A 134,617-nucleotide genomic window follows, 5' to 3' on the forward strand; every position below is an offset into this window, starting at 1 on the left:
ATTCCTTTCAGTAACATTTTAAGAAGCGATTTACAAAGTAACAATTAAGTTTCAATATTTTTTAAGTAAACATTTCATATTCTAAAAATGCTTAATATTACTACTGGTTTCTTCAAGTCAGGATGCACATAACTTTTTGGCAGCTAGACATACTACCAGAATTAAGAAAGCTATTAGCAAGAGGGCCCTCAGAACTACATGTTAGATTCTCTCAATGGATAACTGCAAGTGTTAGGGAACAGAATGGTGTTAATTTGAGGAAGAATACGCTGGGGAAAATTCTTCTTTTCACCATTTCCTAAAGAAAGCTATTGTTTTTAATGCCATGAAACAATAACATGTGTAAAATCAGACACCTGGAATTTTGTATGTTAGTCTAAGAATATGTAAGAGTTAGGATCATTAGCATTATCCCACAACTCTGTCTCATTAGGATTTCATCTTGTTGAACCATCTGAACTTCAAAGGTTAATAGAACAAATAAGCATTTTTGTTTCATGAGGAAATAATGAAATTATACAGCTATTGTGATACATGCACAAAAGAAATTTCTCCCTTTTGTTATGGGAGAGTCTGCCTTATAGTTTAGCCTACTTAAGTTGACACATTACAAAGCCACCACTTTTGAAAAACATTTTAGGATCTACAATTTAAGTTGAGTCTAAGTAGTTATTGACAATATCCCCTAAAGATATTAACTGTATGAAATAATTGGAGATGCTGAAAGAACCCAAGTGCCCAGTAGGGAAGAATGTGAACCCTGTTCACAATTGTAGAAGAAATATATAAATATATAATGTTCTCACGGACCTTTCCATGGAAGTTGTGCTGTAAGGAAAGAAAATGACATTTGTGGCAGACTGCTGACTGTTCCCTTTTGTAGTAGTGTGGCTCCCAATTTTTATCTGGGCCTATGACCACCCAGAAAAAAGGCTATTAGTTGTGGCCAGTGGACTAAGTTCTGTTTATTGGGATGAAAGTCTAAATAGTGTATGCAATTTCTGGGATATGTTCCCAAGGGAAGGAGCACACACACACCCCTTTTTTTTCCCTTCTTCTTTCATGCCAGGTGAAATGAGCATGTGATGGTTGGTGCTGTAGCAGTTAATTTTGAATCCTGAGGATTACCTTAGCAATGGAGATCAAACACTTCAGAGCAACAAGATGGAAAAAACTTGGCTCCCTCGTATGGGAGAACCCTGTATCATCTACCTCCAGACATTCATGTTGATCAAAATTCTGACTGTTGCCTAGATATAAGTACTATTTCCTCTTCATAAAGTTACATGATGGCTATAGAATCATTTTAATAAGATTTTATTTATTTATTTTTTTTTGCTTTTAGATTGTTGTGAATAAAGGTTTCAACCATTTTTTGTGTGTCTATTTTGTTAACATTAATAACCAGAGGATGTAGGTTGTAGCCATGGAACAGAGTTAGGTTAACTAGTTTAGACTAGGATCAGATATGTAATCGTGACTTAATTCCTATATAACCTACATAAAGATGTTTGTCATATCTTGTAAGAGCCAGGATTTTATATATTTTTGCCCTGGCTGGTGTGGCTCAGTTGGTTGAGTGTCATCCCATGCACCAGAAGGACTCTGGTTTGATTCCCAGCCAGGGCACATGTCCAGGTTTTGGGTTCAATCCCGTCAGGGTGTGTGTGTGTGTGTGTGTGTGTGTGTGTGTGTGTGTGGCAAGCGATCAATGTTTCTCTCTCACATTGATGTTTCTCTCTCTCTCTCTCTAAAAATCAATAAAAATATATTTTAAGAAAAGAAACATATTTTTCATAAATTTATGTATTCATTGTGCTTATTAAAATTGTTTTTATTACAGTTATTTTAAGAAAGGATTATTTTAAAAATGCCTCTTAACTAAAACCATTTCACTTAAGTTTTGCAAAGATCACAAGTGTATTTTGGTCTATTTGTAGAATTGCTACTTTTCTTACTTTTACTTTTGTAGAATAATAACTGAAATATTTAATTTTTTAAACAAGTTTTAATTTCTAATTTTAAAAACCTTCCTTACTGCTCTCTTCAGATTCTCTCACTACAATTTATTGAGAATTGACCTTCATGTTTGACAAGGAGGTCATTTGATGACCTTGAGAAGGTGGAGGAAGCCAGTTTGGACTGAGATGAGGGAAGAATATGAAGTGGAGGTTGTGCCTAAGCATCACTGTTTCCACAAGTCTTTCTGGAAAGTCATTTCATATGTTAATGAGAAAGAGTGGGTGAGCAGGGATTCCAGGAGCAATTTAACTCAACCACCAAAGTGCCACTATTATATGCAAGGCATGGTGCTACCTCCTGTAAGGATGCTAGAACCTGAGTCCTAAATGCTTGGCCCCTTAACCATCCAGGGTGAAGTAGGAAACATGATAGTTTCACAAACACATAGGTACAGTATCAAACGCCACTGGAGAAGTGGAAATGTAAGAAAAAGGAAGGATACATCGCTTTTACTTGGGTTAAATGAGGACTTCTTGGAGGTAGAAGTTACTTATTGTTTTTGCTCTGTAAGTCAGTGTCAAGGTCATCTTCACAAGGAGGCCTGATCATTATGTCTCATAATGAAGTTGGTTGTTTTTGTGTGTGTGTGTATGCTTGTCGCCAACACTGGGCAGGATCTAGAGTAGCGCCTGGCACAGTCACTCAATATTACGTCATTACAATAAAAATAATATGGTAACTCCAAGTATTGACTGCTTGAGTTTATAAATGAACGCCATGTATGCATTAATGGCAGTGAGCTTCTCGGGGCGGTGGACCTTGTCTTGCTCATCTTTGGACCCCGGGCTCGCGGGGGGTGCGGTGAACATTCCCGATTTCTCAAGATCACCGAGTCTGACCGGCGTCCCAGAGTCCCCGGGGCCAGCCTGGCCCGGACAGGGATCTAGGGCCCAGCCCCGGGCCGGGAGTGACGACTCCGGACGGCAGGGGGCGCCGGCGCGCGGCCGGGCTCGCCCCGAGCTCCCAAGCACCACCCCGCGAGGAGCGCACCGCCGCCGACGCCATGCGGGCGCTGCTGCCGCTGCTGCGCACCGGCTGGGGCGCTCGCGCGGGCGCCCTCGTCGTCCGCCAGCGGGAGGGAGCGACCGCTGGGCCCGGGCCGCGCCGCGCCATGGCCGCGTACCGCACGGAGGAGCGCGGCCAGCCCCACTCGCCCGGCTACCGCCTCTTCTTCAGTAAGTACCTGGAGGGCCCCGCCGCGCGGAGGAGGCTCGGGTGTAACCGGTGCCCCCGCGCAGCCTTCCCGCCTTCCTCCCGCCTTGGGGCCCTCCACGGCGGCCTCGCGGTCCAGACCGCCTTCCTGCGCACGGGGGCCCGCGCCGAGCCACCGGAGCCGCCTGCGAGGTGAGCGGCGGCCGTCCCCAAAGGCGGGCGCAGAGACGCAGCGCGGCCAGTGGCGCCCCCTCCCGCCCGCCCTCCCGAGTCGCGCGCGCGGTCACCCCGCCGCGCCCCGCAGCCTTTAGCCGACTCCGGGCCGCCGCTCGGTGCCCGGCAGAGGTGGGGCGGGGACGGCGCGGAGCCCGCCCGCCGGCCCGCCCCCTCGCTGCGCGTGACCGAGCTCCTCCTCGGGAGGCTGCCTGCTGTTGGAGAGGCGGGCGGGACCCAGATGTCTAGCCCAGCGGTGCTTCGTCGGGGACTCTGATGATCCCCCAGAATCAAGTATTTACACTCACAAGTTTCCACCTTGAATGAGATCCACGCTCCAGAGCCTCCCTGGCTCCAGGGGAGCCCCCCACCCGGCCCCAAAGTGAGCAGGCCGAAGCCCGGAGGGCGAAGGACTTTCTGGGCGCTGAACTGGCCGACTGAGACGGGAAAAGACCCAGGTCCCCGTTATTCTCGCTTTTCTTTGCACCCAGATATTTCTCTGTGGAGTCCCCTGTAACCTGTAAAATAGCAAAGTTGGTAGCGAGGCCGTCAGGCTTCGTTGACTTCAGAGCCCCCAGGGGTTGGGGGTGGAGAGGAGTCCTTTTTTTCTGTGAAGTCGCCTTAGCAGCATCCCCCACCTGTTGGGAGCGTCAGCTCCAGAGTGTCGGCCCTAAGCTCGAATCCTTCAGCTCATAGCTTTGGCCCCAGACAAGTTTCCTCACTTGCTAAGCCTTGGTTTTCCTCCTCTGTAAACCAGGGCTATAAAAATCACGTGGCACACCGTATGTAAAGTGATTAGCCATAGGTCTAGCATGTACATTACTAATGATAATACCTGTAATCATGGTCATGATTGATATCTGTAATTTATAAACTATTTACACATACCTGATCTGAGCTTAGGGTTGAGGAGTAGTTCATGGCAGAGAAAACTGAGCTTGCCTGAGGTCTTGTGATTATAATGCAACGGGGACTAAAATCCCCATTTTCTTAAAATTGGTTGCTTGTCCCCTCCATGCTACATACATATTCTTTTCCATCCTTGTTTGGGAAAGACTGACCAGGCGGATAGGAACCCTCGGTAAGTAGTCCCACCTTTCTGCATGGATTGTGTTCCAAAAGGTTACAGTGAGATGATTATTGGGAACATTTTTTTTTTTCATAGAAAGCGGTATAAAATGGCAGTTAGGTTTTTAAGCAGATAAAGGCATCTCTAAGGCATGCTACGGTGAAGGTATTCTAGATTTGCCCTAAGTACAGTATTAATAATAGACAAAAAACAGTCAATAAACATTTAGGAAGTAAGCTCAGCGCTGTTAGGCATGGCATTGAGGAGATTTAGTTATGAGCCCTGCTCTTGAGATTCATGACATCAGCATAATTAGTTAAGGAGAATATAAAAACACTATAACAAATATTCTGTTTGAATGTTAGTTGAGAAAAAACCGTCTTGAGGAGCCTGTTGGAGCACATGGCGTGGGTGACAAGCTCTGGCTTTGGAATGGGGCGTCCCAGGCCTTAAGCCTGGCTCTGCCATGTGCTCGCACTGTGTGCTGTTGGGCAGGTGATTGCTTCGTTTCCTTCTCACGGGGCCAGTTAACTAGCAGCTGTAAAATGAAGCAGTTGGCCTAACAGTGATCTGCAAAGTCCTTCTCAGCACTGATATTCTTTGAAGGCATTGGATGACTGATAGCTATTCTAACAACCTCTATTGAGGCAAAGCCTCTATCTATTAGGGCATTTCTGAGGCTGTATTTTATATTGGCCGCTCACTGTGTATTTAAGACTTGTGATTTTTCTGTAACTAGCATGCCACAAATAGAATATTTTTTTCACTCTGTTAGGAAAACACAGCAGAAAAGAAGAAAAAAAATGTTTTACTGAGGTAAATGGGTAAGAATTGGAAGAAAGGGGAGTGTGGTTTTGGAGAGGGGCCAGATGGTGAGAGAGTAATTGGAAGGTAGGTTGTTGAAACAGTTTCTGAGCTGAACGCCAGATGGCATCCTTGGCCCAGGACTGTTAATGCTTGCTGGAAGGGGTAGGACAAAGTGAAAGGAAGCCCCTTTAGGGTAAGGGGAAAGCAGTAAACAAATAGCTCTTTATAAAGATGGTCACACATGAGGTATTTTTAATTCTGATGGTACCTGTATGCAGTACTAGGGTGCAGTTCTATCTCACTTCAAAGAAAATCATGCATATAGCACTACTTGGCTGGAAAGTGTTCAGCATTATGAAGGCGGAATCATTCCCCACATTTCCAAATACATCTGGAATACCAGGGCAGTGGGAAGTAGACCATTTTTTAGCTTAATGTTTGTCAGTGGGTTCTCAGCTGCCATTCGGAGGAATCAGAATAAGTGATTGTTGTAACACTTCCCCCTCCCCCCTTTTAATTGGTGATGAACTTTATAGAAACAGTATTAAAGTAAGAAGACTCGAGCGCATCCAGATGGAATCGGCGGGCCACTTGGTGCCAGTCCTGGCACTGTTAGTAACTGTGTGTGGCCTGAGGGAGTCATTTAACCTTTCTGTACCTGATTTGATTTAACCATGGAAAGAAGAGATTGGACTAGATCAGGCGTCCTCAAACTACGGCCTACGGGCCACATACGGGTGTTTTTGCCCTTTTGTTTTTTTACTTCAAAATAAGATATGTGCGGTGTGCATAGGAATTTGTTCATAGTTTTTTTAAACTATAGTCCGGCCCTCCAACGGTCTGAGGGACAGTGAACTGGCCCCCTGTTTAAAACGTCTGAGGACCCCTGGACTAGATGATTATTTTTCAAACTGTACTTATAGTTGAGCACAAGCAGACCATGGACATTACTGGGTTTTCTTTTAAAAAGGTCTTCATGGTTTAATAAATTAGCAGAACACTTCCCATTTTATCGCCTCTTAAAGTTCTGGGAATTCTGATGTCACTTGTCCCAAACTTGGAACCCCAAAGTCCCGGTTTATCAGAACATTTGTTAATATCTTAGTGACTCCTATCGTTTCATGGAATTTAGTTTGGGACATACTGATTGAGATGATTTCTGAAACTTCCAGAAGCAAGTCTAGACTTTCTACACTACAACGCTAAGTCAAAACGCTTAGGTTGTAGGCCTGGCTTGATTATCCTGGGTATCTGAAAAATGGGGATACCAGTAATAATTTTACAAAGTTGCTGTGGCAGTTAAATGAGACTGTGTATAGATATTTAATATGTTATTCCCTTTCTCATTTGACTTTAAGACATAAAATCAAAATTCTTACATCATTCTGTGAAAGGTGAAAACAATGGAATGTGGATAAAATTGAATATTTTGAATCTATTTCAATTTATTAATTCGTAGGTCTCAAGAGTTTTTTAATTCTTAACTGCCCTGCAGTCTTGAATTAATTGTAAAGTCATAATGCAGGTTATACTTATTACATGGGGCCAAAGACTACATGTCAGCATTCCCCTTTGATAGCCTGCATATTTTGCTTGTTTTGTTTCATTAATAACTTGAAAATGTACTGTTTTAGATTTTTAAGATTTCTCAAAGGATGGGGAGAAAATGTACTTTTCATAATTTGGATTTTTATTTCTGTGGGGTAGGCAGCTGGTTCATTTACTGAAACAGTGCTATGGATAATTGCATTTATTTAGCGTGAGGATGAGTCGTGCAGTTCTTTACAATGAATTTTTTTATCATTTATAGTTAGCATGTGCTTATGTTGAAATTACTATATGTTTTAGTTTTTAAATACATTTTTATTGATTTCAGAGAGGAAGGGAGAGGAAGAAGCTGGACTGATTTGCATGGACTTCACTCAAGGGGCCAAAGAGCCGCATATGGCTCGCGAGCCGCAGTTTGCCGACCATGGCTCTAGCTGATCCCATCCAGTCCCATAGCTTTAGCTACCATCTATGCCTCCCAGATTTGTAACATTTAGCCCCAGTCTCTTGAACACAGAATTTACTCATCCAGCCTTCCACTCTGTATCCTACTTAAATGTTTATGAAGCATCTCAAGGTTAACATGTACAAACCAGAAATCCTGACCCCCCCTCCCATTCCTGCCTAACTGTTTTCACATCTATAACCAGTAACCTAGGAATCGTTCTTGTTGCCTCTTACTTTGACCCCATGTTAGTCCATCAGTCTCTTCCCTTAGCTCTGCTTTTAAATGTATCCCGAAGACAATTACATCTCTCCACTTCCACCCCGGCCACTTTTTCCATGTCACCATCACCTTTCACTTAGCCGGTAGCTTCCTGCTCCCAGCCTTGTCCCCCTGTACTCTGCTTTCCACACACACGTCACCTTGACCCTTTTAAAATGTAAGTCAGGTCATGACCAGACTCTGCTCAAACCCCAGTAGCTTTCCATTTCACTCAAAATAAATTTTAAATATTTACCATGTGACCTAATACTCGGCTTCCTCTCTGAATTCATCACTCACCACCCTTCCCTTTGATCATGTGTTCTGCCATCCTGCCTCCTTGCTGGTTCTCAGAAATGCTGTGCATATTCTTGCCTCAGTGCTCTGTGCTTGCTGTGTGCCTGCAGTGTTCCTCCCTACCTGTCCGCTTGACCACTTCCTCACTCCATTCAGCTCTGTGCTGCGTGTGACCCATCAGAGAGATCTTCCATGGCCTTTCAATGTAATAGTTTCCCCTTCCATTATTCACTCTTTTCTTTCCCTGATTAGTTTTCCTTTATGGTACTTCTTGTGCCTGATATCCTAAAAACATATTCATTTTCATTGCTTTTGTAAATCCTTCCCCCCGCTGAATATAAGCTCCTTTAGAGCAGGGAATTTGTACACCTAGTACATAAAAGAGTGGTTGGTGTATTATTTGTGTTCAGCAAATATTTACTGCATGAATGAATTTATGGAGACATTATAAATTAAATGGAAAAAGAAGGGAACTCGAATTTTAAAAAGTCAAATGGGTGTCCTCTGAGATTTTAGAAGCTGTTGCATCCATTAAAAAGGAAGAGGAGGCTATAAAGAAAAGTATTGGAAATTACAGTATGGTTGTTAAGACAACTCAATAGAAGTTGTAGTGGGTTGAATAGTGTTCTGTTGTTTGAAGCCACCAAGTTTGTGGTAATTTGTTATGTTAGCCCAAGGAAATTAATACAGAAAAGTTTGAGTAAAGCAATCTACCAAAAAGTTTGAACAAAATGTCAGGAAAAAACAAAGAGGTTTGACTGGAACACATTCCAGAAGGAAGAAACAGAATGCAGAAAAAATTATCAAAGGGGTGATATAAGAGATCTAAAAATTTAAGGACCCAAGTATTCTAAGTTCCAGACACAGAATTGTGGAATCTCAGAAAATAGACTATAAAGAAGATCCTAATAAAAGTCTTGTGACAGGGCCAGGGAGGGAGGGAGAACAGGTCACTTGAAAGGGAATGAGAACTAAACTGGAGTCTGACTTATCAGCAACACCGAGTGCTTGATGACTGGAGTATTGCCTCCCAAATTCTGAGAGAAAATAATATTCTTCCTAGAATTCTCGCCCCAGACAACCATGAACCTTGAGTGAAGATTGAATGAAGACTTGGGACATTGACCTCACGTGCAGCCTTTGTTACAGAACACAAGTTAGAGATATGCTTCTGTAAAACAAGTAAACAAACCAAAAATGATGAATGAATAGGATCCAGAAAAACAGTAAATCTTAGCTGGAGACCATAGAAGCAAAATCTTAGGATGCCAGGCAAGCATTCAGTCCAGGTATCAGCAGGAGGTTGGGTTTCCACAGGGAGCTGTATGGGTAAAGAGAGAATTCCATAGTTTTGATGGTGTCTGTGAGGCATTAAAACAGTTTATAGAAATGATTATGATTCACAATGGAAGAAGGGTAATTGGAAGCACAGGGCAAAATACAAGCCGAACAAGAAAGGAAATTTAATTTTAACATTCTTCTTGGCTAAAAATCAACACATCGACAGTGCTTCTCAAACTTCCCTGAGCGTAATAATTATTTGGGTGTGCTAAAAATACAGATATCCAGATTTTTCTCCTTAAGTTCCTGATTCACTAGTATTAATGAAACCAGGATCCAGAGATCTGTTTAACAAGCACTCCAGTTTTTTCTTATCCTTAGAAAAATTTTGGAAATACAGTTGACCCTTGGACAACATGGGAGTTAGGGATACCAACTCCCATGTGGATTTCTGCAAAACTTTACTAATAGAGCCTTACTGATAACATAAACTGTAGATAAGCGCATATTTGTGTGTTATGTATATTATGCATCATAACCTTACAATCGAGTAAGCTAGAGAAAAGAAAAAGCTATGAAGAAAATCATAAGGCAAATACATTTACAGTATTTTTTTATATGTTTTTATTGATTTTAGGAAGGGAGAGGGAGAGAAAGAAACATCAGTGAGATAGAAACATCAACATTGATCCCCTGCCTCCTGCACACTCCCTGCTGGGGATCGAGCCCGTAACCCAGGCATATGCCCTGACGGGGAATCAAACTGGCAGCCTCCTGGTGCATGGGCTGATGCTCAGTCCCTGAGCCATACCGGCCAGGCTATGTTATTTTTTGGGGGAAAAATATCTGCTTATAAGTGTACCTGCTCAGTTCAAATTCGTATTGTTCAAGAGTCAACTTGGTATGAAAATAGGAAAAGCATAGAAAATTTAATATTAGAATATAGAACGTTTTATCAGCCTTGATATGAAAATATAAAAGTTCAGGAGACAATAACTAGGAGTGAGAAGAATGAGGAAAGAGGGGTAAAAAGCTGATTAGTAGAATCAAGAAATACTGTATATGTTTGGTGGAACAAAGAATAAAGAGCTATAAAGTATAAAGATTAGCTAATAGACAGTTTAAGAGGAATAGGTGGAACGAAACTTATTTCTTAGACTTGGAATCAGTAGATAACTTCTAAAATGGGTACAACTAATCATAGTTATATTATTTAGGGAGATGAATAAAATCTACACTAGAACTAAGTAAATTGAAGAGGTGAGAGTGGGTTGCTCTGATAGGCCTGTATTGGAGAGAGGTGGGGACTTCGGCTGTTTTAACCTTGCATATGCATTGTTCTGTTTAAACAACAACAAAATAGATATTTGGAAAAGTAAATTGGCAACAACTTGGTTTCAACTCGAGACAACTGATCAGAGCTTCACTAATTTACTCTGAGCCTCTGAGAAAGGACTATCTGTCTCTAATGTGTGCTTCTATTATCTTTAAAGAGTGATGTACATTGCAGCAGTGCTTGCTGCATAGACCATTTCCATCTCTATGGCTCACAGGTATAATATGGATTACTCTTTCATTTTATAGGATCAGGAGAGATAGTGCATATCTTTAAATCCACCTTTGGAGACTCTTAATACTTTAAATGGAGCATAATAGCACTGACCCTAGCAAATGTTTAATGGAAGATTCTCACCCTTCTTTTGTGCATTAGGTCAGTGCTTAGCTCTCAATGTGCCAGGAGAACTCCTTTTTCTTTAAGCTTACAGGCCGAGGGTGCTGCTGTGATGGAGCACAACCCTGTCTTAGCTATGGGCATAGCTCACTTTTTAGCACCTTTGTATCCCAGTATTTAGTACATTTCCTTTTACGTAACTAAATTATACATTGCTTAATTGAACAACGTAGAAAAAAAATTAAGTTTCCAATAAATTGATTAACTTTGCCAAGCTCAGGAACTAGAACTCTGGCTCCTGGCCTCTGCATGCATTGCTCCTGTGTGAAGTTATTGGTGTATTGCTCACTCAAAGCATTATTATATGTGATCTAGAGCCATATTTTATTTTCCTAGAAATAATTTTTATTACATTTTTATTTATACTATTTGATGATCTAAATATATGGTTACCTGAGTTAGACCATTCGCTCATTTACACTCTTTTTACCTTCCAAAATGGCAATTAGAAAACAATTTAAACATATATTGTCATTACTTTAGTATTTAAGTAGAATGCTATTTAGATCCCAATTTAAAGAGCAGTTCTCACAGACCTTTAGCTTTTATCGATCACAGCTTCATATCTTCCTCAGCCTTGAGTGACATGCACTCAACTTACATCTTAATACATTTGTTGGGGCTTGTTCCCAGTTAATAGGAGCATTAGAGCTTTAGGGAAATTTATCACCAGATCTGTGTGCTAGAGTTATCATTTACTCTTTTTTTAATATATATAATATATTTTTTATTGATTTCATAGAGGAAGGGAAAGGGAGAGAGAGATAGAAACATCAATGATGAGAGAGAATCATTGATGGGCTGCCTCCTGCACACACACCCCTCCCTCCCCCAGGGATTGAGCCCGCAATCCAGGCATGTACCTTGACCGGAATCGAACCCGGGGCCCTTCAGTCCGCAGGGCGATGCTCTATCCACTGAGCCAAACCAGCTAGGGCAAGGTATCATTTACTCTTAATTACAAAGGCAGCCAAGTTTCCTATTCTGTCAAGTTTCCTGCCTTAATTTTAATAATGAATTTATCTGGTTTGTGCAGCATCCGGAATTCTTAGAGTTGAAATTATTGTTAATTTTCATCACAGTGGTAGTTCCCTAATGTAACAACTGAAGTAATCTGCTAAAGCAACAATTTTCAACCTCTTTCATCTCAGGGCACACATAAACTAATTAAAATTCTGCAGCACACCAAAAAAATTGTTTTTTGCTGGTCTGACCAAAAATAGGTATAATTTTGATTTATTCATACCTGATGGCTATTGCTGTGCTGGCTGTTGTCATTTTTTATTTGACAATCTAAGGGAAAAGAGGTGAATATCCCTGGCTAAATAGTCAGGTATTGCATGTTTTAAACATTTTTGTGGCACACCGGTTGGAAATCACTGTACTAAAGGATTGCATTTTTAAAAAATATTTTTATTGATTTCAGAGAGGAAGGGAAAGGGAGAGAGAGGTAGAAACATCAATGATGAGAGAGAATCATTGATTGGCTGCCTCCTGTACACCCCACACTGGGGATCCAGCCTTGCAACCCAGGCATGTGCCCTGACTGGGAATCGAACTGTGACTTCCTGGTTCATAGGTCGACCCTCAACCACTGAGCCACGCTGGGTTAAAGGATTGTATTTTTATTCTCTTCAAAATTCTACCTTATCTTTGTGACTTAAAGCAGAGAAAAGAATTACAGATTGATGATTGAAACAGATACATTTCAATAAAAGTGCCTGTTGGTTTATTGTATTTTATTTAAATTATACATGTTTTTTAAAATATTTAAAATATACATTTCAGTTTGTAATGAAGATAAGTAAGTTTCTGTTATTAAAATTTTAAAAAGAAATTTACCTTAATATTAACATTGTTATCACTTGGAGTGGAAAGGAATTATTCATTTCTTTTATTTGGGTAGGACCTTTAGACCTTTGTTCATAAGAATTCTAGGCAGAAATTGGGAATTCTGTTGTTCGGTTTCTCTTAGGGAATTGACATCAGTTTTAATCCAATTCACTTAATAAAGACTTTTCAAAATGACATTTTTCATATTTGGGATTTTAGTCTATTTTAGACATTTTCTGCTTTGGATGTTTAAGCCACAGGGATAAGTAATGATTTCAGCAACCTAAATATGATTTATTTGGTATATATTTCTTTTTAATGATTATAGTGGAGCAAGTTTTAAAAGTTGAATTAAACTTTAATTGGGAGTTAAAGTTAATTTTGAAAATACTTTTAAAATCTTTTTAAAGTTTAAAGTGGATAAAAGTATACTTGTTCTAAAGAATGGGCTCATTCATTGTTTGATTGTTTGTTTTCTTTCCAGAGAATGAAGCTGGTCACTATATTTCCCCCTTTCATGATATTCCTCTGAAGGTGGACTCTAAAGAGGTATTGTTTTAACTTGTTTTGGGGAAGAAAATACGTACTTCTAGTATCACCATAAAGTGCTTTTTGAAAGCAGCTAGAAAGAAAAGAATGTGGTCACAAGTCAGGAAGGATATGAGTTACTACAACAGGATTGTAGCCTCCTTCATGAACTAGAATTTGTATGAGAATAGGATTCTGTCTGGAAGACTTAGGGAGAAATGAATGGTAGTGGGCCATAAAGCTTAGAATCTGGTAGGAAATAAAGATTTAAGTTTTAACAACAGGCTTATTTTTGATAATAAAAATAAAATAATTAACATTTGAGGATTTTTTTCTACTTGCTGGCCACAATGTGAACATACGCCATTTTACTTAATCCTTATGAGTTACTATTATCTCCAAGGACACCGAAGCTGAAGGCATTTCACTGACTTAGCTAAGATCAAACAGCTGGTTAAGTTCGCCTGCATTATCACAATAGGCGAGAGCTACTATTACCCTTACGTTGTTAATGAGGTTAACTGCCTTGCCCATGATCAAAAATCTAGTCTGTTGTGAAGGTGGGGGTTTTAACTAGCAATTCTGATCATAAAGCTCATGGTCTTGAACCACTCTATGAAGCAGATGCTGGAAAAATAAAGTTGGAAGATGGCAATCTTTGAATAGCTCTTCTCCTGGAACCTAACATTACTTGACAGATATGAGCCAGGGAAGAATGTAAGTAGAGTAGGAGTGAGAGACCTGCTGCTGAAGGTGGTGCTGAGAGCTGAGAATGGCTCAGAATCCTGGGAGCATTCGCCTAGCTGGCAAGATGGCATAATTGGTAGCGAATGTTGGTTATCCTCACTAAATTGGAAATTCTTTCCTTAAAATGCCAGTAGCTAATTGGTTTATTTCATTACCAAATGTAGTGAGGGGCATGGTTCTTCAGTAAATAACCAGGACTGCATTCCAGGTCGAGGTCATATGGGGCTGGTTGATGGGGTTGGGCTTTCTAGATCAGTGTAGGGCAGAGGCTAGTGAAGTGGGAAGCTGCTTCTGATGCAAGAGTGGTTTGACCTTCTTGGTGTTACCTTGGAGGCTGAATATAAGGCATCATACTAAGGTCATGGAAGGCTGAAGTAGGATTTGTGCTGCCTTTTAGCCCTTCAGAAGACTGGACTGTCAATAATGATGGCAATAAGGAGAATAATAGTGAAGATTTATTGGGAGCTCATTGTGCTTTGCAAAGCATTGTGCTCAGTGCTTGCCTTGCATTATCTCAATAGGCGAGGGCTACTATTACCCTTATGTTAATGAGGTTAAGTGCCTTGCCCATGGTCAGAAATCTAGTCTGTTGTGGAGGTGGGATTTGCACTTAGGTGCTCTAACCCATAACTTGTACTCTTAACTGCTCTTGTGCAGTCCTTTCAGCTCATTTCTTCTCAGAAGTGTTCAGCTACAGAACAAAGGATCATATAATCTGGAGAGAGAAAGAAACCAAAGAGAGAGCAGAAAGAACTTCATTTTACTGTGTGTGTCCCTGTAAGTGTCAGGGTGTGTGTGTGTGTGTGTGTGTGTGTGTGTGTGTCCATCCATATGTTTTGTTCTGTTTGGGACAGTGAACTATCCAACCTAAATATCTTGTGTTTCCCATCATCTCTCCTTGCTTTTGGCCACAAGTGCATGCGTTCACTTATTCATTTGTTCATTAATTTAATCCAGCGATTTCCAACCTTTTTCATCTTATGGCACATAATAGACTCATTAAAATTCTGTGGCACACCAAAAAATATATTTTGTCTATCTGAAAGAAGGTATAATTTTGATTGATTTACAAAAATAATAATAATCTCCTACACTTTTGCTCCAAAGTGACTTTTAAAAAAAAATCTAGTGCCTTTACTTGTATAGAAGGATTTCTGGTACCAAGAACTAACCAATCAAATGAAACCTTATTATGTGACATGACCAATAAGATATAACTCTATTATATCTCCTATATTTATTTTATGATTCAACGCAGGGCATTCACATCCGATGGCCATTGTTGTGTTGCCTGTTGTCATTTTTTTAAAGTTGACAATCTAAGGGAAAAGAGGTCAGTGCTCTTGATTAAATAGTCAAGTATTGCATGTTTTAAAAATCCTTGCAGCACACAATTTTAAAATAGCTGTTTTAATCATTCAGTAATCATTGCTTAAGCCAGCCAGTATTCCAGGCACTAGGAATGCAGTGGTGAATAAGATAGATATAGCTCCTACTCAGTTGGAGAAGACAGACAACCAGAAAACAGACATGTCAGTCAGATAGTGTTAAGTGCTGTTAAACTAGAAGAGGATAATGAAAGAAGGAGTGACTAATAGGATGCTGCTTGCTGTACCATGGCAACATCTGTGTAGATAACAAAAATAATAATAACATTGGGAAACATGTGGTAGGTAGGGTAGAGGATGGAAGAAAGAGTGGACTAGAAATTAGCAGGCATAATATTCTGCCTAGGGAAGGATGGGTTTTGGCAGTGGTCGGCAAACTCATTAGTCAACAGAGCCAAATATCAACAGTACAACGATTGAAATTTCTTTTGAGAGCCAAATTTTTTAAACTTAAACTTCTTCTAACTCCACTTCTTCAAAATAGACACTCCCAGGCCATGGTATTTTGTGGAAGAGCCACACTCAAGGGGCCAAAGAGCCGCATGTGGCTTCGAGAGCCGCAGTTTGCCAACCACAGGGTTTTGGGAATATGAAAATTAGGATAGGGCAGGGCAAAATGTAACAAGATATGCTAGTGCAGTGCTCAACCTTTCTAATGCCGTGACCCTTTAATACAGTTCCTCGTGTTGTGGTGACCCCCAACCATAAAATTATTTTCGTTGCTACTTCATAACTGTAATTTTGCTACTGTTATGAATCGTAATGTAAATATCTGTGTTTTCCGATGGTCTTAGGCTCTAAAGCAGCGACCCACAGGTTGAGAACCGCTAGCTGGGTCGCCTAAGACCATCGGAAAACACAGATATTTACATTACGATTCATTAACAGTAGCAAAATTACAGTTATGAAGTAGCAACGAAAATAATTTTATGGTTGGGGGTAATTTTATGGTTGGGGGTCACCACAACATGAGGAACTGTATTAAAGGGTCGCGGCATTAGAAAGGTTGAGAACCACTGCTCTAGTGAATTCTGGGCACGTGGAGATTGATACGCACAGTGGTTGAATGAATATGCTTTCCCCGCTCTCGGCTGTAATGTTTAGTTAGAACTATTGCATCTTGTACTGTGGGATGTGGTATTTTAGGAATAGTAATAATGTTTCACAGCAAACATGGAATAATCATTTTTCTGTTTGTTTTGTTTCCTTCATTCGTCATCATTTTGGTGTAAAAGTTGCATATGATGTGTGTGAGCATTTCTGAATGGCATAGTTTTTCTTCCCAACCCAGCGTATACTTTGTTTTAGTTTAAAAGTGCTTGGTGGAGGCACAGTAATCGCACCTTGGTGGGATTCCCAGGCAGGAGGTGCAGTCGAGTATTTTCATGGCTTGTTAGTCATGTTCCCTGGAGTTTCATTTCCATAATGAAATGACCGTTTTAAGTGCAATCACTGGAAGCTGCCAGTCTTTCCTTAAAGACTGAATGGAGTCTTTGCTTATTTTATAAAATCTAGGAGAATATACTTGAAAGAAATTTAACTTTTCTGATGATTCATTTTATGAAACACTTTGATGCCCCATGCACTTGGGGGTGCAAATACTAAGAGAAACGAACAAACCTTTGGTGGGTTCTCTGTTTCATCAGGTTTCTGCACAGCATCTAGTGAGATGTTTATGCAACAGGCATATTTTCATGGCTTTGCAGTGCAGCTGTATTTTCATGACATGTTACCATCATAAATACCATCTTTTCTTTTATAGGAAAATGGCATTCCTACAAAGAGAGCACGGAATGATGAATCTGAGGTATACCTAAAGGTTTCTGTTTCTGTGAATCACTTATATTGTCTGTTAAAGACCTTGATGACAGTTTGCATTTGTAAAGTGCTTCTGAATTTTCCCCTGCAAGACTTTTGTGTGCAGTCTGATGTTTTTCTTCTTCTGGTATCACTTTAAGACACTAGTGATGCTATTACCATTTCACTTTTTTTTTTTCTTGTGGTAAAATATACATAACAAAATTTACCATTTTATTTATTGCACACTCTTTTACATGTATCTTAAAGTATTCAATCATCACCTTTTTATTGCAAGGGATAATATGTTTCAACAGCTATTTTAGAATCCAGGAACAAGTCTTTTGGAGATAAAGAAAAAGATACTTTAACCAACTGATATGCTAAAATTTCTGGACTTAGGACCAGAACATTTGATTGATGTCTGTCATCCCATCTCTTGCTATTGATCAGTCTCTTTTTATCTTGCTGATACCAGATGGCTTTTCTATCACCTTCCTCAGCTTTCCTTTTCCTTCCTAACCTATTTCCATCCATTCTCTTCTCTAAGTGAAACTTGGGACCCTAATCCTCTTCCAAACATAGCTTCGAGGGTTAATTCCTACCACCTTTGCCTAACCTGGAAAATGGTCCTTAAGCCATCTACAATGGAACCATGTAGGGCACTTCTTAAAATTTTAGATTCCTGGTTCCATTCCATGTGCACTGAATCAGGATCTCTGCTTGATGGGAACTGGTTAGTCTGCCTGTTGAAACTAGTGTTCCAGGGTATCCTGTACACCCTGAACTTTGAGAACCACTGCCCTGCATGTTGGGTAAAAAGTCATTCAGGGCCTCAGACTTTATAGGTTCCTAGAGACTTCGTGTGTTAACCTGGAAACAGTTGTTTCAGTGGAAAAAAATGAATTCTTCTGAGCTCATACAGCTGACTTAACCTTTTGCACTCGGATGTCGAGTGTGACGGTTATTGAATGTATCAATAATTTGAAATATAAAAAAATCCAAATAAATAAGTTTGTATGAAAAGAAACTCCAGTTTTTTATTCTACTGCAGCGCTTTGTAAAATCTGGGGTATTTAAAAAATTAAATCCTGAGTAGAATAAAGGAATCGAGAAAAAAGCAAGCGAGTGCAAAGGGTTTTAAAATTTCATTTTTAGAACATGGTTTATATCAGAGACTGCATGACTTGAGTTTATTATTTTTAAAGATTCTCTTCCATTTCCCTCATCCACCACCCCTGGCAACCACTTTTCTATGCTCTGTTTCTATGAGCTTGACCCTATTAAAGATTCCACATGTAAGTGATGCCATGCAGAATTTACCTTTCTCTGGCTTATTCAGAAAGCATAATGCCCTAAAGGTCCATCCACGTTATTGTAAGTGGCAGGATTCCCTTCTCCTGGGTGAGTAGTATTCCATTGTGCATATGTACCATGTCTTCTTTATCCATTCATCCATTGGTGGACACTTAAGGTTGTTTCTATATCTTGCCTGTTGTGAATAATGCTGAAGTGAGCATGGGAATGCAGATAGCTCTTTAATATCCTGTTTTTTTTTGTGTGTGTTTTTCCCCTCCCTTTGTATATATACCCAGAGGTGGAGTTGCTGGATAATGTAGTTCTATTTTTAATTTCTTGAGGCACCTCCATACTGTTTTCCATAGCAGCTATACCAGTTTACTTTCCCATCAAGAATACATAAGAGTTCTTTCTACATCCTCACCAGTACTTGTTATTTCTTGTCTTTTTAATAATAGCCACTAGAGGCCTGGTGCACGAAATTTGTGCATGGGTAGGGTCCCTAGGCCTGGCCAGCGATCAGGGCTGATTGGGGCCTTTCGGCTGCGGGCCGGGGCCTCCCTTCCCCGGCTGTCAGCTGGGGCCTTTCTTCACTCCACGCTGCCCCTAGTGGTTAGCACATGTCATAGCGAGCGACCAAACTCCCAGTCTCCAAGTCAAACTCCCGAGTGGACACTTTGCATATTAGCCTTTTATATATATAGATTCTAACAGGAGCAAAGTGATAATCTCATTGTGGTTTTGATTTGCATTTCCTTGATGACTAGTGATATAGAGCACCTTTTCATGTACCTGTTGGCCATCTGTATGTCTGCTTTAGAAAACTGTCTATTGTTCAGTTCTTCTTGCCATTTTTAATCAGGATTTTTTGCTTTTTTTTTTTTTTTGCTGTTGAGTTGTATGAGTTTATATATTTTGGTTATTAACTCCTTATCAGATTTATGATTTGCAAATATCTTTGCCCATTCCCTAGGTTGTTTTTTTATTTTTTTGTTGTTGGTTTCCTTTGCTATGCAGAAATTTTTGTTTGTTTGTTTCTTTGTTTTAATCCTCACACTCAAGGTTATGTTTTTATAGCTTTTAGAAAGAGAGGAATGGAGAGAGAGAGAGAGAAACATTGATCAGTTGCCTCCTATACACACCGAGAGAGAGGGAGGGAGGGGGGAGAGAGAGGGAGAGAGAAAGAGAGGGAGACATTGATCAGTTGCCTCCCATACACGTCCTGAACTTGCAACCTAGGTATATTCCCCAACTGGGTATCAAACCCACAACCTTTTTGGTGTAAGGGATGATGTTCCAACCAACTGAACCACCCGGCCAGGACATCTATGCGGAAGTTTTCTAGTTTGATGTAGTCTCATTGTTTATTTTTGCTTTTGTTGCCTTTGTTTTTAGTGTGAAATCCAAAGACTATTTGATATTTTAAGTTAGTAAAAGGAAAAAGGGTGATTTCTTCCCTTATGCACATAAAATTTACTGACTGCTTTTTCATGTTACTAGTTTTCTTTCTGATTTCTACAGTAAACATAGGAGGGAAATGGAGAGAGAGAAAAGAACTGAGGGAAGGTAAATGTCCCTGGTTCGTACTCAACTTTCTGATTTAAAACGTGCCCTCCTGTATCGTTGTGGTTGATAAATTTCACAGACCATTATTGCTTTATAATTAACACTAATGTTAGGATAGCCAGAGAAACATGGGCTTTAAAAAATTACAGGTCATACACATTTTAGCTGAAGAGAAGAAAAGAGGACTGGTAATACGCTCTGAGTGATAAGGAACAAATGGTGAGGGGAGTGTGGTTTGCAGGCTGAAAATTCAAACCTCATCTATTGTTCTTTTAGCCTAATTCAAGTCTCTGTGAGTGGTTTCGGTAGATATCATTGTGTGAAACAATTGCCACTAGCTCGGTCTTCTCTGCCACCTCTGAGTATGCATCTGCATGCGTCTGTTCTCTTAGAGCCAGGCTTTCAGGGATGAATAAATTATGTGAACATCTGCCATTTATTTTTTACAGCTACTTCAGACATATTTAAACAGGTGCTGGGGTACCTCATGAAAGAGCATGGGAAATGAAACCTAACAGTGGGACTGTGTACCAGGTTGCTAGGATAGGTCTGAGACATGCTCCCAAGGAGCAGTTGTTGAGAATTCATTCTCGGCTTTGTTCTTTAGCTCATTAAGAGTATGTGGCTTTGTCATCGGTAAACTTTAGCCTTATCTAGAAAAACATAAAAGCCATCAGTACTTTGTGGCTCAATTTATACCTATATTTAATTGTGTAAATGACATTGTTTGAATTAATACCATTCATGTTTCACTAAGAAAGCCCCAGATATTGTTTATCAGCGCTTTAAACCAGAGGTTCTCAACTCTGCTGCATATTAAAATTGCTTGGACAGCTTTTGAAAATAAGCAGTGCCCTGGCTGTTCCCCCTGCCTCCTCTTAAAAAAAAAAAAAAAAAGAAAGAAAGATAATTGAGAGGTGGGGCTCTTTTCTAATTGGTTAAAGTTCTCCAGATGATTTTCCTGTGTGGTATGATTGGGAATAGGTCTGTTTAGTCACTGCTTCTCAAATGATCTGTTGAATGACCAGATTTTGTTGTTGTTATTTCTGGTCTGTTATGAACTGACTAGAGGCCCAGTGCATGAAAATTCATGCACTCGGGGCGGGGGGGGGCGGGGCGGTCCCTCAGCCCAGTCTGTGCTTTCTTGCAGTCCAGGATCCCTTAGGGGATGTCCACCTGCCGGATGTCCACATCCTTAGAGCTGCCACAGAGGCGGGAGAGGCTCCCGCCACCACCGCTGTGCTCGCAGCTGTCAGCCCACTGCGTTGAGTGTCTGCCCCCTGGTGGTCAGTGCGTGTAGGGTCAATTTGCATATTACCCTTTTATTATATAGGACTAGAGGCCTGGTACACGAAATTCGTGCACTGGGTGGGGGAAGCCCTCAGCCCAGCCTGCACCCTCTCCAGTCCGGAATATCCTTCTCACAATCCAGGACCACTGGTTCCTAACTGCTCACCTGCCTGCCTGCCTGATTGCCCCTAACTGCCCCCCCTGCCAGCCTGGTCACCCCCAACTGCCCCCCCCCCCCCGCCGGCCTGGTCACCCCCAACTGCCCCCCTGCCAGCCTGGTCGCCCCACACAGTCTGCTGTTCAGTCGTTTGGTCGGCCCTCACTAACCCCCCTGCTGGCCTGGTTGCCCCACGCAGTCTGCTATTTGGTCATTACTGTTACTGGGACGGCATCCCGGACAATTTGCATATTCCTCTATTATTAGTATAGATACTTTAAAAAAATGCCATCAAAGTGAATTACTAGAAAAGTATAATTCAGGTTTCAAATTTATATTTTTAGGTTCAGTAAACATAAAAATTACTTCATCAAATTGCTGTAAATGATTCTAACTGAACCAGTAACAATCAACTTGCAGATTAGTCCTGGTCCATGAAGACACTTGCGGTAGCACTGATTTAAACCATTGCTTTGCCAGGATAAGTTATTAGTTACTGATATCAAAATGGCATGCAATTGAACCTTAAAACTTTCTCTGTGTAACTCTAAAACTGTGGAAAATTATACCCTTACGTTCTTAGTTACTGTAGGAAATAGTTTTTACTCACCATTGACCCAGGGTCTCCTTTGTTTTAAGCACTCTGCAAAGTTCAAAAATGATAAAAAGAAGTAATGGTCCTTTTGTAAGTTTAGGAAACCAGAGATCATGAGACAGAAAAGTGCTTCTCTTTGTAAGCTTTATAACTACCTACCGATGTCCTTAATTTTACACAATGATCATAATTTGGGTTTAAATATTGTTTTATATTTTTCAAAATATTTTACTTTATAATTTTCTGTGTATTTTCATTTAAATTATATGATTGGTCTTCATACCAGCCTTATGTGGTGAGTAGGACAATGATTATCACATGTACTTTACAGATTGGGGAACTGAGACATTCAGCTTACATGGTGTACCTTGTCTCTATTTTAGTTTGAAAATAAAAATTAAAATAAGTTTCCTGACTTCATTCTGGTTCTGTCACTATACTGCTAAGGTATCTCCAGAAATGTAGCAACTCCTAACATTGTGCAGTACTAGTCAAGTGACATGATGGCTTAAATTCTGCTGTGTTTTAGACAACTTCTCTAATTGTTTAGAGGAAATTTAAGACGTAGACAGACATATGATGCAGACTCTCAACATTTTTTTTTTGTGGGCGGCGGGGGGGGGCGGGACTAAAACATTCTCCTATGGGAGATAAGTGAAAAAATAAAGGGTAGGTTAAAAAATTAAATTTTCTCTCTTTTTTTTAACTGCAGAATTTGTTTAATATGGTTGTCGAAGTACCTCGGTGGACAAATGCTAAAATGGAGGTATGGATATATTCTATTACTATCAAATGAATATGATAATCATGATACAAAAACTTTATTTCAAGTTGTTTGCCATAATATTTTGAATTTAGGATGGTTGACAAACTTGTTTGTAATAATTGAAGACATTCTTGTGAAATTACTTGGAATTTAATTTCAAAAAGCAAACTATTAGTCAGCTGAATCTATACTTTAAAGAGAATGTTTTCCGTTTTAGCCTCTCTAGTTGTTATATACATACTAGAGGCCCAGTGCATGAAATTCGTGCATGGGGGTGTGTGTGTCCCTCAGCCCAGCCTGCACCCTCTCCAATCTGGGACCCCTCTTAAAATCCAGGACTGCTGGCTCCCAACCGCTCACCTGCCTGCCTGCCTGCCTGATTGCCCCTAACTGCTTCTGCCTGCCAGCCTGATCACCCCCTAACCAGTCCCCTGCCAGCCTGATCGACACCTAACTGCTCCCCTGCCGGCCCGATTGCCCCTAACTGCCTTCCCCTGCAGACCTGGTCCCCCCTTACTGCCCTCCCCTACCAGCCTGGTCCTCCCAATTGCCCTCCCCTACAGGCCTGGTCCCCCCTAACTGCCCTCTCCTGCAGGCATAGTCCCCTCCAACTGCCCTCCCCTTCAGGCCTGGTCGCTCCCAACTGCCGTCCCCTGCCGGCCATCTTGTGGCGGCCATCTTTGACCACATGGGGGTGGCCATTTTGTGTGTTGGAGTGACAGTCAATTTGCATATTACCTCTTTATTATATAGGATTTAATTTTCCTTGACTCTTCTCTGTCTTTGAAAATGACATATTTTTAACGTTTACTTAAATAGATTCTGGGATGCATTTTGTTCATAGACGCCACTGAAACTTACATGTTTGGGGCTTATGGCAATTTCAGTTTTTAAGGACTTAATTCTTCTTTAGATTTTGTGCTACCAGGAATGAAAGCATTTTCCCTGGCCAACTCTTAACTTATGAGCACCCTATAAGAGCATCTGCTGTTCCCCTGGGTAGCTTTAAAAAAATATCTTCCCATGAGACATGAACCTATCAAGAACTTACCTCTTGCTTTTCAGAATTGTATTACTTCATCTTCAGTTAGATAACAATCCTTATAATTCTGAGTGAAATTTAATTTATGCCACTTAGTATGGTTAGTTATTTAAGCCTTCTACGACTTTGGATTTGATGGCAGGTATGATTTCAAGTATTTAAATTAATGATTGTTATGCACATGTATAATTTTCAGAATTTCTATTTGGAGAATTGTCAGTAATTTTACTAGGTACTGGTAGTATTTTATTTTAAATTTTTTTGCTAATATTTTATTTTGTTGTCAATCCTCACCTGAGGATATTTTTCCCATTGGTTTTTAGAGAATGGAAGAGAGGGAGGAAAGGGGAGAGAGAGAGAGAGCAAAACATCCATGTGAGAGAGACACATCGATTGGTTGCCTCATGCACAAACCCTGTCCGGGGCTGGGTATCAAACCTGGAACCCAGGTATGTGCCCTTGACTGAGGTGCAAGAGCTGACACTCTAACCACTGAACCATTCTGGTCAGGGCTTAGCTAATATTTTAATAGAAAAAAGTTGGTCTTGTTTCAACTATACTGTTTCATCATTCTGGCTACTCTCTACCTTAGGATATAGGACGAAGACTCTGTGAGATTCTACCTAATTTAAGCAGTGTTTGTTTATTCAAACATGGCTTCAGTTATTGTTTACTTTATAAGATAGGTTTTTGTGAGTGTGTGTGTGTGTGTGTTTGTGTTTGTGTATGTGTGTTTTGCATGGCAATTTGGATATGTCTGATAGAAAGGTAACTTGGAAATGAAATCACTTGGTGAAAATCTTTGAGTTAACTTTATTATAAGATTGATGGTAAAAAGCCTGAGATCAGTAACAAAAAGCAAGTTGATTAATTTTTATCCTCTTGCTATTTCAATCATTTGTGTTAGAAATAATGAGTGCCTAAACAATAGAGTGCCTAAGTATATATAATCTGATATTTCCTTTCTAGATGGTTTTTCTTACTAAATTAGAAATAAGAGCTAGCTTAATTTATTTTAAAGTATCTTTGATCAGTAAATTGGAATATGAGTATTTAGTCTTATTATAGCAGATCTTAAAAATATTACTTAAAGATAGGATTAATCATTTCTCATCCTCCTACCCCCTTTTGTCCATGATCTGCTTAGATTGCCACGCAGGAGCCATTGAATCCCATTAAACAAGACGTAAAGGATGGCAAGCTACGCTATGTGGCGAATATTTTTCCTCACAAGGGTTATATATGGAATTATGGTGCCCTCCCTCAGGTAACATTTTTGTTATAATGCTAAAACTTTTCTGTCTTCTGAAAAAATTGCCTTGTAAATCCTGTGAGCTACTTGAATTTAAATTGATTCTGAGGACATGTCAGTTTGAGAGATTTGTAAATTTAAAAATTTTTAATATGGAGTTTTATTGTATCAATAAATTTTTTTTCAAACTTTATATCTGTGCTCTAGCTCTTGGAGTTAGGCTTATAGAGCACTCACATTTGGCATTTTGAACACTTTTTTTTTTCTGGGCTTGACTGTTAAGATTCAGTGAAAAATATTTTCTCTGCTTTATCTGTTATCACTTTTTTAATATGACAAACAATGCTTTTATATATTCACATGGTAGCATGAATTTTATTTTTTAAACTTTAACAGATAATTTTTAAGTAATTAACTTTTTTCAGAACTAATGGTGAATTGAGTTAGATGACTTAATTATTCATTATTATGAATTTATAACTGTTCAGTGGAAAGCAGTGAAATCAAGGCTAAAAAATGGGAAAGCAGCTTTCCTATTAGAGAATGACACTGTTTGTTTTTCCTTCTTATCCTTTTTTGTTTTCTTCTTCTGTTTCTCACTTCTGGGAAGTGGTAACTTTTCTAGATGATTTAGTGAATAAAATTCAGAATATGCAGAATCAAAAGGCTGAGTTTTGGCGACATAGAGAGGTATCAGCCTTTATGTTTATAAAAGCCATTAGAGCATTCATCTATCTGGATGTTCATTTTGTATTTTCATTTTTTAAATTAATTTTAACATTTTGCATGAAGTTCCAAAATTCTTTTGGGGAAATTTCTGAGGAAAGGGGTCTTGCTTTATCCAACTCAGAAACACAGCTGTCCATGTAGAATAAACATTCACAGGAAAAGAAAAAAGAAAATTGTTTTCTAAAGGGTCAGGCTGCCTTTGATGCAGTTAGACCACCCACGTGGAAAGGCTCTTTGTTAAATAGGCACTTTTAAAACGACCTGCTCAGAATGAGAATGTCTGTTGAAACCATGAAGATAGCTTTTGTGCATACCAGGTGCCTAAATAGATATTTTGTTTAACCAGGTGAGAGGATTAAAAAAAATAATAATAATTGTTAAGCTTAGGGGATACTTTCTGCATAACAAGTGACCAAAGAATATGGGTTTTGGGATCAGATGTGCCATTTATTAGTAATGTAACCTTGGGCAAGTAATGTCTTTCTTTGATCACTTTCTTCATCTATAAATTAGAGATGATAAAGTACCTACTGCAAATGGTTGTGTTGAGGTTTAATGAGTTATTGCAGATTCATCTTAGAATAGTGCCTAATGGGTAGTAATCACATTATTACTACTGTTACTTTTATTATTATACTAGAGGCCTGGTGCACGAAATTGGTGCATGGGGGTGGGCGCAGGTCCCTCAGCCCTACCTGTACCCTCTCCAATGCAGGAGCCCTCGGGGGATGTCCAACTACCAGTTTAGGCCCAATCCCTCTCGCAATCTGGGACCTCTGGCTCCTAACCGCTCACCTGCCTGCCTGCCCTAACCACTCTGCCTGTGGGCCTGATCCCCCTAACTGCCCTCCCCTGCCGACCTGGTCACCCCTATTAACTATTTTTTTAAATATTATCCCCTTCACACACAATTGTATTTGACTTCCTTATTGGCTTCTCCCTCTCACACAATTTTTCTCTCTCCTTTATGTAACACTTTATCCTACTGACTAATCATTTATAAACTTTTCTTTCCTCTTTATTTCCTACTTCTGTTCCATCATCCTTCTTCCCATCTTTCTCCTACCCTCCCTCCCTCCCCACATTCCTTCTTTCCTTTATCTTTCCCCTGCCCTCCCTCCCCTTTTTCTTCCTTCCCACCTTAATTTTTTTCTTCACTTCCTCCCTCAGACCTGCTTTGCTCCCTCCCCCATTTCTTCCTTCTTCCCATTCTCCTTTTAAGCTCTACTGGCTCCCCTTTAAAACTTTTCTTCCCTCCCTCTTTCTCTCTCATCCCACCTTTCCCATACATTCTTCTCTACTTACTTCCACTGTTTTAATATCTATCTATCTATCTGTCTAATTATTCACTATCATTTATCTTTTCTGACTCCTACTTTTAAAATCTGTCCCCAGTACACAACTATGCTTGATTTTCATTATAGCTCCCAAGTTCACTCATACATCCTCTTTCCTTCTTTAACTCTTACTGACTCCTTTATAAAGTTCTTTCCTCCCTCCTTCCCTTCTTCCCCATCCTCCCCCCTCCTCCCTCTCTCTTTTACTCTTTTTACAGGCTAATTAAAAATTCTATGCTTTTAGTCCTTAGTACTGACTGCTTTCCTCTCTGGGACCTGTAGCCACCTCTGTCTGGGCACTTGGGCCCCTCTCTCACTGGCTTTGAGGGGCCAAGCGATGACACAGCTGTGTCTTGCCTACCGTGGCCCACGCCTCCCCCCTCCAAGTTGGGGGAGGGTCCAGCCGGCCAGGCCGGTGTCCATCGCGGGGATCACTATGTTACATGCGTACGCATGTGCATTCATACGCGTGCAAGGCTTTTCTCCTGTTGAGTGTTGAAGTGGGAGGCCTGCTCCCACGCCTCAAGTGGCTCTCCATCCGCTTCCCCCCTGGAATTTGCAGGCGACGGGCGTGCTTGCGCAGGCACAGTTGGGCTCGGCTTGTCCTGGGGGCAGGGGGCTTTCCGTCCAGGATGCGAGCCCCCGTCTGGGTCTGACCGGGCAGATGAATGAATGGACGGCTGGAGAAAGCCGCGGCGGCTTCCCTGTGGTGTGAGGGTCGCCTGTGCACTCTCTGTTGTCGCGCCCAGGCCCTTCCTTCGTGGTGTTGGGTCCACACCCTCTCGATTTGTGTGCGCGACCCCTCCTGCGGGTCACCGCTGATGTGCTCACCTCCTGGCTGGTGTCTGCCGACCGTGCCCCCAGAACTGGCCTTCTGCCATGCGGATGTCACCCCTCGGCTCCCCCCACCTTGCGGGGGGAGGGTTGGTGGCGTCCCTGGGCATAGTGCTCTCGGACCCGGCGCGGTATCGTGGGGGTGTTTGTTGCATGAATGCACCCGGGAGAAAAAGAGGACTCTGGCGCTGGGGGCAGGGAAGCGAGCCTCATGCAAGTCCCCCTGCTGCATGTGCACCTGCTGGTCTGTCAATATGCAAATTGGTCATTACTGGGACACTGTAACGGTCAGTTAGCATATTACCTCTTTATATGTATAGACTAGAGGCCCAGTGCACGAAATTCGTGCACTGGGGGGGGGGGATGTCCCTCAGCCCAGCCTGTACCCTCTCCAATATGGGACCCCTCAAGGGATGTCCGACTGCCTGTTTAGGCCCGATCCCTGTGGCCTTCTGCCATGTGGGTGTCACCCCCTCGGCTCCCCCCACCTCGGGTAGTCGGACATCCCTCTCACAATCCAGGACTGCTGGCAACCAACTGCTCGCCTGCCTGCCTTCCTGATTGCCCTTAACTGCTTCTGCCTGCCAGCCTGATCACCCCCTAACCACTCCCCTGCCAGCCTGATTGATGCCTACCTGCTTCCCTGCCAGCCTGTTTGCCCCTAACTGCCCTCCACTGCAAACCTGGTCACCCCTAACTGCCCTCCCTTGCAGGCCTGGTCCCCCCCCAACTCCTCTCCCCTGCAGGCCTGGGTCCCTCCCAACTGCCCTTCTCTGCAGGCCTGGTTGCCCCCAACTTCCCTCCTCTGCTGGCTTGGTCACCCCTAACTGCCCTCCCCTGCAGGCTTGATCGCCCCCAGCTGCCCTCCCTTGCAGACCTGGTCCCTCCCAACTGCCCTCCCCTGCTGGCCTGATTGCCCACAACTGCCCTCCCTTGCAGGCCTGGCCCCTCCCAACTGCCCTCCCCTGCTGGCCATCTTGTGGTGGCCATCTTGTGTCCACATGGGGGCAGGATCTTTGACCACATGGGGGCAGCCATCTTGTGTGTTGGAGTGATGGTCAATCTGCATATTACTCTTTTATTAGATAGGATAGAGGCCTGGTGCACGGGTGGGGGCCGGCTGGTTTGCCCTGAAGGGTGTCCCAGATCAGGCTCGGGGTTCCCTTGGGGCGTGGGGCGGCCTGGGCGAGGGGCCTGTGGTGGTTTGCAGGTGGCCACGCCCCCTGGCGACCCAAGTGGAGGCCCTGGTATCTGGGATATATTTATCTTCTACAATTGAAACTTAGTAGCCTGGAGCGGAATCAAGCCTTCTGCTTGCTCTGTGGCAGCAGCCATTTCTGTTGGGTTTTATTTACCTTCTATAATTGAAACTTTATAGCCTTAAGCAGAGGCCTGGGCCGGCCAGGGTGTGCGGAAAGCTTGGTTTCCTTCATCGCCGGGGGCAACCCTAGCCTCCTGCTCTTTCCAGCTCCGTGGCTGCCGCCATTTCTGTTTGGATTTATGTATCTTCTACCATTTAAACTTTGTAGCCTTAAGTGGAGGCCAAGGCCGGCAAGGGCAGGCGGAAAGCTTGGCTTCCTCCATTGCCGGGGAAACCCAAGCCTCCCTCCTGCTCTCTGTGGCCGTAGCCATCTTGGTTGGGTTTATTTGCATATTTGCTCCTGATTGGCTGGTGGGCGTTGCTTGTGGGTATAGCGGAGTGAGGGTTAATTTGCATATTACTCTTTTATTAGATAGGATGGTCTTTTCTCTAAAGGGATTTATAGTCTCATGGGGGTGATTGACAGCTAAACCAGTGGTTACAGTGAAGTATAGTAGGTGCTACGATCTCATCTATCATTTCTAAGCTTCTGTAGTTTACTTAAAGTCCTGATGAATTTTTGTACTTCTCTGAATGTGTTTGAAGTCTCAAGATGCTCTTATTTGCTATTATATTAGTCTGTTAGGTACAGTGGTTCCTATTTAAGTACAACAGAATTGGGCTGCACCAGTCTCTGAATGCACCCTGTCTTCACTGTTGCCTACCAAAATTTCACGCTCCACCAGCATCCAAAATAGCATTTTTAAAAACATAAATTTGTTAATGTTTTATTTATATGAGAACCTTTTAATGGTTTCCTATTTTTCAAAGGATATACAAGAACATTCTTAACATGGCCCCCCAACCCTGCATAATTTGGCCCCTGCTTCTCGAGCCTCACTTTGCAACACTTGTCCTTCCTCACTTCCAGTCCATCGCCATCTTCTTCAGTGTTCCTCATTTCCCTTGCCATTTCCACAGCAGGCCTTCACAGAGCTGCTCATTCATTCAGGACATAGTTTTTGAGTGTCTGATGTTTGCCAGGCCATGTTCTAAGTATTGGAGGTAAAGTAGTGATAAAAGTGAAGCAGATTCTCTGAGCCTTTTATCCTGGGCAGAAACAGACAAAAAACTAATATTAAAATATATAATATATCAGATGGTGGTGTGCTGGAGAAAAATAAAGTAGGGCTAGGGTGTGTTGGAATTGTTGATGTATAGGCAGGGAGAAGGCGCAGTGAGGTGTTATTTGAGTGAGGACCTAAAGGAGGTGAGGGAACAGGTAGTATGGCTGTCTAGAAGAATTCAGTAAGAAATGGCAAGTATAAAGGCCCTGGGAGGAAGTAGGCCTCATTTGTTTGAGAAACCGAAAGGAGGCTACTGTGGCTAGGGTGGAAGTGAGGAAAAGGAAATAGACCTTATTTTCTCTGCCCTTTTTTAAAATTACTGGTGCTTTTATTTTATATTGAGGTAGGATTGGTTAATAACATTATAAAAGTTTAGGTGTACAGCTTTAAAATTAGATATTTGTATGTACTATAGTGTGGTCACTGCCAAAAGTCTAGTTTCCGTCTGTTACCATTCATTTGACCCCGCATACCCATTTCACCCTCCTTCCATCTCTCTTCCCATCTGGTAACTACAAGGAGATACCACCTCACACCTGTTAGAATGGCTATTATCAAGAAAGGACTAATAACAAATGCTGGAGAGGGTGGGTGTGGAGAAAGGGGAACCCTTGTACACTGTTGGTGCAGCCACTATGGAAATCACTGTGGAGGTTCCTCAAAAAAATTGAGACTAGAACTACCCTATGATCCAGTCAGTCCTCTTCTGAGTAATTATCCAAAAAATATGAAAATACTAATTCGAAGAGATACATGCACTCCTATGTTCATTGCAGCATTATTTATGGCAGCCAAGATATGGAAGCAGTCTAAGTGTTCATTGAGGTATGAATGTATTAAAAAGTGGGGTGTGTGTGTGTGTGTGTGTGTGTGTGTGTGTATAACAATTAAAAAATACTTAGTCATAAAAAATGAAATGTGATCATTTGCGACAATATCTTGAAGGCACTATGCTAAGTGAAATACCTCAGACAAAAAAGGATAAAACTATGATTTCACTCATGTGAATTATAACACAAGAAATAAATAAATAAATGAACAAACAAAACTAAAACAAACTGCCATTTTTAACCAGAGATTTTTACTATCTTTTTAAACTCAAACTGATCTTGTAGTGTGTGTGTGTGTGTGAATGTGTGTGTTAGTCTTCAGCAAAAGAATATACTACAGATTGCATAGAAGTTATTTACCAAAAACAGCCCCCCAAAAATAAATTAATGTTTATAAAAAGTGGAAATTAGGTCAGTTTTTTTATGGGAAGGATAAATAGCTTCCTTGTACATATTAAGACAGAATGAGCCTGTTAATATGGAAGCCAACCCCTGGTCCCATTTACATTTTTTTTTAAAATATATGTTTTTATTGATATGAGAGAGAGAGAGAGAGAGACAGAGAGAGACAAACATCAATGTGAGAGAAACATTGATTGGTTGCCTCCTGTACGTACCCTGACTGGGGATTGAACCTGCAACCCGCAATGTGCCCTGGTTGGGAATCAAACCGGTAATCTTTCAGTGCATGGGATGATGTTCAATCAACTAAGCCACACTGGCCAAGGCTCCACTTGCATTTTTGGTCTCATCTCCAACTTTCCTTTATCCTTCTCCTCCTGCTCTATCACTGCCACAGTGATCATCTCACAATCCTCTGGTACCTCAGGCATGCTCCTGCCTCAGGCCTGCACATTCACTCTTTCCCAGATGTGCACATGACCTCCCCCTTACATGATTGCTCAGGAGCAATCTTCCTGATGTCTGCCCTGTGCATCCTTTACAGTTTTAACTCTGCCTCCTGTACTCTCATTCATCTTCCATGCTTTATTTCTTTCCCTTTTCCACAACACCTACCAACATCTAATATGCTATGTAATTTAGTTATTTGTGTTTATTGTTAATTCTTCCAGCTAGAATGCAGACTTTATGAAGGATTCTATCTGTTTTGTTCACTGATGTCTCCCAACTGCCCAGCTTAGTGCTGAGAGCAGAGTAGGCACTCAATAAATATTTGTGGGATGAACAAATTAATAAATGCATTGTGTGAGTTGCATTTGTTTCGTAGATATGTGTGGGTTTTTGCTCTTAGGGTTTGTCTTGTAACAGCACGATTTTGTTCAAGCAGTTACCAAGCCAACCGTGCTTGCAAGAACATTTAAGCAGCAGAACACTGTGTAAGTAGCAGTCTCTCCACTTAGCTTGTGATTCATCAAAGTGCCATCATTATTTCTGACCTTCAGCTGTCTAGACTGTTTCACCTTAGTACCTTCTCCCACACTAGCAACTTCCTCAGACCTGAGTTTGGCCTGGACAAAAGTCATCTTTGTCTTCCCACGATCTTTCTGAGTGAATACTTAGAGGACCCATCTGGATGATGTTCAAGGACTAGAATCACTAAATTCAAGATTTCTTCAGTCTTAATATATGATTGTTGTGTTTATTATTTTGACCTTTTTTATAAATTTGGTTCCTTGTCCCCAAGTATCATTTAGTACCACTTAGTAGCTTTGTAACCTGGGACCAGTGACCACATCGCTCCCGGTCTGTTTGTTCACCTCTGTCATCCTACCACCTACCCCACAAGGTGATTGCAAATTTTGAATGAGATGGTCAAAGCCAAGTGCTTAGCCCCATATTGAGTTCTCAGTCATATTGTCTCGATGATGACACTGTTGGCTACTGATGTTAGCTGCCAATAGTGACACTGCTGGTAGAGGCTCTTGCTCCAAATTAAAGCTGGTAAAGAACAGGTAGTAACTGAGGAGATCCTACTTCCTTGGACTTGTTGACAAGAATCCTGCTTAATCAGGAAGGAGTTTTCAAGAAGCACCTACATGTACAGCTCAGTACAGGGCAGTGATGTTTTAAAGAGACCTAAGGACCAGAGCACGGTGATTACAAACATATTGGCTAATATTCATAGATTGTTTTCAAACACAGAAAGGCAGGCCCAGTGCTGGTTCCTTGTCAGGAGCAGTGAGCAGTGGAAGCAGCGGTGCGGGCAGTCGGTGGGAACAGGGCATAGACAGTGGGAACATCCGAGCTGAAACTCAAAACGTGAACATGGATTTAGACACTGACAAAACTTGGAAGAAGATTATGTTTGGAAATACCACCCACTTTCAGATGTGATTATACAAACAAATGAAAGACCAAGGGGAGGAAATACTATAAATAGGATTTAAGTATTATTGTGCTTGAGGATGTACTGGCATGTTGGCATCGAGCCTATGTAATTTCTGAGAATTTTCCTTTGGACTGTGGCTATCTATAAACCGTCATGACCATGTGGAAAGGTTAAAATACATTATAGTGAGTATTAACCTATATTTCTTCTTCTCTCCCCTCCCCCCTTTCTTTTAGACTTGGGAAGATCCCCACAGAAACGATAAGAGCACAGACTGCTGTGGAGATGATGATCCTATTGATGTTTGTGAAATCGGCTCAAAGGTTCGTTGTACAGACTGTGTTATTCTAACACGGTCTAGTTTATTCATGCCATAAAATGTCAGTTCTCTGTAGAAGCCACCAGTTCTTCAGAGTTCTAGCCCATCGATCCCTCTGGTATCAGTACCCTTTTGTGTCTTTAATTCCTTCTCTTAACAGGGATTGGTAAACTATAGCCCCCTGGCGGGTCAGGTCTAGCCCACCACCTGTTTTTATAAATTACACAGCTACACCCCTTCATTTACGCAGTGCCTGAGGAATGGTAGCAGAGACCACATAACCTGCAGAGTCTAAAGTATTTACTGCCTGAGCTTTTACAGAAACATTTTGCCAAGTCCTTTCTTCGGCTTCCTTGCCCATTATCCGAGCTGAAACTCAAAACATGAACATGGATTTAGACACTGGAAAATTCAAAACGAATGAAAGCCACGGGCACTCTTGTGTGTGTGCCTACTTCCAGGTTGCCAAGTCCTAGGGAAAGCAAGACCTACAGTGTCAAGGTTGCTGCTACCCATAGAATTCTGGGAGTCCTTGGTCAAATCATTTTTCTATTTTCTACTGCAGTTATTTGCTAATAATTGTTATTTACTATAGACATTCAGCTCCTTGCATTTTGTTCTCATTCCCAGCACAATGTCTTGTCTTTAATCTTGTTGAGCTCAGAGAAACCAACAGATGAGAATTCCCTCACCTTTCCCCCGTAGACTGCCCAACCACCTGTGCCTGCAAACACTTCTCCCTTTCGTCTGGGCCTGGGAGAGTCGCCTTTTCTTGTCCAAGACCAGTGCTTTCCTTTTTGCCTCTGAGTGACAGTATTTTTCTATCTTTATTTTGTCCTGTATTTATAACTTATCTTTTCTGTTGTCTTCCTTCAGTATGTCTCCTGTCTTCCTTCCCTTCGCACGAAGGCTTGTAAAAAGTTTCCCACTTAATCTTCAACCTATTTCAGAATTGTTTTCATCCTGCCATTATTTCAATGAAACTGCTCTCACTAAGGTCCCTGGTAATTTTTTTAGCCAAATCCAAGAGGCCTATTTCATGTTGACGTAAGAAATGTCCAAACTTATACGAATTTTGAGTTTATTTGAGCCAAACTGATGACAATGGATTGAGAAAATGCTCCAGGGAATGGCAGTTTTAAACCTGTTTTATACATTACAATCAAAAGAGATGTGAAGGAGTGACATGAAATTCATTGATGATAGATAGATTAGGGAAGCAGGAGAAAGCACAGCTAGGGGCCGGGGTGGATCTCCCGGATTGGATAGAAAGTAAAAGGGATAGACACACACTCCTTTTATATTGGTGGGTCTGGGATAAGTTAATAGTCAACAATTAACATGATAATAACAATGAGCAGTTCTGTGGTCTGTGCCCTGAAGGGTCTGGAAAAAAGAAATGACTCTGACATTCCAAAGGTTTGCTGTGGCAGATGCAAAAAGACAATGGACCAGCTCAGTTAAGGTAAAGATTGGCCTTTGTCAAGGAAGATACCAGCCTAGGACAAGGGACTACGCACCAAGACTTGATTTTTCGTAGGAAGCTTTCATTTCAGACCATCCTGTGGGGTTACTTTTGGTCTCCGAGTTTGTCAGGCCTGCCCTGCGGGCCTCCCCTGAGCTTGTCAGTTTTAATGTGTCGCCCCTTCTTCGTCCACGTGTCTAACTTGTTACTGTTAACCTTGTCTTTCTTCCTGAGACAGTCCCTTCACTTTACTTTGATTGTGTCATAATCGCTTGGATAGTCTCTAATTCTGGTTCCTTATTGGTTTCTTTTGCAAGCTCCTTTTCTTCTGCCTGTTCCTTAGGATTGGTGAGCTTGAGGGTTGTGCCCCTGTCCCAACTAAGAACTCCCTTGGCGATCCCATCCCAAGCACTCCTAGTTTTGCTCTCAAATTAGTATCTCCAGCTCAGACCTGTATAGTCAGCTTCCCGCTTCTGCCCTTGGATGTCTCCCATCCATCTCAAACTCACTGTGTCCAAAACAGTTCATTCTTCCCTGCTGTCCTGTAACTCCTCAGTATTTTCAGTCCCCCAAATTGAGGAGTCATCTTGATCATTCTTTGCTTTTCTTCATCTGTTAATCATGAAATATAGATTCTGTATTCCAAATAGCCTTTAAACTACTTCTTTTTATTCTCACTGCAGCTAGCTTTGTCAAGTCCCCTATTTTTTCTCACTTAATTATTCCTGCTACTGACCAGTTTCCTCTCTGAGCCTTCTTTTCCTACCATCATTTATTCCAGACGCCTCCTGCCTTGCTCTTTTTAGCACCTGGCTTCCTCTCCTGGCATTCCCCGTTTGCAGGCCACCCTCTGGCTGCACCCATCTCTCACTTCCTGTAGTGCATCTGCTCTCCCTGACAGCCAGGCCTTCGCACACGATATTCCCTCTGTAGAATGGAACCTCCTTCCTTCTTCACTTTGTTACTTCCCCCCTTGTTCTTTTTTTCACCTCCCCTGCTCATCCTTCAGATCTCAGCTAAAATATCGCTTCCTCTTGGAAGCCTTCCTTTATTGCCCTCTGCCCCCCAACTAAAATACTTGGTCTTTGTTACGTGCTCCCTTAGTGCTAACTATGGTCTGTTCCTTTAATTGCCTCCTCTATGAGGTGAGAGCTAGCTCTGTGAGGATGGGACTCAGCATTGCAGTGCCTGGCAGGTAGCATATGCCTGGCAGGTAGAAATACCACACTGAACTATTACTTGAATCTTAGTCTAGTTAAGATTAAATTAGTTATCTCTGGTAACGCCTATTGGCAATTTTAGGCTTCTAGATTATTGTTTAGGAAACAGTATCCTCTGATTTTTTTTTCACTTTATTTACCATTCTTATTTTGTTTCTCTTGTTTCCTTTTTCTTCTTCCTCATTCTCCCTTTGTATTCCTCCTCTTTTTCATCATCCTCTTAGATTGCTCTTTCTTCTTTTGCTTCTTCTTCTTCTGTTCTTCCATTTCTTTTTCTCTTCTTCTCCACATCCTCTCTGCCCCCCTTATTTTTCTTCTCTCTGTCTTACTCCTTTCTTGCAGGAGAGATTTCCATCCAACTTGTATTTCTGGTTTTATACACAGATAGGGACAAAGGGGCTAGAGTTCCTGTGTGTGTGTGTGTGTGTGTGTGTGTGTGTGTGTGTGTGTGTGTGTGTGTAGTTTCTGTATTTCTCCAGCAGAACTATAGCAGAGAGTTAGCTTTCTTTAAAATGTAAGCTATAGTTTAGGAATTTATCTTTCAGACATTTTCTCCCCAGAGGAGTAATAAAGTGTGTCTAAAATTAATAGATTTGAAGGAAGGAAGAATGTAAATATTTTAATGAGTACTTCCTATGTTTCAGACCCTATGCTATGTAAGTTAGTCACTTTCACATGTACTATTTCCTGATAAGTGAAAGTTACTAAATTAAATAACATTACACTGATGGAACATTTTATGTATTAGAAAACTCTTATTCTGAGGGCATAATCCCTGGGGCCATTCAGTTCATAGCAAGTGCGAATTATTATGTTAATTTAAATTATTATGCAGATATTAAGTGGGTGTTTAAAGGTGAAGCAGAAGTATCTTATTTTCACTTAAAATTTTTAAATTTTATGTAAAAATGTGTAAATGAGCATGCAATTATTGAGATTAGTAACTGAGAGAACTCATGAAAATGATTTGACTTAGTAACAGTAATTTGTTATTGACAAAACAAAGGAATCACTTAAAGAAAACTTGATATAGAGGTTTTTTTAATAAACCTGCCAAAGTCACTAAATATGCAGAATAAAATTAAAGGTTTCAAATATACATAAGTGGTTTTTAATAAGGCATATGTAATTAATCTTGAAAGCATACTTTTATATTTTACATAGAAAGCTTAGTATATATAGATGTTTGATACATCATTACTGAAAAACATATTGACTCGTTATTTTTTGTGGAAATGTAGTATTGATTATAAATGGTCAAGTGAATTTATATTCTGGTTTAATGTTGACATTTGGGTGATAATTCTATTATAGGGGACTGTCCTACAGCATCCCTGGCCTCTTCCCACTAGGTGCTAGTAATACCTCCCCAGCTGACAGCCAAAAACATCTCCAGACATTGCCAGATGTCCTCTAGAGGGCAAAATTGCCCGTGGTTGAGAACCAGTTATCTAGTTTGTCACTTCATTAAACAATGTAGCCAGCCTTTTCATTGGTGATTATGTGATACCAGAGGCCCGATGCACGAAATTCGTGCAAGGGGCTTAGCCCTCGCAGCCCCCCCCCCCCCTCGCTTCATCCAGAAGGTTGTCTGGAAGGTCATCCACTGTTCGGCCATCCAGTCCAGCCTAATTAGCATATTATACTTTTATTATTATAGATGATAATTTTGAACAGATCTCCTGGTGTGAGGTGTGTAGATCTCCCAACAAGATCGTAACCTTTCAGAACAGGGATCCTTTCTGTGTATATAAGTAGTATCTGATATGGTGCTGGATACTGAATAGAGTCTAAACATGTAAGAGTCTGGTTAATATATTTGTGTATATTCCCCCCAAAATGAGATTTCAGTTTAGTTTATGCAGTCTCATTAATCTCTTGTGTAAACTAATTACAACTTCATACAGATTTATATTAAGATTTTAGTTTTATTTTGCAAATATTCTAAAAGGATTTATTTGACTTTATGGTTTAAGGTCTAGTGTTTTTCTCTCAAATAATTTCAAGACACAAAAGTGACTTTCTCTTGCATACCTTGCTTTCCAAATGTAAAGCTGTATTTTGAATCATGAAGGAATTCTGAAACATGTGTTCATATTTCAGCTTGCAGTGAAATTCTATGGCTGATTAAACCTTTAAAAAGAAAAGGATATAGGAAGAATGCATGCATATAAACGTGGCATAGACAATTTGACGGAACCACTGAAATAAATTGTTTTTAGCACATGAAACATTTGCTTAAACATCATGCTATTTCTTGGTTTCTCTTTAAACCTTTTAAAAACATTTTACTAAGACTTTTTTGTCTGTATCTTTAAAATACTAGTAGTTCTTTCATTGTCATCCATTATCTTCTTAAGATTATAGTCTAACATGTTAAAAATTTACTTTTCAATAGTAACTGAAAAATGTGCTTTGTGAAAAAGGTACTGTGAAGCAATTTAAAAGGATTCTAGGGTCTCTTTTTACCCCAAGCAGCAGAAGCCAGGATTATTGTATGTAATGATATACATGGGTTTATTTTCTGCTTAGTGTGAGTTTCTAGGCTTAGTACATTAAATTTCAAGATCTATAAATAACTTCAATTTCTAAAAAGGGATCCAGATACTTAATTTTAATAGGCATTCATAAAAGGTTTTATGACTTTTTACATTATTTTAAATTATTAAACCTTTATTAAATTTCAGTTTATAGTGCTTTTCATCTTTCATGGATTTTTTATGAGATATGAGTAAACTTCTCTAAAGCTTTGTAAATGCTCAGTTTCTTTTCTCTTTAAAGGTTCTTTCTCGTGGAGAGGTTATTTGTGTGAAGATCCTTGGGATTTTGGCTCTTATTGATCAGGGTGAAACAGATTGGAAATTAATTGCTATCAATGTGAATGATCCAGATGCCTCAAAGTTTCATGGTAAGTCTATAACTTTGCAGAAACAGAAATAAATCAGGAATTCTTAGAATTTAAAAGGGACTTAGGTAAAACACACTGTAGGTATTTGGGAGTTAAATTTATATGTTTTGTATTTTATTTATTCTCCATTGAATTTAAAGAGCATTCGACTGTGATTGTGTCTGAGTTGTATCATATTGCTAGGAGGAACAAGAGGGAAAAAAGGATGTAGACAGATACATGATACTTCACACTAAGAAAGTGCATTCCATGGGTTCCCTTCTCTCTTCCTTTCCTCCCTTCCCTTTTTCTTTCTTGAATCTCTCTTTTGTTCATTGAAGTAATGGGAAAAACTAAGTGTTTATCAAGGACACAAGTTGTTTCTACACCTGGTTTTGTTCTGTCCTGTACAAATGAAGAGAAAGATAACTGCCCTCTGACAAAATTTTGATGTCCCAGAAATTTGAGTTCCAGAAATTGCTTGCTATGTTGAAGAACTGACTTTCTTTGGAGTCAGACTTCAGTCTAAGTTATGGCTGTGCTGCTTTCATCTGAGTGACTGGGTAGATCATTCAACCTTTCCGAATTTCAGTTTGCTCATCTGTGGAGATAAATGCACCTACGTGTTAACAGAAGTGATTTACTTAAAACATCTGGCTGTCACATACAAGGATTGACTGTATGCCACTATTATTATTCTTTGACCACTTTTTTCCTCTATTTTTCTAGCCTTTTTGCTCTCAGTTTCATTCTCATTTAAGATCCTGGTTTCTTCTAGACTTCACATCTTATCTCAGTTGGAAACTTTATTCTTTCTGATTTGACTGAAACTCAATTTTTATATGTTAACTTTCCTTAACTTATGTGCATTTAAAATCTTTTTTTTGCACATGGAACAGCAAAAAGAAATTTTATATTATTCTTGCATGTAATTGAGAAAGGAAGGGATCTGATAGGGTGATTTCATGTAACCTCAGGGTCAAAACTAAAACATGGAATTACAATTTGGGCCATTGTGGCTCAGTGGTTGAGCACTGACCTATGATCCAGAGGTTGTTTAATTCCTGGTCAGGGCAAATGCCCAGATTTCGGGCTCGGTCCCAGGTAGGGGGCAACTGATCAATGAATCTCTCTCATCATGTTTCTATCTTTCTCCCTTCCTCTCTTTGAAACCAATGAAAACATAAAAACAAACAAAAACAAAAACATGGAACTACACTTAAAATAGGAGACATGAGTTTATAAACCAAATGTATCTTGTCTGTCTCATTATTTTACCCTGATTTGTTTATTATCATGTTTCTTATACATGCATATGTAAGAAGAGTAAATAAATGTGCAGTTTAAAAATATTTTAATACATTAACTGCTTCTCAAATGAGAACTTATAATCAAATGGTGCAATGTCCTCCAAAATAAATGAGTTGTGAAGTGGCACACTGAAGTCATGAAAGACTAATAAAGGATGCTGCTTTAAACTGGAGATCTGAGAACCTGAATGAAACTAGTCTTTAGGCAGAATAAATTAGCCATTAGCATAGTACAGTTGGAGATGTGATTTAACATTTTTGTTTTGTTTTGTTTTTTGTTAATCCTCACCCAAGGATATTTTTCCATTGATTTTTAGGAAGAGTGGGAGAGAGAGGGAAAGACAGAGAGAAACATCAATGTAAGAGAAACACATTGATTGGTTGCCTCCTACATGAGTCCAACCAGGGCCCAGGCCGGGTAGGAGCCTGCAACCAAGGTACTTGCCCTTGACCAGAATCAAATTCGGGACCCTTTGATCCGCAGGATGACGCTCTATTCACTGAGCCAAACTGGCTAGGGCTAACATTAAAAAAAATTTTTTTTTTTTAATTTCAGAGAGGAAAGGAAGAGAGAGAAAGAGAGAGAGAGAGAGAAACAAACATCAATGATGAGAGAGAATCATTGATTGTCTGCCTGTCCTGCATGTCCTATATCAGGAATCAAACCATGACCTTCTGTTTCATAGGTTGACACTCAACCATTGAGCCACACTGGCTGGGTGATTTAACATTTTAAAATCCCTAGCATGTGCCAAAGCATTGGTGCCTGTTCTAGTACATATTATCATTCCATTTTTGTGAAATTAAATATCATGGTAACATTGGTTAATAAGATCATACAGGTTTCAAGTGTACAGTTCTATAATACATATCTGCAAATTGCATTGTATGCCCACCACCCAAAGTCAGATCTTCTGTCACCATATTTTGATGCCCTTTACCCTTTGGTGCTCAAAGGATTTAAATAACTTTTCCAAGTTGTACATCTAATAAATAGGAAAACCATGATTTGAACTCATTTCTGCTTGATTATGAAATCCATTGTCCATCAATAGTACTATACAAAGCAATTCATACATGACTGTAGTCGTTTGTAGTATTTCTAACTAGTGGTATTGAAATCAGATTACATAGGCTAAGCACCTTACTCCTTGAGTGCCCTAAGGCCTAGAATGAAAGATTTGAGGTCTCTTTCACATTACTCTTGTTTGTACCCAGAGTGGAGATGACTGCATTTAGTCATCATTTAAATTCTTTTTGTGTATTCTTGTACAAAAAGACAAACAGAAACACTGAAGCTTACTTAGTTTGAGATGAAAACTGGAGTAAGTAAAACAAATTATTGTTTTGAAAGGATAAGACTCTTTTTTATTCTAATAAAAGCAACACATGTATTATCTTAATCATGAAAAATACAATTCTTCATACGTTTTTAAAATCCTAAAATTAAAAGACAAGAATTATTGGCATATTTTGCTCTAATATAGTATGCTGACATTGTGTCTGGTGTTTATTTCCAGAATGAGTAAGGTATGGGAAGGGAGGGAAATAATTTACTTCAAGGATATTTGCATATTGTTTGCACTGGGTAGTATTTTAAGTACTCGCATATATCTAGATTGTTGTAAAATAAATTCTGTATGTAAGTGGTTTCTTTTTACTTCTGATTTCTTTTATCTTCAAATTATTATAATACATTCCTCATATCTTTATTGCATTTTCTTTTGTCTTTTACTTAAGTGACCCAAGGAAGAAATAGATGTAGGCACAAATTGAAAGGCTGAAGAAATTGCAGTACAATTTAAAACAAAAAATCATAAGTCTGGAATTCTAAGTGATCCTATGTAGCAGCTTTTATTTTTAATTTAAATACAAGTTTTGTTTTATATTTATCATATCTTTCAAACATCATACAGCTGTTCTCTCAACTATTTCAGACAACAGAATTTCTGTTGTCCTGCTGCTTAACGAAGGAAGTGTTAGTGGACAAAAATTATCCTAATCTTATTTTTCTTTCTTCACTCCTTTGCCTGCTGTGTTGTCTGTGTTTTCATTAGCACCTGCCAAAGGGGAATTAGAGAGGATGAGAGCTGAGTGATTCTCAGTAATTAGAGGGCTTGAAAGCTTCCTAAATACGTGAAGGAATTTTTTTAAGTTTAAGGAAAAAGCCAGTTATGATTTGATTACAATGTTTAATAACATTTTTGTATCATATTAATTAATTCACTTTCCAAAGGTATCTATCTTATAATTCATGGGGAGCTTACGTATGATAAGCACATGGCTTATTTTATATGATGTTACAGGTTTATAATAGAACCTTGATCAGGGTGAGTAGCCTCAGAAACAAATAAAGGAACCAATTTTATGATTATGCCTCTTACAGCAACTTATGACCCTACATAATAAAGAGCTAATATGCTAATTAGACCAGACAGCGGGATGACCTTCCAGAACGACCAGTGGGCGGGGCCGCGAGGCAGCCAGGACTGTGATGGGCCGAGGCAGCAGGGGCTGCAAGGGCTGAGCCCCTTGCACGAATTTTGTGCATCGGGCCTCTAGTTTTATTATAAAGGAAAATATGTATATTTGGGTTCATTGATTAAATAAATATTAGCTAATAGTAAATTTTGGTGCCATTCTCTACTATATATCTTTGAAAATTAATCAACTATATTTATTATTAAGTCAAGCAACTTTGAAAATTTATTCTTTTGTGTTCTTCCCACATTTACTTTCTAAAATCACAAATAGGATTTTGGATGGCATTTTTTAATCTAAAAATAATCATAATACTTGGAAATAAAAACTCAGAAGACTAAAAAAGGTATATAAAATGAAAACTGAAGTTCTCCTTCCACTTCCCACCCTTAGTCTTACTGCTCATAACATCTTCACCCTGTGGCTTCAGTTCTCTTGAGTGTTTGCTTCCTTTCTGTAAGCAGTGTACTTACACTTCTATTTCTTAATTCATGTCTTTTCCCTCTTGACTCAAGTTGCTGCTTTGGACGATTAGGAAATTAACTTTTTATACATTTCTCAATTTTGTTACCATATTTCTTCTTCTGTTATCTTAATTCTAAATATTACACTTTGAGCTACATTTGTTGCTTCATTAATTTTAAACAATAACTGGAAGCTGCCCAGGATGGAACTAGGACATTGAGGTTTCTGTACTTCTCTGCCCCTTACTACCTAGCTTCACTCAGCCGCACTATTAGTTCTACAGCGTCAAAATGAATAATGTTTGAAGTTCTGTTCTTTACCTATAACTGTTTTTTTATGTCTTGACTCCTGAATCTGAAATTTGGAAAGCACTGAATTGCACTTATAGGATTTATGTGAATATTATTCATGTAGTTTATCATACCATTTATTGAATGAGCAGTGTTGGATAGGCTGTTCTGCTGATCCCTCTGCAAGCTATTATTGTGGGGGTTTTTTTATTGCCCTCCTGGCTTATTAGTTGTACTCTTTCTTAGATTCTTTCATGTCCTCCTTTTTTGTTTTTCTTTTTCATTGTTGGCTGGTAAATTTTCCAAAAAATGCATTGGAGATTATCTTATTTGGTACATATTAGAATGTCGTGTGTGTGTGTGTGTGTGTGTGTGTGTGTGTGGTCACCTTCTACTTAAATAACTTTAAAATATCTAATACAGTAACTTTAAATTACTGTGCAGGAATTGAAATTTCTATCACAAAGGAGTGAGTGATTTTATAGCAGTTTAAACATTTGTCATCTGTACTTGATATTTTTATTAGATCAGCAGGAGTAATTATTAAAAACATGTAGGAAAGTGTAGCTATCTGGAAAATTTTTTTTAAAAGTGTAGTTTTCTGATGATGTATGTAATACAGAAATTTATAAAGAATTTCAGTAATTATTTTCTATACATTTTTGTTGTTTAGATATTTAAAAATTTCTTCTTACTCATTTCCAGTACCTTGAGAAATAGCTGTTTTGTTTTTTGACATGGTCAGTACCTATTTTTTTTTTTAAACAAAGAAATCTGTTTTAATGTATGGTCAGTCAGTATGTCTTCCGTGTGTATACTATATCAATTTAGACACATTTAAAGTATGATTTTGCTAGGAAGTTTTAGGGTTGTTTTATTTGTTATGAAATTACTTCTTTGTTCCCAGGGAACATATGTGCAAACTTTGGGAAACTGTAATATCCTGTCATCATAGTTCCAGTTTTTAACTTTGACATGACTGAACAAACATTAGCAATTGCATCAGAGAACATGTTTCAGTTAGAAAGAAACTGGTTGCTGGCTGTATTTCTTTAATTTCTACATTATTATTTAAATCTTGAAGTTTTACCTTTTAAAACTGGAGTAGCCACTGTGAAAATCTAAAAAAAGTCCAAGTAACATTTGAAAACAAATTCCTATACTCCTTGATAGAAAATTGGTCACTTTGCCTGCCTCATTAACACTTGAGAGCACTAAGACTATTTAATGCACTGTAATTAGGTTCTAGGCTCTCATGTTTTCAATAGTGCCATAATGGCCTGAAAGGGTTAGTAAGACTCCCAGGGTACCCAAATTGTTACTAGAGAATGCTTTGGCCATTAGGAATAATAGCACTTAGTTATGAAATAAACAAGTTCAGAGCTTTTTAAGAAGATCAAAATGCTAGGGGATGTGTAATTTCTCTCTCAGTTAAATTAACCACCTTCTATAATGTAGAGCGCCATATATTCACCAGACACATGTCTGAGCCGCTTTAGAACTGCCAGTGATGCCTGACAGGGGAGTAGTGTCATGAGGAGGTTTGGGCCTAGAAGTTACTTCAACTTGCAGAGCAATAAAGATTTCTTTCGTTTGGTGTCTTTAAATAAATGAAAACTGTGGTCTGTTGTCCTGTAATAACTTGCTTTTGTAGTTTAGAAAATAAAAAAATAAATTGAGATCAGAACAGTTATATTGACACAGATATATTCTGGGATGAATAAATTACATTAATAATAGGGAAATTATTTTAAGCAAGGTAGTTGGGACTTTTTCAAAGGCCAGCAATGCACTTGTTCTAAAATTATCAGAATGTATATGTATTTTACTGGTATATACAGTATTTTACCTTATCTAAGGGGGATACGTTCCAAGACATCCAGTGGATGCCTGACACCATGGATAGTATCGAACTCTATGTACCCTGTTTTTTCCTCTACAAATGTATTTATGATAAACTTTAATTTATAACTTAGGCTCAGTAACAATAATATTAAGATTAACAATAATAATATTAGAATAGAACACCTATAACAATATATATATAAATAAAAGCCTAAGCAACCATTACAACTGAACGGACCGGTCAACCAGTTGCTATGATGCACACTGACCACCAGGGGGCAGGCAATGCAGGAACTGCCCCCTGGTGGTCAGTGCACTCCCACAGCCAACCTCCCCCCAGCCCTCCGGCCCTGTCCGGCAGCCAGCAAGCCCCAGCCAGGCCAAGGGGTCTCACTTGTGCATGTATTTCGTGCACTGGGCCTCTAGTATATTATAATAAAAGTTATGTGAATATGGTCGCTTGTTTCAGAGGATCCTTGCTGACGTCTTCATATAGGCTCAGTGCTTTCTGGAATAGCATGTAGCCATCAGTTGGAGCACGTTTTCTCTTTTTTTTGTTAATCCTCACCTGAGGATATTTTTTTCATTGATATTTAGAAAGACTGGAAGAAGGGAAGGAGGGGGAAAGAGAGAAAGGGAGAGAAACATTGATGTGAAAGAGACACATCAATTGGTTGGCTCCCGAACCTGCCCCAATGGGTCAGGGATTGAATTTGTAACCCGGGTATGTGCCCTTGACAGGGAATCAAACCAGTGACCCTTTGGTGTGCAGGCCAACACTATCCATTGGGATACACCTTTTCTATCTTAACCAGCACTTACCACACACTGTGGTTATAACTTTTGCTGTTTGAAGTACAATGGCAAAAGTAGCATGAATTTCTTTTTCACAATTTTAAGATAGAAGATTCATTCTTACTGTAGATGTTTCAACCTTAGCATACATTTTTTTTCTTTTTCATAAAGTTGAGAATTTTTACTTAACGGAAGCACTTTACAGCTTTTCTTTGGTTGCCAGCAACACTACTCTTTTTTTTTTTCTTTATTGATTAAGGTATTACATATGTGTCCTTACCCCCCATTGCCCCCCGCACTCATGCCCTCACCCCCCTGGTGTCTGTGTCCATTGGTTAGGCTTATATGCATGCATACAAGTCCTTTGGTTGATCTCTCCTCCTTACCCCCACCCTCCCCTACCTTCCCTCTGAGGTTTGACAGTCTGATCAATGCTTCTCTGTCTCTGGATCTGTGTTTGGTTCATCAGTTTATGCAACACTACTCTTTCACTTTGGGGCCATTATTAAGTAAAATAAGGGTTACTCAAGTACTGCGATACCACAACAGTTGATCTGATAACTGAGATGGCTACTACGTGACTAACAGGCGGGGAACAGAGTAGATAGGCCGGACAACGGTGTGATTCATGTCCTGGGCGAGATAGTGCGAGAGGGCCCAAGATTTCATCATGCTACTAAGAATAGCGTGCAATTTAAAACATGAATTGGCCAGGCATCGTGGCTCAATGGTTGAGTGTCGACCTATGAACCAGGAGGTCACAGTTTGATTCCCTGTCAGGCACATGCCCAGATTGTGGGCTCGATCCCGAGTGTGGGGCGTGCAGGAGGCAGCTGATCAGTGATTTTCTCTCATTAATGCTTCTATATCTCCCTCTCCCTTCCTCTCTGAAATCAATAAAAATGTACTTAAAAAATAAAACACGACTTGTTTATTTCTGGGATTTTCCATTTAATATTTTTGGAATATGATTGATTGTGGGTAACAGAAACCCCAGAAAATGAAACCATGTACAGGGGTGTATATTGTCGTTCGAGGCAGGAATATACATGCAGAAGCTGAATCTCTTTGGCTTAAATTTTCATTGGCTAAGTTAAAATTTTTAGTGTCCATGCAATTACTATTTAAAAAAAAAATAACCAAATTATGTGGAGTTTAATTTCCTTACTTCATAGAACACAATTTAATACTGTCATAAAAAATAAGTATTAGTAAGTAATCTCAAGGGAAGATATTTATGTTAACCTTTGTAACCGGAAAGAATGGAGCTAAGTTTGCTTTCCTGTGTGTGTACTCTGACACAGAAGGGGCTGGCATGTCAACATTGTCATGCTAAAAGCTCTGACGTTTCTGGAAGAATTACTTCGTGCCAAGGAACTGCCAAATGTTTCCTTTGGAACAGCTGTTTAATCTGTACACAAGCTCGAGCCAGAGGTGCTAGTGTTCCCTTTTTCTTAAAGATTAAGAAACTGATGCACTGGGGGTGTTGGTTAATAACTTGTGTAAAACCATGCAGAGAGCCCTTAGAATCCAGTTGGGGTCTCCAGCTATATTTATGGCCTGGGACAGTGTTGCTTTCTGGGAGTGCTGGCCATTTGCTCTGAAATAATTTAGGCATCAGTGGGATAATTATGATGAAAGGCTCCTGTAAAACGATGGTTCTTTTGATCTTCATTCCTTTCATTTCATTAATAGTTCTACCTTAATAGGCATGAGTGTGTAGGGGTGGGGTGTGGGAGGAGGCAGTTGAGAAGGAGGGACAAATGGGGTAAAATGTACTATAATTAAGAATAGAATTAGATTTCTGGGGATCTTTTGTCTCTGTTTTAAACCTTGACCTCTTTCAGTGTTTTTTAGGCTTCAGTCATATTTCTATGATGTGGTAAAGAGTAGGGGAGATCTAAAATCCTCTGACCTTGGAAAAGTCATATGACCTCCCAAAGCTTTAGTTTCTCTAAAGTTGATCCTCTAATCAGTAAATGTTCCCAAGGGTTTTTCCCATCTCTGAATTTTGGTTGTTTTAGGAAATATTTTTAATCCATTATTTTTTGTCTGTCTTCTTCTAAAGTAGGAAGACCTACATTATTTTCAAAGTTAGTGATGAAGGTAAAAGTTTAAATTAAAGGATCCTGAGATAGCTTTCTTGGGGACTTTGGCACATTTTTAAGTTCTTTAGCGTCGCTGTTCAGTGCTGTAGCTAGAACTTCAGTGGCGGTCTGTCCCACCCAAAGCCTGAGCTGTAGCCACTGTGTTATATGTTTCATATTAAAATTAGATTAGAAGGATATTTGAATTTCTGTTATGCACAAGACATCTGGATGGTTTCCATTTTATTGTTCCTGTCTCATTTCTCATGAAATGATAATGAACATGCATATTTTTGGAAAATATTTACCATGTCTTTTCTGAGAAGTTTTTCTGATAAAATACAAATAGGCCTCCATGTCGACTTAACTTTAGTAGGTAATACTTTTTTTTAAGTGTGTTAATTTCCATTATTTTTTTATGATGTTAGTAAATATTTTTAGTACAGATGATGATAAGAGTATAATTTAGGGAAAGGAGAATGGAGAAGGACAACTAAAAGGAAGGAGACTGTTCATTAGTCTTAAACACAGGTATGCAGACCAGGGTGGAAACAGGAAGACCTTTTAGAGATCCTGAGTAAGTACAAACTATTAAAACACGTCCCTGAGCTGGAACCTCTCATTGTGACAGAGAAAATACAGTGTGTTCTGGAAAGGAACTGCTGTTTCTTGTGAATGTTTATAAAATGTCATTAAAAACACATGTTCTTGCTTTCCACAGATTTTGTGTAGAGACCAGTGTGCCCATGTGTAGTTCTGTGAGAGCAGCATCTGTAGTGTTGGAACAAGAGTGTTGTGCATTTACATCACTTCTGTGGTAAAATCCATAGAATTGGAAATGCCTTATTTATTTATTTATTTATTTATGGTTAATTTATTTCCCTCTTTGGACAAAATTTTAAGGCTGAAGCCATTTCCTAGTATCTTTTTTTTTAATTAAAAAATAATATGGGCAAAGAGATATGGCACTACATTGATGTTACTGGTTTTTATCTAAACATAAAAAGTCAGCTGATTATATGCTTTCCTCACTTTATCTCATGGTACATTGGAAATTATCCAGATAAAAATGACATTTTAAATTTTTCCTTCAGATCTTTTTCATGGAAGTACAGGTGGTTCTCAAGTTGGGAATGTATATAGTTTGATAAAACTCTGAAGTTGAGAACCATTCCACTAATCTGTCTTTTTTTTTTTTTTGCTTGTTGGAGATTTAACCTTAGATCTAGGATAATTGGTAACAGTTTTGATATACATTCAGTTAGGAGATGTAATCACCTAAACAAATGATGATGTCTCCCACACACACATACATACACACCTGCCTCAGATTTAAAGCTACTATATTGAGTTTATTCTGCACAGAAGAATAAAGGTATATTAAAAAAAACTATTCTAAAATTCTCTCTTGTGATATCTGACTTTGGAAAAGTCATATGACCTCTGGAAGCTTTAGTTTCTCCTCTAAAGTTGCCTCAGATTTAAAGCTTCTGTATTGAGTTTATTCCCTTTAAGACCTTGAGCAAATTACTTAATCTGGTAGAGCCCTAATTTCCTAATTTACATAAAGGAAATAAATAATACCTAATTTACAGGTTTTAAAGCTTCAATGACTACTAGTACTGAACATGAAAAAACTTTCCTGCCAATCTGATAGGTGAAAAATGGTATCTTGTTTTAATTTTGTCCTTTTCTGCTTAATGCTGGGATGGAGCATCTTTTTCATTTATTTATTGGCTATGTGTATCTTCCTTTCTCTAAATTACCTAGACATATGGTTCCCATTTTTCTATTGAGTTGACATATTCTTTTGATATATGAGTATTACTTGGATATTTATTACTTAGATGGAAATACTTTCTCATCTGCCAAAAAACTATTGCCTTCTGGTTTACAGATATTTTTATTTTTTATGTAGTCCATTTTATCATTTTTATACATGGCTTTAGCATTTTAATTTATTTTAGCATTTATTATGATATTTAACAGAGTTATTAAAACATTCTTTCTTCATAGCCAAAGACTATTTTAGTCCTTTTGATTCTTATTTAGGGATTTCTTCCCCCATATACAGAAAGGTATTTTCCTTTTTCTCTTTTTTATATTTTCTTTTTTTATATATAATTGGGTCTTTAATTCATATGAATTTTTTTTTATATGTACAATATTCCCATTATTACTTAACAGAAAAATCTATTCTCTTTACACTGTTTTGAAATGCCTCCTTTGTTGTATATTGCATTCTTCTTCATGCAAATAGTCTGTTTCTGGATTCTGTTTGTCATCAATGATCTACTCCTGTGCCAATGCCAAGTTATTTTAATTACTATAACCACATAATAAAACATACACAAGACAAATTCCCCTTTTGTTTTACTTTTTCAAAATAGGTGTTTTTTTTACATATAGCTTTATTCTTATGTGCACATTTTTTAATCCAGTTGTCAAGGATTTCTATCTTTAAAATATTAAATATTCGCCAAAACAGGTTTGGCTCAGTGGATTGAGCATCAGCCTGCGGACTGAAAGGTCCCAGGTTCGATTCCGGTCAAGGGCATGTACCTTGGTTGCGGGCACATCCCCAGTAGGGGATGTGCAGGAGGCAGCTGATCAATGTTTCTCTCTCATCGATGTTTCTAACTCTCTATCCCTCTCCCTTCCTCTCTGTAAAAAATCAATAAAATATATTAAAATATTAAATATTCATATCAATGAATACTAGTATGATATATATATTTCTACATCTATCCATGCTTTCCTATTTATCTCCTAGTAAAGTGATATTGATTTAGTAATGGTCTTGTTACATGTTATGTTAGGTTTGAATCTATGTAATTAATATGAATCGCTCCATTTCAAAAGCTTTGTACAGTTTCTGGCATATTATAGGTGCTGAATATGTATTTTTAAATTGATGAATAAATGAATGTGCATATATGTATTACTATTTTATTTACTTTTTTATATTTATTGATTTCAAAGAGGAAGGGAGATAGAGATAGAAACATCAATGATGAGAGAGAATCATTGATCAGTTGCCTCCTGCATGCCCCCTACTGGGGGCCAAGCACACAACCCCAGGCATGTGCCCTGACCTGGATTGAACTGTGACCTTCTGGTTCATAGGTTGATGCTCAACCACTGAGCCACACTGGCCAGGCTATATGTATTATTGATAAGCACAAAATGAACATTTTGAGCAAAGTCTGAAAGTATCCAAAATAGGTTCATTTTCTCTTATTTTAAAGGGAGAAAATGTGTATATTAAAAATTTTGACATTTTAACAATCACATTGTATTTCATTAGAGTCAGTTGTACATTGCCAAAGACATGTAGTCTTTGGTTTATGACCTCTTCCTCTTGCATAATGCTTTAGATTCATGTATAAGGTTGTGTCTACTTTGTGTACTAGTTTGTTTCATTTTATTGCTGAATAGAGTTTCATTGTGTAGACATGCCATAGTTTATTAATCCACCTGTTGATGGAAATTTGGGTTTTCAATTTTGGGCTAATATGAATAGAACGGCTATGAACATTCAAATACAAGTCTTTGTGTGAACATATGTTTTCATTTCTCTTGGGGAAATACCTAGGAAATGGGTTACTGGGTGAGATGGTAATTATATGCTTGACATCATAAGAAACTGTCAAACTATTAAGTGGCTGTACCATACATTTCATTACGTCTTAAAGAACCGTAATTTCCATCTCATGTCATTTCTCTTCAACTTGAAGACTTAAGCATTTTTTGTAGTACGGTACTACTGGTGATGAGTTTGCTCTATTTTGATTGATCTGAAATTGTATTTTCTTGCCTTTGTTTTGAAAGTGTAGTTTTACCAGATATAGAATTGTGAATTATGGAGATTTTTGTGAAGATGTTCCATATTCTTTTGGCCTCCATTGCTTCTGATGAGAAGTCAAATGTCAGCTTATTGTTACCCAGTATATAATACATTGTTATTCTCAGACTATTTTTAAAGATTTTTCTCCTTATCTTTGGATTTCAGCTATTGTGTGTGTGTGTGTGTGTGTGTGTGTGTGTGATATGCTAAAGTGTTCTTTCCTTTATATTTATCCTGCTTAGGGAATAATGAACTTTGTGGACCTGTAAGTTCATGTGATTTCTGTCTTTCAATTTATTTATGTGATGTATCACGTTTATTGACTTGCATCCCTGGAATAAATCCCACTTGAACATGGTATATCATCTTTTTAATATGTTGTGGATGCAATTTACTAATACTTTGTTGAGGATTTTAGCATCTATGTTCATCAAGAATATTGGCCTGTAATTCTCTTTCTTTGTTGTGTCTTTATCTGTTTTTGGAATTAGGATAATGCTGGCCTCATAAAAATAGGTGGAAGTGTTCCTTCCTCTTGGATTTGTTGGAATAGTTTGAGTATAGGTGTTAGTTCTTCTTTGAATGTTTGGTAACCCCCCCCCCCCCCCCCCCCCCATGTGAAGCCATCCAGGGCTTTTGTTTGCTTGGAGTTTTTTTATTTATTATTACTGCTTCTATTTCATCAGTTGTTATTGGCCTATTCAGGTTTTCTGATTCTTCCTGACTCAGTTTTGGGAGATTGTATTTTTTTCTAGGAATTTGTCCATTTCACCCACATTGTCCAGCTTGTTGGCATAAATAGTTGTTCATAGTATTTGTGGTGTCAGTTATTTCTTCTTGGCTTTCATTTCTGATTTTATTTGGATCTTTTCTCTTTGTTTCTTGATGAGTCTGGCTAATGCTTCATCAATCTTGTTTATCTTTTCAAAGAACTAGCTCTTGGTTTCATTGATTTTTTGTATTGTTTTTTTAGTCTCTGTTGTTTATTTCTGCTCTAATCTTTATTATTTCCTTCCTTCAACTTACTCTGGGCTTTTCTTGTTGTTCTGTTGATTTAATTTTGAGAGATAAAGCTTACCTCTGAGTATAACTTTGGCTGCATCCCATGGACAAGATTTAGGGGATTAGAGGGCTGGTAATTAATATTTGTTAAGATTAATCCTGCCCTATCTGGTTTGGCTCAGTGGATAGAGCATCGGCCTGTGGACTAAGGGGTCCTGGGTTTGATTCCAGTGGGGGGGCACACACATAGGTTGCGGGCTCCATCCCCAGTGGGGAGCGTGCAGGAGGCAGCCAATCAGAGATTCTCTCTCATCATTGATGTTTCTATCTCTCTCTCCCTCTCCCTTCCTCTCTGAAACCAATAGAAAAAAAATTTTTTAAAAGAATTAACCCTTATTTTTAATTAGATGATTTTCATATATTATCTTAATTCTCACAACAACCTTCAGTCCCTCATTTTATATTTGAAGAATCAGACAAGTAATTTATTTTTCCAAGATGACTCAATAGTATATGAGTGCCAGAACTGGAATCTGAATTTAGTGCTGTCTAATCCAAACAGGATGTTTTTCCTAGTGTACCTTGTTTCTTCTTTTAAAGGTTCTGAGCGTTCTTATTGTCATCATTTCCTGAATATTCTTAGGACCAAAAGTTATTTATTAAGCAAGAGTGTGTTTTTCCTTTTTTGTTTGCTTAAAAAATTTTAAATTATATGTGTAGTTGGTGGAGGGGGGCTGGGTGTGTTTCTTTTTTGATGGGTAGGAGAATTACTTAAAATGTTTATTGTTGATCTTTAGATTTACTGTATTATGATAACCTAATATGTTGTCATAATTTTCTCATATGTCTAATTTCTTAGTGTTTTCTTTGTTTTTAATATATAATGATTTTTAAAGTTCATTGGCACTTTGATATATCTCTAGATACAAAAGTTCTCATGCTTTAGATCTCTCTCTCTCTCTTTCTCTCTTCCCTTTTTTCCCTCTCTCTTCCTCCTTTCTCTCTAAAATTAATAAAAATAACTAATGAAATTAAAATGGAGAGCTCAGACTTGATAAAACCAAATTAAACTTTAAAATTTGTTGTTTTATTTCATCATTATTTCTGTTTTGCTTTTTTAGTAAAGAAATGTATAAAATTTCCAATGGATTTATTTAGAACTATGATTATTTTTATAAATCTTATACCTTTAATTTTACTATAAATATTCTCTTAAGGCGATTCCATGTAATTTTTGTTAATTAAACTTTCAAATTTGAAAATAGACCTGTAATAAGGTAAATGATGGCTGCACACTATTTGATAGAAGTTACGATACCTTTTATGAAGCTTTTTAAAGAAAAACTAGGGTGATACATACCTGGGTGACTTTCTTTTTCCCCGTTTCTTAGATTGCCCTACTGTTCTTATTTTTAACGTAGGTTGGGAGCCCATTTTTCCTCACTGAGCATTTGATCCTCTCTTTCCAGATGGCTATCTAAATTCTTAGTGTTACTGATTTTGTTATGAATTAAGAGTATTTTTTATCTCTTCTGGTGGATTCCTAACTAATTTGTCTAGTTTTATATCAGGCCATTTCTCCACGATCATTCTAGTCTTTCATCAGACTTGTCCTCGCATAGTGGCATTCATTTTTAAGAAGTTCAATTTACTTATAGTTTATTTTTTCTTATAGTTTTTCTTCTGGAGCATGTATGAGAAAAATCCCACATTTTTGTGGAATAGAAGCTTCCCTTCCCCATCAGGTGACTATTTTTGCTGAATTTTACAGACTAGTCCCTTTTAGCTCTTTGATACTTTTAAGTTTTATGTAAGTTCGATCCTAACTGGTTTTTGTTGGTCTTACTCCCCCCACCCGCCCCCACCCCCACTGTTAAGTCCCCTCAGTTGTGCTTTCTATAGATAATCCCAAATTTCCCATTTGTCACCACCGCCATACAGCTACATTTAGCCTCTTACTGGATTTCCTGCTTCCACTTCTCCGCACAGCCTTTCCCGACGCAGCAGATAGTGAGATCTTCCTCAAACTTGTGCTCTTCTGCCCAGAGCCTCTACTGGTTTCCCATCTCAAAGAAACAGGCGAGTCCTTGGTGTGGCCCTCAGAGTCCTCTGTGACTGGCCCGTGACCTGCTGTCTAGTCTCATCTCCTAGCATCCTTTCTTCGCTGCTGTACACACAGGCGTTCTTACACTCTTCCGCACCCATACCTCAGAAGATTGGCACTTACCATCTTCTGCCCAAGACGACCCTTTAGATATTTGAATGAGTTTCTTCCACATTTCATTCAGGAATTTGCTAAAATACATTTTATCAGAAGCTATCTCTGACTCCTCATGTTTAAAATCTTCTTCCCACCTCACTTGCAAAGCAGTCTACATGCATAATTGTAGATTTTTGTCTTTCCTCATCTTTAACTATTTTGTTAAAGACTAATTTGACAATAGATATTCTTAGCAACCTGTTCTATTAAATTCTTTCAAAACATTCAAATTAATTGTATAGAATCACAATCTCTATTTTGTACTGATAAAATCACTGCCTTATTTATTATTTTATTAAGTCTCACAATTATAATTAAGATGCAGTTGGCAGAAATGTTTTGGGAATAAAGACAAGTGGTGTTTGCTAAAGCTGAAACTTAACTGGAGGAAGCAAAGCTTGGGTTTTATTTTAGAATTGTCTACTAGATTCAGCATACAGACTACTGTGGACATCAGTCAGAATATTTTGAAGAATGTTAATCATCCAGGGAATTGATCAAGTAGATCTTGATTAAAAGAGTTTCATTTGTAATTAAAAACAGGAACTGAAATAAACTTAGCTTTTCCTTTCTTATTTGATGTCAGTAAATTAAAAATCATTTACAAAAATGTTTATGAAGGGGTCAGAGAGAGAATGGCAGATAGGGTAAGGTACAATGATGAAGTCATAAATTTAAGTTATAGAAACTTATTTATTTGCCTTTCTGATTGCTCATTTTGAGTGGACCACAAGAAGTTTTTCCCCTTCTGAATAACAAAACAGTGATTTGGAGGAACTCAGTCTTATCTAATTTACAGAATTTTTTTTCACAAAAATAGAGATAGTATGTAGGAAAATGAGCAATAGAAAGCTCACCTTGGAATGAAGCGCTTTTAAAAAGATAAGCATAACAATAATCAGAAATTGAAGAGGATGTATTAAATGTTCTGTTGGGGGCATGACAAAGACTTCTGTGACAGGATTCGCTGTATAATACTAAAAAGCATTCACTATCTTGAACATCTTCCCTCATTTAATCAATAAATATCAACTACTAGAGGCCCGGTGCATGAAAATTCATGCACTGAGGGGGGGTGTCCCTCAGCCCAGCCTGCCCCCTCTCACAGTCCAGGAGCCCTCAGGGGCGGGAGGTGACTGGTGATCAGGGAAAGGTGACACCCCATCACACCTCAGCTGCTGCCACTGCCAGCAGTGCAAGCCTCGGCCGGCCCTGGATACCTGCACCTCGGGCGGCCCTGGGCGGCTGGGCAGCCACCATCTGAGGCTTGCCTGCACCTTGGGCCGGCCCTGGGCGGCTGGGGGGCTGAGGGGCCTGGGGGACTCCAGAGGTAGGTGCCCTGGCGGGGCTGAGGGGACTAGACGCCACATTTTTAGGGTGGGGCAGTCAATTAGCATATTCCCAAAGTGGGCGCCGCCATCTTTGCGATGGTGTGAGGGTCAATTAGCATATTCCCTCTTTATTAGATAGGATAATTAATAGAGCAAGTGTAGTCTGTGTTCAGTTTCAAGTGATTCTTTTCCCCCTTCCTTGTAATGTTCCTGCTATTTGCTCCAGAATTACCTTAGATAGATATATGGCCCATTGGCATATCGTAACATTCTAATTTTGAGTGCCTTTAGGCAGCATACTCAGTCTTCTGTTTGCCATGGTCTCTGCCATGCCTATGGTGTCTGCCTTACCACACTCATTTCACTGTGTGAAACCCCTGGCCTCTGGAGGCATGTGTAACTCTTGCTAAACCTTTACATAACAGGCAAAGGCAAGCATAAAAATGCTTACCTTTTCCTGACATGGCTAGTGAGTGAGGATTCCCACAAGGCTTGGATGAGCAAGTCTGAAACCATATGATCTTTAACCTTTTGCACTCGGATGTCAAGTGTGACTTGAAACGGTTAGCATTAAATCCCGAGTAGAATAAAGGAATCGAGAAAAAAGCAAGCGAGTGCAAAGGGTTAAATAATCCCTGTGCATGGTGTCTTCTCCGGTTTTTAGTTATAACTTTCTAATTTTTCAATACTACCAAGTCTGTTTGTTATTTGCTATAATACACACACACACACACACACACACACACACACACACGTACGTAATAGAGAAATATGCTAATTAACCAGGACGCCGTAACGGGTCAACGGGACAGGAGGAGGTTGCACGTGCAGTGTCGGGGGTGGGGTGGCAGGGGCCTCCGCGCACCTGTGCTGGGGGAGGGCCTGATCAGCAGTGGCCGCGGCTGCTTCAAGGGCTGGAGAAGGAGGCAGGGCCAGACCAGCAGCGGCCGCCACTGCTGCGGGATCTGGAGAGGGAGGCAGGGCCAGACCAGCAGCAGCCGCCACTGCTGCGGGATCTGGGGAGGGAGGCAGGGCCAGACCAGCAGCGGCCGCCACTGCTGCAGGATCTGGAGAGGGAGGCAGGGCCAGACCAGCAGCGGCCGCCACTGCTGCGGGGCCTGGGAAGGGAGGCAGGGCCGGACCGGAGGGTGCGCGGTGCCGCGCGATTTCGAACTGCGCGCTGGGCTCCTAGTATTATGCATAAAGGACTGTGCTAAATTAAGCCATAGTCTGGTGAAGAGTAAAGGCTTCTAGTTTTACCTAGTTATTCCTCATACTTTTTCAATTGATATTTATTGGAAAGGATATATGTCTTGGGAACCTTTATGGAGGTAGGGCGTCTATCAATACAGTAATATCCAGTTATTTAAAAATGAATGCCCTCGAAATGTAATGGTCAAGCTGTTTATATGGTAACAGAACTTAAAAATAAATCCTGTAAATCATTACAGATTCTGGAATTAAAAACTCTGGACCATCTATGTATCATCCTGTTTAAAGTTGCCCTGTCTTTATTCTTTCTTACTCTGCTTTATTTTCCTTCATCATACTTTTTCGCCGCTTAATGTATTATGTGTTTGTTTCTCTATTTGTTATTTGTCTCTTCCTACTGTGCAAGCCATGAGAGTAGGAACTCGTTTCCATTTTCTGTTCTCTTTCACTCTTTAGAACACTATTTGGCACATAATGAATGAGAAACTTACTAAATATTTGGTACATATGCTCATGAAACCTTTCTTACCCAACTTGAGTATGTTCTCTTCTGGGTACTGCCCTCTCCTTTCTATGTCCAGTGTTCCTTTAGCGTAATATTTCTTGAGCACTGATCCTGATGTTGTAACTTTCCCTACTTTAGCCCTCCATTGCCAGCAGGATGACATCACACTTAACCTTCTTACTGCATTGCTTTTTGTTGTCTGTTTGGTCTGTTTCCTTTCATTAGATCTCTGAGCTCCTTGAGGAAAAGAACTTGGCTGTTCTCATCTCCTGTACCTAACACAGTGTCTGAAGATACTCAAGAAGTGTCTGTAGAATGAAGTAGTAATATTCGTGTTGCAAAACTGGAGTCCAGAAGTGATAGGACATATGTTGACGATTATGCCTTGTTAGCAGAGTCAGACTAGACCCTGTGTTTTCTGGCTCCCTCAGTCCCGCACTATAAGGAATGAATTTTTATTTTTAACAAAAAGTCTTCTTGTTTTTTCACTTACAGATATTGATGATGTTCAGAAGTACAAACCAGGTTATTTGGAAGCTACAATTAATTGGTTTAGATTTTATAAGGTGCCAGAGGGAAAACCAGAAAACCAGTTTGCTTTTAATGGAGAATTCAAAAACAAGGTGAAGATGATACTCTTTATTTTAAAACATACCGTGTAATACCTGTACAATACTTTTTCACGTTTGGGATTTCTTTTTTTTCTTTTTAATTTTTTAAAATATATCTCTTTATTGACCTCAGAGAGGAAGGGAGAAGGAGGGAGAGATAGAAACATCAGTGATGAGAGAGAATCATTGATCGGCTGCCTCCTGCACACCCCCTACTGGGGATTGAGCCTGCAACCCAGGCATTTGCCCTTGGCTGGAATCGAACCTGGGACCCTTCAGTCCGCAGGCCGACGCTCTATCCACTGAGCCAAGCCGGCCAGGGCACGTTTGGGATTTCTTATATGAATATTTGTATATAGCATGATAGCAAAAGTTTTAATAACTTTTATACTTAAGGACATTATTTCATCACTTTTATTAAATTTTTTTCAGGAGATCTCTCAGTGAATCAGTAGGCTGGTGAAGATCTATATCCATCTATTTATCTATAGATATCTCTTTCATCTCAAAAAATGAGGGATTTCCATGATGAGTCTAATTCTTCAAATTCTCTATGAAGAAATATTTTCTATTTACTATTCTGGAGAGGACACAGTTACCTACTATTAGTGTAAATCAATAGGGGCTTGTCTCCTATGTGCTCATTTTACCATGACTGAATCAAGCTGCTAATTTAAGAAAGCATTTGAATTATCTCACTGTCATAGGATTTTTTAATAGAATACCATAAACTGTCTCTAATATAATGCAAATGGAGAAAATAGGCCAGAGAGTTAAAGTGTAAAGCATGGAATATTTTTTAAAGTTATTACCACTATATGAATTATGCATTATAAACCAACCTTTAAGTGGGTGCTAATAAATAAATTATATTTTATAAGTAAGCCATGTTAATGAAAACTAAAATTTGCAATAAGGCCCAGCCAGCCTGGCTTAGTAGTTTAGCATTTATACCTGTGAACCAGGAGATCACGGTTCAGTTCGGGGTCAGGGCACATGCCCTGGTTGCTGGCTCGGGGTGTGCAGGAGGCAGCCAGTCAATGACGCTCATTATCGATGTTTCTATCTCTCCCTTTCCAATCTTCTCTGAAATCAATAAAAATATATTTAAATAAATAAATAAAAATACCATTTACAATAAGTATTTTGCTATACAAGAATTTATTGCTAGACCCCGAGTTTTTTTTTAAAGAACCTTTATTAAAAGAACCTTTAAGATCTAAGGCTTTTGTATAGGATTATTAAGTATAAATATAAAACTGTGTTCAATAAAACTTTATCTACAAAAGCAGGCAGACTGCATCTGGCCCCCAGGCCTTAGGTTGCCAACCTCTGATTCCAATTATCCCCATTCCATTCCATTTAATAGATGAAGAAATTAAGATTTAGTGAGATTAAGCAACTTGCCCAAAGTCAAACAGCTGGTAAATAAGGATGCAAGAATTTATACTCAAGTTTGCCTGACTCCAGAGCTCATGTTCTGATAGTGAGTGTAATGTTAGTATAATGATGTGATGATTGCTATGACTTTTTTTTTCTTTTGGTTTGGAATTAGGCTTTTGCTCTTGAAGTTATTAAATCTACACATGAATGTTGGAAAGCATTGCTTATGAAGAAGTGTGATGGAGGGTCTATAAATTGGTAAGAATTTGTCATTTTAAATTTGTTATTTTATTATTAATTGGCAATAAATATAATACTACTCAGATCTGATTTTTTTTTAAGGGAGTTGCAATTTTTTTCACTTAAATACTTACAGAGCACCTATTTGGAAGTTATTACTAAGTGCTGGGCACCATGAAACTAGTAATTGACTTGTTGTCATTTTTCAAGGGATTTATGGTTTAGTGGGGGCATTTATAATATCAGTGGTTATTGTAATATATTGTGCTATGTGCAATAATGGAGTGAAAAAACATTAACAATTTTTCAACATGCAAGCATATGGTTATTTTATTTATCTTGTAGCTACCACATCATCCTATATAATAAAAGGCTAATATGCAAATCAACCGAATGGTGGAATGACCGGTCACTATGACACGCACTGACCACCAGGGGGCAGATGCTCAACACAGGAGCTGCCCCCTGGGAACGCTGCTTGGTCAGAAGCCAAGGTCATGGCTTGTGAGCGCAGAAGCAGTGGCAGGAGCCTCTCCCGCCAACATGGCAGCACTAAGGATGTCCGACTGCTGGCTTAGGCCTGCTCCCTGTGGGGACATCCCCCAAGGGCTCCCAGACTGCGAGAGGTGCAGGCTGGGCTGAGTGACCCCCCCTCCCCGCCCCCAAGAGCACGAATTTCATGCACTGGGCCTCTAGTTTCTTAATAAGAACAAAAAAGCCTTCTTACCCAACAAGATCTGGATCATTAGCTGATGGATTCAGAGGAATCAAACAACAGTAACATATATAACTCAGTTATTTATTTTACTTTAAAACATTTAAATGTACATTTATTCACCTATCCCTGGATATAAGGCTAAGACCTTTTCTGTATCGATTCCATATAGATTATATATATATACATACTAGAGGCCCCATGCACAAAATTCGTGCATGGGGGAGGGGTGTGTGTGTGTGTGTGTGTGTGTGTGTGTGTGTCCCTCAGTCCAGCCTGCACCCTCTCCAATCTGGGATCCCTCTCACAATCCAGGACTGCTGGCTCCCAACCACTCGCCTGCTTGCCTGCCTTATTGCCCCTAACTGCTTCCTGCCTGCCAGCCTGATCACCCCTACCACTCCCCTACCAGCCTGATTGACGCCTAACTGCTCCCCTGCCGGCCCAATTGCCCCTAACGGCCCTCCCCTGCCAGCCTGGTCACCCCTTACTGCCCTCCCCTGCAGGCCTGATCACCCCGACTGCCCTCCCCTGCAGGCCTAGTCCCTCCCACCTGCCCTCGCCTGCAGCCTGGTCACCCCCAACTGTCCTCCCCTGCTGGCCTGGTCCCTCCCAACTGCCCTCCCCTGCTGGCCTGATCGCCCACAACTGCCCTCCCCTGCTGGCCATTTTGTGTCCACATGGGGGCAGCCATCTTGTGTATTAGAGTGATGGTCAATTTGCATATTACTCTTTTATTAGATAGGATACTAGAGGCCTGGTGCATGAAATTCGTGGTCCCCTCAGCCCAGCCTGCACCCTCTCCAATCCGGCACCCCTTGGGGGATATCCAACTGCTGGTTTAGGCCAGATCCCAGGGATCGGGCCTAAACCGGCAGTCAGAAATCTCTCTCATAATCCTGGATCGCTGGCTCATAATCGCTCACCTGCTGCCTGCCTGGTCACCCCTAACTGCCCCCTCTCCGCTGACCTGATCGCCCCCAACTGCCCCCCACTGCTGACCTGGTCACCCCCAACTGCCCCCCCTGCTGGTCTAGTCATCCCCAACTGCCCCCCCTTCTGGCCTGGTCGCCCCCAACTGCCCCCCCACCCGGCCTGGTCACCCCATGCAGCCTGCTGTTCAGTCATTTGGTCTTCCCTCACTAACCTCCCTGCCGGCCTGGTCGTAGGCAGCCATCTTGCAAGGGTGTGAGGATTAATTTGCATATTACCTCTTTATTATATAGGATTCTAACACAATGTATAATAGAAAATAAAGATCAGATCCTATAACCCTTAAACTCCTTACAATGAAAAACCCTTATAGATTTGAAGGGTGTGTTTTTTTCTAACCTTTTACAGGTGCCTTATCCCACACCTGATTTTGCCATCAACTTCTTTTATAGTAATTCATTTTTATTCAGGCTTTTTAGAGCCCCAATAGTGTTTACAGCCTCAGAAGTTTTAGAGCCTTAGAGTCTACTTTTAGTGTTCATAGAAACAGTTCTCTTTCCACACTCCCTTCATCTATGAGCATAAGTACTGCTCAAATTATGAAATAATAGCAACCAAGACAGCAGACATAAACAAGTTTGGGAACAAAAACAACTGACTGTTGGTGAGCCTGTGGGAAGCAACATGACGTCTTCAAGAGTACATTCTGCCTCACTCATTGTTCCCTTCTCTGAACCAGGAGAAATTGGAAAACCATTCTCTTTCAGCAAATACTGACTGGGTGTCTACTGCCAGGTACTGTCCTGATACCAGGATTACTGCTGTGAATACAATCAACAGTCCCTGCTCTTTTGGAGCATAGAGTCTGGAATCAAAAGAGACATTAGAGCATTCGTTAGAATAAATTAGTCAGATGAAGGAAAGAAATAGTCTCAAGGAATATTTTATCCAGGTCGTCAAGAGGCTCATCTTACCTGTGGCACAAATGCTTGGGCATTACAGCTTCAGATTCTGTTTCTCGTGCAGGCTAATGTAACACCCTCAATCCCGATATCCTCCTTCCTATTATCTCTTGTGCAGACTACTCTCTCTTTTTTTTCAGCATATTCTTAAAATTTAGGTAATTTTTTCTAATTTAGATAGTATAATTTATTAACAACAAAGTCTTCCAGTCCTGATTATCCTAGTAACTGGTAGACTGAGTTAGTCTTCATGGTCAGGTACTCGAAGTCAGCTATTAATGTGATGAGCTAAAAGAAGGGATCTCTAATTGTCTGAAGAGGTATTTGCTTGCTGTTCACTTCCTTACTTATCTCCTTGCTAATCATACTTTCTGAAAAGCTCCTGCAGTCCTTGAGGGACTTGTGTTTTTTTCCAGGCTTCCTCAGCTACACAGCTAGAGACCATCGCTTTGGATATCATTTCTTCTGTGCTGATTGTAATTATCTTCATTCTGAGGGTGACTGCTTCTAAGCTCTGGCATTATTTTGCTCTAATTTTTGGGAATGATTAAGGATTACATTAGAAAGAGTTGACATTTATTGAATTCCACTATCTTCCAGGTTCTATGTGTTTTATATGTGTTATTTCATTAATACTCACCAGAACCCTATTACACCTCCATTTTTTCCATGAGGAATTGAAACCACAGGGATTGAATGGTCTAAGGTCACACTGGGTGGTGGAGCCAGGATTTAAGCCAGATTCCAAGTTTGTTTACTTAACAGCTATAGCATGCCTCTACCATTTTATTTTATTATTATTTCTTACATATTTTTATTGATTTCAGAGAGAAAGGGAGAGGGAAAGAGAGATAGAAACATCAATGATGAGAGAGAATCATTGATTGGCTGCCTCCTGCATGCTCCCTACTGGGGATCGAGCCCACAACCCAGGCATGTGCCCTGACCAGGAATCAAACTGTGACCTTCTGGTTCATAGATTGATGCTCAACCACTGAGCCACCTAGGTCAGGCTACCTGTACCATTTTAAGGAATACAACAAAATAAGTTTTGTTGGCTTAAAAATTATCAGGCCATACATTCTAGATATAAATTATGTGTGTCTAGGTCATTTAAAGACAAAATCTTTAGAATTTTAACTCATTTTTTTATTTTTAATTTTTATAACTACTTGTAAAATATATTCAAAGTTGTTACATTTTTATATTCTTTGTTTTTAGTGAATAAATTACCTCTCTCTCTTGGTTCCTTAAAATGTACTGTTATAGATGAGTAGTACACTGTCTCCTCTTCCCTTTTTAACCTGTTTTCCCCACTTCATTCAGTTTAGGTTCACATTATTTATCATTGCAGTTCTCTAAACAATACACAGTCCATCAAAATTACCTAGGGAAACTGTGAGAAAACTTAACTGCATTGAATTAGGATCTCTAAGCCTTTATATGTTTTTAAAGCCCCAAATGAGCCTCTGTGTGTGTGTGTGAACCATAAAATACGAACTTTGTCCAGAAGAACACACAAGCCTTTTCAAGATTGGGCCCCTGTCTGGTCTCACTTTCCATCACTTCATGCCCCTTATTTCCTATTTCCAACAACTGAGAACTGCTTGTCACTCCTCATATACACCATGGCTATTGATCTCGAGGCGGTCACTGTTTCCTTTGCCATTGATTGTCTTCTCATTTTGTGAACTGCCTAACTTCCTCATTTTTTAAGACTTATCTTTGACTGCATCTTCTCTAGGAAACTTTCCCTTATAGAAGCCCCAATGCTAGCTAAGGTGCCAGTACACTCAGTATTCCCTCTGTGTGTTTCTATCATTGCATTTACCATAGTGATTAACTACACTAGCCCCCCAACCCCCTTATTTGTGGTTTTGCTTTCCTCAGTTTCAGTTACCTGCAGTCAACTGCGGTCTGAGATATTAATGGAAAATTCCAGAAAAATAATTATAAGTTTTAAATCAACACTGTTCTTAGTAGTGTGATGAAATCTCGCATTGTCCTGCTCCAGCCCAGGATGTGAATTATCCCTTTTTCCAGTGTATCCACACTATATACCCTCCTCACCCATTAGTCACTTAGTAGTTATCAGAAATGAGAGACCATATTCACATACCTTTATTTTAGAGTACTAGGTGTAGCGGTTAATAATGGCAGATTTTGTAGTCAAAGAAAACATGATAATTTCAAGAGAAACATCGAAAATGCTTTATTCAAAGTAATGTCCATTGCTAGCTACACATTTCCCCCATCTTTCAGGTAATTTGTGGATACCATCCCAACAGAACTTTTCTTGTTTTGAGGCAAACCATTCAGAGACCCAATTTTCCACTTCTTCGTATGTTTTGAAGTGCTGCTCAGACAGTGCGTGTGCCATTGATCTGAACAAGTGGTAATCTGAAGGAGCAAGGTCTGGTGAATACAGCGGGTGTGTTAATACTTCCCAGGCAAGATCTTTTAACGTGACTTTAACTGGTTTTGAAGTGTGTGATGGTGCGTTATCATGAAGCAAAATTACTTTGCTGTGTCTTCTGGAACATTCTGGTCGTTTCATGATCAAAGCATGGTTCAAATCGATTATTTGTTGTCGGTAGCGGTCAGTATTAACAGTTTCACCTGGTTTTAGAAGCTCATAATACACCACACCTTCCTGATCCCACCAAATGCAGAGCATTGTCTTCTTTCCGAAGCGATTTGGCCTTGCAGTCGATGTTGATGGTTGATCTGGATCAACCCATGATTTTGTGCATTTGGGATTCTCAAAATAAATCCACTTTTCATCGCCAGTCACAATTCGATGCAAAAAAGACTTTCTTTTGTGCCATTGAAGCAACATTTTACTGATGACTTTTTGATTTTCCATTTGTCTTCCGTTCAGTTGATGTGGCACCCATTTTCCTTCCTTTAAAATCTTTCCCATTGCTTGTAAATGATCAGAAATTGTTTGCTGAGCAATGTTTAATCTTTCTGCAAGTTGTTTTTGAGTTTGGCATGCATCTTCATCCAATAATGCTTGTAATTGTTGGTCTTCAAACTTTTTCGGTTGACCTGGACATTCTTTGTCTTTTACATTGAAATCATCACTTTTAAAGCATTTAAACCAGCGTTCACCAGTATCTTGAGATGGAGCATGTTCACCATAAGCTTCCCGAAGTATAGGATAACTTTCAGCAGCACTTTTCTTCAAAATAAAGTAATGAATTAAAACTTCCCGCAAATGCTCTTTTTCTTTGGCATGAAATTTGACATTTTTAAGCGTAAAAATATCTATGATGTTAACACCTTCAGCAAATTTGACATATGAAGTTTTGAAGCTTGCTGTCAGTACAACAAAATAACATACATGTCAAATCTCATATATATCAACATATGTGTAACACCATCTATTGAAAAAAAATCTGCATTAGTAACTGGTACAGTTAGAGTATATTGTTCTACTTTATTTCTAGTTTGCTAATTTCTCATTTAATTTATAGTTATGTATGTATAGGAAAAAACATAGTGTATAGAGTGTTCAATTCTGTCCGTGGTTTCAGGCATCCACTGGGGGTCTTGGGACATACCCCTTGCAGATAATGGGGGACTGCTGTACTTTGTGAATTTGTGTCCTCTACAAGTTCCTTGAAAGCAAATGGATAAAGCTGCCTTAACCATCTTTATTTGTCACCTGACATTAATAAACCCCCTTGGGGGTAAACTGTTGAATAATATTTTAAAGCCAACAAATATTTGTTGTGTTTTTAATCTAGTAGTGACTCTTCTGTTTCCAGGAGCGCTGCGTTTATTAAATTCTTTCATTGGTATTTTGAGTAATTATCTTATTCACAATAAGTTTTGTTGTTTTTATTATTTTGGTCCCACTGTTTAATGTTTACTCTGAAAGCGACATATTCTTTTAACAGAAAGAATTTCATTATTTCTCTTTTTGCCTAAAATAACTTTAAACTCCTTTGTAGGAGAAACAGGATTTTTTTGCCTTTTGGGTTTAATCTTCAATGCCTCCTACCCTCTCTTCAGCCACAGTTTATTTATCTATCTCATTTTTAAGAAATCTGAAGTGTACTATTCTTTTTACCAGTTTATTTTATTCCACTAACGATTATTTGTTATGATGCAGTTTTTCAAGTTTTGATTGCTTCTCAAATGCCCTTTAGTTGCAAAACTGCTTTAATTCAGTTATCATTTTTGTACTCATAAATTATTTTGTATTGCAACTACTCTCCTGTTTAATATGTTCTATACAGTATTATCCAAATTATCTTTGAAAGATACAAATGTGATTGTCATTTTTATTCTTAAAAACTTCATGTGGTTCCTTCCCATCGATGACAGAATATGACCCAGCTCTCCCACACATTAAACGTGTCAAAACCTACTTGACCAGCCTCATGTCTGTCCCCTTTCATCTCACTGTCTTTCCTCCATGAAAGCCTGCTCATTCTTCAAGACGTAGTTTAGATGTCACCTCTGCAAAGAATTTTTTTTTCTGGCCAGAATTAACTGTCCTCTCACCTGGGCTCTTACATCACCTGAGCTGTACACACCCCTCTGAAGAACTTGGGGCGGTATATTATCTTTTCTTTTTTATGCTCTAAATTGAGATTGAACCTTAGCACTTAGTGACAGGACTTGACAGGTAGTTTATGCTTACTGAATGAAAAATGAAAAAAAAAATGTATCCAAATTGTTTAGGTCTTAAATTTGTTTCTTTTTTACCTTTCCAGAGGGAGGTGTATTTGATCTTATACAGATGGCTCCAATTCTTTTAACTTTGTGTAGATTTACTGCAGTGTCACTTCTACAAACTCTGGAGGTTATAGTCCAAAATCATTGTCATTCTCTTCTCTCCCCTCCCTCCCTCCCTCCCTCCCTTCCTCCCTCCCTCCTTCCCTCCCTCCCTCCCTCCCTCCTTCCTTCTCTCCCTCTCTCCCTGTCTCTCCTATTTTCTTGACAACTTTGCTGTAGAATGAAAAGCCTGGGCAAATCTATATCCTGGACCTGTCTTTGAGGATTCTCATGAGTTTGAGCCTTTGTCTGATTTGAGATGGTCTTGGGAAAAAAAATTTCTCTTTACTAGTGTTCTATATTGCTGGCCGTAAATTTCATCTTTTATGTGTCTGTTCATTATTTGCAGGTAATTTCTTTTTCTATTTTTATTTAATCAATTATGTTTGCCCTATTATATATCTACTAATATGCCTTTTATTATTTTTAAATGCAGTTTGGGCTTGTTGTACACAGCATTTTTGGTATTGCTCGTCTGTTGCTTTAAGTCATGTCTACTTATTTTGGTAAACAAGATTGTATATGGGCTATATAATGTTTATAAATTTACAGCAAAATATTTGCTATCTTATTATAAAAAGGGAAGCAGCATATTCTTTGTAGTCATATTTAATCTTATTTGTAGTAGACTCTTTCAGCTTAGTCATCTTTCCATTAAATGATTTTTCTGCTTCTCTTGTAGGCCATGGTCAGATTGGGAGAGCTAAAATGTTTCCTAAATATTGTCAGCTCCTTAGGGGCTCTGTAGTTCAGTAGGAGCTTTGTATCTTCAGCATCTATAGATGGTTTAGTTTTAATGTTAGAAACATTGTACATAGTATTTACCATACACCATGGTTTCTTCAGAGGACTAGCACTTAAGACTGCAACGTCTAATTTTTTGCCTTATTGTTCTTTTTAAATTTAATTTTAACTTTCTTTATAGAAACATCTGACTTATAAGCCTTTACCTTTTTCAATTTTTAAATAAACATGGGGTGTAGAGAAGAAATTGTCTTAAAGATGATAATGCCAACTTTCATCAATTTTATCCATGTAAAGAATGAAAATAAATCCCGCATCTTGATTCTGGATAGAAAGCAAACTGACTAGTTAGTATAATTGTTATACCCAATGTCTGATTAAAGACAGATGTAGTTAAGATAGATAGATAAATAGATAGATAGATAGATAGATAGATAGATCGATCTTATATATATATATCCTGACATATTTCACAAACGGTTGTGAAAATTAATTTGATAATGTATATCCCGTAGATTCACTTGAGGGCGTGTGTGTGTGTGTGTGTGTGTGTGTGTTTCATCTATTATTTGTCTCCTTTAGGAATTTGCTAATCACTTTTTCCTTCTATTTTATTTTTTGTGTTTTTTAAAAATATATTTGTATTGATTTCAGAGAGGAAGGGAGAGGGAGAGAGAGATAGAAACATTAATGATGAGAAAGAACCATGTAGGCTGCCTCCTACATGTCCCACACTGGGGATGGAACCTGCAACCCAGCCATGTGCCCTGACCAGAATTGAAGCATGACCTCTTAGTTCATAGGTCGAAGCTCAACCACTGAGCCATGCCGGCTGGGCTTTTCTTCTGTTTTAAAAATTAATTGGGCTTTAACTCTCTGCTTATCGCCTCTTTCTATATCCATTTTAATCTGATATTTTTGATGAAATTATGTTTGAGAGGAATGATGCCTTTGCTTTGATGCAGGAGGTAGGACAAGGTACTGGGTGTCTTGCTGCATTGATAGCATGGTGTTCCCATTGTGTGGAGAAGCTTTGACTCTGTAGAGCCATTATTGATCATGGAAGGAGCTAGTGCCTTACTAAACTTCCATACTTGTGAGAAAACCGAGTTTTCATAGTCATATGATTTTCTCTCACCACTCTTAGCTTAATCTTCCATACCTTCCTTTCAGTGGCCAATTAGTGTTTATCTCCTCAGTTAGAGAAAATTTGTCCTTATAGTCATCATTCTGTGAGTCAAATTTTTTTTTCTTTCCTTCAGTAAAGGTGAAGTGTAGTTTTAGCTTAGCCTTTTATATGTAACAGGATGCAGTTGAAATTTGTATACTTTCGTATAATTTTATTTTGAATTCTGGGATGTGAAGTGCCACAGAGCACTTTTATTTATAACCTTGCCTGAAAGAATGTACAAGAATCTACATTTGTCCTACTTTATATTCATTCAGGTCCTTTTCACCAGCTAGAATCATACTGTCATGTGGAATATTTGGACTTGGTTTTCTTTTGGGTAATTGCTCCTTTTTTATCCTGTGTAATAAAAACATTCTCGTCTCATTTGCAGCACAAATGTGAAGATATGTGATAGTCCTTTCCATTGCACTCAAGAGAAAGCAAGATCATTAGTTGAATCGGTAAGGGAAAATGTCCTTTCATCTTACGTCATAAGGAAGTCTATAAAGTGCAAAAATAACACTAAAATCTATTATTTCTAATCCAGGGAATTTAAATCAAAACCTTGTAGTTGAATTATTAAGTTTTCTAAAGTACATTAACCATTTAATTTCATATGATGCTCTTTTTCTTAACATCACCAATTTATTGTTTGTATTCATTGTTCTCCTCTGTGCAGTTCTGTTCCCATGAGTTTCCCACCAGTCGGTGGAGAAAGTGCAACTGGCTGCTGGTACAGGTGCATTTTGGCTCAAGAAAAATGAAATAAATAAGACCCTTTTTTTCCATTTAATTTGGCTATCTCACAAGCTTTCTACTTCCTAGCTAAGAAGATATCCTTGGATATTTACATGTCCTACTGGTTTTGTTGCCTGGAAACAACTGAATTTATTAACAAATTGATACTTATATTGATGCTTTCATATTTAAAATAGAATGGAAGCCTGGCCGGCATGGCTCAATGGTTGATCATCGAACTGTGAACCAGGAGGTCACTGTTTGTTTCTGGTCAGGGCACATGCCCGGGGTTGCGGGTTCGATCCCCAGTGTGGGGCATGTAGGAGACAGCCGATCAATGATTCTCTCTCGTTGATTTTCTAAATAAGAAAATTCATATTCAGATAATCAAGTCATATTGCTATGTAGTGTTTTTAGGAATGATCTTAGGCTACAAATACCATTTATAAATTAAGTTTTTAACAAATATCTCTTTATGAGGTAGGAAACTAGTGAATTTAGATGTTTACTTCAGAAACAACAGACATCTTTGTTTACTATGGCTGCTTCAAACTTTTTTTTCTCTACTAATTCATCAAGTATTTGATTAGTGCCTGTTCCGTGTGGTGAGATTCTAGGTGCTGGGGATGCAGTACTAAGGAAAAGATATAAACATTCTGCCCTTGCGTAGAATGTTAGCTATTCCAGTTCGGGAGATGGATGGTTATTAAATACACAAGTAAAATATGTAGTGTCTTGAAAGGTTATTGAAAAGGAGTCAGGGACAGCCTCACTGAGCAGAGGGCTACCATGAGACAAGATTCTTAGAAGGGAAGGGAAGGGAAGGAGCCAAGTGTCGGTGAAGGAACAGCATTCCAGGCCACAGTCCCAAGGCCATGAGGCAAGAGGATGCCTGGTGTGTCCTAGAAATACCTGAGAACTACAGTGACAGTGGAGTAGAGAGAGTCTAGGGGACAAAGAAGAGGAGATCAGAAATGTTTGGATCTGGGGTTGGAAATGGAGGCAAATTATTATGAAAGAACTATAATGTAATTTGTAAAGAATATTAAGAATTTTATTTCTCATTCTGAATGGGATTGGGAATCAATGGAGGGTTTTGAGCAAAAATGATATGATCTGATTTAGATTTTAACAAGACACTTGGCTGCATTGCTGAGCAGAAACTATTGGGAAGTCAGGGAAGATGCAGAGAAGCCATTGTAGTCATGTGGGCCACCATATCATTTATTTTCTTCGTGTTTTCAATTTTGTATCTATGTAAATTACATTCTGAACTTAGTTCTCATCAGTGTTTACTATTACTTTGTTAAGGAAAAAAAATTTTTTTTTATTTTTGTTCAAGTAGTCTCACTAATTTCAGATTAAGACTATTCCACTTATTTTAGTTTTGGATTTGTGAATAATAAACAAAGATACTTGTCTTCAAATTATCTTCAAGATTAAAGTTTCTATCTTACATCTGTTTTTTGTTTCCTGTCATATTACCAGGGAAGCCATCCTCTTTTTTTTTTTTTTAATTGATTTCAGAGACAAAAGAGGGAGAGGGAGAGAGAGAGAAAACATCAGTGATGAGAGAGAATCATTGATTGGCTGCCTCCTGCATGCCTCATACTGGGGATTGAGCCCGAAACCCGGGCATGTGCCCTTACCAGGAATCGAACTCCTGGTTCATAGGTCAACAAAGTCATCCTCTTGAAAAAAAAATTGGAGGACTTGGATATGACTTAGATAATTAGATATGGGGAACAAGGTTAGAATTCAGAAATATTAATATCCAGCTTTAATTACATGGTTTGGTAACTTTGCTTCCTAATAATGAAGAGAGTGCTTGCTGATTTTTCACTGAGAATCCTAGAGTAGAAAAACAAAATGCAGAGGTTATTGGAATTTGTTTACGAATATAGACGTTTGAATTGATATCCTATTATATAAAAACCCAGGGTCCGTAAACAACCAACCGAAGGCTCGACCGAACACCAGAAGTCAGTCCTGCAGTCAGTGCTGGGTTGCCGTGGTGACCCAGCACTGACTGCTGCCAGTGCGGGTGCGGCGACCCAACATTGACTGCCAAGGGGGCTGCAGATCAGGCCTGGAGAGAGGCCCGAAGAGAGAGGCAGGGTCTGATCCGCAGCCTCTGTGGCAGCTATTGATCAGCCATTGCCCCTCTCTTTCTCTCTGGGCTTCACCAGCAGCTGTGCCTCTGTTTCTCTCTGGGCCTCCACGGGGGCTGCTGATCAACCCAGAGATAGGCCCAGAGATGCTGACTGGCATAGAAACTGAACCAAATCTGGGTGAACTGTGAGGAGCCAATGGCTGCCTAGGAAGTGGAGCTTTTAACGCTGACTGGCATAGAAACTGAACCAAATCTGGGTGAACTGTGAGGAGCCAATGGCTGCCTAGGAAGTGGAGCTTTTAACGCTGACTGGCATAGAAACCGACCAATCAGAACCAAATTGGCAGGCAGGGGAGGGCAGTTGGGGGCAAGGTCAGGCCTGCCGGAGAGGGCAGTTGGGGGTGAGATGAGGCCGGCAAGGGAGGGACATTGGGGGTGAGATCAGGTCAGCAGGAGAGGGCAGTTGAGGCAACAAGGCTGGCAGGGGAGGGTAGTTGGGAGGCGAGATCAGGCCATCAGGGGAGGGCCATTGGGGGCAGCCAGATCGGCAGGGGAGGGCAGTTGGGGGCAAGATCAGGCTGGCAGGGGAGGGCAGTTAGGGGCGAGATTAGGCTGGCAGGGGAGAGCAGTTGGGGGCGAGATCAGGCCGGCAGGGGAGGACAGTTAGGGGTGATCAGGTAGGCAGGCAGAGGCAGTTAGAGGTGATCAGGCAGGCAGGCAGAGGGGTTAGGGGCAATCAGGCAGGCAGGCTGGTTAGGAGCCAGCGGTCCCAGATTGGGATCATTGATCGGCTGCCTCCTGCATGCCTCATACAGAGAGGGATGTCTGACCCCCGGTTAACCTAAATCGGCAGTCAGACATTCCCCAAGGGGTTCCTGATTGGAGAGGGTTCAGGCTAGGCTGAGGGAACCCCCCTCCCTCTGTGCACGAATTTCGTGACCTGGGCCACTAGTATAATCATGAAAGGCATGGCTGTGTCAAAAACAGAGTTGGTTACATAGACCTCAACACACGAGGGATCATAAGAGGCAGGGAACTTCACTGCCATGGAACTCTGGGTGTCTGGGCTGCAGCGTGCTGCCACTGTCGGCAGGAGTAACACTCTAATAGTTAAACCACAGGACCAGCCGATTATATTTTGTGGGCAAGCAATGTGAATGGACAACTCACCAGAGAGGATACTTAAATGGCCAGTAGGCATGTGAAAATGTATTCAGTCTCACCAGTAATCATTGAGATCAATCTAAGACACAATACAATTTCATAGTTATCATTTAACAAGTGTCAGAGATGCAAAGTGTTTTTAAACAAGTGGTGAAAGGAGATCTCTCAAACTTGTTGATATATTTGGCAGGGGAGGGCTGTTGGGGGTGAGATCAGGCCGGCAGGGAAGAACAGTTAGGGGCGAGATCAGGCCGGCAGGCGAGGGCAGTTGGGGTGACATCAGGCTGGCAGGGGAGGGCAGTTGGGGTGATCAGGCAGGCAGAGGCAGTTGGGGGAGAGATCAGGCCAGCAGGGGAGAGCAGCTGGGGGCAAGATCAGGCCGGCAGGGGAGGGCAGTTGGGGGCGATCAGGCAGGCAGGCAGAGGCAGTTGGGGGTGATCAGGCAGGCAGGCAGGCAGGCAGGTGAGCGGTTTGGAGCCAGCTGTCCCAGATTGTGAGAGGGATGTCCGACTGCCTGCAGGCTGACATCCCCCAAGGGGTTCCCTATTCCAGGCTGGGCTGCGGGAACTCTCCTCCCCCTCCGTGTATGAATTTCGTGCTCCGGGCCACTCGTCCTTTATAATAAAAGGCTAATATGCTAAGTGTCCAGTCGGCCAGTTGGCCATTCAACCAATCAAAGCATAATATGCATTACCACTCAAAGATGGGCAAAGGAAATGAAAATAAAATCAATAGCTACTAGCCAATTATATTTTTTTATTGAAAAAGTTGATTAAACTTACAGTCTTAAAATACTTTCCCATTTTGTGTATGGATAACTAAGAAAATGCTTGTAGGAAATTGGTGGGATTGTTTGAAGGAGAGACACTAAATACATAGCATTTGTATTAATTTAAAATACAGTTCGTGTCTGGATAAGGGACTGAGGCCAGCATAAGCTTTCTTTGGTTGATAAAAGAAAGAGGAATACTTCGGTAAGGAGAACTCTAGATTTGTTTTAAAGAAATAAAAGATAGGAATATTTGTGATAAGTATTTTTTAGAGTGGGAAAAGAGGAGGAGATAGCATTTTTAGAATGGGGGTATAAAATAACACTGACTATTTTATGGAGAATTTCTCTTAGATGAGGAGAGGGTGCCCACATTCTTTACCTACTGAGAAACAGAAGTAACTGGAATTCCTGGCTTTGTTTCTTACAGGGAAAATATAGTAGTGGTGGTCCTGAGGGTGAGGGTTGGGCTTGGGGCACTTTTAGATGCCGCTCTGCATTTCTTTGTTCTTCCAGTTTCTACAAGCAAGTGTCAACCTTGTTACTTTAAAAGTCTGGAAGTCATTGGTAGTTAAATAGCTAATGTTTATCATGATCTCATGTTGGTATTTTTAAATATAAATCCTGGTCTCTCTTTTGGCATATGCTAATATGGAAAAATGTATAAAAAATAAATTACCTTCAAACTTTAATAGTTTACTACCTCTGAGTGTTAGACTTACCTATGATGTTTGTTTTCTTTTATATAAGGCTTTGTATATTCTGAATATATTCTATCAACCAAGAAATACATTTTCAGAATGAAAAAATTAAAATAATCTGGAAATTATTTTTAAATAACGTTTAATGGTAACTGTCTTAGGTAGAGTAGTTTGTTCATTTCTTTTCTGTAACACTCTGTAGGTTAATGAGAAGCTGCTCAGTTATTCTGTCTTATATGCCATACATTTTCTTCCTCTGAAATGTTTGCAGCTCCAGCAAGAAGCAGCTGCTGATTTTAAACAGGAAATCTAACCAGCTAACTTTTTAACAATCTTTTTAATATGTGTCCTACACAGTTTGTAGAGCATAACAATTTCAAAGAACAATCAAGTTACTCTGTTTATATTCTGTTTAGAAAATCAGAGTCATTGCATCCTAAAGGCTTAATCTCAGTGAGTATAATTTCATGTTGTAGAGTTCCTCTCACACCCAGATTCATTTCAGTTCTACCACCCTCAAAACCAGCCATGGTTAAGCATTTTCGCCATGATAGGAAACTGAATAGAATTTTTCTTGTTTTTTTTTGAAGTACTTGGAAAATGTCAAGTACTTTTTATTTTATATAAAATTTGTACAGAGGTCTTTATTTACATTGTTACATCATCCTTTTCTATGACAGAAAAAACAAAGCATATTTGATTAGGGTTGTTTTTAAATAGAGTTGAAGGAAAAATAACTTTAACCAATTATGATTTTGGGGAGGGCTATGTATTAGTTAGGGTTCTCCAGAGAACCAGTCAGTAGCATGTGTGTGTGTGTGTGTGTGTGTGTGTGTGTGTGTGTGGAGAGAGAGAGAGAGAGAGAGAGAGAGAGAGAGAGAGAGAGAGAGAGAGAGAGAGAGAAGAGATGAGATAAAGATAGCAGAGGCTTGGGAAGTCAAAAAACTGCAGGGTGGGCTGGCAGGCCAAAAACCCAATGGTACAGATAAAGTCCAAAGATGTTTTGCTGGAGAATTTTCTCTTGCTTAGGGAAATTGCTCTTTTTGTTCTATTTGGGCCCTCAACTGATTGGGTGAGACCCACCCCTCCAGTGGAGGGCAATCCGCTTTACCCTGAGTTCACCAATTTAAATGTTAATCTCACTCCAGGGTGACACATTCACTATGATAGGGAAGGTTTTAATATTGCTGAAATTTAACTGTTTTTCCTGCTGAGTTGTTCTTATTCAGTATTGCCCTTAGACCCAGAGGATACTGCTTTGGCCCTCATCCAATCCTGTCCCTCCCCACAGGGCAAGACCAAGGGACCAAAGTTGTGCCTTCACTGGCAGCCCAAGCCCCCCATTCTAGACAACCTACTGGCTACTCAAGACCCTAGAATTCTTTGCCCAGACAGCTGCAGGCCCATTTTCAGGGTCTGTGTGGGCATCTGCCCAAATTCACACTCATTGCTCTGTGGACTGTGTGCTCACTGTTACTTCTGCAGGGGTCGGGGTGGGGTTGGTAGGGGTTGCATAGATGTGTGGGCTGGAATTTCCACTTTTGTGCAGGTGAGGCCTCCAATGTAGAATGGAGCCTGGGGTGGGAGGAGACACGGGGCAGGGTGAGGGCCGTGTGCCTCTTCTCACGCTGCCATCCTCAGGCAGTCTCTGAGGCATCCAGACGCTAAAGGAGAGCTCCCAAGTGGTTACAAAGGCATCTTTACAAGATACTGGGATGAAACATACTTTCTATTTTAGCCATCCTTCTGTTAGCTTGGTTTATAACTTTTAACTGTTCAGATGTATGGCGTATGGTCTTTGATTTCTACCTTTGCCCAAGACCTCAAATGCCAAAGTTAGGTCTTTCCTCTTGAGGGTGAGCAAATTCAGAGAATTAGAAGTTGATTGTTGAATTTGAAATATGAAAAGTGTGTTTCAAAGTCAGGTTATTGTTGGGGAGATGAGGTTCCGATTGGGGAAGAGCCCGTCACGATCCACTCTTTGAGCTCGGCAGTGATTACATAGATGTTTATTGTAAGTACTCTTGGGCTGTGTGCATGTCTACCTATGGAAAATGGATCTTCCAATAAAGTGTTTTTTACAAAAACTTTTGAAAATGTATTCTTTGTCAGAAAAAAATTTAAATCTCAAGAAAACCTTTCTTTTAAATTTGTCCACCACAGGTTGTATTACATCTGCCCTAAGAATCTTGGCCCAGTCATCAAAATAAACAAAAATCATCTTAAAAGTTCTAGAAAGCAGCTACATAAATTATATAGTTTGTATATGTGTCTCTGTATGTGTACACGCACCGCATGCGCATACTTATGAATGTGTGAGTTTGATTTTTGTTCTCAGGACCTCAGCCAAAGAAGCAGCTGAAAGAAAACCTCTCTCCTCATTCCCAGTAGTTCCCAGGGGCTAATGAGAAAAGATATTTTCAAGCATGCTTTTTCTATTTAACTCTGTATGGTTTGTTTATCTGAATGAGTGAACAGTGATAATAAAGGCAAAAGGAATTTTTTTTTTCAGGTTAGAGAACTATTATGTGTGAACTTGGTTCTATAAATTTATGAGAAAAACTTTTGGATACAGTTTCTACATCTAAAAATTCATTGTAATGGAAACTCTGTTCTTATCTTTCAGGTATCATCTTCAATAAGTAAAGAAAGTAATGAAGAAGGTATGGTACATTTGGGTTCTTAAGGAGCTAGAGGTATAAATTTATTCATTTTTAGTAAGTGGAAGCCAAAAAAAAATAAAATAAATTAATTTAAAAGTTATATAAACTGGAGAGTATTATGCTAAGCGAAATAAGCCAGTCTCAGAGAAAGACAAGTATCATATGATCTCACTCATATGTGGAATCTAGAGAACAAAGTATACTGATGAGTAAAATAGATCCAGAGACATAGAACCATGGAACAGAATGTCTAATCTCAGACGGGGGGCGGGGGCCGGGAGGGGGGTGGTGCGGGAGGTGGGGGGTGAGAAGAGATCAGTCAAAGAGCTTGTATGGATATATGCAAAACCCATGGACACAGACAGTAGGGTGGTGAAGGCCTGGGGTGGGCGGTGAGGGGGAGCAGGGGCTAGCTAGAAGGCATCAATCGGGGAAAAAGGGGGACATCTGTAATATTTCAACAATAAAGGTACAATTTTTAAAAAGTTATGTAAACTAAGTAAAATACTTTTCAAAATAGTCATTAAAATTTTCACATGAAATAGTTTATTTCTTAATTTCAGAAAATGAGAAAGAGTACATTCATTACTTTTAGATTAGAAAATGGTTGATTATGTGGTGACTTTTTTAGTGAAATAGAGAGATTCCAGCTAGTTCTAATAAGCTTAAAAAGACTCAAAATATCTGATTTGGGATATTTTCTTTATCTTTCATCACTTTATTTTAACTGAAGATCTTAAAATTGAAAATTTGTAGCATGATTAAAAATGCCATATTTTTACTACCATTTGAAGCTGTTTTGAGAAACAAGTAAAAATATTCCGTGGTAAAAATTTCAGAATACAAGCATATGCACATATAATTTGTCTTTCAATATTTGGGCAGACCTTTGGCTGTTGCTTTAATATGAAACAGTAGAAGAATACTGAGCTTGCAGATTTGGAGAAAAGAATGAGCACTATTTACTGTGAGTCCAGTTGTAGGATGTTGAGGAAGGAGCAGAACCATAGAGCTGGTTTCATGGGGAAGCAAGCTCCATTCCTTATGTGGGGAACAACCCATTGTTTCTTTGTAATACTACCCCATTTTGGATATTTGACAGGCAGTCAAATTTTACAGTTCAAGGTTTTTCTAGAACTTGCATGCTGCAGCTAGGGTACTAACTTCTGTAGTATTCGATAGAGACTAAAATGACCCAGGGAGAAGTGGGAAATAAAGTGGGAAGGCTCTAGAATATTTTTTTTTAATATTTTGTATTGATTTCACAGAGGAAGGGAGAGTAAGAGAGAGATAAAACATCAATGATGAGAGAGAATCATTGATCGTCTGCCTCCTGCACACACCCCACTGGGGTTTGAGCCCGAAACCTGGGCGTGTGCCCTCACCAGGGAATGGAACCATGACCTCCTGATTCATAGGTCGATGCTCAACCACTGAGCCATACATACTAGGCCATGCTAAGATTCTGGATTGTTTTTACCTGCCTGAACACTTCCTAAAGGTCTAAATTAAATTTGTCTTATTCTTCCTTCCTTCCTCCCTCCCTTGAACCCCTTCCCTAACACCCTTCCTCCCCCATTTTAAACACAGAGCAAGTGTGGCACTTCCTTGGCAAGTGATGGGAACATCTGAAGTTCTGCCATCAAGATCCCAGTCTCTGAGGACTTCCAGACTGTCTCCCTCAAGTGCTGGAGATAGGCAGATCGATGAGAATTTGCTAACTTTCTGTTGAAACTCTTTTTCCCCCCAAACTTTCTGGGACATGCACTATGTAAATAAACACTGGTTTTGAATTAGTCTCCTCCAGATATTTATTGATATGATAAAGATTTCATTTAATTTGTAGCAGAAATTTAGAAGCACTGAGTTTGGCCAGTTCACATTTCTGTGCCCAAAGATTTTATTGGGCTTATTTCTATAGGTTAATGTAACAATTATAAATTTAGTACATTAATAAGATTTCTGTAGATATTATTGTTTTCATTTTCATACCTTATTATCCCTTTTCAAGTCCCTTGCTGGCAGAGACTTCATTAGCCAACCTCTGTCCACTTATTAGTTCTGTGTAAAAGTGTTTACATATTAAGGCTCTTAACTATAATTTTTTGTTTCAGAGGTCCGAAAGTCTTTGAGTCTCATCCAGTTTCCTTAGTTTCAGTTCTCATCTCTATGGTGATGACTCCCAGCTATACATAAGAAGCCCATCTCTCTCTCCTGGGGTCTGCCTATGGCAGTGGTCGGCAAACCGCGACTTACGAGCCACATGCGGCTCTTTGGCCCCTTGAGTGTGGCTCTTCCACAAAATACCACGTGCGGGCATGCACGTACAGTGCGATTGAAACTTCGTGGCCCATGTGCAGAAGTCGGTTTTCGGCTCTCAAAAGAAATTTCAATCGTTGTACTGTTGATATTTGGCTCTGTTGACTAATGAGTTTGCCGACCACTGGCCTATGGGACATCTCTTCAAATGCCTTAGACCCCTCGGGTCCAAAACTGACCTCCTATTAATTCCTTTGTTCTTGAACAATGAGGTTAACATTCTTTTAGTCCCCCCACTCAAACTCTTGATACCATATTGAACCTCTCTTCTATCTTCACTCATAAAGATCATTTAAATCTGATTGTTTCTTTGTCATCTTCGTTCTTTCACCCCCATTCTTTGCTTACTGTCCCCCTTATTTCACGGGGACTGTTACCACAGCCTCTCTTCAGTACCCTCCTCCTATTCCCCAGTTGCTCTAGTTCAGTTTCATACCCTCTTTCCTCCTAAGTCCTGCCTCTGGCTTTTCTCCCTGCATGCCATCTTCCACATTTCTAAACAGTTGTCTTAAAGCGTAGGTCTTGCCTTGTTATATTTTTCTCAAAATGTCTTCCATGGCTTTTCATACTGAGAAGAAAACAGACTCCGATTTCCTCAGGAGTCCCATCCTCCCGCCACGCCTGCTACTCACTCCTCCACACGCCTTGTGTTCGCGCTCCCAGTGCTGTGCTTCTCGTGCCGATTCTGGTCACATGTTTGTCTGGTTTGTTTTCCCAGAAAACACACATTATTTACAGTTTAAAACATGGGAAATCTTGGGTTCTGAATCTGTGATACTTCCAAGATCTCTTGATCAAACAGGGCAACAACAGGCCGGGAAGCAAACACGGGCGCCAATCCAGATGATCTTACTTGAGGGCACCACTCAGAGCAAGGGCAGGCCTGCAAAGGCAGAGGGGTCAAGGTGTGAGTCAGTCTCGCTCTGGACTTCATCTCCCCACACTGGTCACCACAGGCAGCCTGGGCTCATTGTGGGGGCCGCAGTCTTTCTCATCACTAGGAGTCTGTCAGTGATTTTCCAAACACTGCATGCTTCCCATCCAGCCAGGCACCCTTAGAGCAGGTGATGAAGGCCTGGCAGTCATTTGTGTAGGGCCACTGTTGGCCATGGGAAGCAGGCCTGGAGCTGAGTGTCTAAATTTAAAATTTCAATCTGCACATGGCCCCCGGTAGATACTGATGACTCCAGTACCGTCTCCATTAACAAAATCGCCACTCTGAGTCATGACATCCTTTATGACCCTGTGGAAATGCCACTTTGTATCCTATAGGAACCCTATCTTTCCTGAATTCTCCAGGGCAGAACTGCCTAAGGTTCTCAGCTGCCTTAGTCACAAGGTCTGCAAAGAGCCTGATCTCCATACAGCTAACATTCTGGCCTCCGATGCTAACATCAATGAACACCACAGTTGAAGGGCTTGAATTTGCCACCGCCATGCCTCCAATCCGGAACTTCATATATTTTTTCTTCCCTTTTTGTTCTATTAGTATCATTAATACATGACATTTATACAATATGCTTTGTGGCTTACAGAGCACTATTATAATAATTACAATTTCTTGAGCAGCTGTTCTATATGAGGCACAGTTGTAGATGTCCTATGTGCACATACTGTATAAGGTAGACATTGTCTACTTCATATTGAGGCTCAGAAAATCTATAATTTGCCCAAGGTCACATAGCTAGTTAGTATGAGAATCAGAATTATAACTCATTACTCTCTGACTCTAAATCCATTGGTCTTTCCACTTCCTTATGCTTTCCTCATACGGCTCATTTTGATGTAGGCACAGCTCAGAACAGGCCTGTTGTACAGAAAAGTAAATGGGTACAGAGGGTGTGATTAGCCCAAATGAAATAGCAATGTCCCCTTGAAATGTCTTTGGGGAATGTGTGAATCTCTGAAAGACATCAGAGAATGTTAAGGAGAGAATGTATTGCTTTTAATTTTATTGATATATTGACTTTTTAATTGTGAAAATATAACTTACAGAAAATGGGGAACAACTTATTTCAATCGTTGTAAACAAGCTGAATTACCAAAGGATAGGTAAGTGGGCCTGTGGCTTGTGGCATATTAGTCTTTTGAAGGTTGGAAGAGAGAAGCCATGTCTGATGAGCCTCTTCGTATCGGGTGCAACTGTGCATCTGTCAGTCATGTCCTGAATCCTGGTGCACGCTGGGGGTGTGTCTCTTCTCTCTTCAGAATACACAAGACAGGGTTCTTTCCCCCTTTTTAAGTGCATGGTTGAAAAGGGCTGAATCACAGAAATATTAGGGGGATTTGATTGGATCAGTTTACAAAACAACATTATAACAAAACTCTTTGTTTAGACATGCTTTCTCATTAATGCTATTTTAAAATGTATTTATTCAACAAATATTGACTGCACATACACTAAGTCCTCACTAACATCATCAATAGGTTCTGCAACTTCAAGTGAAACCATGTATAAGGAAACCCTAGCTAATTGATATAAACAAGAGTTCCTGCTGCATTTCATCAACATTATAACAAAACAACACTGAACAAGACATTACTTGAGGTCCTGCTGTATGTACCGGGTACTGTTCGGAGTTTTTAGAATACATCACTGCAAAACAAAAATCCGTGCTGGTGTGGACCTTGCATTTTGTGCGGGGACAACAGATCTCAGACATTAATTTATGTGGGATGTGGAAGAGAGGGAACAGGGTAAGGGGGACCAGCAGTTCAGCTTGTGTTCAGGGGTAAGAGTATGAATTGAAATTTTGAATTGAGTAGGTCAGAACAGGCCTCATTGACAAGATGATAGCCGAGCAAAGGTCGAAGAGAAGCGGGAGTGGGCCCACGTGGGTCTGCAGGAGAGAACCGAGGCAGGGGAAACTCCACGAACAAAGGCCCTGAGGCCAAGTGTGACCCACTTGTTAGAGGAACAGTAAGAAAGTCTCGTGGCTGGAGGCGAAGAAGTGGGGGTGAGTGACAGATGGGATCCCAGACCGGGCAGAGAGATCACGCTGGGCCTTGCAGGCCAACAGAAGGACTTGGCCTTTTACCCTGAGAACATGAGCCATCTGAGGGTCCTGAGCAGAAAAACGCAGGTCACTCCAGCTGCTGCGTTGAAAATGGATTGTGCTGGGGGTGGGGGATGGAGGACCCGGTAGGTCCAGGATGGAAACAGAGATTACTTATGAGGTTTCTCCAATAATCTATAAAGTTGATGTTTTGCCTTTGAGATCATTTTCTTAGTATAAATTCCCAAAGGTGGAGTCAAAGAATAAGAACATTTTATGACCAAAAAGATTTTCATAAGGGTTATTCCAAGTTATACTGTCACCAGCAATATATGAGATTTCTAGGGTAGGATATTTTATTGTCACTATTATGATTAATAGGTTTAAATTTTTCCTATTATATTGTTTATGAGTGTTCTATTTATTTGCCTATTTTTCTAGTGAATCAATGTTTTTGTTAATTTATATGACGTCCTCAGTTTTAGTGCAAAATTTGGATTCTGAATACTAAAGCCACGTTTAAAGATATTAGCCCACATTTGGAGTAAAAAAAAACCTTGTTAATGTTTATACTGAGTTAACAGAATCAAGGGGTGAAATATACTAATTTTCTTAAGTAGCAATTTAGACAGGATTGCCTGTAGGAATATCTGTATTATCTTACTGCTTCTTGGTCTCTGTTAAAAATGGGGGAAAAAAAAAGATAATTTTTAAAGCTAATACTCTAAATTTTTAAACTGGATAAAATGATAAAACCAGTACAGTTTTAAGAGTCAGGAAAGAGTGCGAAATGAGTCTTATCCAATTAGAGCAGCTAAAACTGGTGGCAGATGTGCATCTGTGGTCCTCGACCAGAAATTGGCAGCTGGCAAGATCAGGGATTACCGTCCTAAAGCAAGCTTTATTTGCACTTGGGGCATAGAATGTGAATACTGGGGTTCAGACCAGAATCTCTGACTCAGGAGGACTTCATCCACAGGTAGACAAAAATATCGGCTCACGGTGAATCGGCAAGCAGACTTCACTGTTCCTTCCTGCCTGAACCAACAGCAACACGGAAAGGACACCAGCCCAGGACCCTTTGTGTCCAGGAGATCCCTGGGAGCTTCCAGTGAGTGATATAGACAGAAGTGGGATAGAACTCCAACATTACCTGTTGCCCTTTACATATTTGCCTCTGGAGCTCTTTCTCATCCTCAAAAGCCCTCTCAGATGCTGCCTTTTCTGAGAAACTTTCCCCAGTCTTTCATGTTGAAATCAACCGGTGTCTCCTGTATGAGAGAAAGCACGATTGATTTTTAGCACTATGACAGTATTTAGGTCATTCTGGCTTATATGAGAAGGTTCAGTGTCTACTACTGGGTTATGAACTCACTGACCTCAGTGACTGTCATGAAAATTTCATATTAATGTTTTATACATGAACGATTCATGTTTGTTAAAACATCCTTTGAGGAAGACAGATATTCCTTCTATTTTACTTATAAAGTTTAGAGAGGTTAGAGGGAAGGCAGTCCATTTCACAGGCCTTCTGAATCTGCGGTTCTGTTGTGCTCTGCTCTGTTCCAAAAGCCCATGCAAGATCTTTGTAATAAAGGAATCTATTCCTTTCAGGGATCTCTGAAAGAGGGTATTTAATATCTAATCTAAATACTTGTGTTTTTAATTTTTTTTTTAATGTGTACTCAGAGAACTCCTCGTAAATCTCCATGTAAAAATTAAGTAATTTCTTTTTTTTTCTAAGTTGTAGGATTCTTGCCTCCTAAAATTCTACTCATCATTGAGATTTTTCTTAAAATCCTTTCTAAATTATTTTATTATCTACTTTGCTATGGAATCCCCAAATGAATAAACATTTGCCTAGTGAAAAAAAACAGATACTTCATTTTTTATGCATTCCATATACCTAGAATATTTTTGTTTTCTGAAACAATGATTAGTGTTACCCATTCCCTGCCCCCTGCAAGTGAATAAATAATATCCAGAAAGGAAGATTCTCTGGAAAGGACTTTATTTTTATTAGTTTTTAAGGCATTTTAAGAGTTCTCACACAGGAATCTTCTGATGCCCCAGGAAAACAAGTTTCACTTATATAAAAACAATACCTAATTGTGAAAATACTAAGACTGATCATCACATGTTTACACTGCTTTTTTGTGGAGTATGAGACAAAAATAAACATGAAATACTTAAGAATGAAAATAAGCTCAGGGCTCAAAGGTCAAAATTATTTTTTATGTATGTTGGTCTCATTTTCCTTTTCCATGCATTTGCACAGTATGAGCACCATCATGTGATTAATAATTGTCCTATATTTAGGAAGTATATTCCATGAAAACAGTGACAGCTGTGTATTTAGATAATGGATTTCTGTGTGAAAAAATGCATGTCACATTGAGCTGTTTTGTAGTTTTTAAACAGAGTTCATATTGCAGTGAATCTTTATACTTAAGGATTTTTAAAATATAGAGAATGAAATGAAAGCTACACTGTTGAGCTCTAAAGGAAATAGTAGTCTTAGAGTACAAAGCTTCGCATATGATATTCTACCAATATTATGTAATGCTCACTTAGTACTGATTTATTTTTACTTTTTAAAAATTTTATTCCATCTCCCCAACCCACTCTTTGGCAAACATCAGCTCATTCTCAGTATCTATGGGTTTGTTTCTGTTTCATTTTGCTTAATCATTTATTTTGTTTTTTCACATTTCACATATTGGAGAAATATGGTATTTTACATATGGTATTTGTCTTTCTCTGACTTATTTCATTTAGCATAATACCCTCTAGGTCCAACCATGTTGTCGCAAATGACAAAATGTCATTTTTATTGCTAAATAATCTTTCATTATATATATTCCACATCTTTATCATTTCAGTGATCAACAACACTTAGATTGCTTCTATATCTTGATTGTTAATAATCCTATCTAATAAAGAGGGAATATTCTAATTGACAATCATGCCCTCACAAAGATGGCGGCACCCACAGCCAATAAGGAGGGAATATGCTAATTGACTGCCACGCCCTCAAAGATGGCAGCACCCACAGCCACAAGATGGCAGCACCCAGTCCCCTCTGCCCCACCAGGGCGGCAGGCGTCCTGCACGGCCGGGCCCGCCTTCAGGCGCATCTGGCCACTCCGCACACCTGCCTCTGGAGTCCCCCAGTCCCCTCAGCCCCCAGCCACCCAGGGCTGGCCCGAGGCACAGGCAAGCCTCAGATGGCAGGTGCCCAGCCGCCCAGGGCTGCCCTGAGGCAAGGCAAGCCTCAGATGGCAGGTACCCAGCCGCTAAGGGCTGGCCCGAGGCACAGGCAAGCCTCAGATGGCAGGTGCCCAGCCGCCCAGGGCCACCCGAAGCTCAGGTAACCAGGGCTGGCCAAGGCTTGTGCTGCCGGCAGTGGCAGCAGTAGAGGTGTAATGGGGGGCGTCGCCTTCCCCTGATTGCTGGGTCGCCTCCCGCCCCTGAGGGCTCCTGGACTGTGAGAGGGGGCAGGCCAAGCTGAGGGACCCCCCTCCAGTGCATGACTTTTCATGCACCGGGACTCTAGTGATGCAATAAACATAGGGGTGCATGTATCTCTTTGAGTTAGTGTTTTTGTTTTCTTCACATAAATACCCAGAAGTGGAATAGCTGGATCAGAAGGCAGTCCATTTTTAACTTTTTGAGGAATCTCTCCACACTGTTCCACAGTGGCTGCACCAATGTACATAGCCACCAACAGTGCACAAGGGCTTTCTTTTTCCACCTCCTTACCACCACTTGTTTGTTGAGATTCGCTAATGAGTAGAGGCCCGATGCATGAAATTTGTGCAAGGGGCTCGGCCCTCGCAGCCGTGGTGGCTGCCGCTGCCTTGGCCCTCACAGCCCCAGCTTTGTCCGGAAGGACGTTTGGAAGGTCTTTCGGCTGTCTGGTCTAATTAGCGTATTACGCTTTTATTATTATAGATAGCCATTCTGACAAATGTGAGATAATATCTTGTAGTTTTAATTTGCTTTTTTTTTTTTTTAGTGATATTGAGTATCTTTTCATATGTCTGTATGTCCTATTTGGAGAAATATCTGTTCAGGTCCTCTGCCTATTTTTTAATTTTAAAAATAAACATGAAATACTTAAAAATAGAAATAAGCTCAGGGCTCAAAAACAAAAATTCTTGTTCCAGAGTGGCCTCTTATGTGGGTTTTGATGTAATTATTGATGATAATTTGTTTGAAACTTGACCTTCCAACTTTGAAGGTAAAGTAACATATTTGATTTTGAGATTAGAAATATTACAAGAAGCACTGAATAATCTTAAGAGAGTGGTAGAACAAAAGAATAATATGTAATGAGAAAAATGTAATCCATGTGAATTTAATATAAATAGTTCAGTCAATAAGCTCTCATGAAAAAGTTTTAAAGGTCATCTGTTGTACTTAACTCTCTAAAGTACTGTATTTGTGGGAATCTTTTTTTTTTTTTTACAAAAATATTAGTTTTTCCTTGGCTTCCCACAATATCAAATGTCACTCCTTTGGCTTCTCCTTCTCTTTAGTTTTTAAGAACAATTTAAAGCTAATCATTCATTAAAATTTTAGATGTTCTTAGTAGGCTCTCAAACCACAATTTGATTTTCACCAATACCCACCTCGGTCTATATATTCTCCTGCCCCTCGAAGCAAGCACTGTAAATGTAATTTACAGGGGTATTAGTATTATCTCTAGAATATACTTACCCACTTACAGATAGATGTGTGGTTCAGGAACTGTCCGTTGCTTTTCTGAATCTGAAGGAGGACTGAGAACAAAGAACATTTTGAACTGTAAAGAATCTTTCTTGTAAGGTGAGGCAAGTATACTCTGGAGAGGAGAATCGCCTGAAGCCACCAGCTATCGACTAGGGAGACTGACCTAAAACTAGGTCTTTGGTATCCAAGCCTGCTGTTTTGTTTTTGCTGTTATTTACTCTGCTTTTCTGTGTACTTTGCCACCTTTAAAGTAGAAAGGCATTCATTTTCCCCCTTGTGAGGTATGCGTTTAAAAATAGCTGTGTTGTGACTGTGGAAATGAGGGTACACATCATTTTGCCATTCTTTGCTTTATTAATAGCTACTTAAAGTGTTTATAGTTTTAATACAAACTATTCTTTACATGGAGATTTTTTTTTGTAATAAGAACTTCTTGTTATGCTTTAAAAACATTTAATTTTTACCTCTACCCAACCTCATAATATTGCTTGTAAATGTGACCACGAATTAAAGATCAAATTTAAGTCCAGGAATTCGATGCATGGCTTAACATTTTAAATTGTAAAATAGTTTTTGTAATTGACTTACAGCAGCCTTTTTTTTTTTTTCCAAAATTATATTCAATGTTGTGCGTGTGAGTCCAACACTAAGCTTTTTGCTTATCCCTGGCTCACTTCCAGTTTGTGGCTCCCAGTATCGCATGCTGGGAATAGGGGACAAATGCGACCTGCGGCTGTTTTCCCCTTAACACTTGCCAATAATGTAAGTGTGGCTCAATCTTACGTTTCTCATGATGTGTTAGCACTTTGAGAGAAGAAGAGGAGCTTAAACCAATGATGCTATTCAGAACACTGTCTTGCCCTAGCCGGTTTGGCTCAGTGGATAGAGTGTCGGCCTGGGGACTGAAGAGTCATGGGTTTGATTTCGGTCAAGGGCCCATGCCTGGGTTGTGGGTTCAATCCCCCATAGGGGGTGTGCAGGAGGCAGCGATCAATGATTCTCATCATTGATGTTTCTCTCTCTCCCTCCCTCTCCCTTCCTCTCTGAAGTCAATAAAAAATATATTTTTTTAAAAAGAAAAGAAAAGAATACTGTCTTCAGCATCTGTTTGGGTGGATACTTTCCCATGATATAAAACAAACACTGCAGCAAATCAGGATTGCCACTTCTTAGTGCTTTTTTCCTATGTGCATTGAATAAAAGATTTAAAACGGACAGAATCCCAGAGAAAACAGGTGGCCTGGGAGCTGGAGCTGACGTTGGCCGAATACTCTGTGGCACATATTCATCCTCGCTAACCGATTTGTCCACCCCGTGAAAGCTTTCCGCAATTCATGACGAGGAACATATGTAAGGAATGTTAAGAGTTGGCCTCCGGATTGGACACTTGGAGAGACTGTGACAAAGAATGGTTTGCTGGTACTTACATGCACTAAAAGAATGAATGCTGGTACCTACATGCACTTTAAACGCAATTTCAAGTTAGATTAGTACTTATTTCTGGAGAGAGGACGTCCTTTCTTTCTTTTTTTTTTTTTTTAATAACAGATGGCATTTGGCTTCTTACCCCCATTCCCTCCCCTCAGAAGGATCATCTGAGAGGCAAATATAATTGACTGTTTTAGCTCGTGCACCCATGTGTATAGTTTAAGGTGGTGGGGGCCTCTTGGAGAAAAAAAGGGAAAAACAGTGAGCATTTTCAGGGTGAAAATTTTGTTCTCAAGAAGATAACTCAAAAAAATAATTCCTTTCCTATCTAATCTAATAATAGACAAATATGCAAATTGACCGCACCTTCGCTACACCTAAGCCACGCCCACCAGCCAAGCCACGCCCACCAACCAATCAGGATGGGTATGCAAATTGCCCCAACAAAGATGGCGGCTAATTTGCATATCAAGACCTCCTCCAAAGAAGCCAACAGCTGCAGAAGGGAGTAAAGCTTGGGGGAAGGGCGGGGCGGAGGCGGGGCCAGGGGGGAGGAGAAGGGCGGGGCGGAGGCGGGGCCGGGGGAGGAGAAGGGCGGGGCGGAGGCGGGGCCGGGGGGAGGAGAAGGGCGGGGCGGAGGCGGGGCTGGGGGGAGGAGAAGGGCGGGGCGGAGGCGGGGCCGGGGGGAGGAGAAGGGCGGGGTGGAGGCGGGGCCGGGGGCAAAGGGAAACGCGGGCCGGCCGGAGGAGAAGGTGAGGTGGGCGAACAAGGGAGGAACGGAGGCGGGGTAGAGTGCAGCAGGAAATCCTATTGCAGGATTTTTTCCTGCAACGGGAAAGCTAGTAACTTATAAAAATAGAAGTACAAGTTCACATGTAGAGAAATAAATATCATCAGGTAGTAGGTGCCCCTTTTGCTCTGCACTGTCCCGGAGAATGTGGCCATTAATGCCAAAGTTGTGACAGCACCATAAGGAGTTGGTAACTTTAACTTCTTCACAACACCTGATAATTATCTAGCAGCCTGGTTTGCATTCACTCTGCGATTAATGTTGGACTCATTTTAGATCATGAAGAGATTTTTCCCTACTAGTCTCATTATCTTCTAAATGAATATGCTCTATTTTTACATATTGAAATTTAAATCGTTACTGGGAAGTATTTAAGCAAAGGAATATTACGTGGAGAAATTGGTGGCAGAAAGAATATTAGCTGAGTGAGCTTGGCAAGAAGTCAAGTCAAAAGACTCCCATGAGATAATGATTATGAGAGGATCATTAAACCGGGGTTCCCATAATTATGTGGGGAGTCTACTTGTTCTCACTTCCCAAGTGTTAGAGTGTTAAGGAAACAGCCTGACTGGGAACCATCAGCAAGAAACACTAAATATGAACAAAATAGCCTATTGTCTAACTCACATAAAAGTTTAACAGTTATTAAGGTAATTTCTTTTTTTTTCTTTATTAAGGTATTACATATGTGTCCTTATCCCCCATTGTCCCCCCATCCCCCCTCTCATGCCCTCACCCCCCTGGTGTCTGTGTCCATTGGTTAGGCTTATATGCACGCATGCAAGTCCTTTGGTTGATCTCTCCCTCTTACCCCCACCCTCCCCTACCTTCCCTCTGAGGTTTGACGGTCTGATGGATGCTTTTCTGTCTCTGGATCTGTTTTCGTTCATCAGTTTATGTTGTTCATTATATTCCACAAATGAGTGAGATCATGTGATATTTATTTTTCTCTGACTGGCTTATTTCACTTAGCATAATGCTCTCCAGTTCCATCCATGCTGTTGCAAATGGTAAAAGTTCCTTCTTTTTTATAGTGGCATAGTATTCCATTGTGTAGATGTACCACAGATTTGTAATCCACTCATCTGCTGATGGGCACTTAGGCTGTTTCCAAATCTTAGCTATGGTAAATTGTGCTGCTATGAACATAGGGGTGCATATATCCTTTCTGATTGGTGTTTCTAGTTTCTTGGGATATATTCCTAGAAGTGGGATTACTGGGTCAAATGGGAGTTCCATTTTTAGTTTTTTGAGGAAACTCCATACTGTTCTCCACAGTGGCTGCACCAGTCTGCATTCCCACCAGCAGTGCACGAGGGTTCCTTTTTCTCCACATCCTCGCCAGCACTTGTTTATTGATTTGTTGATGATAGCCATTCTGACAGGTGTGAGATATTGTTTTGATTTGCATCTCTCAGATGATTAGTGACTTTGAGCATGTTTTCATATGTCTCTTGGCCTTCTGTATGTCCTCTTTTGAAAAGTATCTATTTAGGTCCGTTGCCCATTTTTTTATTGGATTGTTTATCTTCTTTTTGTTAAGTTGTATGAGTTCCCTGTGAATGTTGGAGATTAAACTCTTATCGGTGATAACATTGGCAAATACGTTCTCCCATGCAGTGGGCTTTCTTGTTGTTCTGTTGATGGTTTCTTTTGCTGTGCAAAAGCTTTTTATTTTGATGTAGACCCATTTGTTTGTTTTTTCTTTAGTTTCCATTATCCTAGGAGCTGTGTCAGTGAAGATACTGCTTCGGCATATGTCTGAGATTTCACTGCCTGTGGATTCCTCTAGCATTTTTATGGTTTCCCGTCTTATATTTAAGTCCTTTATCCATTTTGAGTTTATTTTTGTGTATGGTGTAAGTTTCATCTTTTTGCATCTATCTGTCCCATTTTCCCAACACCATTTATTGAAGAGACTGTCTTGACTCCATTGTATGTTCTTGCCTCCTTTGTCAAATATTAATTGAATGTAGTGTTTTGGGTCGATTTCTGGGTTCTCTATTCAAAGAGAACTCAATTCCTTTCCAAAAGTCGAATACTTGATTACATTAGTGTGATAGGGGGGAAAATAAATTTTCGGAATTGGTTACTTTATGAATCTATTTCTGCATAACAAATTTAGCAGATTAACACAGCACATTATTTCTCCATGTCTGTGGGTCAGGAATCCAGACAGGGCTTCAGTGGGTCCTCTACTTCCGGGCCATCTCAAGGCTGGACTAGGGGAGTGTTTGCTTCCCAGCTCACATGATGGTTAGCAGGGTTCCGCTTCTTGCTGGCTGCCGGTTAGAGGCCACACCCTGTCCCTGACCACCACGGGGCCTCTCCAGCCTGGCCGCTGCCTTCACCCCAGTGCACAAGCCAAGAAGGAAGTATCTCCCAGCGAGGCAGCAGTCACAGTCTTTTGTAACCTTGTCATCATGGCACCGTGTCGTAGCAAGTCAGTAGGATTAATCAAGGGAACGGGTTAAACACGGAAGTGGACACTGGAGACAGGGATCTCTGGGCACCACTCTTTTATTGTATTTTTTACATTCAAAACCAAATGAGCACTTCTTATTTTTGTAATTATCAAAGATGCACTCATGTTCACCTTTCAGTAGTTACCATGTATATGGACCTCAAAAAACACACACAACAAGGTAAAAAATTAAAACACCCCTAAGGTGTGTTGGTGGGAGGGAGGAAGGAAGAGAAAGCCAGAGGAGGGGAAGCTGCCCGCTGTCTGCCCTGTCTCTCTACACATCGGTATGACCCACGTCCTCCACTCTGTGGCCTGTCTCTTCACTACCGCATAGTGTCCATAAATAGAAGGTTTTCGTTTTAATGAAATCCAGTTTAGCCATTCTTTTTTTCATAGCTAGTGCTTTTTATGACGTTAAAAAATCTTTTCCTTAACCTCTAGTCGTGAATGTTTTTTCCTGCATTACATATATTACATATATATTTTTCCAATTAAAAACATTTTATTGTAATGCTAATGTTTTGTATGTGCATTCTTCCCCCCTCCATATGACATTTTTAAGTCCTTATAGTTTTGCCTTTCATTGTCATTCCATTGGGCACGCCTATAAAGTCTGCCTCCCACCACCCCTGAGCATCACAGAGGAACTGAACCTGGGCCGGCTGAAGGCTGTGCGTCAAGGGAGACCCACACCGCCACGCTCCAGGGGACATGGACCCTCGCAGAGGATGTGTGGGGTTTGCCAGCGTTGGATTTCCGGAAAATGTTGTTCTAGAAAACTGAGGCACATGATGCAGAAAGTTTCCTAGAAATAATAGCCGTCTTACAGTGAAGGACAGCCTGTTAAGAAAGGGGGTTACCCAAAACATAAGCTGACAATCGGTTATGTCAGTCTAAGGCATTTTATGCTTGGGGATTTTTGTAGGTGTCTGGTGAGTCATGAAAAACATAGAAGATACAGAGGAATGGAAGATTTAAAGGGGAAGTAGAACAAGCTAATATATTTAACTGCTTTAAAAAAAAACAACCACACACAGCAACTTTGAACTCTTAAAGAGTTTAATACACACTGGAACCAATGACAGTCTAGGTTTCTCACACTTGACTCCAGATTCCTAGGTGGGTTTCAGAACCCAGACAGCTGTTGGGGAATGGCAGTGCCTGGGCTGTGTGGGTGCACCGGTGGCTGGAGAGGGGGTTGTAGCATATGAGGTGAGGGACATTAAGTAACAAACATGTTTCAGAAGCAATGAGATAGTATGGCATGATTGTCAAAAACTGGTTCTGAAGTCAAACAGACTTAAAGTTGCTTTCCAGTGCCTTTACTTAATAGCTGTGTGTGTTGGGCAAGTTACTTAATATTTTTGAGCTTACATCTTCTTTATCTATACAATAGCTTATCGGTAGTATCTACTTCAAGAGTTTGTTTTGAGAATTAAGTGCATTGAGGTATATACTATTTAGTGGCAGCAAATTTCAACTAAATATTAACTACTAGAGGCCTGTTGCACAGATTTGTGCATTGGTGGGGTCCCTCAACCTGGCCTGTGCCCTCTCACAATCCGGGACCCCTCGGGGGATGTCAGACTGCTGGTTTTGGCCTGATCCCCGCAGGCCTGGTAGCGCTGCCGTGGAGGCGGGAGAGGCTCTCGCCTCCACAGCTGTGCTCGCCAGCCATGAGCCTGGCGTCTGGCGCCCATCAACTGAGCGGTGTTCCCGCGATGGGAGTGCACTGACCACAGCAGGAGCTCCTGCGTTGAGCATCTGCCCCTTGGTGGTCAGTGTGCATCATAGCGACCGGTCAAACAGTACACTGGTCGAATGGTCGACTGGTCGCTTAGGGTTTTATATATATAGATTACTGTTATACAAATTGATGGCTGCACACGCAGGAGAGAGAAAGAGATGAGATAGGACGATTCAAGGCTTTTGCCAAGGATTCTGGGAGAATGCTGGTCCCATTCATCCTCAAAGAGTAAAGGTGGGGTGAGGGTGGCATATGGTTCAGGTGGGAAACGATGAGGCCAGCCTCGGGCTTGTTAAATTTGAGGTGGCAGCATGTGGTCATTGCAGCAATCTTCTACAGGCCCAGGTGGAAGTTTAAGTCTGGAGGTGATGATCAGAGATACCGTGTTCCTGTGACCCCTTACTCATAGTTGTTCAATTCAGGGTGAGCACGTGACCCTTTCCCCTGACTGGAAACCCCTCCCCCCCCCAATTCAAAATGGATTTATTTAAGACCTAGCCTAAACCCAGCCCACCAATATCCTTAGAGACTCGGAATTGAGACCGACATGACAGCCCAGTCTTCCTGCTCTCTGTAACAAAGGGGATGTAAATTCAATCTAAGCAAAGAAAAATTAGACGGACACACAGAAAAAGAAAACAAAATAGATGAGAAGGCCATGTTTTACATCCTGATCCCAAGTGGCCCTAAAACTCAGCTTCATTCTTGCTTTGAATCCTTAAATTAAATATATTTTCAATTTTTATGCAGGTTCAAGGTATGTTTCTATTACTTGCAGCTCCCACCTAATACCAAGAAGCCACATGTGGGTGATAATTGCAGGTATTGGGAGTGAATGAACCCTCTGAGGAAATGGGAAGAAACCATCAAAGGAACAGGAAAGGTTGAGTGCAGGGAGTGAGAGCAAAACTAACCCAGTCCTGTGGTGACAGGGAAGCCAGGGCGGAAATGGAGGGATGGATTGATGGACAGCTGGGTCAAATGCTGCAAAGCAGTCAAGGAGAGTGAGGTGGGAGGCAAGCCCACTGAACTTAGCTTTTCATTTTAATTAAAAATTTTCATTAAAATGTCATAATTTTTTGGAGTTACCATTGGTAACTTTAGAGATGTCTACCCTTCCCAACAGACTACTTACCTGTAATAAAATTTCTTAACATTTTTTTTGAAGCTTGGCAAATAGTGTTCCCTCCTTTATATGTCTTCCTAGCACACGTGCTGAGTATGTCTGTATTTCATTGAGGACTGCTGGGTAGGTAGACTGGCTGCATTTAATCTGCATTGATTAAGGTTCAAACAGTCTGACCTTTTAATGGAAAACCACTGATTCGGACTGAGTCACCTAGTCTTGAGCTTAGGAACCAGCTCAGAAACAGCCAAGAGTGACATGCGGCCTGTGAGAGGCAGGAGGAGAGGGTATTTCAGGCGGCTTCAGGGAGGTGAGAACGGGCCTTCGCAGAGGGGAGCGGCCCCGGTTCAGAATGAGGTGGGACGCGGAGGAATGGGGCTGGTCAGAGACAGGCTTCTCTGAGAAACAAGAAAGACTCAGAACAGGCGAATTGAGGACATGGTAGCTTTTGGCAACTGAGTGAAACCCAGGAAATGGTTTAGCTTGTTAAACAAGGAGCTTGACTTAAGAGTGAGTCCCCTTAAGGAAGGGTGAGGCTGAGGGTCGGTCAGCATGAGCACATTAGGAAACATAGGGTACCTCTTCTCTGTCCCCCTTTTGTTCCTGTTACTGTGGTTCCATGTATTTGTGTTTGATAAGGAATGCTTTTGAATGTGTGTGTGTGTGTGTGTGAGTGAGTGTGTGTGTGTGTGTGTGTGTGTGTGTGAGTGTGTGTGTGTGTGTGTGTGTGCGCGCACGGGCGTGTGTTAGGATAAATAACCAGATTTACGCTCCTCTAGGCCTCAGTCACTGTGACTTTGTCAGTAGCCAAAAGAGGCGCACGGCGCACGGGTCTTCTGGAAGCACTGATGGAGGGTCTAGTTGAAAACCATCAAAGATGTCCACTCACACAGTACCAAGACCCTTCAAGTCCCCCGAGTCCCAGCTGCGGTCAGAAGGGAGACGGTGCCATCCTCAGTTCCTCTGTGACACATCTGGGACCTATTTGGACAGAAGACGGAGGCACGCAGCCTAAAGTGCTTACAGAAAGCAAGCTTCAATGGGGACTGCATGTCCGCTACTGACCTGCACTGCCCCCAAGACAAGGTACCAGTGCCATGGTCCCCGGCTCCTTTTTCTGTTGCGTTTGGACCCTAAGCTAAATAGGAAGAAATATTCCCAACTCTTCTGTTTAGATTACTGCCAAGGAAACAATGCTCACACGTTTGCCCCTCAGCAGGCAAATGAAAAACCACAAAACCAGTTTGGTTTTTGTTTGCCTGTGGCCAATGCTTGTCGACACTCATGGCAAAGGTGGGGTGAGGGTGAACTTGTCCCTCAAAAGGCTTGGTAGTGACCAGATTGAGAATTGTCCAAAGAAGTAACTGGAAACATTCCAAGTTTAACATCTGACATGGTGGATGTGGCCACGCAAATGATAATGTAAAATATTAGGAGCCCAGAAAAGTGCTTCCTGAAAACTTAGGTGAAGAGAAGAAGTTAAATACAAAGTAGCATCTGTTAGGATTCAAACTAGGTCAAAAGTAGACTTGTATATAAATAGAACGCAAAAGAATGCAGAGAAAACTAAAGAGGGTGATTTATTAGAGTGGTGAGCGTCTGGGTGATTTTTTAAAATTCTTGTCAATGTTATAATGTTATGAGGGAAACAAATTTAAAGCAACCAAAATGGATGTATTTTTAGCAAGGGATGGTTTTTTGGTTGAATTACAATAAAAACATCTTAACCTAAACCATGTGCATAATCACTGAATCAGAGTGGCCCAAGTCCAGATTCTTGTGATCCAGTTATAGGGAGGTCGAGTGGTGAGGCCTCACCCCCCAGGCCGAGAGCCAAGAGAGTGCGGAAAGGGTAATAGGGTCACGTAAGTGAGGTTCTTTCTCCAGAGGAGGGTAATAGCTACACTAGAAAGCTGGGCTGTTCAGGAGTTATCTGGGTATCTCTGGGTTCATGGCTAGTTAGAAAGAGAAAAAATACATATCCATTTCTTCTGGGAAACGGTCCGTGAAGATAAACAATAAGGATGGTCTAGTGATGATAAATTGTACATAGAAAATTGACCAGAAGAAAATGTAATTTTTCCTTGGGAGGAGATAGGTCTAACTGACTGGAGATATATGTGTTCTGCAAAAGCAATTAGAGTTGGCTCCTTGAAAGAAGGCCAACTCAGCTAGCAAGCAGGAAGTTTCACTTCCCTCGACTTAATGATGTGGATGAAAATATGGACACTTCTATGCCTGTCTGTTTCCAATGAGCATTTGTTTTGCATATTAAACTTTAAGAAGACACCGTGATAACTTCTGAAAAATCACAAAGGCGCTAGCTTAGTAGATTTAGATGTCTTTAGCAGTTGGCTATGTGGGTTGACATTTTTTTAATCTAAATTAATCTATGGTGAAAGCACAAACGTTGGAGTTGTGCAGACTTGGGCTTGAATTCTACTTTTTATTATCTGCATGGACTTGAACAGCTTGCTTAAACTCTCTGTTTCCTCATCAAAAAAAAATGGGGATAAGAATACTTAGAGGCCAGTGTGTTGTATTGAATGAAATCTACTCAAAGTAATTTAAGAAGAAAGGAGAAATATTTATAAGGAGACAGGGTGTCTAATGAACCCCCTGAGGACAGGAAGTGTGGCAGGCCTCGTAAGCAAATGACTTCAGGAACTGAAATATAGTTGGGCACCAACGTGACTTCTGATTCGGTCAGTGTCCCTTAAGGCCGAATGGTCTTTGTCTGCATCATTCTTCATTCTTTCCCAAAACTGGTGAATGGATCCAACATGGCTTCTCCATTAGAACATTGATTGGTTCTAATCTTCAACGGAGAACGACGTGGTTTATCTATATCCAACTGCAATTTCCTACAAATTTGAGTTTGATTGTAACAATTTACCCGATGTCAATTATCCACCTCTGGTCTAGGCAACAGTGACCTGGTGCGTCAGGCTCTTGTCATAAGAAAGTCAGCCCCTTCCTGGAATATGATAAGGACGTGGGAGTAAAGAGAAAGGGATAGCCATCTCTGTAGCTGAAACTTGACTTCCTAGGGACAATGTGAGGATCAAATAAGATCATGGACGTGAAGTATCTAGAACAGTGCCTGACATGTAGCTCATAAATGGAGTCTGTGAAATAACACAGCTGACAGGCAAGGGCCATAAAATCTCATTGATTTAATATTTGAAATCATATTTTGCTGTGTCTGTCATCAGAGGAGGATGCTCACAAAAACATTAGTCATGTGATAACTGTGACAAATTTCTTTCTTAACCAAAGTGGTCACTCTGAGAAGGAGCTGTCTCAACAGCTGATGTTAATTGTGGTCAAGTCCCTCCAAGCTGATGAATGTTCACACTCCACCTTCCATCTCTGTGGTCTCATTTGAGCTTCCCATATACGTTTACCGACTATGGGAAAATATGCCTATTTGAGAAACTACCTAGCAGAATGACTAAATTATTCAGATCTTTTTCTTGAGTTTCTGTAAAAGACATGTGGCTGTTGACCAACTTTTTTGTTAAACTGCTTCCTCCTCCTGCATTGATTTTGATGAGATGATAGAGTATCAGAGTTAAGACATTGGGCCCTAATGAAAGCTCCTCGTTTGAATATTGACATAGTAACTATTCTTCCCAGGCACCTCTTCTCAGGCTATGAGAAAGCACCTCCCAAACAGAAAGAAGCAGTCATTCCCCCAAATAGCCAAGCTCAGCCAAAACACAAGCTACTTCCCAAGATATGCTGTTTCATTCCTGCGTAAGTAAGGTTGTCTAATTTTTATTTCATACAAACATTTCTTTTTAAAATATATTTTTATTGACTTCAGAGAGAAAAGGAGAGGGAGAGAGAGATAGAAACATCAATGATGAGAGAGAATCATAGATTGTCTGACTTCTGCATGTCCCCTACTGGTGATCAAGTCTGTAACCCAGGCATGTGCCTTGACTGGGAACTGAACCATGACCTCCTGGTTCATAGGTTGACACTCAATCACTGAGCCACACCAGCTGTATTGTTGTCTATTTTTAAAATGTAAATATCCCCTTTAATTAAAGAAACATTATGAAATAGGTATGAGTGCACTTTTTCTTCTGCACTTGTGGCAGTTGTGGTATCTAGAGGTACTGCTATCTATAAAAGGAAAAATATCCCAATAAACTTGAATTCTATTGATATTATGCACTAGGTAACTTCTTGAAAAATTCAAAACCCCAAACATACTGTGAAGTTTCTTTTTGAGTAGATTTGAATTTATTATTATGCCAAATTAATGAAATGCTTTTATATATACTAGAGGCCCAATGCACAAAATTTGTGCAAGAGTAGGCCTTCCTTTCCCTAGCTGCTGGCACTGGCTTCCCTCTGGCACCCGGGACCCAGGCTTTCCTCACAGCCCCAGCTTTGTCCAGAAGGTCATTCGGAAGGATGTCCGGTCTAATTAGCATATTATACTTTTATTATTATAGATAAAGTCAAAGGTTAACTTCTCTCTGAAAGATTTTTTAATGATTTCATATTCATGGGAGACATTATCTAATGCACTTCCTTCTTTTCTTCCTTGCAGCTTTCCAGACTTTACCCTTCAGGACTAATTTCTACTCTAGTCAAAGGTCAATATGTATTTTAGAAGCAAAGGTACCAGTGCAGTTGTCATTTCGGGGCACCAATGCAGGGAATGTCTCATAGAAAACCATGACACAACAACTATGAGGAGAAACATAGCCAATCCGCTGACATGTACAAGATATATGTTGGCTATGGTGACCTCTGGTTTTAAGCTGGAGAATTTGGGGGAGAAGTTCAAGCTGGTTTAGTTAACATTAGGAACCTATATTTGTCCAGCCTGGGTCTAGCCACTCTGGTGCCGACTCCCTGAAATTGCCCCAGATGGCCTTGATAAGAGGGCCCTCCATTGCTGAGGAGTAAAGATAATATGGGGTTTTACGGTGGATACATCACGTCTAGCTGACATGTTGAAGATTGCACAGGCATTGTGGAGGACATCAGAGCTACCCTGATTGTTAAATGGCTTAAGTTAAGTAGCTATAGAGTGAAGGTACCAGACCTTGATCCTGATGCTGGAGGAGTCTGCCCTGGGCCCTGCATAAGTGACCCACTATCTTACCAATTCAAACTTCTCTGAGCCTGTTCTGAACATCCAACTGCCTATTAGAAAACCCACAAGAATCAGCATGGCCAAGCACTGAGCTCATGTTTTTTCCTTCTAAAACCATACTTCTTCTACTGGTGAATGGATTCCAGTCTCCATTCAGTTGCCTAAATCAGAAATCCAGGAGCAACTAATTTTTTTCTTTTTTTTCTTTTTTTAATATTTTTATTGAGGTATCATATGTGTACATATCTTACTATTACCCCCCCACCCCACACCCACACATGCCCTCCCCCCCCAGAGTTTTGCGTCCATTGTTTATGCTTATATGCATGCATACAAGTCCTTCGTTTGATTTCATAACTCCCCCACCTTTCCCAAACTTTCCCCCTGTAATTTGAAAGTCTGTTTGATGCTTTACTGTCTCTGTATCTATCTTTTTGTTCACCACTTTATAATGTTCTTTACTATCCCTAAATGAGTGAGATCATGTGGTATTTTTCTTTCATTGACTGGCGAGGATCAACTCTTAATTCCTCTTCCATTTGCTTCCATATCCAGCTTTACTCAGTCACATCAACCCTGCCTCTTGGCAAATCATTGACTTTGTAGTTTGCACGGTCCTTAAGCTATTTTTAAAGTGCTTTACTTATGGTATCATTCTCTTTCAGTTTAAGTGATGGTTGTTAAGTTTCCCAAAAATGGGTCGTTAAAAAAATACAAACAAGTGGATTTTCCATTAGAAAAACAGCCGCACTCAAGGTACATATCCAAGTGGTAAAAATAAAATTGCCATATTGTAGTAATGTGAATAATAAAAACAGATTATAGAAAAATGAACATATAGAGTGTTTTTCATGAAAAAAAATTAACAAGCCACTGATTTATTTTGTGTGGTTTAAATTTATTTTATTTTTAAATTGAATTTATTGGGGTGAGATTGGTTTGGAAAATCATACAGGTTTCAAGTGAACTACTCAATAAACAAGTCAATTGCACACTGCATTGTGCGTCCATTGCCCAAAGCAAAATCTCTTTCCGTCTCCATTTCTGCCCTCTTTGCCCACCTCCCCCTACCCCACTCCACCCTTTCCCTCTGGCTATCACCACACTCTTGTCTGTGTCTGAGTTATGTATATATATGTGGGGTTTTTTTTTATTAATCCCTTCACCTTCTTTCATCCAGTCCACCAACCTCCCTCCCTCTGACAGCTGTCAGTCTGTTCCATGTATCCATGTCTCTGTTTCTATTTTGTTCTTCAGTTTATTTTTTTCATTAGATTCCACAAATGCCATATAATTTCACAAGCCACCGACTTAAAGCTCAGTTCTCCTCAAACTTTAATGTGCTTACGGATCACATGGTGGTCTTATTAAAATGAAGATTCTGATTTGGTTGGTCTAGGACAGGGCCTGAGATCCTAACAAGCTCCCAGGAGCTGCTGCTGGTTAGAAGACCACACCTTAAGTAGCAAGACCTTAGCCGTCCATCTCAGTCACGTTCATTTACATCGCAAGGAATTCCTGTCCCTAAATTATCTTTGTCTGAGGGGCGTCGATTCACATTTGGGTCTTAAAAGTTGGAACCTTGTTTTGTTTTGATGTTTTTCTCTGGTGATGCGCCTCTCAGAGAGATGACCTGTTCCCATTTTTTCACTGCAGGCCATAATATAAAATATAAAAGTAGAGGTATTTTTATACCAGAGCTAAAAGCATCAATTTGCATGAATCCCAGTGGCATTAACCGACATCTTAGAGACCTGTAAACTCTTTAAAGATTAAAAAAATTAAGAAGCAAAAACAACACTCTGAGAGTACACGTGTTTACAGAGTCTAAACGAGAAAACACCTCAATAGTAACTGAGAAATGACTTTGCAAGATCCTTAGCCAGTCTCAGCATAAGACGTCTTGTGGCCAGCATAGGACCCCAACAGTGTTGGCAGGCAATATTAACCGTGTCCTCCTGGAAGGAGCACAGGGATATCTTCCCTAAAACAATGGTGAGCCTTCTCATCTCTTTATTCTGAAAATACAGAGATTATTTCGAGTTGAAAATTTGGTATTTTCCTGAGACAAAAATTTAATTACTTTTACAAAAACAAATAAGATCATGCTATCTGTATGTCTTCAACTTGCTCCATTTCCACTTAACCATGCCCTTGGGCATCCTGATGTACTAGTTACATAGTTTTTAGGATATGCTTTTGATACCTGTGTAGTGCTTACCTTTGTGTATTTGTATGTATTCTAAGTGTATTTAAAACCCTTTTGGCCTGAGGTAGAAGGTTCATATTCATTAACTGAAAAAAAATGAGTTACATGACTTTAGATTACATTGTGTTGCTAACATTTTCTGAATGCTTCCTCTATACCAGATTCTGTGCCAACTGCTTTACAACATAATTTCATTACGTCCTTAGGCAGCCTTTAGTGTGGGGTGCTGGAGGGCAGTATGCAGAAGTGAGTCACTGTGCCCAGCAATGTCCAAAACCCATCCTGCCTTCACACTCAGCTTGGTGGCTCCTTACTCGTCCTAGCATTTGCAGCGACAAAAATAAAACTTTATTTCTAAGAAATATGAATCTGTAAAGAACTCAGTACTTACTATTTGTTGCTAATGACAGAGGTGAAGAGAATGAAGCAGTCTAAGAAAATCATTTGTCTCAACTACAGTGCGGAGGGTCACATCGTCAGCGGCTCAGATCCGCATCATAAGCAAGTTGGTCGTTGTGAAGAGGATTTCCGTGGGCATTCCCGTCTGAGTGCCAACACTGCTCAAGCAGAAGAGAGATTTAATGCAAAACTAGGTTTATTTAACTTGTGGTATTTAGACAGGCACGGGATCGGAGTCTCTAAATGGAAATGCTCTAGTCAAGTTATGTGGGAAAAAGCCATGCCTTTCTGTAGACACTGCTGTACTCGTCAGGTTGGGGGATTTGCAAGGACAGATCCCTTGTGGATGTCAAAGGCCTGCTGCACTGGGTCTTTTGCATTGGTCTGCTTCTCCCTGTCCCCTCGCCACTCACCTAGTTCAAGCATTTGTGATTTCTCTTCTGGACTATTGCAGTGGACTCCCATCTGGTCTCACTGCCTCCAAACTTGCTGCTCACCCTGCCCCAAACCACGATCCACACTGGTGATGGGATCACCTTTGCGCAATGCAGATGGCATCCCTCCGCGGATCCCCAGTGATGCCACACCAGGGTAGGGAGCAGTCTCAGCACCTTCCTCCTGGCATACGAGCTCCCACCGCCTGGCACCGTGAGCACAGGACCATCTGTCTTGCTGACTTCTTCTCAGAACTTAGCACAGCACTGACAATAGGTGTGGAATAAATGCCCCTTACTTCTTACATCTCCTCTGTTACCACTGTACCTGGCATATATCTCAGGTGATGTGTTGTTGTTTTTTTGTCATGTTGAGATTATTTATGTCCCTGTCTTCTCCACTAGATAGAGAAGGGGTCAAGGTTTGTAACTGAAGACAATTTCTGATTCATCTTTGTAGGATAAGTATTTAGCATGGAACCCAATATCAGTAGTTTTTTTTACATAATTTTCAGTACATGACTTATTCTTCTATTTATTTATTTTCAGTGGATAGAGTGTTTGGTTCAGTGGATAGAGTGTCGGCCTGCAGACTGAAAGGTCCTGGGTTCGATTCCCGTCAAGGGCACATGCCCAGGATGCGGATGTGATCTCCAGTAGGGGGCGTGCAGGAGGCAGCTGATCAATGATTCTCTCATTATTGATGTTTCTATCTCTCCCTCCCTCTCCTTTCCTCTCTGAAATCAATAAAAATATATTTTAAAAAGAAAGTATACACATATTTTTTATTCTTAATAGATATTACCAGATTGCTCTTAGGGTTTCATCAATGAACTGTTTCATGACTTTAGAATGACAGTGGTACTATCTGAATGCATTTCATTTTACTACAACTTCTCTCATATTGGTCCTATTGTTTTAACACTATTATTTTTTTAAGAATCCAGTAGAATTATGTGTGTGGCAAATGGCATGACAGATGGTTTTTAGATCTATCTCTTCAGCTTTCTAGGCTGCTTACTTCAAAAAGAGGAAGGAAGAACGTGGAAGTGTGCAGAGAGGCAGGAACCTCTGGGGTCTGCTGGACTGTGTCCTACACTCTTCACTCCTCTCCACCCCCTTTGTATCGGATTACTTTAACTGTTAGAAGTCCACATGCATAGACAGGACGCTCTTCCGAAAGGATTTGAAGGTTTGTTCCATATGAGATTAATTAAGAGAATAAGTTATTCCTTATTAAGGCAAAATCTCTTCTTGACTTTTCCTCATCTCATCCAGGAACTTTCCAATGTTTTCTCATGTTCAGGGGGTGATTTCTGACCTTGAGACCTCGTAGGTTGCTTAACTGATGTTCACTGAGTAACACTTAAGTCCTCTGGGTCTATCTTCCTCATTGTCACCTTGTACTTCGTGAGCCATTTGGGGTAGGAAATATATCTGCGTGACTTCACACACACACACACACACACACACACACACACACACGCACACACACGCACATGCACATACGCACACATATGCCTAAGCATACATTGTGAGGAACTGGTTGAGACCCAAGTCTTCATGAGCAGAACTTGCAGCGGGGCCTCTTGCTGTTTATTTCGGTACAAATCCTGTGACAGTAATAACGCAGACAGGAGCTGGGTGGGAAGAGAGGGGCACAGAGCAGGGGAAAAGGAAGCGCATGTGTCAGCTATTTCAGTTCTCATCATACTTTCTATTTGGATAGCACATCACATTTGGCTGCAGCTGAAAAGCAAAATCCTATATTTAATGAGCCAATAAAATGCCTGGAGCACCAGTGCGCTTGGGGAGGCTTGACTTTCCACTGAGCTAAAAGCCGATAATTGAGCCTGCGTGCCAGCTGAGACCTGGAGATTTCGGCTGAAAGAGCTGTGGCTTTCACTTTTTTTTTTTTATTCCCCTCTCATGTGCAGCCAGCTTCTGACGAGGACTCCAATTCTCCCGAGAATTAACTGCTATCACCTAAATTATTTTTGATTAACCTTAACTCCGAGATTCTCAATTTAGTGACATGCCACATTAACGCAATACTCCTGTGTAAATGCCTGCGGGGGCGGGGGCGGGGGTGATAAACCAGGTCTAATGCCATGGGATGAGGATGGGCCTTTTTTTTTTTTTTTTTTTTTTTAAGCTTGAAATAGAATTGTAACTGTTTCTGCTTCAGAAACACACCGGGAAAGGGAATGTAATTTTAAGCTAATCTCCCCTTTCAAGTTACAAGTTTAGCTGTGAGTTTGCTTTCGCGGGGGTATTAGTCAAAACTCCCATTGAGGGGAGCCCACTCCATCTTGTCTTGTAACGATTCTCATCATAAATCTGGCCCCTCATTTCCAGAGTCCTCCCTGTGCACACCCTGAGAGTTGATTCCACTGGGAGTTCACACGGACACTTTCTTGAGCTTTTGGGGCTGGTGATGCTCTCTCATCATTGATGTTTCCACCTCTTTCTCCCTCTCCCCACCTCTCTAAAATAAGAAAAAAGAAAAGTATATGTATTTAAAAAAAGAAACCTAACAACAAAACAAAACATCATAGGCATACCTTGTTTATCGCGCCTCGCTTTATGGCGCTCCACAGATGTTGCTTTTCTACAAATTAAAGGAAATACCCTCCACCAACTAAAAGCTTACACCTCGCTTTATTGCAGTGGTCTGAAACCAAGCTTGCAGTCTCGTCAGTGTATGCCCGTGTGGTTTTAGTCCATTCAGGCTGTGATAACAGAGTACCACAGACTGGAGGTTATAAACAGCAGACATTTATTTTCGAGTTATGCAGGCTGGGAAGACACCAACAGATTCAGTGTCTGGTGAGAGCCCTGTTCTGGTTCAGAGATGACTGTCTTCTCAAGGCCCTCACATTTGGGGTCTCTTTTATAGGGCACGAATCCCATGCCTGAGGGCTTCACTCTCATTTCCCAAAGGCCCCAACTCCTGCTATCATCACATTGGGCATTAGGAATGAATATAGGAGTTTTTCTTGGGTGGGCGGGAGGGAGGGCGGACAACACACCTCAGGTCTCTAGCAGTTATGATAGGTAGACTAATTCACTATATTTGTGGACCAAGAGGCTAGAAATGTGATGGCTTTTTTAGCTTGATCCAGAGCCTGGATCCTATAGTGTAGATATGACAAAAGAAATCAATTCGATGTCTGAAGTCCCCTGAGGTTTTGGTAGAGGTATAAAATGAGATACAAGGAAACATTCTATAATGATTCATGTGTCAAATTTAATATATAGCTATGATTGCACACACCCAAATTTTACAGACAATAGGCACATTTAAGTGAAGATGGGTCATTACAATTTAGGTAAGTGCATTATTATATTATAGGTTAGAGCAGCTATGTCAATCTTTTGCCATTTCATTTGCAAAGTGGTTTTATGCCACATTATTCTTTCATTTAAAAAATGTCTTTAGAGCATTGAATATAGACACACAGGATTAAATGGTTTCTTTAGCACATTTTAGTAAGGAAATAATTCCCCTCTGGCCTACATTTGCAAACTTCATGTACACACAATCTGGCCAATTGAGAAACCAACTGGAAGACTCATTTTCTAAAGCCAGCTTTTGGTTTTCCCCTCTTCTTTCCCCTTGTACCCAATTTCTTCTGCATCACTCTGACTTCATTAGAAAGTCGTAACTGAGACTTCAGAAGAAGTCAATAGAAATAAGAAAAAAAATTGCAAGTCACTGAAGCAAATAATGAATAAGTGATGAGTGGCACCTGGGAAGTCCGTCTCTGTTTTCCAAACCATCAGAGATAAAGGGGTGTCTAGGCTCCTGTATGGAGTTCTCCATGCGTTCTTACTTACACATTACCCGCCATGATTAAGGACTTTTCCCCTTAAACCAGACTCTTTTTTCAAAAAGGTATGTACAAAAACCTCTTTGGGAAAACAGCATTTCATTTATATCAAGTCTTAAATCGAGGCCCATCACCATTGAATAAAATTGGAATCAGTAATATTTGATATAATTAATATAGTTATGTATTTTTATAAAAAGAATTTATTGAAGTAGGTTCCTCTCAGAAAATCCCTTTAAAATTGAGAACAGATGTTCTTGGCTGAACTTGAAGTTTTGAAATCAAACCATATGGTTTAACCTTTCCACTTATCTCAATTGTTCTCAAACCTTAGTGTGCTCTAATTAGAATCAGTTGAAGGGATGGTTAAACCACAGATTGCTGGACCCCCCTCTGAGAGTCCTGATTCAGTAGATCTGGGATGGGGCTTGAGAATTTAAATTTCTAACAGTTCCCAGGTATGATAGACAGAATTCTCAAGATATTCCACCAAGATTCCCAGGTTATTCACTCAAATACCAGTCTAAGAACCACTATAGAGGGGCGTTGCAGATGGAGTCCAGGTACTAATCAGCTGACGTCAAATAGATGACCTGGGTTCTCTGGGTGGACCCAGTGCTATCACCTGAGCCCTGAAAAGTGGAGGGAGAGGTCAGAGAGTTGAAGCTTGAGAAACTGTCACGCCACTCTTGCTTGCTTTGAAGCTGGAGGTAGGGACTGCAATCCAAGGTTGTGGTTGGCCTCTAGAAACTGAGAACAGCCCCAAACAGCTCAAGGAAACAGGGATCTCAGCCCCACATGGAACGGAATTCTGACAACAACCTGAATGAACTTGAAAGCGGATTCATTTCCGGAGCTTCTGGGAAGAAGTGTAGCCCCGGTGACACCTTGATTTGGGTCTATGAGACTCTCCTGGCTGAGAACCCTGGGAGCCACACTGTGCCCAGCCATCTGACTGACAGAAACTGTGAGTTAACTAATTTGTGCTATTTTAATAATTAAAATTGTGGTAATTTGTTATAGCAGCAATTGAAAATCAATACACATAGTAATACTGATGCAGCTGGTTCCAGAAGCACAATTTGAGTATCACTGGCTTACCTTTTGTAAGTCTTCCGTTATTACCAATTTACGAACTTGGAAAAGTTCAATCGTTTATCTTTGTTTTTCTTACTTAGGAAAACGGAAACTACGGTGAAGGATGCTACTTTCATTATATAAAATAAAATAACATATGTAAACTGTTTAGAAGAGTGTTGGGGCGCTTACTATAGTAACTTCTATTGGTAGATAGTATTTATTAAAATGCTCAATGCTTGGCACTGTACTAATTCTCTATTAGGACATTGCCTGACTTACCCTCATATTAATTCTATGAGGTAGCTACTATGATTATTATCATTTTATAGATATGTAAACTGAGACTCAGAGGAAACTTGCCCAGAATCAGGCAGTCAGTAACATCTAGAGGTGAGACATGAGACTGGGCAGTATGATTTTACAACCCAGACTCTTAATTGCCATTGACTTAGGTCAGTGGTCGGCAAACTGCAGCTCGAGAGCCACATGTGGCGCTTTGGCCCCTTGAGTTTTTAGCAAAGGCCAGCATAGGAGTACCCTAATTAAGTTAATAACAATGTACCTACCTATATAATTTAAGTTTAAAAAATGTGGCTCTCAAAAGAAATTTCAATCGTACTGTTGATATTTGGCTCTGTTGACTAATGAGTTTGCTGACCACTGACTTAGGTTATTTCACATCTGATTATGTATCTGGGTCTTGTTTGCCTCTTGAGTTCAACAGCCCTATGTAGTTTTACAAAATAACAAAAACTTAAAAGGCTATATAATTATTTTTTATTAAAGGATCCTAGCATAATAAAATATATCTATTACTTACCCAGAATCTATTGAACACATACTATATGAGACTGAGTTTACAAATTTGAGAGTGGTTCCTACCTCTGTTGAACTTACAATATTGAAATCAGCAGTCATTGAAGTACTTAGAGAAACACTGTAGAGGCATTTCTGGTAAAATCAGAAATAGTACAGTAATGCTCTAATCACCATTATGTGGCACGATTCTTGTAATGCTAGCAATGCAACTACTAGTAGACTTTCCAGGTTTAGCAAATAAAAACATAACCTAGTTAAATAAGTGTGAATTTCAGAAAAACAAACAAAAACTGTTTTGTTATGTCTATCTAAAATATTGCATGGGAAATACTTGCATTACCTGTTGTTTAACTGAACACATAATTTTGATCCTGTATTTTATCTGGCTACTCTAAATGCAGCTAAATAGGAAAACTAAAGATATATTACTATTATTTTTAACTAACCAACAGAAAAACTATTAGTACCAAAAAAGAACTTAAAAGATTGGGAATACCCCGGCCAGCGTGGCTCAGTGGTTGAGTGTCCACCTATGAAGCAGATCATGGTTTGATTCCCATCAGGGCACATGCTAGGGTTTGCAGGCTTGGTCTCCAGTAGGGGGTGTGCAGGAGGCAGCCAATCAATGATTCTCTCTCATTATTGATGTTTCTATCTCTCTCCCCCTCTCCCTTCCTTTCTGAAATCAATAAAAAAATATATATTTTTAAAAAGACTGGGTGTAAAATATACAAAAATCAATGGCTTTTGCATATACTAACCATAGTTAAGAAACATAATGAACAATAGTACTTTTTAAATTTATTTTTAACTTGAGATATCATTGACATATTACATTGTATTAGTTTTAGATGTGCAACATAATGATTTGAAATATGTATATGTTATTATATGATTACTACAATAAATTTAGTTAACATACATCATCACACAGTTACAGTTTTGAAAAAAAGAAAAAAAACTAACTGTGTGATGATGTATGTTAACTAAATTTATTGTGGTAATTATATCATAACATATACATATTTCAAATCATTATGTTGCACATCTAAAACTAATACAATGTAATATGGCAATGAAATTGATTGCGGTGACATTGGTCAACATGAACTTATAGGTTTCATGTGTGGATTTCTATGCTACAAAATCTGTATATTGCACTGTGTGCCCACCATCCAAAGCAAATCTTCTCCTGTCACCTCATATTGTAATGAGAATTGTTAAGATCTATTCTCTTGGCAACTTTCAAACAGGTAATACAGTATTATTAACTACTAGAGTCCCAGTGCATGAAATTCGTGCATGGGTAGGGTCCCTAGTGGCTGCCGGCTGCTGGCAAGGGCCTTCCTTCGTATCATGCCAGCCCCTGGTGGTCAGCACACGTCATAGCGAGCGATTGAACTCCTGTTCTCCCAGTCGAACTCCCAAGGGGACACTTTGCATATTAGGCTTTTATATATAGAGATAGTGATCATGCAAATTTTTTCCTAGTAATTGGTCTTCTTATACTTTCTATTTCTTCATGATTCAGTTTTGGTAGGTAGTACTTTTTAATCTTATAAGTGGAAGTTTGTACCTTTTGACTACTTTCACCCATTTTTCTACCCCCGACCCCTGCCTCTAACAACCCCCAATGTGTTCTGTATCTGTGAGTTGGGTGTTTTTTAGATTCTACATATAAAGATATCATACAATATTTGTCTGTCTGACTTCTTCCATTTAGCATAATGTCTTCAAAGTCCATCCATGTTGTTGCAAATGGCAGGATTTCCTTCTTTTATGGTTGAATAATATTCATTCATATATATATATATATATATATATATATATATCTCACATTTTCTTTATCCATTTATCTATCAATGGACACACTTTGGTTGTTTCCATGTCTTGGCTATTATAAATACTAGAGGCCCAGTGCACAAATTCGTGCACCAGAGGGGTCCCTTGGCCTGGCCTGCGGGATTGGGCTGAAACTGGCTCTCCAACATCCCCTGAGGGGTCCCAGATTATAAGAGGGCACATGCCAGGCTTAGGGACCCCACTGGTACATGATTGGGGCTGGGGAGGGACGCGGGAGGTTGGCCAGCTGGGGTGGGACACAGGAGGACTCCAGGGCAATGTCTGGCCCATCTCGTTCAGTCCCCATCGGCCAGACCCCAGCAGCAAGCTAACCTACCAGTTGGAGCATCTGCCTCCTGGTGGTCAGTGCACTGCATAGCAAGTGTTTGAGCAACCTTAGCATATCATTAGCATATTATGCTTTGATTGGTTGAATGGCCAACCTGCCAGCTGGACACTTAACATATTAGGCTTTTATTATATAGGATGTTGCAATGACCATAGGGGTACATATAGTTCTTCAACATGGTGACTGCATTTATTTACAGGAAATCTCAGAGGTTGGATTGCAGGATCATAAGATAGTGCCATTTTTATTTTTTTGAGGAAATTTCACACTACTTTCCATAGTGTCTGAACCAATTTACATTCCTACCAACAGTGTACAAGCATTCCTTGTTGCCACATTCTGGCCAACACTTGTTTTGTTTTGTTTTTTTTGTCTTTTTATAATAACCATTCTAACAGATGTGAAGTGATTTCTTATTGTAGTTTTGATTTGTATTTCCCTGATAGTTAGTGATGCCAAGTATCTTCTCATGTAACTATTTGCCATTTGTATGTCTTCTTTGGAAAATATCTCAGAACCTCTGCCATTTTTAACCAGATTTTTTTGTTGTTGTTGATATCAAGATGTATGAGTTCTTTATATATTTTGGGTATTATATGACTTACAAATATTTTTTCCCATGTTTCCTTTTCATTTTGATGACGGTTAACAAAATTGTTCCAATGCATGAGCATGGAATATATTCCATTTATTTATGTCTTCTTTAATTTCTTTCATCCATGTCATGGTTTTAAGTGTATGGGTCTTTCATCTCCTTGGTTAAGTTTATTCCTAGGTATTTTTTTGATGCAATTTTATTAAATTGAATGCAAAACTCAAATTTTTTCCTAGTAATTTGTCTTCTTATACTTTCTATTTCTTCATAATTCAGTTTTGGTAGGTTGTATGCTTCTAAGAATTTGTCCATTTCTTCTAGGTAGTCCAATTTGGTGGCATATACCCTTTTATAGTACACCTGTATATTCGTGGCTTCCATTTTGACTTTTCTTTCACCCCTGATTTTATTTATTTTTGTCTTCACTCTTTTTTTCCTTAGTCTAGCTAAAGTTTTGTCAACTTTGTTTATCATTTTAAAAACACCTATTAATTTTGTTGATCTTTTCTATTGTTTTTCTAGTCTCTATTTCCACTCAGATCTTTGTTATTTCCTTCCTTCTACTAACTTGGGCTGTTGGTTCTTCTTGCTTTAAATTTCTTGAGATGTAAATTTAGGTTGTTTGAGATCTTTTTTTTTTTAACATAGGTATTTAGCATTATTAACTTTCCTCTTAGCACTGCTTATGGTGAATCCCATAAGTTTTGGTATGTTAACATTTTCATTTTCAGTTATCTCAATATATTCTTTGATTTCTTTTCTGATCTCTGTTTTTGACCCATTGGTGTTTCAGAAGCTTTATATATTTAGGTGCTCCTATGATGAGTGTATAAATATTTACAATTGTTATATCAAAAGTCATTATAGAATGACTTTCTTTGTCTCTTATAACAGTTTGCCTGAAGTCTGTATGTGTTGGTTTTTATGCATTTAATAAACAGTCACCTCTTCCCATCCTGAGGAAGTTGTTTTATGTAGGAGATGGACCTTATTGTTCAACTCTACCTTAGCTCTTGGTTGTCTCCCAAACCTTTTGATTATCTGAGTAGCCTTATTTGTTCTTAGTATCTCCCAGAAGTTGAGGGCATGCCAAGAAGGGTCATTGTCCCAAAGTGGAGGATCTCAGTCATCACCTAGATGCAGGCAGATGGGGAGCTGGACTCTCAGGCAGCAGCTTTTAAAGTATGCAAATAGACCTTTCTCAGGGAGAAAACGGAGAGACTGGCATTTCTGTCTGCTGCCTCTGGGCCCTGGGGGGTTGGCCATAGTGTGTCTCTGAGGGACTCTTTCACAGTTTAGTAGAGCCTTCTGGACCTCGTAGACTCAAGCCCTATAGGCTTTCAAAGCTAGATGTTTTGAGGTCCCATCTCTCAGGGCAAAGTCTTAAAAGTTGGGGCACTATATGTGGGGTCCAAACTCTTCACTCCTCAGCAGCATGTTGCTACACTGGATGAAGTTTGTGAAGAGATTGTGCCTCAACCTCTTCTATTGATTTTGATGTGTGTTTTGTCTTGGTCACTCAATGTGTAGAAGTAACTCATCTAGTTCCTGGCTTTTTAAAAAAAAAGAGGGATTCATTCTGTATGTAGCTGTAGATGTGGTGTGTCCATGGGAGGAGGTGAGTTCAGGAGCCTCCTAAGTCACCATCTGGAACCAGATTCAATAATACTATTTAAATTAGCAATCTAGCCTGGCTGGCATGGCTCAGTGGTGGAATGTCAACCTATGAACCAGGAGGTCATGGTTTGTTTCCCAGTCAGGGCACATGCCTGGATTGTGGGCTTGATCCCCAGTCTGGGGCATGCAGGAGGCAGCTGATCAATGATTCTCTGTCATCATTGATGTTTCCATTTCTCTCTCCCTCTCCCTTCCTCTCTGAAATCAATAAAAAGATTTTTTAAAAAATAAAAACTAGCTGAAACCGGTTTGGCTCAGTGGATAGAGCGTCGGTCTGCGGACTGGAGGGTCCCAGGTTCGATTCCGGTCAAGGGCATGTGCATTGGTTGTGGGCACATACCCCGGTGGGGGGTGTGCAGGGGGCGGCTGGTCGATGTCTCTCTCTCATCGATGTTTCTAGCTCTCTATCCCTCTCTCTTCCTCTCTGTAAAATATCAATAAAATATATTAAAAAAAAAAAAAAAGAATAGCAGCATCTTTGGTGCCAATTCCCTAAGCCTCATTTGTCACCCTTTACCTGGAATTTATTCTAAGGAGATCTTTGAAAAAGGGTGCAAACATACATACACATACATATACATGTTTTTTTTAGAGTCTCAAAAAAAAAAAAGGAAACAACATAAATGTGTATTGATTTAAATGATAGTATATCCATACAAAGGAATATTTTTAAAAAGTATTAAAATGATTATATTAGTTGACTTGAATTTAAATGTTCTAAAATTTTTATGGAGGTTGTGATGGACTGAATTGTGGCTCCCCAAAATTCATGTTGAAGCCCTAGCCCCCAAAGTGTCTATATTTGGAGACAGGGCCTTTAAGGGGGTAATTAAGGTTAAATGAGGTAATTAGGGTGTGGTATTTTATTATAGCAGCCTAAGCAAACTAATACAGGGGGTAAGCAGTTAGCATAACTTATGAACTCATCCTATATAATAAAAGCCTAATATGCAAATTGACCAAACGGCAGAACGACCAGTTGGCAGGGGGCAGGGCCTGCAAGCAGACGGCACCAGGCCAGCCAAGGTGGGTGCCAGCGGGCAGAGAGAGGGGATGGCCATTGGGGTGCGGCGACAACCTGTGGCGGCAGAGGGGTGATGGGGAGTGGGCCCAGCTGCTCACTGGCTGGCGCCATCCCCTGATTGGCCCACCAGTCACCTCCCACAGAGGGAGGCCACCAGCTGTGGTAGCGGTGGGGTGATGGGGGCGGGGCTGGTTGCTCACCGACCAGCGTCATCCCCCAATCAGCCCTCCAGACACCTCCCACAGAAGAAGGCCACTGGTGGCGGTGGGGCGATGGGGGGGTGGGGCTGAAGCTGCCCCCTGGTGGTCAGTGCGCTCCCACAGGGATGTCCATGGGGAGCAGGCCTAAGCTGTCAGTTGGACATCCTCTAAGGGCTCCCAGACTGCAAGAGGGCACAGGCTGGGCTGAGGGACCCCCCCTGAGTGCACCAGGCCTCTAGTTTATATATAATTTTCAGTTACGTTTTTACATAAAAAAAAAAATGTCTAAAGGGATGTTCACCAACTATACCAACAGTGGTCATCTCTCTCTGGTAGATTTTCAGTGACATTTAAACCTCCTCACTTATTCTACTCTATATTATTTAACGTTCTATAGTAAACATGTGTTATCCTAATATATAAAAACCCAGGGTCCATAACAACCAACCGAAGGCTCGACCGAACACCGGAAGTCAGTCCGGCAGTCAGTGCTGGGTTGCCGTGGCGACCCAGCACTGACTGCCAAGGGGGCTGCGGATCAGGCCCGGAAAGAGCCCCAAAGAGAAAGGCAAGGTCTGATCCGCAGTCTCCGTGGCAGCTATTGATCAGCCATTGCCTCTCTCTTTCTCTCCAGGCTTTGCTAGAAGCCGCGCCTCTGTTTCTCTTCAGGCCTTCGCAGGGGCTGCTGATTAGGCCCAGACATGGGCCCGGAGACACTGACTGGCATAGAAACCAGTCAATCAGAACCAAATTGGCCAGCAGGAGAGGGCAGTTGGGGGCAACCAGGCTGACAGGGGAGAGCAGTTGGGGGTGAAATCAGGCTGGCAGGGGTGGCCGTTGGGGGCAACCAGGTCAGCAGGAGAGGGCAGTTGGGGGACAGATCAGGCCTGCAGGGGAGGGCAGTTGGGCCCAACTAGGCTGGCAGGGGAGGGCAGTTGGGGGAGACATCAGGCTGGCAGGGGAGGGCAGTTGGGGGCGAGATCAGGCCAGCAGGGGAGGGCAGTTAGGGGCGATCAGGCAGGCAGAGGGAGTTATGGGCGATCAGATAGGCAGGCAGAGAGGTTAGGGGCAATCAGGCAGGCAGGCAGAGGGGTTAGGGGCGATCAGGCAGGCAGGCAGGTGAGTGGTTAGGAGCCAGCGGTCCCAGATTGCAAGAGGGATGTCCGACTGTGGGATCAGGCCTAAACCAGCAGTTAGACATCCCCCAAGGGGTCCCCGATTGGAGAGGGTGCAGTCTGGGCTGCGGGAATCCCCCCCTCCATGCATGAATTTCATGCATTGGGCCACTAGTCTATAATAATAAAAGTGTAATATGCTAATTAGACTGGACGTCCTTCCGGATAACCTTCCAGATGAAGCTGCGGCAGCAGGGGCCAAGGCAGAGGTAGCCACTGCAGCGGCAGGGGCTGAGCTCCTGACACGAATTTCATGCATTGGGCCTCTAGTCCTATATAATAAAGGCCTAGTATGCAAATCGACCGAATGGCGGAACAACTGATGGAACAACTGGTCTTTATGATGTGCACTGACCACCAGGGAGCAGACACTCAACACAGGGGCTGCCCCCAGCCCACAGGCCCCAGGCCAGCCAAGGTGGATGCCAGAGGGGGCCCCCCAATCGCCCTGCTGGTCACCCCACAGAGGGAGGCGATCAGCGGCGGTGACGGGCAGGGCCGGCGAACGAGTGGTGCCAGGCTGGCCAAGGCGGGTGCCAGCTGGGGCCCCCCAATCACCCCGCTGGTCGCTCCACAGATTGGCTCTGATCACCAGCCAGGCCTAGGGACCCTACCCATGCACTAATTTCGTGCACTGGGCCTCTAGTATTTTATATAAAAAAATAAATTTTGCACTTTGGGGAGAAGGAGTACATTTTGAAGCTCATCTCAGCATAACTCCATTTTACTTAATTTTCTGTCTTGTCATCTCCCAGCCTCTTATATGATTATAGGGCATGTGATTGTCCCCTTTCAAGTAATGATTTCACTCATAAGTCAAGTACACCCTTAGATGAATAATCTTAGATGTTATGATAACTGGATCCTGATAAAAGAATGGTTTGAGACTTACGAGACAGGACTAATACCACATGTAATATATTAGATCTCATTTTGAATGTGAACTTGAAGAGGTTGAAAACTGCTCAGTAGTTAGATGGGTGACCATCTGCTTCAATCACTCTGCTCCTCAAAATAATGCTGACCTATTCTAGGTGGTTTCCTCTTATTGACAGTTTTGATTGAGATGTTATTGGTATGGAAAAAAATTTCAAAGGCAGAGATCCAGAGATAATTTCTTTTTAGTTATACTTAAATACAGCCTCACTTAAACTAAGGCAGGTTATTTTTCAGTCCGTATATAGAGGAGGCTTGTTTTCATGAGTGTGTCAGTAAGAATTCTGCCTATTCAAAGGAAATATTTCCATTATAATTGGTGTTGGCCTAATTATACCATCCTGACATTAGTATGTAATTTATAAATATAAACTCCTTATAATTCATCACATTTATTTTATAGTAGGCCAGTGATGCATTTATGGGCAGTATTGATAAAGAAATAAATGTGTAACCCAGATGTCAGTTGGGGCTTCTGTTCCCTGAAGATGTAGGTGAATTTGGTTCAAATCCTCAATATCCCAGTTTTTATGCATATGGAATTATCCACAGAGTTTTTGTGACTTCCCACACTTATCTCCTAATGCTCCCTCCTACTCATTATCAACCCTGACATATCCATAATATTATAATCCAACTTACACCACCCAATATGAAAGCTACCACCATTTCACTTATCTTTTCTATGAAAAAAGTCCAATCAGTTATGATTTTGTGGACTTAGTGCCATTACTGAAGACTTGAAGGGGTGAAAGGCGCAATCACATCCCACAGTCCTCCACCAGTTTGCTTGCCACATTTGGCAGGCGCTGCCACCTTCCAATGCCTGTGCCTCTGACAAAAGACCCTTCTCCTGGTTTGTAAACCTCTGAAAAGTTGAGTCTAGTTTTATCAGTTTGACTCCTTTTATGGGTATTCTTCCCAGGTTATTTTGCCTACCTCTGACCCCTGAAGAATTCACATTTTCTCACTTCACTACATTGGTCCAGGGGACTGTAAAGTTACTGACACTCATGCCACAAATCAGTGGCAGAGGTCGACAAACAGATGTTTATTAGGCACCCTTCAACTACCCAAAATTGTGATAAGTACCAAGGATACAAAGATATAATGAGAGAAATATTTTTAAAGCCTTTTCCATTTGAAAACACACACACACACACACACACACACACACACACACACACACACACACGAATTACAGAACCTTACAACTAGAAAAGCTCTTAGAGGTCATCTGTTTGAATTCTTCATCATTATACAGATGAGAAAACTAAACAATAAGATTGTACAACTGATCGATGGCAGAACTGGAACTGGTACCCGTGTCTTCAGTTCCTTTGTCTAGTTCTTTTTTCTGGACGATTCTGGAATATGGAAGAAGTTTATCAAGTGAGGATGTATGTGAGATGCGATGGAGGAACACCAAGGGGGAAAATGTGAGAGGTGTACAAGGAAGGAAGGAATGAAACGAGCAGGGGCCTCGTGGCGAGAAAAAGTGAAAGAGGATATGCCAAGCCACAAGGCAGAGGTGGCTTGTTCAGGTAGGAGTAAGGGTGAGAAAAAGTTAAAAGCATGGAGTAGTTCCGCCACGAACCGAGGTGTGTGGCGGAGAAAATGAGCATAGGTGGATGCACTAGTAGGTTGGAAAAAGGAGAGCAAAATGTAACACCAGTACTTCATGAAGCTTGATAATGTTTCATCTTGTTTTTTTGTGTTTGTTTGTTGTTTTCAGACTGATTGCCCCAAATTTCCTATGATGTCACTTTCCTTAATATGGGCTATGAGAGTAGGAGTTGGTAAATTTTTAAAATTGGGCCATCTTCATGGGAGTCCCAAGGGTTGACAAAATGAACTGAATGCTGTGAAAGAAAAGAAGCACTCTTCTTTTTCTCAAGGGATGTGTGGGAAACATTGGAGTAGACTGAAGAGCTCTATATAGTAACACTGAGTGTGAGTGTTAACCAAAGGATCCTAACCAAAGACACACGATTTCTATGGTCCAAAAGCTACCCAACACCTGACAGCCTGGAAGTGTTGATAGTGAGAGGATGGCAATACCACTGAAGATGTTTGCTTGTTCCCGCATTCATTTAACATGGAAGCACCCAATTATACTGAGAAATACTTTTCCTTTGCCTCTCTGTCATATAGTCTTTTCATTCCCAATCTGTATACAATTTAACCTTACACTTGGATTGGCAAACTGGGCCAGTTATAACCATATTTTTAAAGGTTTATTGCTTTTAAGGGATAGAAACCACGCTGCTAGAATAGAACATGAACGTTTCAGAAAGAGGACAATGTAGAGCAATGCCAGGCAGAAACTAGACCTGGGAAAGCAGTGAGGTGCATCCTGTCATTTAAGTCTGCATGTCCCTTTTTTTCTGGGTTCGAACCCCTCTTCCCAAACTTAAATGGTATTATCAACACACGGCCCAGTATGGTGGCTCCAGCATAATTCTACATGATTTTTCTTATAATTCATGTACATATGATCATATTATTATTTTTAAAATCTTTACTGTTGAAAGTATTACATATGTCCCCCTTTTTTGCCCCATTTACCCCGTCTAGTCTGCCCCTGCCCCCCACCCCAGGCCTTCACCACACTATTATCTATGTCCATGGGTTATGCATGTATGCATAGAAGTTCTTTGGTTGATCTCTTCCCACCCACCACCCACCCCCAACTTCCCTCTGAGATTCAACAGTCTGTTCCATGCTTCTATGTCTTTGGATCTATTTTGTTCATAAGTTTATTTTGTTAATTAGATTCCACATATGAGTGAGAGCATGTGATACTTGTCTTTCTTGACTGGCTTACTTTGCTTTATTAATTTAGTTCTTGTATCTCATAGACCAAATTCCTGAGAGGAAATATGGCGCATTGTGCTCAGCTTACATCTTGGTTCCCTTCGGCAAGGTGTCCACTGTTGATCAACTCAGTTGTGACTAAGGATGGGAGGAGTGAGGAAAGCCCCTTTCTCCATCAAAGGAATATGCTTTGCTGATTCTAGGGAAAGTCCATATGCTTGGGTCTGTGATCTAAATTCTTTTATCAAGTTCATAGTTTTCAAGAACAAATAAATCACACTTTCCAACTCATTAAGCATTTCTCAGTGGTCTTTTGGTCTGGGATTCAGGTTTTCTTAGTGAGCACTCAAGAAATTTAGAATTAGGATTTTGGATCTCATCAGAGAGGGTGAGAAAAAGTTAAAAGCATGGAAAATGTGGCCTTTTATTTGTCTCCTTAAGCTGTAAATGTCAATGGCCACACTACAGTATAGTTTTCGTTATGTTCCTGATTCTCTCACAGGGTCTAAAATTAAAAGAAAATAAGAGTAGGTTTCTAAAGAAATATACACTGAGTGGCCCGATTATTATGATCTCATTATCTCTGAACACATAATAATCGGGCCACTCAGTATATATATATATATATATATATATATATATATATATATATATATATGTATATTAGAGCCCTGGTGCATGAATTTGTGCATGGGTGGGGGTCCGGCCAGCCTGGCCAGGGGGAGGGGACATGGGCAGTTGGCCGGCCTGCCTGCTGGTCGAACTCCTGGTTGGGGGGACAATTTGCATATTAGCCTCTTATTATATAGGATATACACTGACTGGCCAGATTATTATGGGTTCAGAGATCATAATAATCTGGCCACTCAGTGTATATTTGACATGGTGGGACACCATACCTCTAAAAATAAAAGCCAATTTGAGAGGTTAAACAAAATTGGGCTGTAGTGCAAGGATATGCTGACTGGGGAGAAGGGTTGGGTTTTTTCTTTTCTTGTATGTAGATTTTGATAGGTGGTGTAATCATACAATTCCATTTGCTCCATTGTAGAGATCTGAGGCCCGAATGCACAGCATAGTTCATACCTCCTAGCAATGTCTGCAGGATTTGGTGGGTCATAATGATGTGTTTATTGATTACATTCTGAGAAATCGATTCAAAATCCACCCAGACCTTTACTCCAGGTTGCTTTCTGTGCACGAGATGGCAGGTGGCCATTCACCACTGTGGCTACAACAGCACCACAGGGTGCCCCAATACAGCCCTGGTGAGAGGACCTTCAGGGAACTCAGTTTGGTTTCCTTCATTGCCTCCATGTGGCCTCTGAGTGGGAGCCTCACGGTTCTTTCTCATTCTGGGGCAGCGGGACCACTATGGCAGCTCTCTGTTAATGTTGGCTTCCCTTGGCCACTAGATTGAATCAGTGCTTCCCCATTCCTTTAATACAACTGTTTTCCTCAGAGGCTGAGCAGCTGTCATTGGCTGAAGATGTTCCGTGAAAGATACTAGTAAGCAGGGGCTAGAAATCCTTTGTTTCCTTTGTTCATGTTCATCAGACTTGTTCATTGAAAACAAACGCCCTCCTAGAATGGGGGAGCGAGGAAAATATTGGGTTAAGGAGGGAGCCAGAGAGGATGGAGGAGTGGAGGAGGAGCTTGGTCAGAAGCCCTCCGCTGAGGCTACGTTCTTATGGGCACCTGGCTCCTTGTGCATGCTGCTATTGAAATGGTTAATAAAATGCTTTGGATCAAATAGTTGTTTTTTTTATAATATATATTTTTATTGATTTCAGAGAGGAAGGGAGAGGGAGAGATAAAAACATCAATGATGAGAGAGAATCATGAATTGGCTGCCTCCTGCACGCCCCATCCTGGGGATCAAGCCCTCGACCCAGGCAAATGCCCTGACCAGGAATTGAATCATGACCTCCTGGTTCATAGGTTGACATTCGATCACTGAGCCATGCCAGCCAGGCTCAAATAGGTTTTTTTTAAGTGAACATAGGCTATAGGTCTTAAGGCTGCTAGAGAGACTTTAACCCACATGCCAAAATGAAAAAAAAAAAAAATGATCAGAGCTGTCTGGCCAGTTTCTGATGTGTCTTTACTCTCATGTTTGACCTGCTAATATTTTTCTGGTTTCATTGTGGAGTCTCTATGTTTACAGAATGGGGTAGAAGGAGCACGAGTGCATGATAAAAGGGAACCATGTCATTCTATCTATTAAAAATGATGTAATTCTCCTGCACGTTCCCTCAATCTTCTCCCTTCATCTGGAAATGAAGCATAGCAAGAGGAGAAAAATGGTACTAATGTCAATAAAATGGGCTCAGGTGGAGTTGGTTGGAGATGCTGAGTCAATTATGGGCAGCACAGAGGTCCAATCTCCTGAACTACAGAGGACTGGTAGGTCTGTGACTTTGGGAATTTGATAGGCAAAATCTAATATAGGCGTACCTCGGAGGTATTGTGGGTTTGCTTCCAGACCACTGCAATGAAGCAAGTATTGAAATAAAATGAGTCATAATTGTTTTGCTGATGGAGAGTCTCGCCTTCAATTGGTTATTTTAAAAATGCGTCTGTGAAGCACAACAAAGCGAAGTGCAATAAATGAGGTATGCCTGTTGTGAACATGATTGGATTTCTATTCCATTTTTTCCCGGTTGTAACTAATCTAGATTTTGAATTTTCACAGCAAAAGAAATATCCTCAATACCCACGTCTTGAATGCTTTTATCCCACTCAAAAGAAATAGATTAGGCTTTCCTGATGATTCTGTCATAATATATGGGAATCTTTCGTATAAGGTGATCAACACATCTTTTGCATTAAAATAAATCACCATTCATATGAATCCCTTACAGTGGGAATAAGGAAGAGCTGACGAATGCAAAGTGGTGTGCGCAAGCAAACTATGAGGAATTATTTGTTTCTGTTGTCAAAAGCAAACTTTTCTGGACTCATTTTTTTTAATTGAAATATAGCAAAATATAAAGTTTTTGGGGAAAGACTGATATCTTAAAAGTAGGAGAATATTTAAGTTCCATTATCTTAGCTGTGATGGGTGTGAACTGGGTACATGACTGCCAGTTTTGTATCTTCAAGAACAAACTGTCAATCTAAACTGTGGAAGACAAAATTGTCAGCTATGTCTCTGGATGAATGAAATTATTGATTGCGTCTCAGGAAAGTGAAAGTTCCTAGAAGTGAGAAAATTGTCAGATGCATATTTTCAAGACAGAATCATTGGCCATGTCAGTTAAATAACAGGTTACTATTATTTTACTGCTGAACTGTGAAATTGACCATTTTTATCTCCTTTGCCATTTGAATTGACAGAGTGAACTCCACCCAAATTGTCATGTGCATTGGTACTTAGCACGGGCAGATGTACCACATGTGCTTTTGTGTTATGACTGGAAAGGTAGATACATATGGGCAACCAACCAGACAGTATACGGTAAAATGTTGCTTGTGTTAATGGAGAAAGAGCCGTGGTGGGTTCCTTGAATGGGTGCTTCAATTCAAAATGAAAGGCAGTTAGGTCAGAGGGAGGTGGGACAAAGGCTTGGGGACTGGGGCAGTCATTACTAGAGCACTGTATTTAATAACATGTCTGGTGACAGGTTTGTGCTAAGTCAATAATTCCCTTCTGAGTCATGGAGTCATGGCATTTGGCTCTGGAGAGAGAGAGAGAGAGAGAGAGAGAGAGAGAGAGAGAGAGAGAGAGAGAGAGAGACTGTATTTCTACATTGACTCCCACTCAATTGGCAAGAGGTGTTTCTGACAGAGGAAGTTAGCCTTGAAAGTAAGGGGCAAATAGATTAGACTAGAGTATCTTGTGTTCAACTATATAATGAAAGTTTTCAAATTCATATTTGAGATATTAGTCTGAATAACACTGCAAAAATGAGGTAGATTCTCCGTTAAAGAAGGATTTGAGTTCCATTTCCATTTATTAACATGCTAAAAGTGGGTGCATTTTATCTTTTTAAAAATACTTTCATTGATTTCAGAGAGGAAGGGGGGAAAGAGAGAGAGAATGAGAGAGAGAAACATCAATGATGAGAGAGAACCATTGATCAGCTGCCTCCTGTACACCCCACCACTGGGGATCGAGCCCGCAACCTGGGCATGTGCCCTGACTGAGAATCGAATGAACCGTGATCCCCTGGTTCACAGGTCAATGCTCAACCACTGAGCCACGCCAGCTGGGCAACAGTGGGTGCATTTATTTTTTCAGACCAAGATGGTAAGCTTCAACTTCTCAGGAATCTCTGGGTTATCCCCAGAAATCAGTTGTCTGTTTTATTTCGATTCTGTGGGTTTGTGATTGAATTGTGGAAGGCAGGTTCAGCAGAAGGAAGTTGGAAATGTTGAGCTTCAGGACATCCAGTTTATTCTTTAGCCAGACTAACCTGGATACCTATCTTGTGATACACTCTGGCTCATGACTTTCCAATGTCTTCCCGTTGCCTACAAAATACAGCAACTATGCCCTAGACTAGGCTCCAAGTTCTGTATGTCCCAAGTTCTGCTCTAATTGGTACTTATTTTCTGAGCCCCCATTCTGTTGTAATCTAACCTTAACTCTAACTCTAATCCTGACCTTGACTCTTCCTATTCGAGTTTTTTGGGACCTAGAACAAATATATCTTTAGTGATGTCTAATGTACCGACAGAGCACTCTTATGCTGGGAGCCAATTCCAGCATGTCATAATTACAAGAGTTTTATCAAAAGGTTGATGAAACTTGGGGGCGCAACAAGGGCTGAGTCACATATGTAATTACCTGTTGGAGTGGCTAAAGGGCACTTCCCCCAAACCTGAATAGGATGATTGTTTGCTGCCAGGCAGCTCAGGGCATCTCAATCTACATGTTATTGCCTCCTGTTGGCCAAACACCTGAACAGCTGTAGGCTACTCCCCAATCTGACAATGCTTCTGTAAACCCTACCCTTTGAAGTGTATTATCTCCACCTTGCCTTAGGACAAACTGTATTAATAAAAAGTAGGGGTCCTGAGACAGGAAGAACTAAGAACTAAGAACTGGAGCTTTAGCTCCTTTAGCTGAAGCTCCTCTGACCCCCAATGCCTTTCAAAATTATCTTTCGTCTCTGGACTCTTATTTAATCTACACACAGCCTTTCTCCAGATTGCTGAACCCTTTGTAATGCTGGGTCAAGAACCCCAGCACTCTTACTCCTTTGTACTTTGAGTAGTTACTGTCACTTTGTACTACTAACTTGATACTAATATACACTGTATTTAAATAATATTTTAAAGGATAACTATGTGTACTGTTATCTGATGTTAGGGGTATAAAGATGAACAAGACATGAACCTATCTTCTTGGCCATTATAGTTCATCAAGAGACTCGGAAAGAAACAGGTGATTGTATCAGGGGACAAAAAGTATTATGAGGGGGAAGCACAGGGCATAATGAGAGCAGACAGTAAGAATATTCTAATCAGATTTAGGGCTCAAAAGGAGATCTCTAACCTGTGGATGTGACATGTAGGCTGAGACCCAAAGAAAGGGGGAATCTTAGTTCCTGTAGGAAAGTTGTGGCAGGGTTTGTTACTGCACTAGCAAACTGAGTTAGTGCTTCCTATATCTCTTCCATTCTGCTTATTCTAATCAGGTGGACTCTACTATGTGAGATGGGGATGGTGAGAGATGAGGGGTGTGCATATCATGAAGGGCATTGTAGGCTATCCCAAAGTGTTTGAACATTGTCTTATAAGGAGCCATTGAAGAGAGGGAGATAAAGGGAGGGACAAGTTCTAATTTGCATTTCAGAAACATCACTCTGGCTTCAGTGAAAAAAAAGATTATAAATTAGATAACCAAATAGTGTGGTTTGTCTGTTGTAGTACTATCCATTTTAACATTTGTCTTATATTTTTCATTTTTTAAACAAATTAGAAACTCCTCTTTGTATTTCTAGCTTCTCCATGGATTCTTCTTGTAGTGTTTGAGGTATATGTCAATGAACAGAATTCTCATCTTAACATGTGGTTGAGTCTAAAAGGTACCTCCCTGTAAAGGACAACATGCAAGGCATTCATGATAAAATAGCCCAACAGAAAACAAAGGACTTGAGTAACTGTGGGGGAAGTACCACATAAAACTGCTCTTCTGATATACCAGCCCCTTGTGCCAGCCTGTGAGATGCAGGAACCATCATAGTCATTGGGGAATGGGGATGGTAAAGGTTAAATGTAGCTGAAATAATGAGCAGGAAATAGAAGTTGGGTGATTTACTATAATGCAAAAAGAGAGAAGTCCACTCCAGTGGTTTTGTCATTTACTATATGTTATCTATCTTAACAATTTATTCAACTTTATTATTTCATGGCCTTTTATGGAACAATAAACCCTTTCAGGAGCTATGAGTTCAAAAATATTAAAAGCACATGTTCAATGAAAAATTAGGTACTGAATTACTGTTTCTTGAGATAGTTGATGCTGATTGAGCAACAAAATGATCAAACAAAATATTACTAACCAAATGAAAACCAGAAGTCAGAAATCTCTAAAAATAATTAATTTGAAAATTAGTACTTTCAAGGAAACTGTATGACTACAACAATTTAATGTGTGTGAATGCAGAAAGTGAGTTTTATTGTCATTCTATGGACATGATTTTCATTATATCAAACTAGTGGCCCAGTGCATGAAATTTGTGCATGGGGCGGGGAAGGTGTCCTTCAGCCTGGCCTGCACCCTCTCCAATCTGGGACCTCTTGGGGGATGTCCGACTGCCGGTTTAGGCCCTAAACTGGCAGTCGGACATCCCCCTCGCAATCTGGGACCGCTGACTCCTAACTGCTCACCTGCCTGCCTGCCTGAACACCCCTATCCACACTGTCTGCCAGCCTGCTCTCCCCCAACTGCCCCCCACTGGCTTTCTCGCCCCAACTTCCCCCCTTGCCAGCCTGATTGCCTCCAACTGCCCCCCCCCTGCTGGCCTGCTTGCCCCCAACTGCTGCCCCTGCCAGCCTGATTGCCCTGAACTACCCCCCGTGCTGGCCTGCTTGCCCCCAACTGCCCCCCCCACCAGCCTGATTGCCCCCAACTTCCCCTTCCACCATCCTGCTCACCCCTAACTGGCCCCCTGCCAGCCAGCTTGCCCCCAACTGGCCCTCCTGCCAGCCTGCTCACCCCCAACTGCCCCCCACCGGCCTGATCACCCCCAACTGCCCTCCCCTCTTGGCCTGCTTGCCCCCTCCTGCCCCCCCTGCCAGCGTGATTGCCCCCAATTGCCCCCCACTGCCAGCCTGCTCACCCCCTCTGCTGGCCTGATCACCCCCAAATGCCCTCTCCTCCTGGCCTGATCACCCCTAACCACCTCTGCCTCGGCCCTGCCACCATGGCTTTGTCCAGAAGGATGTCTGGAAGGTCTCCAGGAAGGTCTCCTGGTCTAATTAGCATATTACCCTTTTATTAGTATAGACTAGTAGCCCTGCACATGAATTCGTGCACCAGTAGCTCTCTGCAGGGCCTGGCTGCTCCACACCCGCTGCCCAGAGGATCTCTGCAACCCAGAGGCTCATCGACACCCTGGCCTGGCCAGAGGCCCATCTGCGGCTGGGCACGGAATGCTTGCCTCATTGCCATGGCGACAAGGCAAGCATTCTGCCAGTCTGCTCACACTGCCCACTCTCAGCAGCTGCCCCCCTCCCCCTGGGACTGGGGGACTCCGGTGGGGCTGAGAGGACTGGGTGCTGCCATCTTGTGGCTATGGGTGCCACCATCTTTGTGATGGAGTGATGGTTAATTCGTATATTACCCTTTTATTAGTATAGATGACTGCTCTGTTCATCTTCAATTCTAAGTTTTCTAGGACACATGAAAATGAAGTGATAATCATTGGCTCCATTAATAAAAGAGATATTCTCAGTTAGTTAAATGATGTTGGTTTTGCATAAGTATTATCAAACTAGAGGCCCGGTGCATGAAATTCGTGCACGGAGGGGGGTTGTCCCTCAGCCCAGCCTGTACCCTCTCCAATCTGGGTCCCCTCAAGGGATGTCCGACTGCCCATTTAGGCCCGATCCCTGGGATCGGACCTAAATGGGCAGTCGGACATCCCTCTCACAATCCAGGACTGCTGGCTCCCAACTGCTTGCCTGCCTGCCTTCCTGATTGCCCCTAACCGCTTCTGCCTGCCAGCCTGATCACCTCCTAACCACTCTGCTGCCAGCCTGTTTGCCCCCAACTTCCCTCCTCTGCTGGCCTAGTCACCCCTAACTGCCCTCTCCTGCAGGGTTGATCACCTCCAACTGCCCTCCCTTGCAGGCTTGGTCCCTCTCAACTGCCCTCCCTTGCAGGCCGGGTGCCTCCCAACTGCCATCTCCTGCTGGCCATCTTGTGGTGGCCATCCTGTGTCCACATGGGGGCAGGATCTTTGACCACATGGGGGCAGCTATATTGTGTGTTGCAGTGATGATCAATCTGCATAGTACTCTTTTATTATATAGGATAGAGGCCTGGTACAGGGGTGGGGGCCAGCTGGTTTGCCCTGAAGGGTGTCCCTGATCAGGGTGGGGTACCCTTGGGGCATGGAGCGGCCTGAGCAAGGGGCCTGTGGTGGTTTGCAGGCGGGCCATGCCCCCTGGCAATGCAAGCAGAGGCCCTGGTATCTGGAATTTATTTTCCTTCTACAATTGAAACTTTGGAGCCTGGAGCAGAGCCAAGCCTGGGGCTCCCTCCGAGGCCCTCAGCCATTTGTGTTGGGGTTATAATTGAAACTTTGTTGCCTTAAGCGGGTGAGCCAGGCCAGGGTGTGCAGAAAGCTTTGCTTCCCCTGTTGCCGGCGGCAACCCTGGCCTGCTCTCTCAAGCTCCATTCTGCCGCCATTTGTTTGAATTTGTTTACCTTCTATAATTGAAACTTTGTAGCTTGAGTGGAGGCTTAGGCCTGCAACGGCTGGCAGAAAGCTTGGCTTCCTCTGTTACCTAGGAAACCTTGCTCTCTGTGGCTGTAGCCATCTTGGTTTGGGTTAATTTGCATACTCGCTCTGATTGGATGGTGGGCGTGGCTTGTGGGTGTGTCGGAGGTATGGTAAATTTGCATATTTGTCTATTATTAGATAGGATGCTTCAAAGAGAAAAGCAGTTAATTCCAATTCCTTTTCTTAAACAATGTAATTCATACAATCAAAGGAAATTATTTGGCTTGGCATTATTGTGACTGTTATTGCACATTTAGTTTAAAACAAAGTTTAACTTTGAACATAAAATTATTTTGTGGTAATATAAACACATTTTGGTAAAGAACAAATATGAGGTATAAACATTATATCATATTAAGAAACTTATGGAGCTGAAATGTACTTGCATTGATTGTGGTGCACAAATATTTTATAATTGCATCTAAACAAGCTGTATTATTCTACCAATTAAATACATTTTTATATATTCACAGAGTAATATAAATTTTTATAATGCTGGTGATATTGAATATGCAAAACTAGTTTTTCATGGCAGAACTTACATTTTTTCTCTGCTGCTCATCACCAATTAGATGTTTAGAAATGTCTGGGTCTTTGAAGGACTTTGAAAGACACTTTGTAAATCAACTTAATAGTGGTTTTAAAATATTTTGTAGACAATTTCTTTAACTTTTGATTACATTTTGTCTAAAATAAATTGTGAATTTAAGTGCACATATTTAACAAATGGACCACCCAAGAATTAAGTTGTTACAAATTGCAGTTACAGAAAAAAAATTAAGAAAAAGGAAGATATTAAAATCCCTCTCTTTCCCACCCTCAGCCCCCCAAAACAAGAGAAGTGGAAATAATGAGGATTCAAGTGGTGTATAAATATTTCATGCTGAAGTTTAAAATTTTGCTTTGCAATATTTCTATTTGTGGGAGGAATCTTTTAATGAAGCTTCTGTTTTTAATTGGACAAATTTCTATCCCATATGCCAGGATGGAAAGAAATGGATAAAGCTTACAAATTTCCAGCATCTAAATTTAGTGAAAGATTTAAAAGGATCATAAATAGAGGCAAGTTTTTGACAAATTTATTTTGTAAAAATATGTATCAAAGGAAACACTCAAAAGAGTGGCAAAAATGTATCTGTGAAAATATTTGAGCTGAAATACCTCCAATTTTAATATGCAAAATATGATTTTGCCTTAGGCTTATCAGGAACCATAAGTGATACTTTAGTAGTAAAAAATACTATGGGCTGGAGGAAAGAGTCAATTCAAACTATAAAAACTTCATAATATACAACTTTAAAGATTTCAGATAATTTTATGAAAACATTAATTATTCAGGAGAATAATATTCATAGTATTAAAATAGATACAGCTGAGAAAGTGAATATAACACATAAATATGTATGAAGAATAATTATTCTAATAATGTGATTTTTAGTTTCAGATAATTCATGTGAAGAAGTGACTTTTTACTTTAATATATACATGAACATATATTATTTTTTAGAAAATTTTATTTAATGTGGTAAAAAATAACATAAAATTTACCACTTTAACTATATTTAATTCAGTGGCATTAGTTACATTAAAAATGTCATATAATCATAGCCACTATCTGTATACAAAACATTTTATTAGCTGAAAGGGAAACTCTGTGCCCAAAGCAATAGCTCCCTACTCCCTTGGTCTCAGCCCCTAGTAACCTGTCACCTACTTTCTATGTTTATGAATTTGTCTGTTCTGTTATTTTATATAAGTGGAACCCTACAATATTTGTTCTTTTGTGTCTGGCTACTTTCACTTAGCATAATGTTTTAGAGGTTCATACTCCTTGTCACATGTATCAGAACTTCATTCCTTTCTATGGCTGAAGAATATTCCATGGAATGTATATCCCACATTTGTTAATCCATTCATCTGTTGATGGACAACTTTTGGCTATTTTAAGTAATGTCAAAACAAATTTTGATGCATGGGTATTTTCTTTCTTTTTTTTTATTATTATCTTAAGTTTTACATATGTCTCCTTTTTCCTCAATTGACACCCCCGCCCCCACCCCACAAATCAATCCCACCCCGGGCAAGCCCCCACCGCCCCAGTGTCTGTGTCCATTGGTTATACTAATATGCATGCATACAAGTCCTTTGGTGGTGCATGAGTATTTTCTTTAAAAAAATATTTTTTATTGATTTCAGAGAGGAAGGGAGAGGGAGAGAGAGATAGAAACATCAATGATGAGAATTATTGATTGGCTGTCTCCTGCATACCTTCCCACATTGGGGATCGAGCCTGCAACCTGGGCATGTGCCCTGACTGAGATTAAAACTGTGATCTCCTGGTTCATAGGTCAACAACACTCAATCACTGAGCCACGCCAGCTGGCTGTGCATGAGTATTTGTTTTTTATTTTTTTCCTTTTTTTTTTTTTTACTATTATTATGGCCATCCGAGTAGGTATGAAGTAAGATCTCATGGCAGTTTTGAGGAGTTTTATTTATTAAAAAACAGTTCTTGAATAGAATTATTTTATCAGTTTACCAATACATTGAAATCAACTTGTTAATCAAATAAATATTTCAAGATGTTGTATATCAAATATGGGAGGGGCAAGAAATAAAAATAGGGAGACTGAATGGCAATTGTAGTCCAGGCAGTCGCTGATGATGTCCTGGACCGGGGAAGTGGCAATGAAAGGGAAAGGAAGAGATTTAGGAAGTAAATATCAGGAGATATTTAGCAGGTAAAGTGAGTGGATTTAAAGAGTGACTGATAAGGGGGCTAGGAAAAGAAGAGTTAGGCTTGGTACTGAAATTTTGGACTTGAGTAACAGGGTGGGTAGAGGAGCCACTTTCTAAGATATAAACCATAGGGGGGAAAAGAGCAGGTGTTGAGGTGAAAGTGGATACAGATGGTAAGCTGTGGGATGTGGATGGAGCATCCGAATGGTGATGCTTATCCAGCAAGCAGGTGGAGCTATGGGCTTGAAGCTCAGGAGAGAAACCTGGGCTGGTCATGGAAAGTTTGCAACTCTCTCCCCTGCCTCCGACCTCCCCTCCCCCCGCCCCCCCTGCCCCCCCGCCCCCCCTGCCCCCCCCCGCCAATGTTCTTAGTTCTATAACAAGATGGTAAGCTCCTTGAGGGCATTTCAAATATTTCCTTATATCTCTGTGTGTTTTTTAGCCATACAGCAATTTTTAATTGAGCATCTTTCATGCTTGAAGCATTATAATAGATTTAAGACAAATTAAAGATGAATACAGTATAGTCTTTGTCCTCAGATAATTTACATTCTAGTAAGGACAAGTAAAATTTTAGATATATTAGTAAATCCAAAGATTAAGTGAGGTGCCTTGAGGCATGGAGAAATGTATCATTCATTCTGTCTAAGGAGGTCTTAGAATGAACGATACACTTAAAAGGACATCAGGATTTCTTTGTTGATCAAATGACCTAATCATTGTAGCTACATAATTTGTAGGGCCCAGTGTAACATGAAAATCTGAGGCCCTTTGTTCAAAAAGCAGGAAAACATTGCCCATTTAGTTAATCCTCACCCAAGAATATTTTTTCCATTGATTTCCAAAGAGAGAAGGGAGGAGGAGGGTGGGGGGGGAGGAGAGAGAGAGAGAGAGAGAGAGAGAGAGAAAAAGAAAGAGAAACATACACGTAAGAGAGACATCACACCAGGAATAGAACGTGAGACCCTTCAGTCTGGAACCCAACTGCTGTAACCACTGAGCAAACCAACCAGGGCAATATTTCCCATTTAAATGTACATATAAACTTCCATGACTTAGCAAGTTGTGTGCTATTTGCTATTTAATGTTGGTCTCAGTTAAGAAAAGTTAAAATCTTGAATTATTAGCACGAATCTTACCATTTACCTTTACATGGTGTAAAGCTGATTTAAAATGCAAATATCAGAACATCTAATATGCAGAATCACTGAAATGATACAATTTGAATTTTGCAGCTCAGCCCTTAAAACTGGCCAGAGCATGTACACACAACAGAGGAAGAGAGGATGCCGCAGGGCCCAGGGATATTCCAGGGCAAGTGCAGGTCCTCACAGGTCTCCAGGGCCACGCCCTGCCCTGCAGGGCCCTTCCCCTTCCCACCAGCGGCCAGACTTCCTGCGCTGTGTGGTGGCTGGGGCTGGGCTGGGAAGTTAAGCCGAGAGCTCCCCTTTCCTAAGGACCTGCGCCCCTAAGGAACTGACACACGTAGGAGAACCCCCCCAAGGATCTTGTGCCTTCGCACCTGAACAGGCTCGGTTCCTGGATCGGTGGTGAATGGGTGAGGCACTCCGCTGCTAAGATGCCGACCCTGGCCAGCGGTTCACAGGACACCCATGGTGCTGCCAGCCTGGGCTGGGACCAGCCTCCTCCCTGTTCCTCCCAGGGGTGCTGCCTGGCCTTTGCCTGACCCCAACCCTGTGCCACACCCTGCAGGGGATGGAGGGCAGGTGAGCTCCCAAGGTGGGGCAGGGCGGAGGCTGGGCAGGGCCAGTGCACCCAGAATCCTCCTTTGGAGGTGGTCGGAGGCAGCCTGCCAGTTCCCAGCACATTTCCCATGGTCCCATCAGACTTCATTCACACACACACACACCAAAGAAATATTTTAAGAATTTCAAGAAAGTGACAGAACAGCATTAAACCCTAAGCAGCATTAAACACTCTGCATGTTAGGGCCTGCGTGGCTGTACTGGGCGCATGCCCAAGAAACTGGGCCTAGATGTAATCAACTCCTCAGAAGAGGGAAACTGGTTCTTGGTTTCTGGGTCTGTGCATTCCAGGCCTTTGACTCCATGCTGCCTTTTTCAAAGAAAGGAGAGTAGGATCTCCCTCCCCTTGGAGGGGAGCACACACATGTCCATTTGGGAAAAGTCCAGTTCAAATGGAAAGGTGTTACTCCAACCTGGAAAGGAATGCCCCTTCCTTGGTCACATGTCCCATCCACTTACTGAGAGGAAAACTTGTTGGCAACATATG

The 134,617-nt window shown here is 40.6% G+C and overlaps 1 protein-coding gene and 1 pseudogene across 7 annotated transcripts; one reads left to right on the forward strand and one right to left on the reverse strand.

Moving 5' to 3' along the window:
* The first annotated feature begins 2,979 nt into the window (after positions 1-2,979).
* PPA2 (inorganic pyrophosphatase 2) lies at positions 2,980-80,343 on the forward strand. Of its 7 annotated transcripts, none has more exons than XM_054726850.1 (12): positions 2,981-3,197; positions 13,145-13,209; positions 17,086-17,130; positions 22,740-22,793; positions 24,983-25,102; positions 33,771-33,857; positions 39,320-39,446; positions 59,351-59,478; positions 61,022-61,107; positions 70,794-70,863; positions 78,514-78,550; positions 80,141-80,343. In XM_054726850.1, exons 1-12 carry the CDS (start codon positions 3,026-3,028, stop codon positions 80,167-80,169), a joined length of 1,020 nt encoding a protein of 339 aa, XP_054582825.1. In that variant the 5' UTR covers positions 2,981-3,025; the 3' UTR covers positions 80,170-80,343. The 7 variants fall into 7 exon arrangements, with proteins under 7 accessions (XP_054582848.1, XP_054582825.1, XP_054582833.1 ...); XM_054726858.1 differs by lacking the exon at positions 80,141-80,343 and adding an exon at positions 76,304-76,340; XM_054726868.1 differs by lacking the exon at positions 2,981-3,197 and adding an exon at positions 10,746-10,806.
* A 1,456-nt stretch (positions 80,344-81,799) lies between these two features.
* LOC129150442 (peptidyl-prolyl cis-trans isomerase H-like) lies at positions 81,800-82,316 on the reverse strand (annotated as a pseudogene).
* Positions 82,317-134,617: the final 52,301 nt, after the last annotated feature.

The sequence above is a fragment of the Eptesicus fuscus genome, chromosome 2 (genome assembly GCF_027574615.1).
Source record: "Eptesicus fuscus isolate TK198812 chromosome 2, DD_ASM_mEF_20220401, whole genome shotgun sequence".
Lineage (NCBI taxonomy): Eukaryota > Metazoa > Chordata > Mammalia > Chiroptera > Vespertilionidae > Eptesicus > Eptesicus fuscus.

What these genes read in the sequence shown, in the direction of transcription:
- PPA2 (XM_054726850.1), top strand. Translation starts at nt 3,026, where the DNA reads ATGCGGGCGCTGCTGCCGCTGCTGCGCACCGGCTGGGGCGCTCGCGCG. An exon ending in CACGGAATGATGAATCTGAG is followed by an intron (nt 17,131 to 22,739) that starts GTATACCTAAAG and finishes TTTTAACTGCAG; the next exon opens with AATTTGTTTAATATGGTTGT. An exon ending in ATGGAGAATTCAAAAACAAG is followed by an intron (nt 59,479 to 61,021) that starts GTGAAGATGATA and finishes GTTTGGAATTAG; the next exon opens with GCTTTTGCTCTTGAAGTTAT.